The sequence below is a fragment of the Squalius cephalus genome, assembly GCF_949319135.1.
Source record: "Squalius cephalus genome assembly, chromosome: 9".
Lineage (NCBI taxonomy): Eukaryota > Metazoa > Chordata > Actinopteri > Cypriniformes > Leuciscidae > Squalius > Squalius cephalus.
This window is the reverse complement of record NC_137130.1, coordinates 18,073,868-18,201,820: the sequence shown is the minus strand read 5'-3', so window position 1 is coordinate 18,201,820 and position 127,953 is coordinate 18,073,868. Positions and strand designations below refer to the sequence as shown.

Sequence of the window (127,953 nt, the reverse complement as noted above, 5' to 3'; positions counted from 1 at the left end):
ACATAGAAATGGCTCATAGGTACTCTAAGGTAATAAAAACATAACGGTTCATTAAGTAAGGTCTTTATACACCACTGAAAACATAGTTATGTATATGCTATTGCATTTTTGTCAACAGATCCTCCTAAATATTACACAATGCACCTTTAAGTATGCCTAAATGTCTAATGTGTTAATATGCATAAATCATGAACATAAATATAACCACACTGGATTCCAGTAGAGGAACCAACCAGTTTTAATGCCACATTATCCTGAAAGCACTTCAGCTGTCATGGGACTCCAATTTTCTTCCCTTGTGAAAAATGTCAATCTTTTTTAACTAAGTGCGTTCTAATATGAAGAACTCTAGACTTCTGGACTTCTTTTGGAGAAAAAAATACAGTGTATAAATTGCATAGCCTTCTGTGCTTGAAAGGCATCATTTCAGGGCAGTTGGCCTACATTTCTAAATCAATTACCAGTATTTGTTCAAAGTGAGAGGGGAGATTAAGCAGGAATGTTTTACTGGAACATAACAAACGCAATCAGAAAATGGGGTTTGTCTGTAAATTACAGAGATTAGTTTTCCAGAATCTACCTTTCAGTGTCAGCAGTGGCCAGCTGTTGTCTTGTAAATTATTGCGTGTATCTGCTGTTCTGGCTATCTGACTCATTTGGCATCAAATGTGTATATGTTTGTCAATAAGAATGGTTGATGGTTCACCAATCTAATGCTCATATAAACTGAAGAGGTGTAATAATAGTTGCACTGGTGTGAGTAGGGGGTTAACCCTCCCTCTGGGGTAGCTCATTATTGGCTGGTTGTAATTAAGGAGCAATTTATACAAAGATTACTTTAATTAGCCAATTAGCTGATCATTTGCAACATGAGAGTGCTGGAGCGAGAGCCATTTGCAGAGCTTTGGTCTCGTCAGAGGCGCTTACTCTTACCAACTCTCTTCTGAGATCCCTTTGATCGAGTGAACGGCTGTGCAATTGATGAAAGCAGCGCGGTGACATTTTCACGATCCTGGCAAATGGCTCGAGGACATATCCGAGGCCGTTAGCAGAAGGGTCGCTGAGTTTAAAGCTTTGCTTTTAATGTTGGTTCGAGTTATAGTGTATGTGAATGTTTCTCTTGACTTACAAGTTCATTGCATTGTAAGTGACACAGTTGTATCTACAGTATATAAATTACCCTATGTATGACAGGGTTAAAGGGTAACTCTCGCCAAATTGCAACCTAGGCTATTTTTGTTAATCTACCTGAGTATAATTTAGAATGGAAACGCCACTTTTAAGTTTGACCGTATTTTCGTTTTCTGCCTTTTGAATGGGAGTGCTAGGGGCACTACAATGATACCATCAAAAAAAAAAAATTTAAACACAACGCTATTTTTAAAACACTAAGGAGGCTCGACACAGCATGAAACTTTGCTCGAACCGGTGGCTGGAATTTTGTCAGTCAAAAGTAGTCGATCTCCGAATGCAACGTAACATGAGGAGAGTAAAGATGGAAAGCTCCTAAAGCTTGTTTCCATATAAATTCACGAATAATTTTTTGTTTTGTCCTATATTGACCTTGTAGTTGAAAAAGGAGCCTTGTAACCCTTGTAGTTTTGAGAGTTACTGTCAGTATGTGGCAAGCATTTCGGTTTGTGTCTTCAATGCTAAAAACCTTGCATACATTGGTTATAAACCTCTTAAACATTTATCGTGGTGATTTTATTTGACTCAAGTAGACCTTGTTCTGAAAACAAAAACTGTTCAGCTTGCCTAACATAATGAGTGACGAAAAATCCAGCGCTGACCAGTTAATCTGCATACTTGGCATACTTGGATGCTTCAAAATGTAGGCTACTTCCAAATAGTGAAAGGTTGTTCATGAACAATTTGAGTCACATTGTCTGTTTACGCCCACAAGATTTTTTTTTTTCCGCAAAATCGAAACCGCAGACGGTGATTATAATGGTTGATATACACACTTTATACAATAAGCTCTTTTTATACAAGTTGTCATGTATGTTAACTTAACCCAAATGCAGAATGGGAAGAGAAGATCATTTAGCTGACTTTAACTTTGAATCGTGTTCAGCACATTTATCAAATCATTAGTGAAGTAATTTTGTTAATTTGAGTGGAGTTAAGTGTTATATTTTCAATAGCCAAATTCCCAGAACATGTTCATGCAATCTTTGATCATAATCAAATCATTATAATGCAGCCAAAGATAAATTATGAGAAACATAAATTATTAGTTTATGTCATTCACTTGTCACGCTTATGTCAGTTTATGTCATTAATTTTCAACACTAGCTGTCGTCTTTCAAGTTCAGTGAAACATTGTGTTTTCAAAACATAAATCTAAAAAAAGCAGCCATGCACTGGCAAACATATGCCAAGACCATTTTACTATTCCCTCACACAAAGGTCTGTAGCAGATATTTCATCATATATCAGCTTGAACTGCAGTTCACAGAGGATTGAAGAAGACTAGTAATGGGTGCCAGTGCTCAACTATACACTCTTCAAACACTGCAATGTGTGGGAGAGGAGAGAGTGATCTGATGAACTCATGCATAACAGATCTAATAATAGGTTCTGAACCAACACACACATATATTTATTATATATTTATTTGCTTTAATCATAAATAAAAATCAACTATTTAATGTAAATATGTTTGTTTTGTCAGCATTCTATGTTTATTTGTGTGTATGTGTGTTTCAGGTGGTTCTCTATATGTTGTGGGTACGAAATGTCTTTGGTTTTTGGTCCCCATGAGGAAAACAGCTTATAAATCATACTAAATTATGTTTTGAGGGTTGTCTTTAGGGGACAAAATATACAGTTTGTACAGGCTAAAAATCATTATATGGAAAGTCCCCATAAAACATGGAAACCCAACAATATGTGTGTCTGTGTGTGCACACATAAATCCTGTTTATAAGTAAATAATGAATAAAAGCACTTTTCTTTGTGCCTTCTTAACAGCAAATTTATTTCTAATCTCATTATAATATTTATAATAAGCTCAACGTGAAATATCATCAGTGCGTGAAACGCGGTTAATGAGAAGGCCAACAATGGTGCTGCAGGCTAGTAGCAAAAATATATTCTATTTATTATTCAGGAACTGAATCCACTACATTTGGAAAAGAAAATATGTATTTATAGGCAAATTTCAGCCAATTTAATAAGTCCATAGCAAGCAGGACATCATTTGTGCCATGCTATCAGGGGGTTTATGATGCACTAAATGCAATATATTGTTGTTATAGACTGCAACATGCGGTTTAGTGGGTTGTTCAAATTATTTATCAGCGCAGTGCAATTCTGTTGATTAGCACATATTAATCACACTTCACTACTGTTTTTATTCCAGTTCAGCTCATAACTAAATAAAACAAGCTTTATGACTAAGAAGGGTTAATGCATTATAAAATACGTATTGCTCTCTTTCTCTTTCACTCATATGCCATGTAAGTTTGCTGATCCCTGGTCTATGGCAAACTAAAGTAACATTTTCACAGTAAAATCAGCGGGATACTTTTTATTCATCAGCCCCTTGGTTTCCTTGGTTCTGTCTCTCCATGGGGATGGAATCCGATGCTAGGGATACACTCAGCCACAACCTGGCAAGGCCTTGCGTGGGCATTCTTACAAAGACCATGCTGCTCTCTCAACAATATTTTATCTGAAAACAGGGCTCAAGAGCTACTAAACAGGTCAAAGCATGTGCGCTACGGCTGTTCAGGACAGCAGGGGTGGAAATAGGTAAGCTGCGTGACATCTCCACAGCTGTAAGATTGATGTTGTTTCCCTCCTACACGGCTGCGCTTTCCCCGTGTAACAGATTAAGCTTGAATTGCAAAGACTAGGTGCAACAAGGGTATCTAAGGACAACCTTGGCAGTAACAAATCTAGTCAGCTGACCAAGCTGAAAAAAACCCCTCTCCAAAATAACAGTAAATAATCAGGAATATGCAGCACAGTATGCCGAGTTTGCCAGGGGATGAGGGGCATGTGATCATACCCTTATAAAGAAAAAAACCATGGAGGCAGTAAAAAGACTAATAGCTTTTGGTGGAAGTTAAATCCAGTTCTACCTGCCTTAACTTGTAACCAACAGCTGCAGAAACCTCCATTCAGCATCAGGCCATCTGTTAAGAGCATGTAGCTAGAGATCAGTGTGCCAACAATCAATTATTAATGCAGTCATTTACATCACCACTGATGAACACAACAGATGACTGCGAGCGCTAATTAAGAAGATTACAATTCAGAAACGCGTCCTCATATGATAATCATCATTAACACCCTCACAGAATCACCAGAATGATTGTAATCCTTAAAATGTGACATTAACATAATATTTGAACAAAGATCCAGTTCTGCTGTGTTGCTGAACACAAAAAAAGATATACTTTGAAGAATGATTGGCCCCATTGACTTCCATAGTATTTTTTTCCCCATACTATGGAAGTCAGTGGGGCCCATCAACTGTTTGGTTACCCATTTTCTTCAAAATATCTTCTTTTGTGTTCAGCAGAAGAAAGAAATTCATATTCATACAACATTTTTGGGGGTTAAGTATCCCTTTAACAGTTGTGCTGCTGTTTCAGATTGCACAAACCATCTGCAATCAAGTTTAACCTAACGCTAAATCCATTGAAATTGTGCTGTTCTGTGATTATTTAAATGAAGTCACTGTTTTATGCAAACACACCTCCTTTATATGTAAATTCAGCCCAAGATCGTGCTTGAGAGCAATCTGCAAGATCGAGAATTGTAGCGTGCAAATTGCGTTCAAGACAGATTTTGGCTTCTACATGCAGCTATATGTTCTCCAGTACACTGTCTGTGCACATATCAGAAAGGAATATATTTCCAGCACTAGCATGCATGCTAACAGAACAGATCTGTTCTCTTTTAACACTGGGCGGTTTTGTGAGGAGCGTCCCGCTGGGTTGCGTGTCCATGCTGGCTCCACAAGCCACTTCAGCTATGCAGCCTGGGCGAGATGGTCCAGGCAGTGCGCCAGGCGAGGGTGGTTCAGGCCTTGGCACAGGATGCACTTCCACAACAACGACGGGAAGAGATGATTAGCAGCCACTAAACGCACAGACCATGCAGTCACTCAGCTCGGCCAAGAACAGTGGGAAAATTCACACGCGTTCTCACTCTTTCCGATGATCTTTCTCTTCTAGGCCGGAGAAAAAAATGCCAAAGATGACAAGACAACAGTTGTCTTTGGTTCCCAGGGCTATGCTGGACTATGCAGTATATGGTTGGCTGTTTTTCCCTCTTACCTTTTGTGTGTGTGAAGAAAATGTTGAGAAATTGATTGGGATTCTTATTCAGAGCTGAATATGTTAATGGTTCGTGAATGTTTACATTCTCATGAACAAGTTATTTTTCATCTTTCAGAGCAATTCAAATGAGTCACAGGCAAACTTGTTGTTCTAAATCGACTCACTCACTCACTCACTCACTGAATCAGTCAGAGCTGTTAACATCTGATTGAATCAATCAAACTAAACCGCAAGTCATTACTTATGGTCATATCTACGTTGTACTTACACGTAAGACGTGAGAGTCTGCAATTGGAACCTGATTCAATTTCTTGTGATTCCCATCCCTAAGGAACTTCTTACACTACCTTTACTGCTGATAAAGTCATCATCACTCAGGTTACTGGGACGGTAACATGTCTGTGAAACTCTGAAATATTGTTGAACCGTCCTTTTTTATGTAATCTATAAAAATAAACTACAGGACACAGCTGATTTTCATGAATGTCTGACTGGCCATTTAGAAAGATAGTGGTCTAGTTTCCCATTAATGAGGTTTATTTTTTCCACTTTAGCAATCCCTCTTTTAGCATTTGAACAGCTGGTCGATTCCAAACGGGGATGCAGTGTTACTGCTGCATATGAAATCAATAGCGATCCCTATTCCTCTGGCAAGGCAAAAAAAAAAGGAAACTACACACGTTATGCTTAGCCTTTGAAAGGTACTTGATTATGTTTACCAAACTGACACTGAGAAAGATTGAGCGCCACCATCTGGTGATCACAACTAGGTTTGTCAATCGATTACAAACTGTGATCAAGTTAATTTCATGATATGCTAATGAATTAAATAAATCACAATCAATTGCATATATCTGCTGCAAAAAGCTTCCATATCAAGATAATTGAATGTTAAAATACTAAGAATATCATTTATCACACCGTACATAAAAAAAAATCTGTCGGTTTAATTTGGCAGGACCTATAGGCTTCCAATGTTCCTCTGCAACTAAATTGCAATTTTATGTTTCAACCACAGATGTCAATAGAGAGCCCAGAATTACGTACTGCACCTTTAAGACATTACATGGCAGTCAAAAGCATTAATTAGAGCACTTTTTATATTTTTATATTTTCTTACTCTAATTACCACTAGAAATTCTAAAGTGTTTTTACACAAATCAATTTATTGTTCATTTTATTTCCATATTATTGAACACATCTACCACTGGTCTACAGTCCAATCATTCACATTCAATCTGCATTACATTTTGGTGTATGCATATGTGCAGACAAACAGTCTTCGCTCAGTCTTTCACGCTACTGGGTCTCGCTATTATTTTTGTCTCTCACAACTGAAGACAAGTAGTCTGTTTAATTAAAAACAATTAAGACCCGAAAAATCTGTTTTGTTCCACCCCTTCCAGCATCAGGGGGCATTATAAATTGCATTAATTTGTAACAAATTTTGTATAAGCAATTGTATTAAATTGACATCCTTGTGACTAAACATAAATTAGAACTGTTTTCTCTGTTTTTAATAATAAAATGACGGAGCCATTCTTTCCCTTCCTTTAGAAGCATATCCATTGTAGTTGTTCACTTAATTCTTAGCTTTATACAATTACCAATGAATTAAAGCTCAACAAAGCATAATCTTCACCACAATTAGGACATCTAAATGCTGGTCTCAGATCAGTGCTGAAGGCTTTTAAGTTATGTGGCTTTTTTCCAGATTCGCCCCTCCATTCTTCTTCCTCGTACAGTACAGTACAATGCAGCACTCAAACAACTTGAGCTCTGCCAACAAAGAATCAGTTCTTTACTGATTGTGTAAGTACTTACGGGTGGGATATCTGATTGGGGCTTACATGTGTGTTACTCCAATACACAATAGTATCTCATTTGATTGTGTTTGCATTAGTTGCATGATCACTGTACTGCTGGTTAGCCTTTGTTCTTGTCAGATGCAATCTACCAACCTTTGATACAGTGCTTTAGAGGTCACTTCTTGTATTACCTATTGTGCACAATACAATACATTAATTGTCAATAAATATCAGAATGTGCAAAGGATGGTGGTTGATTACTAACAATGAGCTAAGCTAATCCTTTAGCTGAAAGCGATCATTCAGAGAGTTACAGCTATACAAGCTACATATTTAAAACAGGTTGTTACTTTTAAGCAACTTCCTTTTTTGTAGTGTTGCACACAAAGTATTTGTGTAATGTTGATTTTTTTGATACTCTTGATATACTTGCATATATATTTACAGTACATGTTCTAATTTTCATCAATTGTAATGAATCCAATCTAATTTCAGATTCTTAAAGTGCTGTGTATATGAACCCTAAACACTGGAATCTAATTCACACATTCCTATACATGTTCATTATGTATTCTGAACAAAACTTAAGTGCATGCGTAGTGGCCCAGTCACCACATTCAGAACCGGAGAAAGCTGCTGCAATAATGTCAACAGAGCTACCATGAGTATAATTTCAGGTTTTGCATTGATGACATATATTGCAGGTTTTGCCTTGAAGACATACATGTATCTAAAAAGAAAGCTGACATATACAGCTGTTTTTTAGCAATTTTAGCAAAAAAGTCTCCTCAACTGAGCAGTTTGAACACAAACATACTCATCACAGCACTGCGTATGTAGCCTACACAAGGTTATTTTGAATCCATTTGAGGAAAAACAACACAGAGGATTCAGGCGTTTACATGCTTATTTTTTTTTTTCATGTTGATCAGATTATTTCAGGTCTTCACCACCCCTTTCAGTCCATTCGAAATTGCATTTGGATTGAGTTTATTCTGCTCGAAAGAATACATGAAGGCTTTTCAATCAGGATGAGTCATCAATCCAAATACTAATGGAATATTTGGGTGCATGTAAACATAGCTATTGATAGGATAGATTTTCAGGTTTGAATGAATTTATTTTCAATGAATTGTAGTTAAATTATTCATTGTGTAAGTGAGCTGAGTGATTCAGATGTTTCAGAATCACTAACCGATTCACTCTGCATTCCTAACCAATGTGGCCAATTCAAAAGGAACCAAGTGATACATTCGGGAAACAGGCAATAGCCAACAGAAAATATTGGCTGGGAACAATACCTAATCAGTTGAATAAATGTAAAAGTACAATCTACTCAACTATCTCGCAAAGCTGCAAATCTCACCTTTAAAGTTGTATTCTTCTAATTAATTTAAGAAGTCACGTTGTGACATTGATCTTGTATTAGTTACACATCTTCACACTATAAAATATTTGCAGGTCACCAAAATGGACAAATGCTAATCTTCTTTGCATGAGCGTTTCCAGTCTCCAGTATTTTCAAGCATGTGAATGCACTGCGCATGCCTTAACATGCCTAAAATGCAAGTTATATATAGGCCTAAGTAAATTAATCATTTCTAGTCATTATAGATCAGTTGTTGTTGTTTTTTTTTTTTATAATTTTGATAATGTTTAACATTGTTGATACTTTGGCAGTTAAACACTTCATGGTGAACAGGTTTTCATTATGATATGGGTAATGCAATTAAAACTCCACCTTTTGCCACAGGCCAATTCCAACTGTGTTCTCAGAAATGGAAATGTCTTTTCTGCCATCAGACAGAACAGCATGTCCTCCTCCTGCAGTTGACATCAATCTAGCCTATCCACCTATCTAATGAAGACGACTCACATCCCTATATATCAGTTTGTTTTCTATCCCTGCTTCAGCGGGTAGATGCGCTCTTGTTATCCTGTTACTTCAACTCATTGCTTTTCTGTAACTTTATACAGTGAGTCAGATTCTGTGGCTACAGGTTCACTTTTTCTGCTATCGATTAGCCAGTAGGCTTTCAGTCTGGTTTGCATCTGTTGTAAAACCATAGGTCGCGGAGAGCAAAAATAGATGCACAAGCTCTTGTTTTCCTCATGTGTATGTGTGCTCTTGTATGGATTACTGCACTCGCTGAGTTCCGCTCTGACTCTCGCTGAAGGAATCTGCTGCTCGAGCAGTTTGCGCTCCCGTGAGTGAACTGATTGAATGATTAGTGACAGTCGACTCATGCAGGAAGAATTATTCTCTCATAGAACAACTAGAGTTGGAGCTTAGGGAGATTAGCACGCATTTACTGAGGATGCGCTATGTTGTGGATGTGTGTTTTAGCCGTCATATTGAATAGTGTGGCGTGGTGTCGTCATTGATACTGACGTTTGGTGTCACTGGCGTTTGGTCTGTAAAACACCAGTCAAAATGATTGTTCGCTTTTAATTTGGTTTTACACATTTCACACATCTGTGAATAAAATCCAACTCTTGAATATTTAAAGTCATATTCCGGGGTTTAGTAGGCCTACTAAGTTATAGTAATAGTTCACTTAAAAATGAAAATTCTGTCATCATTTACTCACCCTCAAGTTGTTTCAAACCTGTATGAGTTTCTTTCTTTTGCTGAACACAAAGGAAGATATTTTGAAGAATTTCGGTAGCTAAACAGTTGATGTACCCCATTGACTTCCATAGTAGAAAAAAATACAAAAAAATACTAAGTCAATGGGGTACATCAACTGTTTAGTTACCGACATTCTTCAAAATATCTTCTTTTGTGTTCAACAGAAGAAAAAAACTTACAGGTTTGAAATAACTTGAGGGTGAGTAAATGATGACAGAATTTTCATTTTTAAGTTAACCTATCCTTTAAGCTCAATCCATAGCATTTGTGTCTTAATGTTGATTTAACAAGGTGACAGTGGATGAGGCATTTACAGTGGAAAAGAATGCGATGAAATTTTGGAGGGTTTAAGTACAAGATAACATTTTTAGAAATGCACTTACATTAATTCTGTTAAAACTTGTGTATTATTAATTTGAGCAGAAAAGCTGTTTGAATTATCGACAGGATATTGGGTTCATAGTGAAAAAATGGATATAACAGAAAAAGTTGAAGTATTTTTTCCACAATTAATTCATGTAAACATGCATATTGTTTATGTTTTTGTTTTACATACCATTCACCTCCATTGTAAGTGTACCCCCAATTTTTTTTTTTTTTAAGAAAAGATTTTTATGCCACAAATGCAGTCGAAATGCAGCTTCCTAACCCAGAATATTCTTTAACCTGACAATTCTCCATCCATGTAAAATACACTAATCATTTTTGCATGATGTGACAATACAAAAAACCCCGCAAGTACACAACTTTTGTTCATTCAAAACGTGGCGTTGAGTCCTATTGTGTTTGTTTCTGTACATCAACAGTGAGCAGGGGGTCAGGAAAAGCGTAATCTCTTTCCGACAAATTTTAGCGAACCCAAATCGTGTGATCTTCTTAATGCATGCATGAAGATCTTTCTATAGTGTTTCTGTAATGTTCCTCGTATGTTAAGAAACCGGATTTCTGCTGGGTGGAAATTGCATAATCTCTCTATGAAAAGAGCGCGTGGGCTGCAGGAAGCACAGCATGGATAATAGATGACTCTCATAGCAGCAGAATTTAGATGCAATGTGTTAGGTCACGCCGACCCTCCCCATTTCAACAGAAAGCTGCGGTCAGCATCTCTGATCCGTGATGAAAGAAACACCACAACCTAAATAAACAGTCACAATTGTGCACCTTCCATTTTCTTGTTTAGTTAAATAAGCTTATTTCCAGCATTCTGGATTGTGGACAGATCATACATATTCAATATCCTCAGCGCTGAAGTGTTTCCAATTGAACTTTAGACAAAAACATGGCTTCATTTTTCTAGATCAAAAACAACAAAATGTGTATATGATGAACATTTGAAGTGTCAAGATCAGGCAATGTGAAACACATTTACAGGTTTGAGTGTGAATTCTTTTGAGGACGTCTGCTGCTTTAAACAGTCTTGACTTCAATAAGGAACATTTTAGTTTTAACCATGACTACAGTGACCCCCCACATCAATACTGACTGTTCTTTTGCACCAGATACTGTCGGCCACCTGAATGATGCACTACGTGTTTGATCTAAACCTAAAGAGGCACGCAAAAATAAAGGCCTGTAATGAATAATTCATCAAGCTCCTGACAACATCACGCATGGATGAGTAAGACACATTCTGCATGCTCCCAAGGATATGAATATCAACTCCTTAAATAAGATGAAGTAAAAATAGAAATGTCACCACATCTCTGAAGCTCAGCACGTCATTTTGTTTGTATTTTGCAGCAGTTTCATAAACGTCTCTCTCTTTTTTTGGCATGAATTTATGAGTATTTAATTACAAATATTTCAGAGTGTGATGGAGCATGTTTTTTTCTCAAATCATAGCTTTTTTAAGTAACATGGGCACAGTTTAGTTGTTGCCTTTTGACTTGGGGCCCATTCTTCATGCATGGATTACTCAGTTATCTGGATTTTACTGTTGACGAAAAAAAGCCCTTGCAAACACTAGAAATCATGAAATAATGGAAATAATTGGGAATCATGTCATAGACATTTCATTGATCTGTTATTACTTTTATTACATTTTGGTCGCTGGCTGTTTCCTTATAAAGGTCCAGAAATTCTTCAAGGTTTTCATCAGGTGTGTTGTTCTACCAGAAAGACTGGTAGAACAAAACCAGGCAGATAAAATGATATAACAAGTGTAAATTTATTAATAGCTCAGCAAGCATAATTTTATAAAGTCTTTGGCATAGGCCCCGTCCTTAGCAAGCAATGCGAGGGTAACGGAATCTGCAAATCCCGCCTGAAGATGAAGGCAGGGGCGCAGCCGACCCCCTGGAGGTAAAGGAAGGGACCATCCTGGTGGTGTTGGGGAGGATGGAGGTAATTGGCGCCGTCAGTATCTGCGAACTCAGACGAATGTAAGTACCACTTTTATACTGAGAGTGTTAACACGTGATTGGTTAGAAGTGAGTTAATACATGACGCGCTGATTGAGTCTTCCTGGCAGAACTTAATGCTAAGCTTACATTTCTTTTTTGATATGATGTCATTACTTTGTATCCTTTCACCAGCCCTTCGCCTTCTCCTCACCCACCTCCAAAGCCCCCACCATCCCTCCCTCATCTCTTCTGTTTTGGTGCAAGGTCGCGTCTATGCCACGTAGATGTACTGTCCGTTTCATTATCATGGACTTTTAGTTTGTTTTCATCAATCACATGTGTTCCTTTGTTTGATTCTCCTGGCACTCTTTAGTTACCATGGTTACTGATATGATTAGGTCTTTTGTTCAGCCGTGTATCATTAATTAACCTTGTTTGTACCACTACTTAAGTTCCTTTGGTTTCTCTGTTCTTTGTCGGTTGTTGTTTGTGTTGGACACACATGATTTATTAGTCTCGGTGGAGTTCATCATTAAATTACTTTGTTTCTGGAACTTTGGACTCTTCTTCATCTTTGGAACTTTCTAAGTGTGACTATGTATCTAGGAGCTATGTATAACCAGGCCAGCAGGAAAGTCTGTTCTCTAGTCTGATCTGTTTTACAAAAGACTTTAATATATAAGAAAAATACCACAGAAACAAATAACAATTCGAACATTGAATCAAATAATATTTCAAATCAAAGACCCTATTGTGTGTTGACCTTTTTTCACCATTTTAAATGCAGTCAACACTGCTGAATGGACCAGATTATATCAGCGTAAATGCTGCTTCGGGCTAGTTTATGCTTATTTCGTACAAGTCAAGATGGTGTATCCATAGCATAGTTCTAAGTAGCTTGAGAAATAATGTCGTAAAGGTTAAGATGGAAGCCCGAACATATGCTGATATGCAGCATGTGATGTGAAAAGATTAATGATCCACCATCATGATCATCCAGATGTGAGTCTCACATGTCACACTGTTAATGGCTGTTGATTATACACTTCACAACTCTATTAAGCTTTGTGAGCCACGGTGACCTACATGTCACATCAGAGTGATTATAAAAGCAAGGGGGACACATAGAAGGATGCCATTTTCCACCCACCCTGGAAACAGTGTTGAAGCTGTTGATCACAGCTATTTTTGTCATCTCAGACCTCATGCTGAAATAAAGGAAATGTGCATGATTAACATTAAGCTACAGCGATACTTTCATATAGAGACAATTTGTAGAAATATTTCATGTAAAAGTCTTTACTGCCACTTTTGATCAAGTGAATGCATCCTTACTGAATAAAAATGTTTAAAGTCATATGACTCCAAGCTTTAGAACCTTTTAATAAAGCAAAATATACAGTAAGACTAATTTCAGCTCAAAAATTTCGACTATAATTTCAACATAATTATATTTCATGCCCATTTATTTATTTATTTGGTAAGTAGCCATATAATAATTGTGTTAATGTGCAGTTAGCTGGTCATTATCTCAAAATAAACCCATTTACTTTAGGGTGATACAAGACTCTTCCAATTCACATTGGGGTAATCACCCTGTCAAGAGTTTATTTTGCAGTAATCACTTACTGACTGCACATTACCGCTTATGTAGTTTCTTGTTGTGAGAATTCTCTGTACTTGTATTTCTCATGGAATTCAAGGTTTGGTCACACGATTGGTATTAACAAGCACATAGTATTTTGTCTTTAGTGGGTCACTGACACAGATTGTGAGATTGTATTGTGCCGCTGGCTCACCCACTGCTGTAAGTCCTGCTGCATGTAGTTCAGATTGTATTAAATATGGTTCATATCACGTGACCAGAAACCCCAGTCCCATCCCCCCCTCAGCCCGGCAGAACTAAGCCATTGTGTAGTTAACCACATTTCATCCAGGAGCTTACAGCTATGCGTGAGAGGGCAGCTGTTTCACTAACTGAAGAAGCGAGGAAAGCAAACACTTGTGAAAAACACAAACATAACACAAAGCTGGTGGTTGATTCTCGGACGCAGACACATGACTGCATGTTGGGCTGACGCAGAAAATGAAGCTTTGCTGATTACACATGAGATTGTGTGCTCTCTCTCTCTCTCTCTCTCACACACACATACACACACACACACACATTCCCTCCATCCTGCTCTCTCACACATACGCCAGCAGTCACGCTAATTATCCTACACTCCCATGCACATACTAACCCTACAACTGGAATGTCCACGCACACAAACATCAAAACCATACATTTTTTGCATTTAAAATATGAAAATATGTCAGGCAACTTTAAAGTAGGAGAGTTCACCCTTCCAAACCTGTAGGCTATGACTTTCTATTGTGGAACATTGAAAAATGTTCCCTTTTTTGTCTATACAATGAAATAAATCGGGTCCAGTGTGGTTTAGGGCCCCATCAACTTCCATTGTAAGGATGAAAACATTCTTAAAAATGTTTTATTTGTGTTCTGCTAAAGAAAGAAAGGTCACACACTCTTATAAAGGTTCAGTGGGTTTCTATATATAGGGTTCTTGACTCAATTTTAAAGAGTCCTTTATGCCAAAAAATATTAGTGCATTCCTGGAAATGGGCGTCGTTACACTACATCCTTATGCATCGCTTTCTGCCAGGACTTTTACGGGCTTTTCCCAAATCACGGAAGTGACCTTGACGTCCGGGTTAGCGGTAGCATGAGCCGTCAGGCAAGTGTTATTTAAATAAACTCCTGATGTACTTACAAACTTTCCAATGCCTCGTTTGATGAGTACAGAACCTGTTTGTACTACTGTAGAAGTTTGGTAGCATTCTGGGCATTATTAGTGGGGATAACTTTGGATCCATTAGCGCCCGCACTAAGCCATTCGACTGATATCTCTAAATAAGCTCTAACTTTAAAAATGTTCAAACAAGGGAAAAAAGGCTTCTGGGGGGGGGTGTTTGGCTCGAGGTCATGGTGCAAGGACCCTAGGCTGATTTTACCCCGAACCATCCCTTGAAGGATGAGATCATTTTAATTTTTGGGTGAACTATCCTTTGGTGTGTTGGCAGGTTTGACTCGATTAAAACGAACCCTGGTGCGATTGCTTTGTTAGAGCGGTTCATTATGTGAACGCTGCCATTCCAAACCTTGGTGCGCACCAAACAAGTAGACCGGGAAAGCTGAAAAGGTTTGTCTCGGCCCGCTTTCAAACAAACTCCGGTGGCATTTGTCAGAAATATGAACGCAACACGGACCAAAAACATCTAAACTAACCAAAAACAGGATGTGATGTCAGAAGATGTGACCCTAAAAGAGTGTTTTTTCTCGTCAAAGGAGCTACGCTGCCGATTACAGTTTGTTACAGGCATCAGAAATGCTGTCTCCTTGCAGCAGATCTTTGTTTGTGTGCAACAGAGGGATGTTCGATTCGATGTTTTGACTCCTTTACACATTTGATAAATTCTTCACAAGTGAGCGCATTTAGCCCAGCATACAGCATTGTTTGGAATGTTGGTTATGTGTTTTGTTTTGACAGTGTGAACGCTAAGTGAACCAGGACTAAATGTTTGGTCTGGACCAAAACCAAACACATTGTTGGAAATTAGCTTAAAAGTCAAAGGACATGTCATGACAAAAACAAAAAAAAAATCTGTCCTGCGTGTTAAGCAAGTTGCACTCAGGTGCCAGCCAGCCAATATAGCTGGATCAACCACAGCTAAAAAAGCAAACCCTGCCTCAGAGGGACGGCTGCTCTTATCCCATCCTCACCTTCCTCTTTGGTTCGAGGCTTAGAGGGAACGTGGCTGGACAAACACATGTCTCCCATCATCTTAGTGCACATTCTGCCATATATAAATAGCCCAATAACACCAACACATGCCCTGGAACACATTGACACTTTATCGACACCACATTGTCCCAGTCAATGGATTATAATTCCTCTATTTTTAAGGTAGAGCCACTGAAATGGTTTAAAAGGATCTACTGTGCACAGAAGCGGTTAGAATATTTAGTTATAGACAGGATTTGGTGGTTGGCATATATATATATATATATATATATATATATATATATATATATATATATATATATATATATATATTATCATTACAATTTGAGTGAAAGGTTTGATTGAAAAAATATTTTCAAATGTCTTTGTTACCTTTTGCTTTAATGGCAGCATTACTGAATCTGCAATAACTCCACAAGTTTGTGTCAAACCTGATGTTCTCCAGCATGATTTGAGAAGATTCAGAGCATCTTGAGCTTCAATGGAAAAAAGAAGATCTGACCACCTATACAAAGAAATTCACATGATCAGTGTCACAAATTTGATTATTCGATAAGTGACCAAGAAGTGCCTAATGTAGAAATCTGATATATTTCTAGGTCATCATAACTTTGTTCTGCTATTTTTATTTTAATGGCAAAAGTTTATTTTCTTTTACAGGTTTAAACTAAATTTAGAATATTTTAATAAATCTGTGTGTGTGTGTGTGTGTGTGTGTGTATGTGTGTGTGTGTGTGTCTAGATAGATAGATAGATAGATAGATAGATAGATAGATAGATAGATAGATAGATAGATAGATAGATAGATAGATAGATATGCAACTGTAAACTGTAAAACACTTTAATCTCTGAAAAACATGATTCAAATCTTTGATCCTGTGGTGCCAGCCTTTATGTGTGATTACATGAAGTAAAAAGGCACATAAAAGAAAGGTTTAAAATGGCACATGGCTTCAGAGCTTTTCATCCCCCCAAACACACAGTTCAATCACAGAGGACATCAGTATTTATAGCAACAGGCAGCTCAATAAACCACAATTTAACGATAGAGCGATCTTAAACAACATTTGATGATTTGATTATGTCTTTTATTGTATTAGTCACAAAGTGGCTATCAAAAGGTTTCTTAATCACAATGATAGCAGAATGCCAACCATGAGTATTTGTAGTTACCAAACAAAGAGGAGCTATAGCTTCTCAGATCAACTTTTATACTTTATATAAAAGCTGTACAAGCTTGCTCTTTCCTAACGGCATGACTTTCCACCAATATCCCTCGGCTTCATCTTTTATATAATCTGGTCAAAGTCTTACAGATGGTTGCATCATGTATTACATCATCAGGCATCAAAAGGGGGTCTTACGTTCAGAATTATCTTGCATTAGATGGAGCTATAAGAGCTGCCAAGAAAATCTCATTAAGGTGGTGGTGGAAACTACCTCATTACACAAATCTGACATCAGTTTTGTGGTTTCACTTCTAAAGGGTGAAGTTATAGGTTTTAGTTATAGAGATGGCTCTAGCGTAGCTCTACTCAAAAAACCTCATTAAGATCTTCATTCTGAAGTGCTGTGCTCCAATGGAGAAGATCTCTTCTTGAAAGGGAATTACATTGCCATCTTATGATAATTCATCATTACATTTAATTGAATGAGAGATCAATTAGTCACTGTTGTCATATTCTGTTTCTGGATTAGTATATCTGGTTAAATTAACATTTGTGTATGTACCTCTCTTTTTTGCTGTGTTTGTTTAAAAATGGGCAGACAGTCAGAAGATGATGGGCTCCCCCTGCTGAATATTAGTTCCTCCCAAGTTTTTTTTTCCTTGTCTATCTTAACATCTCAGAAGGAGCCACAGTTGACATTAAGTCACTGTTGGTATTAAAAAAGGACAAAATATAACGTTCTTTCTTCTGTGGAACACAAAAGGAGCAGTTAGGCAGAATGAGTCTCAGTTACTATTTACTTTCATTGTATGGGGAAAAAAAGATTAAATGACTAACATTTTGCCTAACAAGACTAACATTTTGCCTAGCATCCTTTTTAATTTCACGGGTTAAAGAATGTTTGGAACGACATGATGACATGAATTTTCATTTTTGAATGTGCACTGATGTAGAAATACGGTATGAAATAAACTATCAAGTGTTCGTTGTATAATTCTGAGCAATTTTGAACATTTATTTAACTAACTATACTGAGTGTGTGTGGCCGTTCCAAAAATGTTTAAAAGAATCAAAACAGAAGCTACCTTTGACATGAATGGAGATATAAGGTAGCCTATAGATAAGCTTTTGCTGCCATCTGGTGGCAAATTTTTGTTGCACTACTGCTGTTTCTCAGGAATAGTTCGTCCCAAAATCCACATAAGAATTTACGAGGCACACCAAATCTCAGGGATTTTAAGTACAACATTTTTCATTGCCTCTTTTACAAAAGTTTCGAACGAAAGGAAATAACGGTTAATAACATTGTGTTCAAGTTTGTTGTGAGCAGCTCAAGTGAACAGCAAGTAGGCTAGAAAGCATAGCTAATATGCTAATATGTTTTTAAGTGAAATAACATACATCGGATTAGCTTTCCCCCCTCTTCTTCTTCTTCTTCTTCTTCTTCTTCTTCTTCTTCTTCTTCTTCTAATAATTCTGAAAACAGTTTATTGCATATAACCTTCTCAGTCTGGACTATCTGAAACATCTCCTTTTGGTTTCCACAGAAAATATAAACTTTTTTTTTTTTTTATAGGTTAGTTCTTATATTCCATTAATTGAATAACTTAATATATATATATATTTTTTTTTTTTTTTTTTGACGTATTATTGCTATGGTTTAGTCAAACATTAGCCTACTTGAATTTTGTGTTTTCATGTTTAGGCCTATATTAAACTTCTATCTAATTATATGTGGTCATATCAGTTGAACTTATTATTGTAATTAGTTTTGACATTTTAATTAAAATGAAAATGGGTATGTAGTTTTATATTTATTTCTTATTGACTGACTATTTATTTTATTTCTGCTGGAAATGTTTCCAATCACAGTAAGGTGTCTTTTGAACACTAGAGGGCGGCATGTTGTCATTAACACTATATTTCAGTGGCTAGACTATGATGGTTTTTAAAGCAAACAAAAACACTTTTCAGAATTTTGATGTATTGCCTAGTGACAGACTGAGCGTACAATAACATGTTATGAATGTAATTTAAATGCACATCAGTCATTTCAGTTTGACCGTGTGTAATTGAATGTTTCTCATACAAAAGAAAAAGAAGGTGGTCGAGTCAAGTCGATGGCTAAATACAAGCCACTTCCTGTCTTTTGGCCCAGTCTGAGCATTTCACGGTATGTTAACAGCTGCAGGGTATTGGACAGGCCAAATTGGTCCACAAGTGAAACATTAAGTAAGCACTTAGAAATGTTTTTCAGTTCTTCACAGATCATGGTCACTGTGTGTTTAAGATTTAATAATCCACAAGGGTCAATCAAAAGTTATCAAATTCACACGGTGAACAATGTCTCCTTAATATAAATGTTTAGTTAACTCCTACCCGGCTGCTTCAAGTATTAGTTATGTTTATCTGCTAATGTGAAATGGGTGTATGTTGTCAGTAACTAGATCTTCCAAATGAAGAGAGTCATAGCTGTGGAAATAACTCAAATATTTATATAAATGCAGGTGACATTACTTATTTTAAGTGTTCATATGTACCAAAAATGTAACCAATTAAAAAGACATAAAAAATATGTTAACATGATTTTATTTTATTTTATATTTTAATGCTGTGACCACTTTTTTTGTGCGAGGTATTGATTATTGCTCAACAAACAAATTTTTCACAGCATTTATAACAAAGCAGCCTGTATAATAATATATCAGCGCAAGAGCAATTGTGCAACAATTTTCAACATTTAGGCCAGAAATATATAAGCATAAAGAGGTTTCTATTTCTGTCTGGGTGACTTGCACTTGTGAACTTGTCTAAATGTTGGCCAGTGCCCGTAATGTGATCTGGTAATACTTCAGGTTTAAACAATCTCTAATTGCCGACTAATAGTCCTGATCCCATTATACTCTTGGAAAAGCACAGGTGTGCTTCAGTAGAGATGGCTTCAGGTCACTAAATTACCATTCTGAGTGGCTTTTAATGGAAGCAGATGTTAGAGGTAAAGAGTGACAGCAATTTCTGTAGGAAACCATGCACTTGACCAAATCACCTCAGATACTGTATAGTAAATACTGGCCTTTACTTAAACCCTGCACACAAGGAGCATTTTTTCTTTAAAGAGAACAAGTGCAAATTAGTATTTTTTTTTTTTTTTGTAAAAAGGTCTCAGATGTTCACAAGACCGAGCAGTACACATAAGAATGCTATAAATGAATATAATTAAAAGCTTCTATGTAACATTTGAAAACTATTGGTGACATTTACCATATAACAAAAAACAGAATTGTGTATATAAAAAACAATCAGGCAGATATTTTCCTCCTCCTCTTTTAGTGGTGAAGCTTTCAAAGCTTTTCAAATCTTGGCTTGGGCACATCTTCTAAGCCTGGCATTATTCATCATAGGCGGATGCCTCAGTACCACTGTATAATGCCACGGTATCCCCCACCTCACTGGCACTCCACTGATAACACACACACAAGACCACTATGGACCTTGGATTGTTGGCATGTTGGTATTTTCTTTTTCTACTTTCGCAGGCCGAAAACCGTCTAATCCAGTTCTTACAGTTCCCAAGCCACAAGCCAACAGCTTTACTCCAATAGCTTTCCTCCAATATCCACTTCATAAATCACTCTGATGGTCTGCACAATCACACAAAGAAATAAAAATGCAGTTGTAATATCCATTCAGTATTTTTAAATAAATTCTCATCTTCAATAAATAACACGCACACATAATTCCAGGGAGCAAAAGAAAAAAGTATAATAAATCAGACATTTTATTATGATACTAAACTGCAGATTCTTATACAGTTCTGTCATCTTTGAAATATCAAGCGCAGAATAATCATAAATAACTGTAACGTGTCAGAACTCAAATGAAAATTCCAGAATCCACATTGTTTGTGCGATTTAACCGAACGGCCAACAACACTCATCGTGCTTTGTTACTATATCAATGAGAGCCCGGCTGGAATTCATGCGAGTGCGATTTTTAGGACCACTCTGAGTCCAACTGTTGACACGATCCTACTATCAAAAAAGAAAGGAGGTAAAAATAAGGTTGACACTGAACAATGCAATTGTTTATGCAAAAACTAAACAGTAGTTTGAAACCCTAAAATGAAGGACTGTTGCCAACCCAAACTAACTAAACCTCCTGAGCTACTACAATAGTCCCACTCTCAAACACAAAGGCTGCTGGGATCCGTCATATAAACAGTCACCAGACATCCTGCACTGTTAAAAAAAAAAGAAGGTAAAATTGGTATACAACTGTGTTACTGATGAAGAATGATTAGATGCAATCATAATGTACACAACACAAATGAAGACAATTATTGCATGACTCGGTCAGCCTTGCACCTGCAGATATGGCTAAGGACATGTTTACACGACAACGATGTACTAAAAACGGAAAGGTTTTTCCTTTGCGATTTCTGCATGCGGACGACAACGCTGTCGAAGCGCTTCCTGTTCACACGGCTCTGTGAAAGCTAATAAAATGCTGTATTGTGCATGTTAGGACGGTAGTTGGCGATGTCACTTTGTAAAGAAACACTTTACGTCTATGTACTGAACACGTAATACGCATGACATCACCGTTTTCACAAATTCGCGTTTTTTTCACGGAGATGATAATGGTATCATTTTCAAAAACCTGCACTTTGAAACCCGTTATCAAAAGTTTGCGTTTTCAGGACTCAAAACGCTGTTTTTAGTTGAAAAAAAAAAAAAAGGCCCCTAAACTGTCACGTCACATTATTATTGTTATTTTTTCTTTCTTTTTATGTTCTTGCATATTTTAAAGCAGATTTTATATATATATTTTTTAATATATTTTTAATTGTAACTTAATATATTATTTTTTTTTATAATTTTAACTAATGTTATTAGTTAGTATAGCGTGAATTCTGCCACTACCTATCAAACATGTCTCTTTTTCTATCTTTATTTGATAAAAAACATGACATAAATGTTCATTTTAGGGGATTTCAGACATCTCTAAACCAGTCAAATAGCAAAAAAACCCCAAAACTGTTTCAATAGACTTTCAATGGAACTATGTAACTTCTCAAGTCAGGCAATGCACTAAAGTACATAAACAGTTTATACTGCTCTCTCTCAATAAAAGGAAATGGCAGCCAATTATTTCAGGGGGAAAAAAGCCAGTACTAGTTTATTCAATTTTTGAGGAAGAGGTGTGTATGTGTGTGTGTGTGACTGGATGTGATACTCTGGGTCTCAGTATGTCAAGTTCTGCAGTTGTTACTGCCCATAATTCATGACTTTATCCACCTTTGGAAGGGAAAAGCTGGATTGGAATCACAGAGCACACTGGTTTCCTTTATAAATGTCACAAAAGCAATTTGGATGCCAGATAAATTGAGGTCTGACTGATAGTTGGATCCAGAATGATATATCGTCATTGTGATGTTTGATGACTCGTGATTGGTTTGGATTTGTTTCATTCAGTGAGCGAAATGTGTCAGAGGCAGAGCTCTTGAGGTTTCCCCTCCACTGTATTCCAAAAGGTGAGGAGAGGCTGACAAACATGTATGAGGTCAAATGATTTTGTTTAAAAGTAGCATATCAAGTAAAGCATGACTCATAAAGTCAAACCTTCACTTAATAGACAATCCTGCTCAATTGATATTGTGACATCATTGAATAAAAGTTAGATAAAACAACAAAGCCGGGCAATAATCCAACATCTGAATCATGAGATTCCATTTAGAAATTTCAGTTTAGAGAACATTTTGTGAGGAATACTGCTAAATCAGTTTATTTGCTATGTGCGAGCAAAACATTAGATTCTCGGTTTTAAGGGGGCGGTCACAGGAACCCTTTTCAATTTCATTGATGCATGCGTCTCATGGTTTTAAAAGCAGAAATGTGTTCTGTGTGATCGGCCCATGACACTCAGAAGTAAAAAAAAAAAAAAAAAAAAAAAGTTGCCAAATTGGACAGACCAATAGTACTGTATGTGAAAAGAGTAGCATGTCCAAATTCACAGTAAAACAACAGGCGAAAATGATCTGGATGACTTACTTCCGTCAAGATTCTGAAGTTGCATCCACTTAATGACAAGAAGATGGAAATTAGTTGCTTTACCAGGAAAGCCAATCTCAGATTTTAATGTGTGAAAGTAGCTATGGTCCATTCAGAGACACAAAAGAAAAGTGCAACTATAGGGTTCATTAGAAGCGTCCAGACAGAGTCATTTCTGTGATTTCTTATTAGGAGTCAATAAATGTTTATGGGAACTACAGAGGGCCAGTTTAACATTATTAGCCAGTGACAGCAGACTCTCGGGTGATGCCTGAGATCAGACTGACATTTCCCCCTGTTACGGTCAAGATTTGAGACTAGTGGATCTAATTTAAAACCTAAATTATGACTTCCACCCAGAATGTCCGAAACACCTAAAATCTTCCACTGTCTTCTTTTGGGAAACACGGCACAGGGCGTTTCATATGACCTCAGCAGTAAAACGACATGATGTCACTTGGTTAGATTTAGGACACAATTCACTTCACTGTTTAGATGTTGCCTTTCCCATGAGCAACCTTATTATACACAGTATTAATCGACTGAAGAACAGGCTGATGTTGAACGTGATAAAACAGCAATAATCAAATCCACTGCGAAAGGCAGCTTAGCGCACCGCACATTCGTAGTGCAATGTGGCTGATTGATTAAAAATGTCTTTTTGTTCTCTGCTGGAATTGCTAACTATAGACTCATTAAACATCCCATGAGTGATTGTTAAACAGATTTCCTGATGCTCTATTTATAGCTGCAGCGCCACATAAACCCGTTTTTCCCACAAGTCCTCTCTCACAGCCACACGGACGCACTGTGAAGGTCTCCGAACACCCCCTACACAGATCTCTGCGGATGAAAACTCAGACGCTCACAGCACTAATCACTAAGTGACCATTCCCAGCAGCCGAAGGAGAGGGTCAAGCACAGGGCAAATGGGCATGGGAAAAATGCAACAATTATATCATTTCCTGCTCTGCTTTCACTATGAAAAAAACGGAGAGCGTTTACTGCTGGGTGGAGCCATTGAGTTGAGTGAGACTGTTGTGTGTGAGGCTTGTGACAGTTATGTTGAAAGTTTTGTGCTCTTCCGCCAAACTATACAGACAGAACGTTCTGCTGAAGGGTCTCAACCCAACCGCTAATATTTCATTTAAAACATTATATATATTTATTTATTACATTATTTTATTTGTTATTTAAAATATTTTATATATATATATATATATATATATATATATATATATATATACATACATATACAGTATATTAAACATTTTATTTACATTATATGTTTTACCACTAAATTAAACGTTAAAGCATAGTATTTAGTATACATTCATTTTCTCTCCACATATTTGATTATAAATATAACATAAGTTAAATTCTAAACCAGTGAATAGTAAAAAAAAAATATTATCTTTAATAAAAAAATATATTATATATATTACATTTATTTAAACCTTTGCACAGTTGAGTTACTGTTGACACTTCAGAAAATCTTAAGACACTTAGGTAATAAATGTTAAAATCCTTAACATTTGGTTTTATCATGTGTAAATTAAAAAAAAAGAAAAACGATAAATATGTTATTAAATCTATATTTATTGCTTTAGCATTAAGTCAAAATGAATTATTATTGCTGTTTGAAACAAGCTTATATTTGAATAAGCTTTCAAGATATTTTTTTATTTGTAAGCCTTTTCAAAAAAAAAAAAAAATTTGTAGTCAATGTCTGAATGTGTGAAATAATCACCTACAATGTCATTACAATCTCTAAATATGTAGGCTAATAATAATAATAATATAGAATAAGATTAAAGGGGCTATATGTAAGATTTTTCATGTATTAATCGCTTTTTTATTGCCAATGTGTGAATGCCTGAGTGGGCCTATATCGTGGGAAATACATTCATTTTCTTAAACAATTTTCTTACCGTTTCACAATAATTTAAAAAATTATTTTAAATGTGATAAGTTTTTTATCATGCATTTGAACTCTATCCTAATATTAAAAATAATATGCTAATTCGTCTCTTCAGTTACAGTGATATTCTTCACGCCAATATCTGAATTTCAAACCGATTTCAACTAGCAGCACCCTTATGTTATTACAAAAACACTTTTAAGTGTTAACACATTTAAGGAAAAAAAAAAAGTCTAGACAATGATGACAGGATGAGCACGCCTCAACAACTTGACAGTTTTGTCTTTTGAAAGAGAACAAACAGATAATTAAATTATGACAATATTAACTTCTTAAATTTAAAACCCGGCCGACTCTGACTTGTTTAGACCAGACATCAGCCATAGAAGCTAAGCTATTGGTATGTTTTTAGTCTGGCCCGCCGTGGCATGGTTATGCAATATTTGCATTCAATATTTGTGAGGATTCAATATTGAATATTGAAAGGATTCAATATTTGTGAGCAAAGGGATTTCTGTACTGTACATACAGGCCACATATACTGTATTAGCAATGGTAGGTAGTTGATACAGGACTCAGATATTGTGATTTCTCTTCGTAGTTGTTTGTCAGGACTCGGGTTACCTCTCTCTCCTGCTTTGCTTTTGTTTTTCACGTGGCTACCGCTACTTGTTCGCACTGTGCAATCTGAGCAGCCGCTTTATGCCTACACACTGTATGAGTTTGGGCTGTTCCAAATGAAATATGACCAATCGTGGCTATTTCTGTAGTTGTGGCTCCTAAACGGTGGTCCTACGTCGTACAATGAGAGAGGTTCAAAGACGGCCTTGATCACGATCACAGTGTGTTTGTCTACTGACAAGGCAATAAAATGCAACACGAAATGGCGTATTGATCAACGCGACATGGTGCTAAAACTAAAACTACTTACCTCAAGTTCCATTTCCAAAATTGGAATGACAAGTTGGCCTTTTCCAAGTTTTGAGATGCAACCACTAACACTTGAAAAGAACTGTGGTAAACAAATGGAGAACCATAGAAAAACATAAAAAAAGGAGAAAGGATCAGAGGCGATGGATAATGCACATTCGCCTAACTAGATTTTGGCCAATATGGAGTATAACTAGCTGATGACCTGCTATAGATGACTGGTATAACTAGCTGATGATACCTTGCTGATGAGATGCCGTTTCTTGAGATTTTAACCTGGAATTCACTTGCCATAATACTATATTAACACATTTTCACAAATTCGCGTATGCTATGCATATGAACACGCATGCTCCACTTAGTCTCAAGATTTAGTCACAAATATTCAGAGCAGTCAAACAAAAAATGTACAAACACACATACAGACTCTATTCACTTTCCAAGACGAGAAATGCCAACCATAGGTGGGGTGATTTGTTGCGTGGGAAGCAGATGATATGCCCAACTCAAATACGGATCCCTCTTCTGATAGAGATAATGTCATAGTTACTGTTGCTACATGAAGAACTGCTCTCCTTGTTCTGATAGGCCAGATCCAGATGCTGCTGCTGGGCCAGTTTCAGGTGTCTACCGCAGGCGGTCAAAATCTTGCGAGGAGGACTTGTCACCAAAAGACTTTTGGTGTGAGTCAAAGTTATACTAAGGTTATATACTACGGTTCTTTCAGTGCGGCAGAAAACATCCTGGATTGCACGAATGCATAAATGAAGAAATTCTAGCAACTTGAGACAGTTTCTGAGTTTCTTTCTTATGCTGAACACAAAAGAAGATATTTTGAAGAATGTTGGTACAGTTGATGGTAGCAATTGACTTACATAGTAGGAAAAATATACCATGGAAGTCAACGGCTACCGTCAACTGTCTGGTTACCAACATTCAAAATATCTTCTTTTGTGTTCTCATACAGGTTTCTCATTCCAAATTAAGTTGATAAATATGGGGTGATGCGAATTATTCAGACTTTTAGAGGCCCACCCATCATTCACTTTCTGTATCCGACACTGGTGTGAATAACTTTTAACTAAACTTTCCTAGGTTGTTTATGAAAGTCAGTAGACTGATTTTTATGTGAAGGACTCGGACGTTTTTGCTGGACAATCTAAAAATCTTTCTGTACTAGAAACAAATGCTTATACAATGTTCAGGATCATTCCTGGTTTAATCTAAGCCCTGTCGGTGAAACCAGGCCTAGCCATCTCAAATATACTCACACTATCATAACAGTGTAAGAATTTGAATTACCTCATTTGTTGACATGATGTCTGTGAATTGCAGAGCTTGTGCACATCGATAAGATCAGGTGCTTTCTTTCTGTTGCTTTCTCACCGCTGCCATTTACTGAGAGAAAAGCATGCAGCATATATTTACATATTTAACCTTCGTTCTCAGCAGTGTGGACGAAGTCTGGATGTTCGCTAACAGTATGACACTGCAAAGGTATTTCCAACTTTTTTTTACTTCTAAGTATCAGGGCCTTGAATCACGTTCAGTTTCTTGTAGGTTACGTGTGCACGAGCGTGAGCAATAAGTTTATGGCTGCAGTTCACTTAATGGCCACCGGTGTCGCTAATAACAAGGATATCTGAATTCTCCATATTGCCAGAAAATGTTGCATTGCCAAGTATATTTGATCAGGAATAGGTTTGGTTTCGGCAGACCTGCCTATGATTTTCAAGGCTTTGATTAGCTTTTTCAGGTGTGTTTGATTAGAGTTGGACCTAAACTCTGCGGGAAGGTAGATTTCAGGTACAACCCTGGTTTAAACAATTGAAGACTTTAATGGAAAAGGCATGTGGAATGTTTGGATAATGAACTCTTGAAAAGGGGGTAATTGGTATCAGGTGTTCGAGTCAGCTCAGGTGTGGCACCCCACCACAAACATAACTGCATAATATTAATGACCTGCTGTTCAAAAGAAATGGACCTCTGAAAAATATTTTAAAGGAGCTCAAAATATGACATTTTGGATTGATAGATTTGAGAGTGACTGAATGGATATACCATAAAATAATTAGAATTCAAAGAAATACTAGCAGTAGGGATTTGGAGAACCATTTTGATTCTGTTGTTGCTTGAGTTTATTAGCCAACACTAATTCATTATCTTAACACTAAAACTATATGTGAAAATACCTTAGAATTCCTCAGCATATCTGATCAGCATTAATAAGAAGTTTCTAGTCCATGATAAACAATGTTCCCCCCACTTACTACATATAAGGGCTCACATTCTTCTTTCATCACTGAAGTTGATTGTTAAAACTATTTGCTCAACAAAGATGGCACTGTAACATGTTGCAGGTTTTCATGTCTGTGGTTCATTAAATTATATGGTTTTTAATGATTTTAAGTTTAAGATTTAAGTTTATATGTATACATTAGCTACTGTTCAGAAGTTTGAAATCTGTGGGATTTTTTTTTATTGTTTTTAAAGGCTTTTATTTAAAAAAAATAAAAATAGAAATAAAAACTTAAAATAAAATTTCTATTTGTACATGTTTTTAAAATGTAATTTATTCCAGTGATGGCAAAGCTGAATTTTCAGTGTCACACAATCCTTCAGAAATCATTCTAAAATACTGATTTGGTGCTCAAGAAACATTATTATCAATGTTAAAACAATTGTGCCCATAATATGTTTGCTAATAAGTTTTTTCCCCAGGATTCTTCCAAAAAGCAAAAAAAAAAAAAACAGTAGGCTATTTAAAATATTAATCTTTGGTGACATTCTAAATGTCTTTACTGTCACTTTTGATCAATTTAATGTGTCCTTGGTGAATAAACATATTCATTTAAAATAAATAAACATGTTGACGCCAAATATAAAATTTATTCTCACCAAATCAAGACCAGCACTAACTCATCCAAACCTCCGGATTCTCCACCCTGATTTTCATAGAGGGCTTAAATGAGCGCACACCCACTGTCTTCCGGACTTTTTCCATTGCGCTAGTCATTCTCTGTCTCTTGTCAACTGGTAATTCGCTCACTCATGGATATTCATTTGACAAGTCACAATTCTGAAATGAAGACATTCCACGCAAACCACAGATTAGCACAGCCAGGACTGCATCTAACTTTTTTCTTCTTCTTTTTTTTTAACAATAACTAAAATTCGATTATACAAGCTGAAGTAAAAACAAAACCAAAAAAACTCACAATGTCAAATCTAACGGAACAATTATATGGCAAATTCTAGAGGAATCAATTCAAACTCATCTATCCTGACGGGGAAAGTAAACTAAATCTGACACTCAAAACTCAAGCTGAAAGGTATAGCTGTAAAAGCTTGAGGTAATGACTGACTGGCCTGAATTTTACATTACAGCTTTTTTTTTTACACCCATAATTCACCCCCCTGACTTTTATATCCAATATTTCCATGTTATATATGTTTGTTACCTATGAGTCAGTGTGTGGAAGGCAGAGTCAGTGAGCTATTTGGATAAGTGTTTGGATACCACTATGAAAGCATTTATTTAATTTGGCATGAACTGAGGTGGAATTACGTCCTCTTATGAGGTAAGAACGGTTGTGACAAGGTACTGATGCCAGACCCATTGTGCTCGCAAACTCAATTATTTCTGTTGCTATGAAACATGGAAGACTCTAACACAGTGTCTGAAAAATAAGATTTATACTGGGAAAAGAGAGTAAGGTAGTGACTGGTAGTTAATAATTCTGTAAAAGAAATCCACATAAAATAACATACATAAAATGTCAAAATAAAATAGTAAACATCACAGTGACTTTAAAAAGACCAGTCTGAAGTTGAACACTGTGAATCACATATAAATAATAATGCATCAAGGGATTTGATTTTTTTTTTCTTAATAAATAATGGCCACTGTGAGGGCTCCTTGCTACTCTAGGCTTTCTTTTGTCCCTCATATATGCTTATAAAAGCTGTGTCCAATGGGCAGAAAAGTTTCTGTTTCAGAACAGTGTAGCACTCTAACGACCAGGCAGCACATTATCCTCAAAACGGCTCTCCTCTTTCTCTTCTGTGGGCTAGTTTGAGAGAGGACAAGTGGTTTTTTTTATCCCCTTCCTCCCTTGGCCTTCTTAGTCTTTTCAATGTCACACAAAAGCTGTGATAATCAAGGCTCAATTTCCCTCTCTTTCTCAATGAGTTTGGTCTGAATTTATTACGATGCCAGAGACTTACTCTTTGATGTCATTAAATCCATGAGGGAGTTCATTTTCTCTCAAAGCACTTTATCAAAGCACTTCAGATGCGTCCTCAAGCCTTCATGTGCAGAAACGCTCTACCAGAGGGCTGTTCACTACAGATGCAGTGTGTCTTTCCTACGAGCCCTTTAAGAACGAGCTGCCGTGGCTATGTCGCACTCAGTCACTTTATAACCCAGAGAAGCAGGAAGGGTCAAAGGTTAGATCTCATTCTATCAACCTCTCTCTCTCTCTTTTTTTTAAATCTAAAGGTTAATATGTTTGCGGTTTAAGGCTTTTTGATCGATTTTTCCCCTTGCTCTAACAATTGTCTAAATACACATGATTTTTCACTGAACTAAAATAAAACACAAATAAAATGATCTGGGATTTTAAAATTAAATGGATTAATTGTCGTATTATACACACACTACATATAGTAGGCATATACATTTAGGTTTGCACAAGAACAAGGCTGACAAAAAGAGTTACAAAGGCTTGATTTATTTGGGTGGGTGTAAAACTCAAATTTTCCTTAAACATTTCTTAGAATATTTTGAGAGAACACCATGTAAATAAGATTTGTCTTTGTGTTTGAGTTCAAGTAAAAAAAAAAAAATTCTTTGGACTTTCTAGAAACCTCTTTGTTAGGATACCTAATGTGCATGGAGTTTCCACGTAGAAATAGGGCACAAGCTACAAGCTCATCTTACAGTTTGTTCCTCTCACAACAGTAAATTAATCTATATTAACTTTAAAAACTTGCATCGGTATCTGCGGCATGTCAATTGCAATCATTTTACCTCTCAAGGCAGAGAAAGATTAACCACAACTATGAATATTCATTTATCTGCTTAATTTATTCGGCAGCGTTCCTACGAGCGGGACACAATGAGAGGCAGATTTGAATCACTATCTTGTCACAATGTCATTTCATATTTGAAAAGAGGAAGAGATGGTCATTTAACTCACAAATAAAGTGCCATCTAATTAGATCAGACAAGTACAATGAGTTGCAATACTTAAACTTGGATAAAACAGAGAGACTACGGACATCTCAGAAAGGTCTGTGATAAGACTGAATGGTCAATTCAGCACTACCAAATGAGGTCTCCTTAGGTTATCTTGGATAAATTACTTTACTCTGCTGACACAAACAATACAGAACTGCCAAATCTCTCATATGCGCCATTGTCTGGGGTGGAGCGCAACCTTTTTCAGGCCGTGGTGAGCGACTTAAATGGGGCAGCGCTCTTTTTTTTGAGCACTTCGGTGAAAGAGACATGCGAAATCTGCAAAGTTTGTGTTGTAAGGCCAAGGCACTGAGATAGTTTTCTTTATGTGAGTATTTAAAGTCCTACTTAAAACAAATTTGTGTCCTCCCATGTGGCATGGCATCTAAGACCCAGAAGATGAGATGCATCTGTACTCTAAATAAGGCTCCTTGAGGGCGCGATGAATCTCTGCATGGAGCAAAAACAGAGTGGCTTACATCCAAACACTAACGCAAGACAGTTATGCAGTATTCCCCTTTTCTTTTTCACACACTACACTAAATAGTATGCTACAGTGCGGCTTAACATCAACACTCTCATTGAAATCAAATAAGTTATTTTTCTGCACAGGGAACTGATTTGTTTTTCCACCGAGGATTCTGTAGTGCAAACAAACAAGAAGAGCACAAAAAAAAAAAAAAAAAAAAATGTTTGAATACAAAAATAAAGTTATGATAAAAAGCATTGTGATTAATAAGGCCTCCACATACCCCATAGCCATTGAATGTCATCACTTAGTACTGCATGTGACTGGTGTTGTTGAAACGGTTTCATTTTCTCATGGGACCTCCGTTCCGTTGGTTTAAATGCAGTAAGCCAGCTGTTGACTAATGGTGATTCAAGAACTGTATATTCTCACTATATAACAGCACTGGGGAGCCATTGAGACTTGGCCGATTAAAGCTGACTTTGAGCGATATCTGTCTCATACATTGATACGAAACGTACCTGCCAGTCACTCCAATATCCTATAGTTTTTGAAAAAAATATTGAAGTAGGATTCAATAAAGTAGATGTAAAAAGTGACCGATTTCTACCGTCAACACTAATAAACCACTCTTTTTTGATCAAATATCTGTTTTTGTGATTTCTGAGAACTTTGGCATACTTCCTTTCACTTTTTGTACAACTCAACGGGGTTTCACTACAGGCTATAATGGCCCATGGAGATATTCTTCCACATTAAAATCATATTGTTATGGTGCTCAAAAATCTGCCAAAATCTCCATGATGTCCCTTGAGTTTTTATTTGAGCCACTTCTTCTCCTTTCTCTGCTGGAAACCCCGTGATCAGAGGAAACCCAGACACATTGATCCAAACTGAAACAAAATGTTTATTGTAAGGCTCTGTATTGAAAATAGGGTTTACATGGTGGAGTGTTGTCTATAAAAGTCATAAAAACAAAGGAGGGATGTGGCTCCCAGAGCGCTTGGACATTAGCGCAGGAAATGGAACAAGGTCAGAAAATTAAAAGTGCAATTTTCCGGTTCTCATTTTCCTAATTCATTGCAGCTTAAGCTGTTCTCTGCTAAGGCTGGTCGGAAGGAAGGAAGAGGTTTTGGCTTCGACCAGTGGTCTCTTAGCAATAGCACAAATCCGTTTGAACCAACGTGCTGGTGTCCTTGTGGCATCCTCCTTTTTTTCTTTTTTTTGAAGAATGGAGGCTTCAAGTTGTTGATGAACACACAATGAACCATGTTAGTTTAGAGCTGCTACTGCTGAGAAACTGACAATAAACAACAAGTCTGTAGTTACAATAAAACTCAAAGGATGAATGTCACTTTGAGGTTCTTATTTACTTATTTACAGGGCTCTGAACTTCCTCGAAAATGACTGTTGACCTATGCATTATGGCTGGGAATCGATTAAAAAATAGTCATATAAATCTGTGATTTAATCACAGTAACATAACGGGTTAGCATTTTAGCACTTCCGGAACCATCATCCCAAAGTCAAAGGGTTTTTTGAATGGGATTTTGGTTAAAAGCCTGTCTGTGGTTAACACAAGGTCGAGATAATTTCCAGTTTTATGACATAAATCACACCAGTAATACCCCACTCTTGAATTTTTAATGCTTCTACAACGTATCTTGAAAAAGGCAGTTGCTAACAAGTTGCTAAATGGGACTAAAGACGTTGTCAGGGACATTAAACATCATCAAGCTGAACAGATAAACGTCTTCTTTCACAGCCTTTGTTGTGTTTATAATCACGCTCTTGCAAACTATTCTAACTCACACTTTCAGGGAAAATGTTTTTTAATAAAGGAATCTTAGTGGTGGTGACGTTGAAGTCGAGAGACCGTGATGTAGCCTAGTTCGTTTATAGCCTACATTTAGCTTTTTGTTTCTGGCTATTGTATTTGTGCTTTAAAATTCATAAAAATTTGTGAAAATTATTTTATATTATTTTATTTAAAAAAATAATAATTATTATATATATATATATATATATATATTAAGTTATAAAAATGTAAAGATGCAAATTTAGAATCAACATAATAAAGAGAATAAAGAAAATTGAATTTTCTGAATCAGAGAAAGATATGGAAAGAGCTACTGTATAATTTTCTACGCTATTCTGCGAAACATTCCTGCATTTGGATGTAGCCTCGCTCCAAACATTGCTTCAGTGACATCATTAAAAAAAAAAAAAAAAAAAAAAATTATCATCAAATGAAGTCATTTTATAATTTCATAATTTAAGTATTTGGAAACATAATAAAGTGAGTATTATTTTAGGAGAACAGTGTCATACTAAAAATGAATTTTGTCACCATTTAGCATTTAGTCCATGTTTCCCAGGAAATCTATAAAAACCACTGAAGTGTCAAACTTCAATACTACCTTAGTCAGGGCATGAAATCTCCACCACTTCTCAAAAAACAGACTCATTGCCATCTTTTTCTTCATTTTATTTATGAAATCTTTCTTTTATTGTACAATGGTAAACCTTCCCTGATTGTGTAACTCTGACCAGTTTGGAACTATTCATCTTATTATTTAGAAAAAAAAATCTGGCAACTGTCTTAAAACGTAAGTTTCTCAATATTAACCTCTTAATTGAACTGTTGTATAAAAAGCGACATCACACAACCCCCCCACCCCGTTTCATCTGTCTGGTGCTTGTATATAGTAGTTTCCTCCTGTATAGTCAACTAAATTAAGAAAGAGCTCTTATCAGGAGCTATCAAGATTTCCACTCTGTAAAGACCCCCCAACTTCACTAACATGTTACATATGGCACACATGTTTGCTATTACAGCCATTTTCCTAAGCCACACACTTCTGTGCTCTTGCAAATGAGAGGTTCACAGCCCCGCTTCGTCACCACTTGCCTCCGATTCGTAGACTCCTGTTGGCAAAAAGCTGGATGGAACGTGAATACTGTTTTTTTTCCCTCCCCATCTGATATACATTGGAGGTAGAACTTGCGTAGATCAAGCAATGATATATTCCAGTAGAAATCAATGATGGAGCTTTTTTTGCGCTACTTTTGTATGTCTCTGAAGTCGATTCTTTTCTTTTTTGCTAAAATATATTAAAGAGACAGCAAATCTACAAATTAGAGTCTAAATGGAAACGGAAGTTGCGATTTATAGAGAAAAATATATTGTTATTTGAATTAAAGATTATGGGGGCACACAAATTTAAAAGAAATTATGTGCACTGATAAATCATTTATAATAAATACCATTAAAATTGATTTTGATTTTATTGTGACTTTAAACAATGGCACTTGCATGAATGATGAATGATGAATGTGTTTTCTAAACTTTGTTCAGGTGATTCCAATGCAGGACATAAAATATGGTGAACATTAAAATATCCCAGTCCAAGACAAAATGTAATGCCACAATTGTTGAAACTTTCCAGTTGCTTACAGCTTGGAGATGAGATGGGCCCTCTTGGCACCCTCCCTCTGGCAGTGTCTTTGCACACAAGTATCTGAGCTATCCTGTGCCAGCTCTTAAACACAATCCTCCAATGCTACTCTGGGTTTGGCACGGGCCTGGAATTGGGGACCAGAGCTAAATAACTCCAGACTCTCTAAGCATTTGAAGGGCAACATTTCTGATGTACGGAGCGAGAATCGGGGGCCTGTGTTTTCCAACCAGACTGATAAGGCTATTAAAGATGTTTTTGAGGCGCTGTTTCTGTCGTGAAACAGAACGTGGCCAGCTAGTGGGAGAAAAAGCAATCCTTTTGTTATTGAGAGGACAGAAGGATATCTTGAGGCCTTTGGCTCTTTTGTAATCGCATCCAGACTCTGTTTGATTATGATATGTGAGTTATCGCATCACTGAAATCCCTAAAGTGGCTTATGGTCTTATAGGTGACATTTGAGGTTGTATTGGCCTGTGTATTGTCAATACACTGCCTGTGCACCAACAGTTATTTAATGTGATGATATGTTACATGCATAAAAGAGATGGTTTAGTTTAGAGTATCAGTTGGCCCCAGCAACTATAAAAGCCTATATTATTATTTTTTACCTATAGTAATTGCACAGCTAAACAAACTCTTTTATGCACCTAACAGAACATTTAATGTGAATATAGGCTATAATTTTATAATGCATTTATTTCTATAAAATGCTGAGAAAAAAAAAAAAAAAAAAAATCCCAGAGACTATACTAAACCTACTGACATAACAGTTTATGACTTTATTTAGAGGCAAGTATGAGTTTATGGATGTTGTTTTTGAAAGGATTCTACATTGGCAAAAATCCCCCTTTAGAACAGGCGTTCAATTCAGCGGACCCTGCGCATGTGATCTGGCCCCTGTCACACAATACTGTCCCTTAGGGCATGTAAATAGCCGTCATTCAGTCGTGTTCAAAATGACAGACAACACAGCCATGCACTGGGGTGAAAAGTCGTGACTCTCTCAACCCTGTCCCAGCAAGACACTATGTTAGTCACATGACCTCAGAAGGTTCATTTAAGTTTAAGTGGCTTGCATCATATTAATCATTCAAACAGGATGCATTTAGATGATTTTCATGTCTGTAATACTGGATCTACTGAAGGGATGTATTGTACCCGAAAAAATACATTCTTTGTTACATGAAATAGTGTAATGCATTTGAATTTATGTTTATTTCATTTTTATTTGCTTGCTTGCGCAATAAATTCAGTTTTATCAATAAAGCAAGTCATTTGAGTCTTTTTTTTCTGAAATTTGATTCCGTTAAATATCACCTTTTACAATTTTTACTAATAATTAAATTGCATGTCATTCCTCCCAGGTATTCTTGATATGCAGTGTGACAAGAAGCGAGGAGGACAGTTTCATGAGCTCAGAGAGCACATTTTGGCAGCGAGCATCTTTTAGCACCCTGCCCAGATGGCGCACGACGATCGGATGTGGGGGAGCCACCAATAAATATATTTCCACATTTAAACTACGGAAGAGGAAAGGAGTGTCGATCAAAGAGCCAGATCTCCGAGACAGGTACCAATTACTCTCCGGATCAGATATTTACCATGAGGCCTTTGTGTGCCTTTCATATTGCAGACAGTTTAAGGAAAGGCTGTCTTTGATCAGACTGATAAGCCATGGTGTATGCCAACACACGCATGCACATTCTAACACGCTACGGCGCACACACACACACACACACACACACACACACTAACGCATGCTAAAATGCACTCAGCACCACATGTGCAACCAATTAGCAGCTGAGTGTTTATGGGGGATCCAGATGAGTTTCAAACAGGGCACGCTGCTCGGCAGACTTTGATGGCTTACAGCTTTAACCTGTTCTCATCACACTGTTAGAGTAGGAAAGGATGGAAATGTTGTTGAAACGTTTGCTTTGGTTTAAGGGTCTTTAGAGATGGTGTGGGTTGAGCAGGATAGAATCGCCACCGCATGCCAACTCCTAGAGTCATGCATTTTTGTCATGGAGCTTGATGTGGAATATTTCTGCAAAAAGTTACTTTTTGTTTACCATTTAGCTTTGAATCACTGTTCTAAAAAACCAACCTGTCTAGCTTGTTCTAGCTGGTATTGTTCTAGCTAGGTGTTATGTCTTTGTATGATTTTTGAGTTATTTATTATTTATGGACAGCAGTTTGGTCCATTTTAATGGTTTTGAAAGTGCTTTGTAAATAAAAGTTGAGTTGAGTAGTAGAACAAGCTTAGTAGAGCCATAAATTCACTTGCTCTAGTGATTGATTCCATATCCACTGAAGCCTCTGATACTGTTTTTCAACAAAGCTCAATACATTGTACGCATCTCCATTTTGCCTCTAAACCCCACTTCCCAACCATGTAGTTGATGACTGCTCCTACAGGATACAGGGATTACAATCCAGCACGGTGGGAGTCAGATTGAAGCACAATGCCATAATCCTGACAGGCATTCAAAGTTTATCAGGGTTTCTCAATTTGCGCCACACCTAATCTGGAACCTTTTATCAGATTAAATCAGATTGTTTTTGTTAAAATGATGGCTGACACAGCATCAAAGTGGCCATTTTCTTGTTCCAGGTTAAGGTTTTGCACATCTGTCCTATATGGTGCCATGTTGTTGTTGTTGTTTTTCTCCTGAGGGATTAAAGGCCGATTTGAGAGCTCATTTCTTGGAGTGGACATGCTAATCTGATGGAGGATGATGCTGGGTTATGGGGCCATGGAGTGCACAGGTGGGTCGAATGTGCTGTCTTGCATCTGTTGCACCCTGGTATGACCTGCAAACTCTTTCGATATCAACGAGTCAACCAGTCAAGGAAAACTACAACCACTATGTGTTTTCTATGTATAATTGTTCAATGATGACAGAAAAGTAAATCATGCACAGCCAAGACTGTCAGCATATTTCAACTAACTTCACCTCGACAGAAGAATAGAACAGCACATTAATATATGCACATATTTTATGTATTGTGTGTGTTTGATGCCCAGGAGATCTCATTTGGTGGCTTCTCCACTGATCCCGACTGCTCTTGTTGGTTATCAGAGACGGGTTCGCGTTCTTCAGATCAGTCCATCCAAAATGGACTTTGAAGTCTGTGCCCCGTAAGGAGACATTGGTCTCAGGGCGGCTGAGCTCTGGGATGTGTCGGACCTGAATGGAATAAGTCAGCACGAGTAATAATAAGGCCTTTTAAATTGAGTTTGAGAAATTTTAAATTAAAGGTATATTCTGTACTCAATACAAGTTAAACAAAATCGACAGCGTTTGTGGCATAAGGTTGATTACTACAAACTTTCTTTCTGACTCATATTTGCTTTTATTTTTTTTAAAAAAGAAGCAAAAATTGCAGCTATGTTGAGGCATTTACAAAAGAAATGAATATGGCAGATTTTGGGGGTTTAAAATTAGAAATGTTAAGCTTATACATTTTGAGAGAAGATTTAATCTAAGTGCTTTAAATAAGTGTTTTATTTGAGCTGTGAAGTTGATTGAATAATAATTTAAGGCATTATAAGGTTTATAATATAAATCTATAAAGAAAATGACATTAACATGCATATTGTCACCACACTATTTCAAGTGAGCTTTTTAACATTTTATAAGAAATCCAGTTTTCCCTTCTTTTTCTTTTTTAAAGAAAAAGAGAGATGAACCAATTGATTTTTGTGATAATCAAAGTTATGTTTGAACTTAACTAGTATTGAACCTGGAATATTCCTTTTAAAATCTCATTAAACATACCCCTTTCTGACATGTTCATCTCCATGACGTGATGGCCGAAATTGAGAAGACTTCTAGCTGGCCGTCATGTAGGGTGCACCCAGGAGTCCCAGAGAGTAAAGTTGGAGGACGAGTAAGCCTATCGGCCCGGTATGTGCTCCGAGGGGCAGTCGTGGCACAGCGCCAAGGGTTCAAACACGCAGGGTAAATATTTGCTTCTCTTTAGTAGGCCCGCTTCATGGAGGTAATTCGTCTGGGATTCCCTTGGCATCTGCCACTCTTTGTTGTTACAGTTGGCATTTTTGGCACAGGAAAGGTGGAGGGGCTAGAAAACAGTCACCTGGAGAACAGAAAGAGGGACTTAGGAGCAGAGCGGAAGCGTCGGAGCTGGCATTCACACAACTGTTCCATTTGAAATTCAAGCTCCTCATGTGCAGCCCATAAAAATGCAGGAAATGGAGAAGAATGCATTTTGTCACTATAGGTCACCTCTCTCTTGTTTGTCGAAGCCTTTTATGTGGAAACACGTCAGGAGGGTTTCAAACTGACTCACTCGTTCTCATCTTGCAACTATAAAACCAACATAATCCATCTCTTATCAAAGCGATTTCACCCATATCACTACAGTGAATTCATCATTTATTCTTTCCAGTCACATATGATATCCAGTCATATAAGGAAACGCCATCCCACCCACTTCTGGACGTCCTCCTGCGATCATCTGATGGTGTGCCATATCAGCCTGTAGATGGTGCTGTGTTCCACCGATCTCCTTTTCATCCCTCTATCATCTGTCTACAATGAGTCCATTGTTTTCATATCCTGTCTTACCTCCTTTGCCCAAGATCCCCCACCGCTCACTTCTTTGACTGCTCTCTCTCACTTTCTCCCCCCTTCTCGCTCTCCCGCTCTGTTTGACTATATTACTAGATTTGTCCCCCTTCACAATCTAAGCTACATTTTGTCAGTCTTTTTTAAACCCACCCAGCCAGGGCAGACCCTGATTATGCCATCCGCATGCTATCGTGGGCATTTGAGGAGGAGGAAGATGGCGTAAAACTCAAGTGCAGAGGAGGTGGGAAGGGAGGAGGGAAAAGGCACATATACACAAACACACAATTCCCAAAGCACTCTTGGGGATTGGCGAGGGCCAAGAAATCTCTCTTCCCTGGAACACCTAATCCTTGGGTCGGGGCCAAGGACCACAATCTCTGTGCACAACTGACACCGGCCACCAGAGACACTTTAGGGTTTTTTAGGCGTGTCCTGTTCTCTCTCAGCTCACCACAGCCAGAGCATGAAGCATGGGAGAAAGACTCGGCAGCCCAAAGAAAATAAATGATGTGGGGAAATACAATTCTGAAACTTTTCATAGGTGCTCACAGACATTTTTCAATGAGAAAATCACAGTGTACGTTTTTGTGCTGCAGTGTGTGTGTGTGTGTGTGTGTGTGTGTGTTTGAAAGGGAAAAACTTGACAGAGAATGTGAAACGACAATATGGAACAAGCCTTTAGGGAACTCTAGTGCTGATTTAGGGAACTTGATTTGTTTCGTGTAATTTATAGGCTTCTCATTTTCCGATGAATCCTTAGGTTATATGTGAAAACGGGAACTGCTTGATTTGTTAAATACAAATGACGGCACGATTTACATTAAACACACAAGGATCCTGAGTCGATTGCATTTTTAAATATTTAAACGCATTCTCTCGCGTTTGGTTTTCATGATACAGCGTTTCCGCCGCAGTGAAAATTTTTCTCCTACAAATCATGGCTGTAACTGAAATAGTAAATGAACAGCATTGAGCTAAAAATACAGTCACACATCACTCCTGCATGCTTCTTTCTGGCTTTCATGCTTTCAACTCACGTCTGCTCAAATAACAAATATAGTGAGTGACATGTTGCAGGTACCTTGCTGTCTGAACATTTACACTCTAATGATGCAAGTTTGCGGCACTGGTTGGTATGCGGCATGTAAATCTTCGACAGCTGTTGCATCCTGAATGGCGTTGAGTGTTTAAATAAGGGTAAATGCCACACTTCTCCTGGTTTTAAAAATGTAAACGTCGGACATGGCCAATTAGAAGCAGGAAAAGCAAGAAATGTCAGGTGTGTACCTTTGACCTCACTTTGGCCATTATTTGTAGGCAATGTTTTAAGTGTGATGTGTGTAATTGTTTTGTTGTTTGATGTTAAAATATTTTCTCCTAACAAATTCTAATGTGCATTGACCTGGTACAGCAACACTGACTTAACCAATGGCGTGAGTCCCGGGGCAGGACTATCTGTTTGTCCAACCAAAGGCAGATGGGCGGAGCTATTTTTGAATAGTGACTTAATTATTTTCTTAATTCCTTGACAAAAAATATCTTTGAGTTCACTTAAAAAAATGCTGGCTTTTATTGACATTTTTTGATGCAAAAACAATTTCACAAAATGTGCAAATATATAAAGGCCAAAAATATAAGGGAATCTTATGATGAAAGAAAAATAAATGATAAAAATAAATGAATTAATAAATAATAAAATTATTTTTAGAAGTTTAGAAAAGTATCCACTGTATATTAGGTTAATATGAAAATGCACTTGTCAAAACTTGTTAAACTGTATTATGTTTGATGGCTGTGTTTGATGCACAGATGCACAGAAATCACACATTTCAGAAAAAAATGTTTTTTTGCTTTGTGAGAACTTATGAACATCTGAGAATTCTGATTGTTCAATGCCACAATAACCAAATAATCAAGAACATTCGCTTGAAATCAAAAAGAAAAAATGAAAAAGGTGCATTTTCCCCCCTCCAACTTTGTGTTGAATTAAGTAGATGCGCTTTAACTTTAAGAACAAAATGTAACAAATAGGCAAAGGAAAAAAATTGTAAAAGTACACTAAAAGAAGCATTTGAACTAAGTATTAGCCACATAAACAATAAGACTGAAAATCTAAATGAATGTTATAATGACCTCTGCTGACCCTGGTTGTTGCTGACTCTGCTCTGCTGACCCTGATTGGTTTGAGATGCCGTGTGTCGTTTTACACTGAAGAATGCACATTTGAAGTTGCTCCTGTAATTCACACTTTAAACCTGTTCAACAACACATCGCAACATATTAATCGAGATCTGACAAACAGCCAGCACAAAGTTCATCTACATGGTAAACTTCAAAATGAATAAAACTGTATGAGAAAAACAGTGCTTGTGGCTACTGGCAATCAAATAGATGAGCAATTAGCTTTGACATGTTTTCCCCACGATTTGATTGATATTTACATTATCATATTCTAAGTGTCTGTTCATGCATACTTATTTACGTTACAAAATGAGAGGGCATTATTGTGTTCAGCTTAAAAATCATTTGCATAGATTACAATGTCACTAAGCAAATTATGTGCAGTCAGATGAACATATGCCTCGTTCTGACAGTGTCGGCGTTGTCAGAAAGCATACAAACAATCTGAGATAGATCAGTAAAGAACAGTTTTCAGTTGATTTTGGAATTGACATGGATTCATTTGATTTGGATTCTATCTGTCTGTCCGTCTGATTGCCTTACAGAAAAGTAACAGAATTAACATTTACAATATGATAATGCAATCCCTGTGATTTTTTTTTAATTTTTTTTTAGAAAAAGTCTTTGATAATAAAACGTTCAATATGCGTTCAAAAATGCGTTTAGAATTTAACTTGATACAGTTCTTTTCTTTTTTTTACATTTATGAGGGTCACTAATGGTACCCGTTTTGTGGATACGTTGAGTGTGATGGGGCGATAGAGTTTGTTGGAATAATATCCCATTAATGACCTTCTCATTCAAGGCCACAGGAAAAGTTCATTTTAGTTCATGATGCACAAGGGCCATTTCCTCAAACAGATGCTGGGGTCACGAGGGGCCGAGTTGAAGGCCATGAATGTTTTGATAGAGGAAAAGGCTTAAGGAGACTGAACCACTACTGTCGCTTTTTTTTTCGGGTAAATAAAGCACTTTAATTGTGAGGGTAGATTTAAGTAAGGTGTGGGGTAATTTGTTGAGGAATTTGAAATCTTTTGTTTTTCCTTTCCACTCAAAACATGCCAACCCACTAGACTAGCAAAACCTGTGATTCGCCAGCTATCACTTGCCAGCAGACACTAAACTCTCACACACATACAAATAAATGCTCACACATACAGGGAGAAACACACAGTCACATGCAGGGAGCTGTGGGAAGGCATGTCAGGTGCCGTTAGATCAGGACGCTCCCAGCAGGCCTGTCGTCTGGGTAAGGTAATCTGCCACGGACCTGATTGCTCACTTCAGCTGCTCAGTGCTGACCAAACGCTTCCTATTACAGCAACAAATACCTCCATCCCTGGGGACACACAGTCGTCTGGGACATAATTCACTCGCATCATTCTCTCAGGACTATTTAATTGCCTCTTACCATATTTAATTTCCTGCAAAGTTTTAAGTACACGTGAACTAATTCTGGAGTCTGATTCAAGAAAATGAATCAAGAAATGCTTTTTAGAAAATCAAGAAATGCTTTTATAGAGCAAGGACTCTTTAATTGGTCAGAAATTACAGTAAATAATTAGCCTGGGTTTCCCCATGCTGCCTTGCGCGCAGCGTGATTTTATTCACGCTGCTAGGCAGCCTGGACACCATGGACCAGATTTTCCCCTCAAAAAGGGAACCAATCACAGAACGGGGAGGGAGCAGCAAGACGATGACGACGTCTATGCGACACACCGAAGCAGTTTGTTTATATCTATGGATCCAACATGGCATCAGACGCGAAGTTACGTTTTGATGCAGCCTAGTGTTCTAAGTAGTTTAGAACGCAAGTTTATTTCGTCTTCTTCCTCGTCGAATTTTTGTCGCTCTACATACGTCATCTGGTATAATTGAAACGATTGGCTATGAGCTACGTACAGGCGCATTTGATAGACATTCGTAGGGCGCAATAACCGGCTCTGGGCATTCGTAAACCACGCCTCAAATACGAGAAAATGAACATGTGGTTCCCAGACCACGTCTCAATGAGAAAGAGGTCTGACGTTAGCCAGGCTAGTAAATAATTTTACATCGTTACAAACGATTTTCTATTTCAAATAAATATTATTTCTATTGTTGAACTTTCTAGTCAAAGAATCTGTAAAAAACTGTATTGTGGCTTCCACAAAAATATTAAGCAGGATGACATAACAGGTCTTTAACTCAATCTGCTTGCAATCACATCTTTCTTTATAGGGCACAGCTGACTGGTTCCTGCTGTATCAGTAGCCAATGAGCTCGCTGCTCAACCTTTAAATAATTGGTCAGCATTGTAGCAGTTTGCAACGCGGGTTCAGAGACCCTCCACCTTCCCCAGCTCCACCTGTATAGATCTGTTACGGGTAATTCACGTATGCTATTTTGTACAGCATGTCTTACTTGCTCATAGCAGTGTGTCTTGTATGTATTGGTAGTAGCAAGTCCCGTACTTTCTCTACAGCAGCAGCAGCAGCAGCAATAACCAACAGCAGCAGCAGCAGCATAGATGATCTATTCCGCCAAGACAAAACATCAACATTGTTATATCCATTACCAGGCCAAACACTCCAGGAGTTGTCATAACAGAAATAAGAAATGTTTCTTGAGCAGGAAATCAGCATTAATGGCAGCTGAAAACACATGAATAAATTACATTTGTACATATATTAAAATAGAAAATAAAAGTTATTTTTTGAAAATGTAATGTTTCACAATATTGCTGTTTTTACTGTATTTTTGGTCACATAAGTGCAGCCTTAATGAACATAAGAGAATTCTTTCAAAAGCATAAAATAAATCTTACAAACCTTGAACATTTGAATGGTAGCGTGTATATATAAATTATATATAGAATAAAGAAATAACGCAGATTAAATACAAGAAGCAGAAGTTGACAAAAACTAAAATATTGATTTGTAAAATTGTTTTTTGTAGTTAAAGTAATTACTTGGCATTTATAATGAATTTTATAAATTTTAATTATTAATAGCCATAAAAATCACATATTGAGTGTCAAACCTGTTAAATGTGATTCATATATTCTTAACACTCCTGAGAGCGATGCTGATTCAGCAGGGGTTTTGTGTGCGTTTGATGCATCTATCTGTGGTCTCTCTGTGCATGGTCCACCTTCTCTAATAAAAGCAACATCAATGGAAATGTCATGCTTTATTCCCCGCTCTGTTAAGATATCATCTCTCCCTTATGAAATTTCAAATAAGTTATTAAAAATTGATAAACCTCCTTAGCGCATAAGAACAAGAGCCCTGTTAACAAGAGCAGCAAGACTAGTCAATAAATTTACATGCTTGAATGTGTTTTGCCTGAGACCTGGATGTGGCCCTAGACACCTCTGTGATGAGAATCTGACACAATCCACACTATTTCATCAAAACTTGCCATTTGCATGGGAGCGAGGTGCCGTTTTTCATGCGGTAATTCTAGAGGACAGATGCCATAGTGTGTGTGCTAAAAGAGGGATAATTCTGAATTTTAAACAGAGGCCAGTGTATGCTTCAGGCTGCATTTGAATTTATGCAGATTGCTGTCAAAGCGATATTACTCATATTTGAATGTGTTTTTCAAGGGGCCTATTCACGTCATGTGTGTACATGTCTTATTAGGTAGCAGTGCAACCTGAAAGGTTAGAGCGTAGCATTATAAATGAATTACACAAGGCTACTGGGCTTGTATCTTTTAACACGGTGTGAAGGCATCAAGTAGAATCTAGTGAGTCAGTGACCCATAAGAACTCTGATATTATGGGGGAGGTTAGATTTATGGTAATGCTTTACAGATCCATTAGCATTGGGGGAGATATCACTACTAATGACAGGAAGAACTAAAATATATCTGTGGGCTTAAAACTTGTAACACTGCATTTTGTACTCGACCCTGCTATAATACTTCAAGCACAATTCCCACCCACATGTTCCTTGGCAGTCTACAATTTAGCTGTTTTAGCGTGTTTTAACTGAAACAAATGTGATTGGCTGCTTAATTTAGCCTTTTTTGACTTTTGGTTCATTTTACCTGTTTACAAAACTACAATTTAACCAAAGAAAAAATTACTGACCTAAGTACAATGAGCACCTTGTGTGCAAAAATGTAATTTGAAAATGGCTATAAAATCCGATTTTCCTGCAGTTTTGATGTAAACAAGTTTGCCTCAGACAGACAACTTATATCTGGTGCCATTTATGTGTGCATGAGTTCCCACTGGCATAAATTATCATATATTATGAAACATCAAAAAACCTGCCAAATGCCTCTAATCGCTACTTCCAAGCTGACAGCACTAATATAAACAAAGGAACGGGTCAAACTTTAACAATTTTTTTAAGGACCTAGGACATTATGCAGGACGAGCCACGTCTGGTGTAATCCAGAGAGGGGGGAAAACATGCAAATGTGTTGACTTTTAGGGGATTTTAAGGCAACTTTGTGACTATACAAACAGAAATCAGGGGAGAACATTTGTTTCTCGTTCCCATGAGGCCGATGTCTCTCTGTCCCTAATCAGACAGGTTTCGACAAACGCAGTTCCTTTGTTGATAATGTCGGGTAATTAACGCAAATTACTGCTATAGTCTTACAGGACTCGCCCCTGGTGCGATTGTAATCATTCTTAATAGTGAAATGAAGGCCTGTGCTTGTTCATGTGTTTTTCATCAGTGCATGATGAGCTACCTTTAAGGCCCAAGATTGCATGCAGTAATTTGGCATAATAAGGCTGTAACTTCGTGGTAAAGGTTTGCGAGAGCAGTGACTTTTCTTTGAGGGAACCACAGCCTCAGCAGAGGGCAGTTGTGGTTGTGTAATCAAGCGCTTAGAACAATGACAATCATATTTTTCTACCATAGTCTACAAAGACCTAAAATTACATTTCATTGAGATTTGTTGAATTTCCCTTATAACACCCACTATTTTGTTGTTTTATGTAGGCTACTTTATTTATTTACTGTTAGACAAGTAGCTATGCTATTACAAATAGGTGAGATAATACATGACCAGTAGGCTATATATGGTTTGGTTTATTATATAGTATATATTAATATATGTTTGCATTTTGTTTGAACTACTGTAACAAACTCAATCAAAAACAATCTACATTTTATCAAATATTTTTTTCAGAAGTTTCTTTCATTATCTACTTTTGTAAAAAAAATTGAGTGGCCTCAACTGAACATGATAATTCAGATTGTATTAACTGAAGTTTTTCACAATTTGTCTCCTACAGTTTTGTTCGTTTACATGAGACTTAACTTTTGTTTCCCTCTTTGACTGTGCGTTTTGCACAACATTCTTAACCAGATGTTTAAAAATAATTTAACCTCTGATTAGAGTCACCTCTTCCCTTTTAATTTCCTCATGAAACTAAGAGAGAGGGAACTAAGGTTGAGCCAAGAGTGGCCTGTCGCAATCCAGTCGGCCGAACGATGTACCTGGCAAAGTCTGAGCGCAGAGATCTGGGTAGTGAATCATGCTGATAATGCAGTTGGGTTTTCGTGGAGGCTGAACCTTAACTGGAATGCTGTCTTTGAGTTTCTCAATACAGAAACACACAAGTAGCAGTTTCACCTCTATCTGTTTCTCCTTTTACCTCATTTGAGGACAGCGGTGAAGAAAGTACAAGGATTGCAAAAGAAAAACTAGAGGGAGGGTTAGGGAGGGTTGCTTAAGAAACTGTCTCAGAAAGACATGATACCTGTGGTTAAGAGTGTAAGGGTTTAAAAGTAAAATGGGAATATGAAGGGAAATCAACAACAGAATTTGTCTGTTTATTGATTAACAAGCAGATATATCAATCAATATAATTTAGAGATGCTGGCGTTGTGCTTTGAGTTGTATAGTTAATGGACCAAGCATACAGTAAGTGGAGTAAGACTAAGAGGCTATTTGAGCATTGAAGACAGACACGGAACCAAAAACATTTTAGGAGAACATATGTAAATGTACATGTTTGTTTAGGCCAGGGGTTTTCAAACTGGGCTCCAGGGGGTGCTGGAGAAATTTGAAAATGATTTTAGTTAAAACATATTTAGTAAAACGTTATTACTGCTTAATGTTTACGGAGAAATTTGCTTAACAAATTGTTAAAAATGTTTATAAATCTAACATTTAATTGTTCTAAAAATAAATTAAAAAAGCTTAATAGAAAGTAACTATTTACCAGATACAATTTGTTTTGGCTTTTGTACAGTAACAATATAATAGCCAATTATTTACATTTGCAAACATTTTACTCTGAACGTATACACTTGATTTTCTCACACGTATAAATGAGTCTTTCTACATAAAACTGTATATCTGGCGTTATGATTCAGGAAGATCATGGCAACCAAAAACCTGAAAATCTCCACATATACATAAACTCCTCCTAAATGGATCCATGAAAGCATGCAAAATGCGGCACATAACAGCCGTTGCAATCAATCAAGATGCATGAAGTGACTAAGTGAAAATAGGCCTTAACTGGTCTTAGGAGTCGAATTAGATAATTTCATGATGGAAGGAAAGAGAAGTGCTGCTGTAACATGTTTGATTCATTTGAATTATTTGCATGGACCATCTGCAGTAATCTCACAGATCTGTAACTTATCCCAACATGTGACTCCACACTCTAGCTCTGCCACACTCCAGCTGGTGAACTTCTTTTGACTGGTTTAGATGAAAATATGGGCCACCGTGCTATAAGTCAGCTATGCTGTTTTATCTTAGCATGCGGAAGAAGATGTGTGTAATCAAATTTTAAATGGAATTTTGCATGTACATTTTCAAGTGTGAAAAGTCCGGCTCTTTGACACATGGCGTCTTTGAGGCGCTAGCTGACTTTTCCCCTTTTTTCTCAGAAATACTTGCGTTGTGAAGTTTGAGTGACAGGAAGGCGAGAGGTGATCACTCAGGCAGGAAGTAGGGAGTGAAATGACTCGCTGGTTGATTGGCGCTTCAAACCACAAACGGCAGACTTTCAAGCATTCTCTAAAGATTAAATAATTTAAACAATTATTTATTCTTGTTTTTAAAGTTCTACATTTTTGCAAAGAGAGATTATGCAGTGTACATTAGAAGGGTCAGCCTCACTGCTGTATGTCGATGCTACGTTTGTACAAATCTTTATTTTAGCCTCAATCAGAGTATGATTATTTCCATAAGAGAATACATTTGTGGATGGGTATTGCTCAACATGAGCAGGTGGAGGTCTAGCCAGAGGCATGCTGCCACGCTGACCCCCAGTAGGGATTAACATTGCACCTGCTTTACAGGAAATGGAGGGGGAGGATTTAAAATGGGAATGGGGGGGAGAAGAGGCGAGCACCTGTGGACGTGGGTGACTCCGGAAGCAAAGGGAAACCCTTAGGATTAGAATCCATCTGCTCCTGGTTAAACGCAGCTCTTGCTGGAACTGCTACTAACTTCGCCTTTGACTTCCAGCTTTGTTGAGAGGAGTTACGAGGAACTTTGTTGTGATACGTTCTCGCCACAGTTTTGATATTTACATGCTCATTTCAGATTACGAAATAGAGAATTAATTATTGAAATGGGTTGTCCGTTTGAAATGTTGACTATTATAATAATAATAATAATAAGTAGTGGCCAAAAGTGATGTCCGGATGGGATATTTGTTTTTAATGACCCTAAAGTTCGATTTAACTGTCAAAATATGAGGAAAATATTATTATTTTTTTTTTTTTTTTTAAAAAGAAGATAGTCCATCATTTAAAGGTAACGTTCGGCCCTCTACCGGTTAAAACACAAAACTGTGTGCATTTTGCAGAAGAACATTGTTTTGGTTGTGCTTTGGCTCTGCATGACTGTGCAGTTGAATATGACCCTTCACAATAGATAATGCTTTACAATGAACTCTGCTAGAGAGCTACATAGGGCAATTTATCCGTTAGATAAAATACCTTACTCACCCGTTGAAAGCCAAGCCCATGTTGATTCTCATTTTATTCCGAGCTCTTTTGCTTTCTGTTTTTGCTAGCAGACTCCCCTCTGTTCTGTGTTTTTTTTTTTTTTAAAACGGGTGATTCCCTGGAGGTTCAAAATTTAGCATGAACCATATCAACCTTTCTCGCTTGTTGTGACAACTAACTTATACCACTTTGTTACATAGGGTGAACTAAAAAAACAAAAGGACAGCTGGATTCAAATGCAGTGAGTTTAATAACAGAATAAACAAATCCAACACAGAGAACAGGGAACAAAATGAGTTCACCAAACATAACATCCATGTAGGAAAAGAGTCAACAAGGAACACAAGAAACACTGAGGTTTAAATACACAAGGGGTAATTGGCAAACAAGACACACCTGGGAACAATCAAAGAACTAATCAACAAGAAAAACTACAAAGTACTACAAAACATGGCGCAGAACAGGAAATAATGTCCACACAAGACCAGGGGAACACAGCCTGGGATCATGACACATTTCCACACCATATACACGTCAAAGAAGCCGGAGCAACTTTTCTCTATTTACGCATATGACGAGACACGCACGGGCGAGTGATGTATGTATGTAATTTCCAACAAAAACCAACCCATTAGGTCTAAAATATAAACACTTATAATAGGCTTACCATTACCATAGTGAAAAAAAATTTTTTTTAGAAAAAGCATTGATGATGCATTGTCTATTCAAATGTTGTTAATTTTGAACAAAAAAAAGTTAAACAGTATACCTTTAATTATTTTAAATTTGTGAAAGGAACAAAACACTAAACTTATTTTTTTATCTGACAAAATTATTTAGCAAACTACGATTACAGATTTTATTAAACTCCATAGAAAAAGAGAAGGTAGAGGAGGACTACAAAACCTAACCCAGAAACTGAACACAGGAACAAAAGGAACAATTATACTTCAAAACAACACAAGACAAGAGAACACAGGCCAGGATCATGACAAACGCATCACAACAAAGTTATCTGTTACTCCTCTCAACAAAGTTAAATAATAATTAATTGTATTAATTATAATAAAAAGGTATACATTTCTATTGCTGCTTAAAAAAAGCTCAAGTTCACTTTACAATCAACATCCATTCACTTAACAAACAAATGATAAAACAATAATAATAATAATAACAACAACAATGATATGCATTAAAATAATATAAATAAATAATAATTAGCTTGTGTTTGTTTCAGAATTTCTGTCCACAAGATCTATTCATATCAGCTAGATATAAAATTGGTTACTGTGATGCACTCTTGTCATCACATATAACATTTCCAAATTCAAACAACAAGGACATCTCTGGACTGAAATTTTGCTCATAAAATGATGGATCGAAGTCGTCAACAAGAGGATGTTGTTCTCTATCCATACTTGGAGCGTTGCCTTTTCCTAACTATCCCAAGTTGGACAGCTTAACGATGCTGTTACTCTTCAGTTGGATCTGAGTCTCGTGGCCCAGCACGGCATTGTGGGTGTTGTCCCATTCTGCAAAAAAATCATCCAATTCACCCTTTTATACATTCCACAAAAATCTCTAAACAACACACAATTACAGATTTGGAAACTCCATTTTGTAGCTGGATGCCTTGCAAAGCTCTTACAGAACAAGTCTGGGTTCCGTCCAGTTTGGATATCTTGGGTATCAGATGTCTCCTGCACATGTATCTCTCTTGTATAATCAAAGTCTGAGGCTGATAAAGGTAAAATGCAATACATTTTTGGCTGTGACCTGTCGGTCTTCGCAGATACGGTCTGGGTGTGTGCCATTTCCATCGCTCAGTGGGTTGTTTCTCTTTAGCCAAAGCAGTTGTAAAACCAAAGGAGTGTGCTATCAAATGAGCCTGACAGGGGCCTGATAAAAACAACTTTTGCCAGGGAGAAAAACAGAGCCTTGGCTAAGCTCACATAACTAATGTAGGCCTTGCATCTTACTCTCCAGGATTTTAGACTTCTCGCTGCTACCCTTGGCAGAAGCATCACTCGCATTCACACAGGCAAAGGACCTCCGAAAGAGCACCAGAAATGTCTGCCAAAATGCTCACAGCTCAGTTTAAGGAAAACAATCCAAAACTGCACTGAAACTCATTTCTTCCCACTGGGCTGTTAGTCAGGACCTGAAGTTATGTCAACTTTTGGGAGATTTTTGTGGAAGAATTCTTTTTTTGCCACTAACGTCTATGGCCAACATTTGCTCTATCTTCATGTATTTTCATAGGATTTTAATTTGAAGCCTGCAGCCTCCTTCCAGTCCGGACCGTGACTCTTGTAAACAAAGAGAGCGGGGATGAAGTTAAATACTGAAATATGTGTTGGCTATATTGCTGCACCTACTGTTAGCATAACAAACAAAAGTGTTTGTTGGTCAGCTGAGAAAATATAATTGAATCGGTTCAAAATGTAAGGCAAATTGGTGTACAATTCAGAGGCAATCGAAGGTTAACGGTGCTAAACGAGAACTGTTCTTTGGTAATGAGTAAAAGAAGATGTTTGTTTTTTAGAACAATTGGACAGATTCACCCGCTCCGTCTGTGTGTTTGACGCACGGCATGGAATATGTAGCCTCTCTTTCTTTTTAACCATTTCACCAGTTGCAGCGTGGGCTTTCAAGATTCGCAAGTATTCCCTCCAGAATTCATTAATCATTTAATCCCGGTATCGGCGCCTCTCCTGTACGAACATCTTGCTTTAGGTACTTTTATTCCTTGTAATAAAACTTTAATGTGGTATCCTCTATATATTCAAGTTCAGGCATCAATATTTCCTTCTTTAAATACTTAATGCACAGCCTGCTTCATATCTTTCAACTTTTAAACACGAAGAGCGCAAAAGTCGGAGGCTCAGATGTCTAACTCACTGAAATACTTTCATGCTAAAGATCAGATATTGAGTATAATCATATGTATAATCACATATCTGCAGCAAAAATAGCCATTTCACCTGCAGGCTGAGGATTCACATTGGCGGGATCTGCTGGTTCTGGAGGTATTTGGCAGCATGTTTGCGGATGTGGCCCGTGGCATTTGACATGATGTTCTTATAGGTTTGCTCTGAAGATAGTCCATCATTCAAATGCACAAAGGGCCCTGCAGGGACTCACCCTTAGCAAGCTCTCAATCCATTTATGTATGTGAGAACGGTCTTAACTGTGGGCTTGTTGATTTTTTTTTTTTATCTTTTATTGTGACAGTGTAGAAAATGTTTGAGCTGCTTTCTGTTTTCCTTAAATCTGAATTTACATATAATGTGAGTGGGCTAGAACCTGAGAGATAGGTATAGAGAGGCAATGATTTTACCACAGATAAGTGACATGAAGCAGAGCACATAAAACACCTCTTGGCCATAGTAAAATCACTGTAAATGTGACTTAATCTAATCACTAATAAATAATTAGATTTATTAATAGTAAGAATTACCATAATCTTTCTGAAATATAACTGCAGTACAGTTCAAGTTCATGGTCTGTAAGATTTCTTATTGTTTTTGAAAGAAGTCTCTTATGCTCAACGAGGCTACATTTATTTAATCAGTCAAATTAATACAGTAAAAACAGTATTTTGTGAAATATTATAAAAATGTAAAATTGCTCTTATTTATTTTATTATATTTTAAAATGTGATTTATTCCTGTCTTCAGTGTCACATGATCTTTCGGATATGAATCAATCATATAAATCAATCGTAATATACTGATTTGTGGAAACCATGATACATTTTTTTTTTTTACGATTCTTAGAAAGTAGACATTTATTCAAAATAGAAATGTATTGTAGCATTTTAAATGTCTTTACTTTCACTTTTGATCAGTTTAATGGATCCTTGCTGGCTTTTTGTTTCTTTCTTTCGAATGGTATATGTATATAATGTCTTGACATATCTAAAAATTCAGAAATGAACTTAAACTCTTTAAAGTAAGGCTCAATTCAGCAACATTAGTTAATGAACTAATTAACATGAAATAATAATGAAAAATACAACACAGAATAAGTCTTGGTTAATGTTTATTTCTACATATACAATGTATAAATTTGTATTTAATATATTATGAAAAAACATGAATTAATGAACAAAACCAATATTAACAATTAACATTATTATTATAATTTTTTTTTCATTTTTTGTTTAATACCTAATGTTAAAAAATGAAACTCGTTTTAAGCATAAAAGTCTTTAAATATCGATTTAAGTTTCCATTTCCAAACCACATAGAACTTACTATGGAATTCTTGACGTGTGTGCTCTCTATTTTACCATGACTTTGTCTTATCCAATCAGATTTAGCAGTTTGAATTAAGTTACTCTAGCAGTAAACAGTGACTCTTCTGTGTCAGGATGTGTTTTGCTAGGTAATCATGCCTAATCATGAATCACAAATGAAATAATTAACAGAACTACAGAGAGCTCATGGGCAGAGTATTACCATTCATTAACAAATTACACCTTGCGTTCGCATCACGTATATTCATGCCTCGCTTGTAATTGCATAGGACACACCACCATTTGCCCCATGTTTGGCTGGGTGGGTAAAAGTTACAGAGCGTGTAATTTGCTGCTCAACAACAAATTACATAACCACTTATCCACTCCAGCGTCCCTCCAACACAGACAGGTAGAGCCTGCAGCTGACGGCCGCCTCCTGCGTCTCAGACTGCCGATGCTGGGAAGCTCTTTTCTTGCCTCATTGAAGAAAGACATTGTGGATGACATGTTTCACCTGGCACGCGTCAGAGTCTGGCAGACAGCCGTGGCCAGTACACCTGAGGCCAGCGCTCCTGGATCACTCGCTCTCTCTCTGTCTCTCGCTCTCTCTGGCTCACTGTATGTTTGATCTAATGTGACATCTTGAGGGAATACCCAGCATGCTGTTATGTCTGCTCTATTACCGGCTGAGTGCCTCAGGTTTACCTCTGTGACTGTGTGTGTGTGTGTGTGTGTGTGTGTGTGTGTGTTTTGTGCAGTATTTTTTATCTATATCCAAGTAGCAAAACTGACAGTGTTCACAGATACTCTGTTTATTTTGTACATATTAGATATTGTATTTTTTATGCATTGTAATTATTTTTATTGTAAATAATATAAATATTTACTTTTATTTAGTCATTTAATAATATTTCGTAAATATTACTTATATATATTACTTTTTTGTCTAATCAATAATTTATTGTATTGATTTATTGTATATTAATTAATAAGTTTCTACATAAACACTGACAAATGCTTGGTCAGAGAAAGAAAAGAAGGCCACGTTCAGACCCAAATCCCCCTTTTTTTTTGTTGCTCACTGCGACTTTTTTTCTGTGAACAGCACAAACCACATGGAATCTTATCTTTTCGATTCTGATTTGGGCTACTTCCATATGTGGTCCTAAATCACATACAGGTCTTTTGCAATTCGACCACTCTAGATCAACATTCGTCACAATTCTGCACTGGTGGGAGTCATTCCAAAGATCTTACATATATCGGTAGTTATTTGGTCCCTCTGTGAATAGGGAAGACGGCAGAGAAGTTAGTCACTGGAGCGACAGTGAGCTGTTATAAGTACTACAGTGACAGCTCTATACAAGCAGAACTTGAGGAAAACTCTGTTATAAGTATTACAGTGACATCTCTATACAAGCAAAACTTGAGAAAAACTCTGCTCTCTTTCTTGGCCCACTTCTTGTGGTTATTTACCTTCAGAACCTCTCAAGAAAAATGTGGCTAATGGCTAATGACTCAGATCTTCAGACTGGCAACAAATTAGAGAGTCTGCGATGAAGGTAGTTTAAAGTAAAGCAAGCGGTCAGAACATTTGATAAGACAAATGTTAGACAACATGTTACATTTGAAGTGTTCAATAAGAAAATGATGAAAAGCAAGATTTTTTTTTCAGCCAAATAGCTGTCCACTTACAAAATGCTGTAAATAATATACAAGCACAAAATAATCAAGCATATATTCACGTTTTTTGATAATGATTATTCTTTTTGTTTGCTTACACAAACTAATTTAATATTATAATTTAATACAAATATAATATATATAAATAAGATACTATTTTAGCAACTGACTGAGATTTCAATTTACAAATGAGATTAGAATAATGTAAATGGAAAAAATAGATATATTTTGCTGTATTACATTAGATTTTATTCAATTTTATTTAACTGACTTCAGGATTTCAAAATACTGTTGAAAAGTTTGGGGATAGTAATAATTTTTCATCTTAAAGAAATTTGTTTTATTTCATAACAATGCATTAAATACATTAAATTAATAAGTGAAAGTAAAGACATTTATATTACAAAAAATTAAAATAAATGTTTTTTTTTTTACTTTATATTTATCAAAGAATCTTGAAATAAAAAACTGTTCCAAACATAGATAATAAGAAATATTTTGTGTGATCCAAATCAGCATATTAGAATATTTTGGTCAAAATATATTTAAATAATAATAAAAAAAAACAGTTATTTTAAATTGTAATAATAATAAAAGTAATAATATTTCACAATATTATCGTTTTTATTGTATTTTGATCAAATAAATGCAGCCTTGGTGAGCATAAGAGACTTACCGACCCCAGACGTTGACTGGTAGTGTATATAAGCACATAAAGAATCATCAATAATAGCTACGTATTCACCGCATGAGCTGGACTTGGACTGAAGCTGTACTGATGCAGACTCCTCTATAGCAATCCGAATACCATTCTTTAAATAGAGGCCATTTCTTTCTCAATCACAGTTTTTGCTCCTTTTTATTCTGCAAATGGTTTCATTAAATGTGTGCTCTTCAATAACCATGTGTATTTTACATTGCTATTATTATTTGGTAGACAATACCTTCCCAATTTGTTTTATTTCAAAGAGAATGTAGTGGCACAGATTTAAAGGAGCATCATCTTCCTGCAGAGAGAAGTCAATATGTTTCAGCGCAGGTCTGCATAACCTCATTTGTAGCTTCTTGTCCTGTTACTTCATGAATAATTCAAGTACGCCGAAAGCAAGTGTGCTGTGCGTGTCTCCGTGTGTGTTGTGTGCGTGGAGGAAACGCTCTGTCTGAGGAGCCCTTGCCCCAACTTAGAGACCTCCAACTGTGCTGCCGAGCATCTCGGTATCGCTGCAGATGAAAGTCTAGAGGCCTGAGTGTGTGTGTGTGATCTGACATTGAAGATATGCTCTTGCCTTTAGCAAAGTTCTTCCCCTCTTCTCGAATGCATCCAAATCCTCACGAGAACGTCATATTCAAATAATGAATACAAACACAATTGCGCTTGGCAGATCGCATAAACAAAGTCAGAAAACAATCAATAATTGATCTCGCAATTATATCTTGACTTATGACAATAGGAATAATCAAGTTGGATGGAGAATGAGGGTGGCGGTTGGAGTCAAAGCCAAACGTGTTTAAAGGTGTTAGATGTTAGGTAGAGAGGTCAAACACTCCAACTTTTTTTTTTGACCTGAACACTTTCCTTGGGCTTTTGACCTTTCAAGATGAACCAGAGAACTTGTTCAGCTCATTAGGGAGCTCAAATCTAACAAACAAAATCTGCCTGGTGAATCAATAGTAGCAAAAACGAGTGGCCCGGCATACACAAAAAACAGATTCTCGTTATTGTGCGAAACACAGACCTTGGGCGCCAAAGTATGTGGAGCAGGCCAAATAATTCCTAAACATAGACTGCAACAAACCATTTTGACAAACAAGAGCCAAGGGATAAAGTAACGTTTGGAGCTGCATTCCGCTGGACGTGTCAAGATTCTCCTTGTTATTTAATATTTAAGGAAGAGTGCAGCACCTTTCTGTAATATGGAGCAGATGGTGGCAAATCGAGTCCTGCTATAGCCATCTGTGAAGAGCAGGTGTCTGCCAATTGTGTTGGAAAATGGGATTCAGTCCAGGAACTACCTGACCAAAGACAAACACCCGGCAGGGAGCACTTTGTCAATTCACTGCATGTTTATCCTCAAATATTCTTTCTTTCCCCTCTACCGATATATCTCCAACCCCTAGCTTTGTTTTTTACTATCTTCATTTAACATCTCTCTCCTGTAAAGTCACTCCCCCCTTTGCCCACTATTCTAAAGGAGATGGGGTCGCCTCAGAGTCCAGAGAGGGCAGCACAAGTGTGGCATTGTGGGCCAAAGGAGAGACGACCATTGTTCCTGCCCGCTGCCTGCCACAGCTGTGCACGAATAAGAGCAGGGACAAACCACAGCATATATCAATGTGGAGGCTGTGAGGGATGGTCCACGGGTGTCCACACTCAAAGAAGCCTAGTGTCTTTCAACTAAAAAATGCCAAAGGGCGCACAAATCACTCAAGGTGACGCTTTTATTGCTTTCAATCCATAGGAGGTGACAAGAGAGCTAGTAAAAGGAAAATGACTCCTGAGGAATAGAAAATGCATGTGTAATATATTATCTATCTTTGTATTGATATACTGTATATATATATATATATGTATGTGTGTGTGTGTGTGTGTGTGTGTGTGTGTTCATGTAATTTGTACATTTTTAGCCTAGACGATGGAAGAAGGATCTAGTATTTGTGCTGAATTTCACATGATTCAACATGAAACTAAGTAGAAACAGCTCACACTCAACAGGCCGCTGCATCTAGGCTAGTCAATGAACTGGAAGGATATTGGACATGGTATCTGCAGGATATTGGCAGCGGGCAGGGCTCCCCATGATCGAGGCTGAAAACGAACGGCGCAGGGGCAAGTTAGGCGCAGCATGTTCACCCCAAGCATGCCCTTTAAGAGCTGTGAGTGCATTTATCGCTGCAGGAGCGCCCTAAGTCCACACTAAGCTTCTCTTCCATAACTTACAGAATTATGCCTCACTCCTCTCTCTTTCTCATGTTTTTCTTGTGCTCCTGTTATTAGCTACCGCTCTGGACAAATATTGTGGTTGTGGAGTCAGAACAGATATACGTCTTACAAAGTGAACAAGATAGGGACAGAAAGAGGTTAGGAACTGCTCTTGGACAGGAGAGGAATGCTGGGAGGTGCGTGCACATTAAAAGCAAAGGAATACTTATTAGCCTTCAAGTCATTTCAAAGTTGTGTGGCCATTAATATATAAATATATACACTAACGTTCAGATGTCTCTTATTCTCTCCAAGGTTGCACGTATTTAATAGAAAATTCAGTAAAAACAGAAATATTGTGCAAATTTTTTTTTTTAATTTTCAGTTACACTTTATTTTAAGGTATCTGTGTTAAAGTGTAATTATATATTTTTAAATACAGAGTAATAATAATTAACTACTTGTACTTACTATAGGGTAAGGGTTAGGATGAGGGTTTGGTTTAGGGTTAGTTGGATGTAATTATGCACAATTTATAGTTATTACTATAGTAACTACATGTAACACGTGTAACAAGGACACTGTAAAATAAAGTGTTACCCAATTTAACATTTTCAAATATTTTAAACGTATTTTATTCCTGTGTTGGCAAAGCTGAATTTTCAGCAGACAATGTGATACAATACTCCAGTCTTCAGTGTCACATGAGCCTTCAGAAATCATTCTAATATGCTGATTTGGTGCGCGAGAAACATTTCTATTATTATCAATGTTGAAAACAGTCCTGCTTAATATTTTTGTGGAAACTGTGATACTGTATATGTTTTTTCAAGATTCTTTGCTGAATAGAGGCTCAGTATTTATTTAAAATAGTAAAGACGTATAGTTTTACAAAATATTTCTGAAACTTTTGATTAATTCACTGCATCCTTGCTGAATAAAAATAATAGTTCATTTAAAATATATATATTTTTTAAATAATAGTTTTATTCAGCAAGGATGCATTAAACTTAGAAATTAATACTCTTATTAATTTACTTTTGCACTGTTATATCTAAATTCTATATTTTTTTTATCTGTACAATGTTGTTACTTATTCATTTTAGATGTTACACATATCTGATTGCCGTATTTTGCATATTACCATTTCCATAACATGTTTTCTGGTCAATGATGTTCAATGATTACTTACACTGCTTTGACATAAATAAATAAATAAATAAATTCTCTCTCTCTCTCTCTCTCTCTCTCTCTCTCTCTCTCTCTCTCTCTCTCTCTCTCTATATATATATATATATATATGAACTTATGGTTGAATGTTAACAGTATTGTCATTGCGCAAAAATACAAAGTCAGTTAAATAAAATTGAATAAAATCTAATGTAATACAGCAAAATATATCTATTTTTTCCATTTACATTATTCTAATGTCATTTGTAAATTGAAATCTCAGTCAGTTGCTAAAATAGCATCTAAATAAGAGCATTTCAAAACGGTGATGTTCAGAATAATGTTTCAGTGGCAGATGTTTTAGCAAGGGATTGAACAGATTTTTATGAATGTTTATTGCACCTGACGATGACTGCATAAGAGACTAACTCTGAAGCCACACATGGGAGATCTGAGAAATACTTTTCTTCCTCTCAAATTTCCCTCTATTCTCCTGTTCAACTTCACAAGAGACATTATATGCATATGATACGAAAGTTGATCTTGCCATTAATGTCTCATGATGGATTACTTATATTTAAAATATCATCAAGCTTTTGTAAGAGTTTGAGGTCCTCTTCTGAGAAGCTCACCTTCGAGGCGCTGTGTATCACTTCTGTGTTAAAAGCGGCCTTTGACACTCGTCTGGCTGTGCGTACGATAGTGAGCATTGCATTATGGGAGTGGAATCTTGTCAACAGGAAGTTGGATTGTCCACAAGGCCTCGCTCTGTCGTTTAAACAGCCTCTTCGTTGTGATACGCTCCTCTATCCATGTGTGGAAAAAAACAGCTGGACATAAAACCTCTGTGTGCGAGTTTGTGCGTGAGCATGTTTTACTCTCCGAGCGCCATAGATAATGGTGCGATCCTCTTCTACCCCCCGAGGATGCACTTTGGCTAAGGAACGGGGACCGGGGACAGAGGGGAATCACAGAAAGCGTTATGAATGTGCGTTTGATTTCATACGCCACAGGGGTCCGCGGCACACTGGGCCACTTGTTGTGCGGCCGCCCAGATGTGCACCCGCCCGCTCGGATGAGGTCCCCCCTCAAAGACGCCCTGTTAGCGCTGCTGTCTGTGGAGACAGTGAGGAGCCCTATCCTCACCTCGCCCTGAGACCGGCATACACACACACACACACCTCTGAAATGAATCAGTCCTGTACCAGGCAGAGCAGCAGTGTGAAGGGTAGATTCAATCATTCCAGTGTTTGCGTTTGATTGTGTTGAAGAGCTCGACTGCCAATGTGTGGTGTATAAAACGTGAAAAGAGACGTGATATACGACCCTGTGTCTGTGGGGTTACATACTGGGAGCAAACAAGACATATATGTTTAAGAACAATGAATAAGTCAAAGCATACATCCTCTCTGGGGCCACGCGGTGATGAGGATGCATTTTGTCTGCCAGCTAAATAAAAACCTCCAAGGATATAGTGTTTCCCAGCCTTAGACCAGTGGGGATCTCAGATGCTTCACAAAAACACTTGTTTTAAGACGGTTATATCTTTTGCTTTAGTGTTGTCAATAGGAAATATCAATTTTAGATTTCCAAACATTCATTTTGCCTTTAGCAACTATTGTGAAAGACTTATTTGTTAAAGATATTTTGAGACACGTAAATTCATAGAAGAACTGTCAATGGATCCAAAATGTTTAGAACAACCTATACCTGCAAACCTCTTTAAAACTGTGCACAACTGTTCTTTGGAAAAAAGCTTTTGTAAAGACAAAGGGTCATACCAAAAATGTATTCAGTTTAGCTAACAGACGTTCAATGTATTATTTTTTGACAACATTCTAACTTCACAGCATTTTTTTCAGAAGTGGCTAAAACAGTAGCTACTATAGTTTACAGGAAGGTTGTTCCAATTGTCTTGGAGATGTTGCCACAGTTTTTCTATTAATTTAGTATGTCTCGTATTTTATGTCTCTTTATATAATCCCAGACTGACTTGATGATGCTGAGATCAGATCTCTGTGAGCACTCCTATAAAAATGATCATCACTACAATATGCAAATACTGCAAAAGGAATGTTTGGAAATCTAAATTGATATCTCCTATTGAATTTGACTCACTAAAGCTAAACATATAAATAACTTATTTATATGATGTGACTTTTGCACAGTACTGTGTGTATATCACTGTAAAAATACTGTTAAAAAAGAAAATGTAACAAACACTGTAATGCACCTTGCTGATAATGAAAATGAAACCAAATTATTGAATCATAATATGTGATATGTCATGACTGCTGGGAATGTCCTTTTACTGTTTTTCACCGTAAATTAAACAGCAGTTTATTGTTGTTACTTGCAAAAAAACAGACAAACAAACAAACATACATTTGACAGTATTTTTTAGTAAAAAGACATTTAATATTCTATCTATCTATAAAATATACATATGCATGCACACACACAAACACACGCACACACACACACAGAATGATTATAGATCACTTTGAGCACACTTGTATGAAGGTAAACGAGTAGCAAAACTCGAGAGCACGTAGATGTGAATTTGAGAACTTGAAAGAGTAGCAAAAGTCAAGGTGCGAAATTTGAAATTGCAGTGACAGATTTGAGAAGTTGCAAGTGCCTACCGTAAAACTTCAAATAATAGCCCGGTCTTTTATTTTCCCAAATCGTCGAACTGCACCGGCTTGTATTTGAGACAGGCGTCTATAAGAGACAGGCCTTTAATTCAGTGTTGATGTTGTTCATTGAGTGTAGCATATCCATAGAATTTAGGCTGACAGACAGAAAGCATGACAGTAAGAGTTTACCACATTATATTACATTTTATTTATAATTCGAATGTGTTTAACAAATCAGTTAATGTAAGAATTACATTATATTGCGTCGTGTCACGTCTAGGACAACTCGAGGTAACGTTATCACACACCGGTCGCGCACTTGCTCAGTTTATGGCCAGCAATATTTTTATGTTTAAGGACATTATGGAGTTAATACATGGGCGTCGGAACCATTGTATATGGGTGGGACAGGACCCACCCACTTTTTAAGATCAATGATATTGGACCCACTCACTTTTACCGTCTCTGATTCAGCGCATTTGTCTGTTCGCTTTTCAGAGTGCCGTCAGTCAAATCCATTCAACTTGAGGAATTAAAATAAATATTTTTTTTAATTAAAATGAATAAATTAAACTCCATTTCCGCTGAATCGCTACATTATATTTCTCAACGAGCCGCAACTGACGAAAGTAACCGCCCGTTGTACCTTTCCAGTTAAATATTGCGTTGCAAACATCAATAACAGCTTTAAGTTGTCATTGCTGGCAGATGACCGTATTAGGGGGATAATCCACGGATAGATGTGCATTTAATGCACGACGTGGAGTCAAAGAACCGCCCGACGTTAAGTGGAGTTTAGTTTACTTGTTAAATTAAAAGGCACCAGAATGAAATGGTATTTACTCCAGTAACATTTTGCTGGGGGAGGACCCACCCACTTTTTTTTTTCTTCCGACGCCAATGAGTTAATATAATGTCTGTACTGTACTATGTTATGATTGTACTGTACAATTAAATACAATCGTTGCTAAGTCTGCAGTCTGAACACTTTACCTCAGAGCGTCCGTTAACTGAATGAATAGATAATATCATAATACCTCGAGTTGTCATTGACGCAGCGTGGCGCTTCTCGTCTTGTGTGCGAGATTATTGGCAGCATAAAAAAAAAACATTCATTACTATCATCTTCACCGCGATACACCTCAACTACAAGTTCATTGGCGAATTCCTCCTCGTCGCTCCCGTCCACTTCTCCCTCTCCGCCTTGCTTGCACTAACAGCTCCCGCCCAGATGCGCACGGCTCTCTTGCGTGCGCAATCTGCACCATAAAACTGGTTTAAAAAGATGATCTGACAGGTTTTAGAAGTTTAAATACAAACCGAAACAAAAAAACAGACCAGGCCTCTATTTGAGACCGGCGTTTATTTACCCAAACCTGTCGTCACACCGGGCGTTTAAAAGAGACAGGCGTCTATTTGGGACTCGGCTATTATTTGAAGTTTTACGGTAATTGAGGTTGTACTGCGAAAGTGAATGTAAGATTAAATGCAAATATATATATTACAAGTTTGTGTCTGTCATTGTATTTCTGTGAATGGCATTTTACACATTTGTGACTACTTGTCTGTAGCTTCAAATTCAGAATACAGGTTTCAACTTCAAAATTTCAACATTCAACTTCAGATTTTTATTTTACAGGTTTTCACATTGGAGCTGTGAGTGTTTCACGTACAAGTACGAATATTTATTGTAAGTTCTCAAATTCACATCTACATGCTTGAGTTTTGCTACTCTTTTACCTTCATACACTTGCATTTGTGCTGTATATCAGTGGCTAAATCACATGATGTGGTGATATTAAATGTTTCTGATTATGTCCATGTTAATAAGGTATTACAAGTATTCATTACTTCAATGAGCTCATTGTTTCTGTATTAAATTATTACATTGTTTAAATACATTTAATACATTTTTAGCTAACTGTGTATATGTACATTTCTGAAATACTTAACTTAGACAGTTACCTCTGATAACAGAACTCTCTAAATTGTAATATGGACTCATGCACTTTCTGTAAAGCTGCTTTGAAATGATGTGTATTGGGAAAAGCGCAATACAAATAAACGTGAATTGAATTGAATAAGGCACAGCAGCACAAACGCATGAATGGCCTTTGGAAAACTTGGCATCTATCACTATTTTTAGGGATAAAAAAGTCAAGAAGAGTAAAACACTTCAGCTTTTGGCCAAGAAACTTTACAAGGAAAGACTGGAAAAGAAAAAAATGTATGGAGCTCATCAAACACATGGATGCAGAATTAACATGATACACCTGACAAAGAATCACAGATAGTTTAAATTATAGGATGCCAAAAGTCATTTATAGCAGCAGGAGTGTTTTTACATTCTCTTTTATATGGGTTATTGATGTGGAGCTCCTGTGAGAAAGAACACATTGTACCTCCAGGTGTGACAAGACGCTTTTGTGTTCGCAATGATTTCTTTGTCACGCACCTTCCCAAAGGAAGGCTAAGTGGCCATTGTCAGACATTTAAAGGGGACGCACCCTGCTGCTCATCATTCATAACCTGATCGATACTCACAAAGGGAGGCTATCGATATGCCACACTTTCACCTAGCCCAATGCAAGCTCATAAATGCAGCAACACAGGCCTCAACACACATGCACACATGCACGCAGATAAATAGAAAGTTTTGGATTTTGACATTTAAAACAAAGCAATGAATGTAAAATCAATCAAAAAAGACTAGACTAGATATGATTTATAAAAACAGTACATACCCTTAAGAAGGTCTTTATGCTTTCATTCAACTGCTAAATGAAAGCTCATCTACGGGATTGTTGTGTGTATTGAACATACCTGTGCTGATGTTTGTATTCAGTGCTGTTTTCAGAAATCACATAGAACTCAATGATAAAATGAAAATGTAAAAAATTTGTGGCGGAGAGGGTACATATATGATATATAAATATGACATATAGTCTGCTGTTGTGCTTACAGGGACCTGGGTTTGAACTCAGTCTGCTTCATGTCCCGATCCCACTCCCCCTTTCTCACCCTCCACTTTCCTGTCAGTTCTCAACTGCCCTGTGTAATAAAAAAAAAACCCTGCATATATATGCTCATCATTCATAACCTGATTGATACTCACAAATATATTTATAATAAAAATGTCAGATTGGATACATTTGTTAAATATAATGCCATAAACCACATTTAATTAGTCTTAATTTTGGCAGCACTAGAACTAGCACTTTTTTGAAGGAAATTATTACTTTTATGCAAAAAGGATGCATTAAATGAATCAAAAGTGACAGTAAGACATTTACAATGTTACAAAAGATTTCTATTTGAAATAAATGCTGTTCTTTTGAAATTGTAATTCAACAAAGAATCCTGAAAAAAAAGTATAATAGTTTCCACAAAAATATTAAGCAGCACAACTGTTTTCAACATTGATAATACAATTCTTGAGCAACAAATTACACCACAATATTAGGATGATTTCTGAAGGAACATGTGACACTGAAGATTAAAGAACAATTTAAAATGTATGTTAAAATAGTAAGCAGTTACCGGTTTCACATAATTACTGTTTTACTGTAGTTTTGATCAAATAAATAATAATAATAATAATAATACATTTTATTTAAAGGCGCCTTTCATGGCACTCAAGGACACCTTACAAAATTCATAAAAAAGACATTAAACAATCAAACCAGTACAGCAACAAACATTAAATCACATAAAAGCCTGCCTAAACAGATACGTTTTAAGACGAGATTTAAAAACTGAGAGACTAGAACTGTTGCGAACTTCTACAGGAAGAGAGTTCCATAAATGGGGAGCAGCATAGCCAAAAGCTCGTGAACCCATAGAAGTTGTCCGAGTGCGTGGCAGAACAAGTGTAAGTGCAGAAGCAGATCTTAGAGTGCGGGAAGGAGTGTGTATATGAAGAAGATCTTGAAGATATGAAGGAGCCAAATTGTTAAGTGCTTTGTAAGTTAAAAGTAAAATTTTTAAATTCACACGGAATTTAACTGGGAGCCAATGCAACTTCTGTAAAACAGGAGAAATGTGTTCAAAAGTGGAAGTTTTGGTAATGACTCGAGCTGCAGCATTTTGTACTGACTGTAATTTATGAAGAGATTTGGAAGGAAGCCCATAAAACAAAGCATTACAATAGTCGATTCTTGATGTTACAAGAGCATGCACAAGTGTAGCAGTACTCTTGAGTGAAAGGACAGGACGCAGACGATTTATATTGCGAATATGGAAGAATGCAGGACGGGTAACTCTATTAATGTGAGATTCAAAAGACAGAGTTGTGTCAAGAATGACACCCAAACTTTTGACCTGATTCGATAGAGGAACAGAACAGTTATCTATTTCCACAGAAGAAATATTTGACTTACTTATTGTATTTTTTGAACCAACAAGAAGAATTTCTGTTTTACTGCTGTTCAATTTTAGAAAATTACTTGAAAACCAATTTTTTAATTCACTTAAGCACTCACCAAGAGCAGAAGAGGGAAACTTTGAAGAAGCTTTAGAAGACAGGTAAAGTTGGGTGTCGTCGGCATAACAATGAAAATGGATATCATATTTCCTAAAAATGCTGCCAATATGTAAAAGATAAATAATAAACAGAAGAGGTCCTAAAACAGAGCCCTGGGGAACACCAGTGACAACATAAGTGGGTTTTGATTTAAACTGTTTAAGTTGTACAAATTGAATGTGATCTGTGAGATAAGAACTAAACCAGCTTAAAGCCATACCAGTAATTCCAATAGATTCCAGCTTGCTCAAAAGTATGGGATGTGAAATGGTGTCAAATGCTGCACTAAGGTCAAGAAGTATAAGTATTGATAGAAGACCAGCATCAGCCACTAGTAATAGTCATTAGAAATCTTTACAAGTGCAGTTTCAACACTGTGAAAAGCACGAAACCCTGATTGTAACTGCTCATATAAACTATTGCAAGAGAGATGTTCGCGGAGCTGAAGAGCAACATTTTTTTCCAGGATTTTTGACAAAAACGGCAGATTTGAAATAGGTCGAAAATTAGCAACCTGCAAATGCAAATGCAGCCTTGGTGAGCAAGAGACTTCTTTTAATAACATTTAAAAATCGACCCCAAACTTTTGAATGGCAGTTTACATTCATTTAATATTTCAGGGTAAAGTAAATATTGGCAGAATCGGATGTTTTATCAGTTTATGAACATGACTGCATGGCTCATGTGGAAATGTAGTGTGACTGCTCTTCCTGGGACGTGTGACCCAGATAAAGTGAATGCAGTATTGATGCACATCGAGGGGCCTTTTTATCCGTGCGATCAATTTGGTGCATTCACTCAGGGTCCGTCTCTACAGTGCTACAGGACACCTGCTGAAGCTTTAATATCTGACCAGTCGATATCTGTAGCCCTTCACACCACAGAGAGAGGGACAACACCACAGTCAACCTCTGCCAGCTCTCAAACAACGGCCCAGTAACACTGCACACTCTTGGAAAGATGTGGACATAGGGAATGTCATCTCTAGTGTTGTTTGTAAGAAGAAAGTAGTTATATTATGCATTCCATGCATAATATATTTATTATGCATACATGATGAATTGCACGTGCACGCTACACTAATTTGCAGATAATGAGGTAAATAAACTGAACTGGGATGACCATTTGAGTGACCAAACTTCACCCTCCAAAATGTGATTATCATTTGTCTTGTTCTTTAGCATAGAAATTCATTGGTTAAAAATACTTTATCAAAACAGTTTGAGGACAAATACATTTTAATTCATTATGCCGAGAAAAAATTGATTTTTCCTTCCATTGATGCATCATCATATGATTGATTCACTGGCCTAAAAATGGAGTCTTCAAAATGCTTAATCACAAATGAAATATCATTACTATTTTGATACAATAATGTTTTCAAATATTGTACTAAAAGCATAAAAAACACATCTGAAGTAGATTAATATAAATGCAGTAATCTTACATTATATTGTAATATTGTATGCACCCATCCACCCACCAACACCCACACACACACAAATTAGATCAAAGTTACTTTTCATGGCATGCAAGCCATATTCTTTAAAAAGGCAGTGACAAATAACTTTGTCTAAAGGTACTATCAGCTTTCAAGACAGAAATAAAAAAGCTCCCACAAGCTGTACATTTTTCACAAACGTTCTCCCGCGGGACAGGTAAAAGTGAAACGGCAAACTAAACAAACACGGCGGTGCAGGCTTACACATTCTCCTGTCTGAATGAGTCAGCTGACAGGACGTGGAGAAAGGTTGCAGGTCTCAGATGAGTTGCATAATGCGGCCCTCTTTCACTTCTTTCATTTAAGCTCAGGCTTCACAATGTTATACTTGCATATACAGTATACAATAGCCAAATAGCAACAACAGGAATGCCTAATACTAATTATCATTCCTTTTATTTGCTGAATGGCAATTAAATATGTACCAAGCCCCCCTCCCCCATTTTTTCTGTCTGTTCTTACATGATAATATTGATGTGGCCACTAACTCATTGCTTACTATGAGCATATTGTAATGATGTATTTGTGACATCAAACAGAAGACACACTCTAAGAACTCTATTTATAACCATTAGCAGCGGCAGTGCCTAACCTAGGCGTGACCTTTGTCAATTAACTACTGTGCAGCGATTATAGCTGATTAGCCTGACAGTAAGCGTCTATGAGTCTCCGTAGTCATTAAACAGTGGCATTTCTCCCAGCAGCATGAGACCCGGCACTCCGGGCTAGCGGTGACGGATGACATGGTTCAGGGCTTCAGGGGGGTTTTGTGCGACCTTCGAAATAGTAAAGGGGGCAGTGTGGACGGTGTCTCTGTGTAAGTTAACAGAGCGAGTGATTCATGCGCTTTCTCCAAAGAGGCATTCTACGAGCGACACAAATCTAAGGGCACTTGTAGATAACAACCTGAGCGTTGTCAGAGAGCACCATTGTTGGGGATTTTGACTGAAATTAGCCAGGACCTTCTGGTCATGTGAACTGACCGCAACTGCCAAAAAAAGGTCTGAGTGTTTAGCGCTTGAATGTGTTTAATATGCAACCGTTGCAACGCCACAGAGTAGACGAGAAGTTTTATCCTGCCATGACAAATTGCAATCGGGTTAATAAAAAAGATGGTGCAATTATTCTCAAAAAAGCTGAGATTTGAGCCTTTACATTGGAAACAGGTAAATGAAATGTTGCAGAACATGATTTCTTGTGCCATTTCAGATGGATACAAGAAACAAAACGGAATCAAAAGATTCTGAAACGGGAGCAAAAATTCAATCGCATCTTTCAGCCCAACAAAGCGATAAGCGCAGAAGCAAAGTGCACAGCCAAACACTGTCATGAGTAGACTGAATAGGATTGCTCTTCTATCGCCTCTCTTTTCCCAAAACCGAGCTGACAACCTCCGGCGACGCTTTCCATTCAAGCTTAGCGGGAACACGTTTTCATTTCAATATCACTGAGTGGGCTGGGACGGCCTTTGATGTATACCTAGCTGGTACCTTGTGGGTAATCTAGCCCTTGGATTAAGCCATTTCTAAAACGTTTTTCCCCTCCTCTCTTCCACAGCCAAGATTGCCATCACTGCCTCCGTAATCTTTTGTAACAGAAGCTAATGCAGAAACACCTGCCACACAAGCCGGGCACATCCAGTCCTGTCGTCGTAAGCAGATTACATTCTGCAATGCCAGGTATTTGAGGAATATTCATGTCGCTAAGTGCTTATGTAATGAGTCATAAAGCGCTATAGGCTCCCCTCTCCCCCCCACTCTCCCTTACTTGTTTTTGAGTTGATCTCATCCCCATAAATGAGTGAGCCTTTGGGGCATTGTTTGGGTTGAAATCCCTGGCCCATGCCAAGAAGTGAAATTGCTGCGCCTTGGGGGTCTTGGAGACAAACTAAAGAGCCAATCCTCTGACTTGCTGTTGTTTCACTGGTAGTCTTGTGATATGATGCTTATTAAGAGCATGATGTTTTGATAACAACTCCACATGTTATTAATCATACTAACAGGACACCGAAGACTAAGAAGTGGTTAACAATTCAAGAAAGAAAGTACATGTGTTTTTAATCAGTTTAGTATCTAGAACTAACATTGGTTTGTCTCTTACAGAAGAATATTCCTTATTATTATTAGTAATGTGACTAATAATAATTCTGTATATACAGTCCACTACAAGTTATAAAAAAATAAAAAAATAAAATAAACATTAACAGTTAAATGTTTTTGAAAGAAGTCTCTTTGCTCACAAAAGCTGTATTCATTTGATCAAAAATAGTAATAGATAAAAAAAAAAAAAGCTAATAATAACAGTAATAACTGTTTTCTACATTTCAGAATATAACGGAAATCATTGTAAAATGCTGATTTGGTGCTCAAGAACCATTTCTTATTATTATCAATTAATATTTTGGGATGGTTTTTTTTCAGGATCTTTGAAGAATATAAAGTTCAGAATAACAGCATTTATTTTAAATAGCCAACTTGTTGCCCATTTAATGCATCCTTGATGAATAAAAATGATTTAAATAAATAAAAAATACTACTGCTCCCAAACTTTTGAACAGTGATAAAACATCATATATATTACATGAACATCAGTGGAAGTTCTGGTTATTCAAAAAAATGTTACACCATGTTATAACTCGAGCTCTGAGCTGTAGCCTAAATCTCACGACATATCTCTTCTGCAAATCTGACACAGGAGGAGACAGAAATGAAGCAAAAGCAAAATCTGGAACAAAAGCGAAGCCATCTTTTCAAACAACAGCCTGTGGCTCCTTTCACTTGGCATCTTCAAGACGCATCTGATCCTTTGCTTTGTTTAAAGCCAGAGCGTCTTTAAAAGTGGATTTATTTGTTTGAGGTTGTTTCTCTATTTATTTCTGTATTTACCAAGATCATCCAGTTCTGGGAGCAAAAGGGACGGTGGGTTTTGTCAAATCCTAGAAGGTTTCTTGGCACGGGCACAAACACAACTTGATGACTTACAGAAGACAAAGATGGTTAGTTACCGACTGTCTGCTCAAGGGTTATTGTGATGGATCCACTTCCCCGATAAAACCTACTTCAAAAGTTCACAGTGAATACAGGCCTGTAACTGAGGGAATGGCGCAAATAAATACTTAGCTGCGACAGGAAACAATAACAGGATCTCCTTCATTTTGCCTTCAAGATTTATAAAAACAACAAGGTAGATAAGCTGGAGGATCAAGGGAATAAACAATTGTGCAATGGAGCTGAGAGCCATTAGATCAAATAGCTTTAATTACCTGATTACGGTGAGCTAGTGCTGACTCGCTTTCTCTGGAACGCTGGCTGCATGACTAAATTAGCGGAAGAGATAAGGTACAGCCCCAGATCTGCTCCACCTTACCTAATCTCAATCAGGTTTACCATCAACACTGCCTGTGACTCAGTTACTGTTGAATAAGAGTGGTGGAAATGCTGCTTTACAGCTATTTCTGGACTGATCAAATCAATTTAGATAAGGAGGGCTGTTACAGGACCTTTTAATGTTCAGGACAGCCTCTGAGAACAGAACGGGTTGTTTAATAGAGATAATTGCTTTTATACTTTCCCATGATACAGACTGGCAGATCCCATCAGGTCAACAGTAACTGGCAGTGATAGATCAAGGCGTTTTTGAAAAGTATCATTGTTTCATTTGGACACATTCACAACTTGAAGTGTGTCTCAGAATGTTTATGGTAGAAAAGGTAACAACAATAGCAGCAGCATCAAATATTAACCATATAAACACAAAGGACTAACAGGGTTTCATTACTCAACTAAGCATGCATTATTTAGTAATTTCACCAATTCTTTTTTTTTTTTACTTTAGGACTATCAAACTAATGCCAAGTTTGATGAAGGTGTGTGTTATCATGTTTTGCATTCTTTGCAAACGACCTTTTGACCTCAAAATGAAGCAATCCAAAAGCCCAGCAACGTACACACATTAAATATTTTCTTTGTCTTACTTGTGCTCACAATTGTTTTCCAGTGGTTATTGGATGTTCTGTCATCCTGTGTTGTGATCTTTGTTGGATAAAGTCCTCGCGTCCCAACAAAAGCATCTTGGAGATACGTGAGGATTTGGGCGTCCTGTAACTATGTTTGTTTGACTGATGGGTGTTGTCCGAATGATCTAAACTCTTGTGGCTTATAGTCTGTTTTTCATTTTTGCTGAGTCTGATTTAGTCTGTGGTATGTGACATTTGTTCATGACATAACTTTTTTTTTAAACCTGCATCACGTGTTTTTCTAATCTTGACATACACAAAATCGCAACTAACTCTGACAGTGGAGCTTAGGAGACAAACCATAGTCTGTGCTGTGCTGTTCTCTGCCCTCACTCCACACTGTCAATATTCAATCCCCAAATACTGTACATTTCTTTTGAGGGCAGTATTTGCATCAATGATTTTGCCCCATGTCAGTTTCTCACAGCTGACAGCGGTGACTGCTGAGGAGTTTGACATCGGCCCTGTGGATTTACTCCTGACAGAGGTCAGACCCTGGTGTGACAGTCAGATTTACAGTCTGGTGACAGCTTCCCTGTGGACCAGATCACCAGGGATTGATTGTGAGTTCACTTCTGGATGACAGTCATTTCACTGGCTTAACTACTTCAGTGTGCATGTGGATTGTACTTTAGTTACAAGCCAAATAGCTATCGAATTTTGGAAATTTGAAAATAGCTTTTTGCCTATGTAAATATTGTTAATATTTAGCCTATTTGGTGAAAAAAGAGACTGCATTTCACTATCTGCAAAGTACATCAATTCCTGCAAAAACAAGAGGGAAGAGTCGACCCAAACAGTGATGCGCCCGTATACTCTCACACACACAAATACAACTCTTATACAAACACGTATACAAAAACACATACAAAGTAGATACACTGTACTTATTTTCTACTCTTGTTCATCACACAATTTATTCTACTTTGTTAATTGTTTAATTTTTCCTGCACATATAAATGCTTTGGCAATACAATTTATAATATGTCAAGCTAATAAAACCTCATTTGAATTGAGAGAGAGAGAGAGAGAGAGAGAGAGAGAGAGAGAGAGAGAGAGAGAGAGATGTTGACAATTGTTCAGTCTCAGGAGACACAAAAGACATGAGAAGCCATCCATGCAGCTGCAGGACATGAGAAAACACACACACACACACACACACACACACACACACACACACACACACACACACACACACACACACACACACACACACACACACACACACACACACACACACACACACACACACACACACACACACACACACACACACACACACAAGAGGTAATTTACCTGAATAGTTCTAGCCTTCAGTCTACATTAAATTACACATTGTCAACAAGCAAACTCCCAATCGTGTCCTCAGGTTCAAGTTAAAAGGCCTGTGTGTGTGGTGCAATGTAAGCAAAAGACTGAAGTTCTGCCTTGAGATAGGAAAGACCCAGGCAATTAGGCTGTTTCATGTCACTGGACTGTGTCTGTTTCCCCCTCTGGACACTTCTGAGCACCGCTTAAGACACCTAAACGCTGTGGTGTAGGGAGCAGAGCACGGATAATGTCATTTAGATTGAGGAACCGTGACTGGGAGTAGTTTTGGATCAGATAATGGTCTCCATAAAGGAACATTATTCCACATCAGCATGAGTCAAGCTCTAGTCTGATGTTAGCTGGCCTGATATCTCTTTAAAAACATCGGATAAAAATATATTCTGCTTAAGTCAAAAGATGTTAAAATGGTGAATTCAAAAATGAAGATGAAAAATTAACTGATTTCAAGTTAAATTGTAGTTCAATTACATTCCACAAACAGTTTCGGCTTAAAACACGCACACACACACACACACACACACACACACACACACACACACACACACACACACACACACACACACACACACACACACACACACACACGCGCACACAGAGTATCTGGAGAATTTCCTGTGCATACCCACCCACCTTAAACTGTCTTGTGGGACAGAGGAACAGAAGATGAGCAGGGAGGAGGCTGTCTGTATGTCCTCAGAGTGACACAAATCCTAAAGAATTCTCAGGAAATGCTGCCAAGCTCAAGTTCTCTGTCTGTGTACCCGTCTATTTTTCATCAATATCTTTGACCTAAGGTAAAATAAAATCATATATCAACTAAGTAAACAGATGATGAAAAAAGCTTTGATTGTTCGGTCTGATATTTATCCATTAAATCTGATATTCAGCTATATTCTTGGGTTCTACACAAAGAAAAGATTCTTCAACAATGGGCAGTATTGACCCTATTGAATTTATGGTAATTGGAAATACATTTGAAATGTTTTTGGAATGAAATGGCAAATTCATTTGTTTTGAAAAAACAAAAAATAAAAATCCATAGGCCTACTTTTTGCATAATTAAAACAAATTACAACTTGATTGGAAGTGATGCACAAAAAATAAATAAAAATCAGTGCCATTTTATATTATTATTATTTTATTATATTATTGTATTATAACTGTGGGATAGCCATATATATATATATTTTAATCATTGACATTGATACAATGATTTGTTTATTTCATAAAAGTGCCTTAAGTTGAAGAAACACCCCACTATTATTATTATTTCTTATAAATATCACGAATAGTTTAAAGGGGGTCGGATTTCTAAAGGTGGTGTGCTGAACTTGACTATTTTCATATTCAAGTAACAATGTATCATGGTCATATCATGGTAACCTGTTCATTCTGTTCTTCACCAAAACCGATAAGCTGTTGAAAGTTACATTCCCACTTTGACAAAACAAAGTCTGCTAACAATCACAATTTGGACCTGTAGCGATTTCATTAGAAAATCCAATCTCAGGTATTAGAACACAACCATTATTCATTCTGATATAACAGTATGTGTACGGTTCTTTGTTTTTATTCATTTGACGAAAAATGCCCAGTAACTGCTTAATTCCGCTGTCCCCTAGTTTTACACTACATTAACATTGTTGTACATGTTGTGCATTGCACATTAATATGACACATAAACACTGTAATGTAAAGTTTGACCTTTTTATGTTTCCAAATCCATGATGTATCACAACTGGCTATATAGATCTAGTTCCTGATGGGGTGAAGAGAGAGTTGTAGAGCCATTCAACACCACTTGCACTTAAAAAGAAATACAAGCCGACAGTAACATTCCCCTCGTAAACATTTATGAAAGTAGAGCGTTTGTCTTGAAAAGGCCAGGTCACAGACATTTTCACAGAAATATAATATCCGTTATCAGAGTTTTCTATTTGTCCCACATTATTTTGGTGGAAGGTTGTGGCACAGGTGATTTTTCTTTCCTGTGTGAGATAAAACAGGACTCGAGAAAAGAGAGTAAGTCTTAAGTGGGACTATGAATCCTTATCTGATGTTACAAGTACTTGAAATATGAGATCATATCCAGACCCAACAAGTATGGAGAAGTGGAACAAAATAGGGAATGCATATCTGCGATTATGGGATTGGTTTGCTTTGTGTCAAGGCTCCTTATATTTACTGATTTAGCTACACATGACGGTAACTTTAGCCACGTTATTGTAGACTGTTGGTGACCATGTATGTAGTGAATTGTATGTGGGGGAAAAAAGGACATTAAAATCAGTGTCCATGACTTCAACCTTGAACAAATATCTCATAAATTGTGAATGTAGCAAAGTGGTTTCATTAAAAGGTGACCTATAGTGTAAAACAAATATAAGGCAAACGTTGACCGCCTTTCACTCCACAGATAAGTGTTTACGTAACGTTCACGTTGTAAGATCAAATGAATGTCAAGAGTCCAAATGGCAAAGCTGGAAGAGTGAAAAAAGCCTATTAGGACAGGGAATATTTTTATCTATCATATTGTATGGAGGACAAACAATGGTAAACACGCAGACACATCTGTCGCCAGCTTATCTGTGTATTATGACGCACTTAACCAACACGCCTAATGCACACTTCACCGGTGCCTGTTAAAACCTTCTGTAGCTGGACTTAACGATACTTAGCAAAGGTCCTCACCACAAGCATTTACTGTAAGCTTTATGGATTGACAGGTCATGGATTGGTGGGCGCTAATGGTTGACAGCATTTTAGTTGTGTGAATTAAAACATATGGGTTAAATGGTAATTTTGCAGATTTTTTTTTTTTTTTTTTTTTTACAATATTATATTGGGATACTCAAAGTAATTTAGAGATACAGAGCGAATTCCAAACAGTGTTTTTGTACCCTTGAAGGACACTTTGGGAAGGGGATGCCATTTGGGGTTAGGTTTAGTTGTAGTGTCCAAACAAGAGACGGCAAGTTTTAAAGAGCAGAGACAGAACACACAAACTTCATTATTTAGAAACTTCATTATAAAATGTATTTCAGTCATGACAACTTGCGGAGTTGATTATTTCAACCAGCATTTATTGGCATGGGGCATGGAATATACATAGCTTGATTTTAAAAGGCTATAATTTAATTAATTAAACACCAGCAATGCATGTTTCAAGCAAAGACAGTGCTGTTGCGCGTTCTATGTGCTAGTGCTTTTAGAGCAGTTTGCAATCATCAAATGGCCCACATTTATGCCAAGTAATTATTTTGATCTACAGCTGATGGATAATAAATATTTTATATGATTTATGTTATTTATATCATGGAGCTTTACCTGTAAACTTGCATTTTGGCCAGAAAAGTTTTGATGGCATATTCTTTTCATATTACCTCTGAATATAAGCAATAAGGTTGTGGCTGAGAGAGAGAGGCTGTGCTGTATCGTGAATAAGTCGACAGCTTTGCGTTGCGTCGTGCCTAACAACGCCCTTCAGCCGTGACTTATTCACAATACAGCACTAGCCTCGAGTACCTTATTGCTTTTACAAAACGGTTACCACACAATACAAATATTAAAGCTGAAAAATATGTATCTATGCAACTTTCATGAAGTAAAATCACTAAAAGCCTTCCTTCCACTAGAAATAATAGTCCCTGACTGTAAACAGCAACAGAAGCTACATACATTAGATGGCGGCAAAAACTGTCTTTATGAGTGAGTCAGTCAGTAGTGAAGACTTTTACATTGAAAGGACTCAAACTTGTGAACACGGAAAAGCAAGACGCAACTGACAAATGACTAGGGCACTGGAAAACCCCTTAACTGTTAAAAGAACAAGATATCGCAGCGGACATTCAAACAGATTTTTTAATTATGTATATAGGACTATGCTATGCCTACTGTAAATGCAGGTACACTCACTTACTCGATCTCTCACAATACTCTCTAGCTTCAATGAACAATATCAATGAGGTCAAACATATGTTTAAGTTGCTAAGAGTGGTTGCTAGGGGTGTTGTGTAGTGATACATAGAACCGTTGGGTGAAGCGGTCATAGCCGTGTTTTATCGTGAATAAAACACCGCTATTGACCAATCAGAATCAAGGATTGGAACTAACCGTTTTATAAAATGCCAATAATAGCCTAATGCAGCATAGTGTTAAAAAAATATGTAAAACTAAATGCTACAAATAAGAATATATCATCGTTGATGGGCCACAACTTTGTGTCTCAATATTTCGTCATTTTTATTTTATAAAATTAATGCTATTTGTCATCTTTTATGTCTGTATATGGGTTTTACAAATATTTAACGGATAAAAAGCATTTAAGAGGTTATGACTTAACCTCGTAAATTTATTGGCTCCTCAAACTGTCAGTCAAACCTCATTACTCCATGCCGCCTCCATTTAGAATGAAGTGCCGCGCCAAATTTGGAGATCTCTTCTTGTCTGCAATGCAAGGGTATATAAAGAACTGATGTTTGAGTAAGGGTAGTGTTTTCTTTACTCAAGAAACACTATGTCCATTAAGGCTAAAATGTTTTTAGGGGCCAAGCCCCGAAGGGGCTATGGCACCTATTGTATCTGTTAGTTTTCTTATTATTATTATTATTATTATTCTTCTTCCTCCTCTTGAAGTCTATGGCAGCCCTATGAACCATACATAGGAAAATGATGAAATTTGGCACACTTGTAGTGATGGTAATGAAAAGTAATTGTAGCAATTTTTGAGTCTCTAGGTCCAACTCTATAGCGCCACCAGCAGTTCAAAAATTCAACATTGAAATGGTTATAACTTTTGAACCCTTTGATCTAGAAAAATGAAACTTAGTACACCTGATTCATCTCATCATGCTGATTAGAACCAATATCTTACATTAAGACTCCGCCCATTACAGTAGTGGCCATTTTGAAAAGTACAGTATGCAGTTTTTTTGCTACTCCTCCTTCAAAATTGGTCTAATTTTGTCCAAACATGTACTCAAATGATCTTCGGACTGAGCCGCATAAAAGTACTGTCCCCGATTTTTTTTATTCTTCTCTGATCAAAAGTTATGACGTCGCAAACTTAACGAGGTCGACCCAAAATTGGTTCAGAAGCTATAGCTCGGCCAAACTTTGATCAATCGAAACGAAAATTGGTACACTTCATCGGAAGCATGATCTGAGGTTCCATGCCAAAGTTGGGAACAGCGCCACCTACGGGTCATGAGATATGGAAAATGCATATTTTGGCCAATAACTTATGAACAGTTTGTCAGAAAATTATAAACTTGGTGTCTATCGATTCCTTGGGTCATGACAAATCCGTGGATATCGATTTTGCCATGATGGGATGTACCACGTGTCCGCCATTTTGAATGATGTCATAATTTGCAATATCTTTTAAACTATTTGAAATTTCTTCACCAAATTTGGTATGGATCATCATTAGCATGGCCCGAAGGTACCTGAGAAATTTGATCACAGCGCCACCTAGTGTTCCAGAGATATCATTGTTTTTTGAAAAAACGCTTATAACTTTTGCTAACATTGCTTGAAATTTGATTTCTTTATGTCAATATATTCCTTGGCTTATGCCGATTTCAACGATATCTCATATGTTATTTATCAACAATGTGACTGGCCGCCATATTGGAGTGAATGTAAAACAGTTTTTTCGCTACTCCTCCTTCAAAATTGGTCTAATTTTGTCCAAACATGTACTCAAATGATCTTCGGACTGAGCCGCATAAAAGTACTGTCCCCGATTTTTTTGCTATACTGGAAAAAAAAAGTTATGATGTCGCAAACTTAATGAGGTCAACCCATAATTGGTTCAGAGGCTGTAACTTGTGAACAGTTTGTCACAAAATCATAAAATTGGTGTCTATCGATTCCTTGCGTCATGTCGAATCTGAGGATATCTATTTTGCCAGCATTGGATGTACCACATCATAAGCTATATTAGCATTAAGTTAGCTTAGCATGCTAATCTCGTTAACATGATTTTGTGTGCTCATTCACACACTGAAGCCTCTCCTCTGCAGCTTTGTAAAACATGTCCTCTGGGTGGCGCAAGTGGTTCAACCATGCGTCATGAATCCCGAACCATTGTGGTCGTGGGTTCGAGACCAGTGTGGGGCGACTTTGAAATTGTGTATAAAATAATAATTTAAATTCCTTCCGGCTCTGCACTGCTGTTGGTGCTTAAATGCTAGCTGTGCTGCTGTAATTGATGTGCTTACTGTGCTTGATGTACATTAAATTTCTGATGTTTTGCTCTTCTGGCTCCGCATTGCGCTACAGCGGCTGTTGCTTGCTCTGCCTTGCAGGGCTTGGCCCCGTATTGCTGCTTGCAGCTATATTTTATATATATTTTTTATTTGAAGAACGGAGAATATTTTTAATATTAATAATTACTGTTTATCCTTTGTATCATGATTTATAAAAACTGTGCCGTTACAAAAAAAAAAAAGGTTGGGCTAATGCCCCTGCACGTAGCAGATCTCTACAGGTGGCGTTGGGGAGGAGGAGGGATAACAGAAGCTTTCATATTCGCACAACGTGCCGATAACAGGCTACGGTACGATATGGTTACTTGGATTTGGAAGTTCTTCTGACTGGCTGGTGCCATGGCGTTGGAAGAACCAATCAGCGTTCAGTTAGAGTTTCATTCCTGAACTATGTATATTTATTTGCAAGAATTATATTAATATCAATAATAAGAAATTTCTCTTCTAGGAACAGGAAATGGACTGATGGACAACCCACCTCTTTGTTATTAGGGCTGCACGATATTAAAGAAAAATGTGATATGCGATAACTCATTAAATAATGCGATATTCAATATGCGATATACGATAATGCTTTAAGTGTGTAAAACAAATTTGAATTATATTTAAATATATTTGAATACCGAAAATGATATAAACAACTTTTTATGAGAAGAAAGCATTTCTAAAACTGCTGAAAGTGAACAATGTTTCACTGTAGCATTACATAAAAAGTAAGTGTCATTTTAACGTCAGTGTAAACCATGGTTTAGGGTTTCAGTTTTTTTTTTGCTACATTAGGTTTATTTAACAACAGAAATTGAATAATCAAATGTAAAAATAAAACACTGCTTAGTCTTTACTGCATTATTTAAATATATACTGATTCTTATTAAAGCTACAAAAGTTAGGCTGTTCAGTCAAGATCAGTGAGTGATTTTGTCTTTGTCTTAATGTCTTTTGATTAACATTAAGCACACAGATGGAAGCAGGTTTATTAGGATGTTGTCACTTTAAGAGCTCCACGGATCCAATATATTATGCACGCTTTCTCTCTCAACTGTTTAGTCCACTTAAGACATAACTGACTGTATTTACGTGAATACTCACCAAGACAGGCATTTTGACATCAATTTGTGTATTTGGCCATATAAGCTGCAGAAGAGAACTGAATTTGGGATCACCTGCGGCTTTCTGTGCGCATGGGTACTTCGCATATTGCATTTAATAACATTAAGCATGTCACACGTATGTAACAGTCATGTGTCCAGTCTACTCTCTGCTGTCTGCGTCGACCTAAACGAAGGGTTCACATTACTGACTGCTCACTCAAAGGTCAAAGGTCAAAGTAAGAAACAGATTAGGGAGCATGTAGTGATGTTGTCGAACAGCTTTTATGATTATGCCAATCAGAATTTGCAAGCGAACAAGCAAATTCCTGCAGGAGCTTTCCAAATTAAGAAAACAACCTGAAACGGAAAGATTAGTCTCTGTCTGATCTCCTCTCATTTGAACTGTTATTTCAACCATCTTCATTTTCCTGTGCCAATGGTGAAACAAATGTTCCTGTTAAACATTCCAGGATTCATCCATATTTAATTACTCGCACCTTCATTAACATACGCCTCTCTTTAATGAAGAAAGTGTTACATTTATTCACACCAAATGGCAATTCTGCCTTTGATGATCTCAACAATTAGAGAACATCAAAGCCTAGGTTGTGCAAACTTGAATTCTCATTTGCCTAATTAAACCAACCTGTAGACAGAAAAAAAGACGAACATTTGAAATGGAAAGTTAAATTATATTTATGCTGCTTGTGAAATAATTATGTACCTTGTACTCAATTAAGAATGTGTTAATTAACTTGTAGTTTAAACATAACTAAGAAATGTGTTTAGTTGCTCTGTATTGAAATAACGACGTTCGTTTTGGCATGTCTCATTCCTTTACATCCTGAGGAATCTTTCATCTTTTAAGCCATTTTAATGGCAGCTGAAATAGTTAATGTTATGACACAGACAGATTGAGATTTATGCTTTACAAAATTACCTCATTTGCTTCTGCCAATTTCATCCCAATCTCTCATCAGAGGTGTTCTCAAGATGTCCGTTCACACACACTGATTCTTTCTCTTGTTCTCACACATACACGTGCTCATGTGCATACAATAAATCACTTGATTAAGAAATACTGAGTGTACTCAACAGGCTTGTCAGCTTCACGAATTTGATGTCATGTGTGGATCATTCTTTTCTGCCCACATCATATTTCACAAAAATTGCCATTTGTTTTCTTTGTAATGGAGTGATCTATAACTTAGTTTTAGGAAATAAATAGCAAAACTCACAAATGCCAAACTTTTGATCCTTGATTCTCATCAAACGATTATTATTGATTGACAAGTGCAAGGTTTCTGACATTAATCCATCATAATTTAATTAATAATTGAGTCACCCAAATATCTGCATTGCATCAGACAACATAAAAAAAAAATACCAGATTGAATATCACTATGTTACCGTATTTGCTTACTATATAGGCTAATAACTAACACTTACTAGCATATTTTCAAAACACGTTACAAGCCACATTAATGTGATTAACATGTAAAGTAACACCATAATCCAGAGCACTAAACTATTCAGTGCAAAGTAAAATAAAGCTTTCTTTTTCACTCATACAACTTACATTACCGTTCAAAAGGTTTAAAAAAGAAGAAATTAATACTTTTATTTAGCATGGATGCATTGAATTAATCAAAAGTGACACTAAAGACCTTTATGATGTTACAAAACAAATATTTTTCAAATAAAAATGTCACATTTTCTATTATTTTGAACTATTCATCAAAAAATCCTAAAAAAAGGTATCACAGTTTCACAAAAATATTAAGCAGCACAACCATGTTGCTTTAAACTGTGATGAGTTTATTGAACACTAAATCAGCATATTAGAATGATTTCTAAAGGATCATGTGACACTGAAGACTGGAGTAATGATGCTGAAAATGCCATCACAGGAATAAATTGCATTTTAAAATATTTTTCAATTGTAATAAGAACACAATATTACTGTTTTTACTGAATTTCTGATCATAGAATCAAACATCTTTCAAAAACTTTAAAATACCCTTACCGAACCCAAACTTTTAAACGGTTTTGTATTGTATATGTTAACATAAACTTCCTTAGACACTTAAAAATAAGTGTTGTGCTACTTCAATTCATCATAATTTTGACATCACACAATTTCCATTATCCTATTATAAATTGACATAGTAAAGTTTGTTTATTTATTTATTTATTTTTAGGGGGAGAAAGTGCCTCTTCTCCAAAAGAAACCTATGCCACTTGCAATACATCTGAGATTTCAAAACACTACACAGCATTTCATGCCTCTCCAGTAACTATATATAAACATATTCAAGAAGGAAAGTTCAGGAACTTGTTGTGTTTGGCCTTTGCACTCCATCCATCCCCTGTTCAAAATCAAACCGGGGTTCTCGTTGTGACCTGTTCTCTACTCTCCACTGTCGACTCTGTTAACATTAGCCAAACTAATGAGGCAGCTCTCCTTATCTGCCTCCCTCCTCTCTTGACATGAGCGTCCTGCACACAGTTCTCTTGCAGTCATCGCTCCTTTGTGCGTCAGCTCCCGCAAGTCGGGGAGTCGAACCCCTCCGGCCCTCGCTCTTCGTGGGAACAACATGCTCCCCCCCACCTCCCCAATGGACCTTAGGCCTTGTCATCTTTAAACCTTCAAACAACACCCGAGTCGCCCTCCCCCTTCCCACGGTTAAAATAAATTGTCCTTAGTGTAGAGCCGGCTGTCTGAAGCTCGCAAGTTAGGCCATCCTGTCTTCAGGATTTTGGAAGCCCTCCCCCAGAGAGTAACAAAGACTTTGTGAGAAAGACGGGAGAAAAGAGAGCAAATGAGAAGAAGGTGTTGTGATTCCTGCCCACTCTTGAATGAGGACAGCGCCCACACACTTTTTCTCAAGCCCCCACGATCACCGATGGCTGCAGTGATAACATGGGGCTGGGTGTGTGTGTGTCGTAATGACGGTGAGGTGGCGTTTAATGCCTGGCCAAAGTATCCTCGTGGGCGACTGCTGTTCCCATGCCCCGCTGCATTCCTCCCTTAGATCCCAGACGCGTTCTTTTGCTACTATTTATTTTTCCTTCCCCCTACGTGGAGGCCAGGATGTACAACGAGTGCATTACCAGTGACCTGAGTGGGAGGGGAAACAGTGGAGCCCTCCTGAACACAAATGGACATACACACATACACACTTAAATGTTGCCATTAGTCCGGCCCCCAAGGGCTTATGCTCTCCTTTTAACACAGCAGTGACACCGTGTGCAGTGCGCTCTGGGTAGTCGTGGAGCAACTTGACCCATGGTGAGGTCTGTGTGATTATCTCACGATTACCCCAGTTTGCTCTAGTTCTGATAAAAAATTTAATAAATGAAAGGTTTGTTGATTTTGTCAATGATAATAATGAGGCGAAAAATGCACAACATGATGATCATAGTTCACCCAAAAGTGAAAATTCTGTCATCATTTACTCACCCTCAAGTTGCTCCAAACCTGTATGAATTTCTTTCTTCTGTTAAACACAAAAGAAGATATTTTGAAGAATGTCGGTAACCAAACAGTTGACTTTCACTTTTTTTCCATACTATGGAAGTCAATGGGGTCCATCAACTGTTTGGTTACCCATATTCTTCATATTACCAATATCTTCTTTTGTGTTCTGCATTTTAAAGAAATTCATACAGGTTTAGAACAACTTAAAGGGTGAGTAAACAATGACAGAATTTTTGGGTGAACTATACCTTTAAGAGATTTAAACTCAAATATATTGCTGACGAAAATATGATGATATTAACAATGCTCTGACAATTTTTTTTAGAAAAATCTAGAAAGAATACAATTGTTTCAAATGATCCAATCATTATGAATGAACACCGGTAAGTTGAAGTGCTTTTGGTTAATTAACTACCTGGAACACATCATGAGATTAATCAGATAAATGCACAACAATGTTGTTCAACTGTTCAAGAAGTTTGGGGTCTGTAAGATTTTGGGGTCGGTAAGAAGTCTCTTATGCTCACCAAGGTTCCATTTATTTGATCTAAAATACAGTAAAAAACAGTAATATTGTGAAATATTACAATTTAAAATAACTGTAACCTAACCTAACTGAAAAATATTTTCAATTTTAATATACTTTAAAATGCAATTTGTCAAAGCTGAATTTTCAGCAACCATTACTACAGTCTTGTGTCACATGATCCTTCAGAAATCATTCTAATACGCTGATTTGGTGCTCAAGAAACATATCTTATTATTATCAATGTTGAAAACAGTTGTGGTGATTAATATACAGTTGTGCTGCTTAATATTTTTTGTAGAAACTGATTTTTTTTTTTTCCCCAGGATTCTTTGATGAATTGAATGTTCAAAAGAACAGCATTTATTAGAAATAGACAACTATAGTAACATGAATGTCTTTACTGTCACTTGTAATCAATGTAATAAAAGTATTAATTACTTTCAAATAAAATTCTCACTGACCGCAAACTTTTTAAAATGAATGTAGTATTACATCTTACATCTTTACAAAATGATGCAAATCCACAAGTGAATTTGAACTAAGTAACAAGTTACATTGTAATCTTTCTGTAAATATGAAATAAAAAAAACATACAATGAATATCTAAAGCATAACAAATTCACAATATTGTATTAGAATATGTCTGACCCCTAAAAGGAAGTATAACTCACTTTTCATTTTTTCTTACTTGAGTCTTTAAGTCTCCACTAAGCTGCCCTAACGGCATCCCTGAATTGTTCATGCATGCATATAATAAGGTCTGTAGCTTGTGGGCCGAACCCATGGTGGCACTAGGAGGGCAGTGCTGATACATGTCTGCACCAATATCACAATGCCCATGGGCCCAGCCACATCACAGTGAGGGAGATTATCTCCCATGATGAAGGTGAGAGAAAGAGCTTCAGGCCTTTGGCTTAAGGACAGTAAGATCCTAATTTCATTTCCTTTCAGTTTCAGTGCTGATAATGGAACATTTTGTATTAGTATAGGCTCTGTCTACATAGCTGCTTTTGGACAGCGCTGTATTTGAGATGAATAAGCAAAATAAATATGGGGGAAAAAAGAACAACAAAAGTGGCATATTTATGTTATCGTTCAATATGCATTTATTTTCTATAAATTTTGTCTATAAATACAATTTATATTTATTTATATCATTTCATATCTATGTATATGACTCCAAGTTTATGAATAAATAGGCTTCAACAATGATTTTCATCACCCTATAAATGTACATACTGTATATTCTTCCTTAATGTAGTAACTAATAGACATTGTGAGATATTAAGTCAAACTGTGAAATATAAAGTTTATTAAAGAATATTAAAGAAATATTCAATTTTTAAGACATACAGTCACAAAAGTCACAAAGTTGTGACTGCACAATATAAAGTCATATGGCGAGATATAAAGTAAAATTGTGAGATATTAGTCAGATTGTGATACATTAAGTCCAAAAACAATTTAAGAAATAGACAAGATTATGAGAGTCATAATTATGAGAAATAAACTTGCAACTGTGCAATAGTCATATTGCAAGATATAAAGTCAAATTTTGAAATCTAAAGTTGCAATTTTAAGAAATAAAGTAGCAACTGCAAAATATAGTCTTATTGTGAGATATATAGTCAAACTGTCAGATATAAAGTCACATTGCTTAATATAAAGTCAAATATAAGTATGGCAGTAAAAAGGGATAAAAAAGCATTACTAAAGATAAGTTCTGTTCAAAACACATTTCAGGAGACAAAACAATAACAAGAACACAGTGACAGTCCTGTGTTTGGCAAGCCAAACACCCCAAACTTTCTCAAAGCCCTCACAATCTGCAGATCTGACAGGCCCACTTCCTGTCGGGGGAACTTCCCACCTCTCCCTGCTGGAGAAGAACAGGATGCAAGGACCCCCTAGGTGATCCAAAACGTGGAGAGGACATTGCTCTGGGGGCCCTGTACAGAGCTATCATAACACAGTATAGATTCACACGTTCCTACCCCTCCAACCCAGCCCGTACTTTCTCACAGAGTTTGCGATACGCTGGTTTGTGTACAGCGGCCTCTCAAACAGGAGGACCACCGCCTCCTTTTCACCCTTTTGAAATTATTGTTCTTGCCTTGTCTATTATTACAGCAAAAGACGCTGATGGACCAGGCCTCCGTTAGGGTCTTCTTTCTCTCACACTAACTGTCTCCCTGTTTTTAAATGACCAATTATCTTGATTTACTAAAACCTGACACGCGGTGAACTGCATTCTCACGTCAGCCCCAGGAAGAGCGACGCCACTCTCCCGGATGTATCCCCATTTAAAAATGCATAAATATTTGTTCTCTTAAGGACCGCATTGACAAATGCTTTAAAAACAAGTCATTTAGTGACTCTCAATAAATCTATATTTAGCTACCACTACAGCTGAAACTCAAGTCATTGACCCCCTGAGTCAGAAGGGAGGGGAAAAAAAGAGGTTTTAAAGAGAGTGAAAATGTATTTTGTGCTGGAGCACATCTGGGATTGGTTACCCTCATGGAGGTAGGTATTAAAATGGGAAACACGCTGGATTTTCCCTGAGCGTATGCCTTAGTGACTCTAAACAAAGCAGAACATTTACACTTCCGTTTTACACGCGGATTAGAGAAAAGCAACATGCCCCCGTGAGTCCACCTGGTCGGATTCCACTATCACAACAATGTTGAACCGACGAACCAACTATCGGCCTAATCCTTGTGAGAAACAACCAACGTGCTCTTCTGTAGACTGGGGGACGTCAACGAATTAGAAGTTCTCCAGTACATTACTGGACTCTATGCTGTTAGCGACTTGAAATTATCCCATGCTTCACTTGGAGACCATGTCATTTCACTTCATCCCAGATAAGTGCTCTAAGCACTGTGTTCTTTTTCCAGTTGCCTGACATCTCAAGCTGACTGCGCTAACATCAGTGATACACAAATGAGGAAGCGTTAAGGGCCAGCCAGTTCGTTACAGGAAGCTTTTCTGCAGGGTAAAATAAAAAACAGCCAATTTGGACAAGACAGTGAACACATCATGAGAATACATGCCACTCGTGACACCCATGTCATTACTAATCAAACAAATGTTGATAAATTGAATATAATTAGCATGTGTCAGATGCTTTTAGTGTAATCAGAAATGATGGGCCAGCCAGTTAAGCACACACATCAAAAAGTCCCAGAGTGCTTCTTTAAGTAGAAATATTGGTAATTTCTCTCTGGCAATGTGTCCTTCAACTTTTCCGCATGTTATCTTGGATGACGGATTACGCCGGATTTGTCAGTTTTAGAAGAGAAGTAATACAGGCTAATCACGCTGACCATCTTAACACATCTATTCACTATTTGCAATATTTTCCCAAACAGCATATTGGGAAGTAATAAAAAGTAATGTTGTCAGGAGCATAAAGGGAAAATTGATGAACCCAGACTACATTTTTTGTCATATTTATTGAAGATTCAACAGTCATGCTACAACATAGCATATAATTTTTAATTTATACTGACACTCTAAAACATTTTAAATAGGGTTGTCAATGATTAAAAAACAGCTTTAAATGTCTGTACTACAATTCAAAGGTTTGGGGTCAGTAAGAATATAGGTTTTTGAAAGAAGTCTCTTATGTTATGTTATTTATTGATCAAAAATACAGGAAAAACCATAATATTATGAAATATGAATACAATTTTAAAAAAAAACTGCTTTAAATTTTAATACAATTTCAAATGTAATTTATTCCTGTGATGGCAAAGGTTAATTTTCAGCATCAATTACTCCAGTCTTCAGTGTCACATGATCCTTCATAAAAAATATTTCTGTAGAAACTGTGATACATTTTGTCAGGATTTATTGATGAATAGAAAGTTCAAAAGAAGAAAAAAACATCTTTTGTAACATTGTGAAGTCTTTAGGATTTTCATCAGTCAATTTAAATATATATGCACTGCTTTGTAGCATGAGCTCTGTTTTGAGTGTGCTGTGAAACGCATGTGTGAAGAATGCAGTTCCCAGTAAGTGCATGAGCAAACTGTGATTATTCTCATGCCTGATATGGCCTTTGTATCAACACCTCCAACGAGTGAGGGGCTCTCAGCAGCCATTAGTGACCACATACAAAGAGCTCTCAGCTGGAATCAAAACTGTATGCACTGCACAATGAACTCTACTTCCTCTAATTCATTTCCCACCTGTGGAGGTCCATGGTCCAGCATGTTCTCTTAAGGAGAACTCAGAACATTAAAATAAATCTCCGGAGAATCAATGATGAATAAACCAGAAACAACCTGATGGCCTTCTTGTACAGAGGACCTGAGAGAGAACAGCTGGCTTATGAAGTTAGAAAAAACCCTAAACCATGATGAATTAAAAAAAAAAAAAAAAATTAAAAGTAGCAGCCATTTAAAAACTGCAAACATACTTACAAAATAAAATAATCACGATTATTTTTGATCTTCAGAAATTTTGAATCCCAAGTGTTTTTTTTTTTTTCTTCTTCTTCTTTCAAAATGTAGTGCATTCAGTTTTACTGCATTCAGGGGCAATTCAATGATAATTCAATTCCACCATGCAAAGATTGTAAATAACTTTTTTAATGTCATATTTTTCTTCCTTTAATACCAGTTTAGGTAAGTGTTAAATAAATGTAATGATGTTCAACATACTTTCATATGTGCGTGAGAGACCTTTGTTTAAGCGTGTCGATCATCAACATACATTATACCAAACATAGTGGGCCATGTTTCTGCAAATAAAGACGAATTGGTTATGTTCTCAACGAAAAACAATGACAATAGCAACACATCAACATTGAAAACACTGAAAAAGCACCGATATACAGCATTTACATGACCTCTAATACACCTTATAACAGCAGACAGCCACACATTAAGCCAGCAGGCCGAGGATTTAGCCCAGGCTTACAAGACCTCTTCACTCCTGACTTTTTTTTTTATCTCACCACATGGACATTTAACTTGGAAATACTACTCAGACAAGGTAGTGGATTTGGTGGAGCAGCTTTATTTTCATTAATCAGTCTTAAAAAAGCAATCTCCGGACAGATGTTTTTGCCTCCTCTTTTTTTATTTCTGACAGGCAGCTGTAAAGCCGTTTTAGGACGGGATTGAGAGCAGGACGCCACCTGTGTCGGCAGTTCCAGAGCACGGGGCTCTTGTCCCTGTGAACATCTGAACTAATCCGGTCAGATACAAGAAGTGTTTAGTATGCTGATACAGATGTACTGGGCATATTGCTGTCGATGAGCTGGGGCCAGACGTGTCCTGCTGAAATTGAACAGGCGGTCAAGACAACCATGGATAAAAATGCTTTTTTCCCCCTTAATCTCGTGTAGAGTTCAGTGTGACCTCCTCATCTGTGACCCGAGTGCAGTGTGACCCGATCTTCAGGGTTATCTAAGCAAGGAGGTCTTCATATTGTAGATCTTCATGAAGGTGTGTGCCAATATATTTTAGGAATGAATCAACCCATAGTAAGAGGAATACAATTCACTCAAAAATGTGGTTCCTACTAAATTAATAAAATAAATTGGCCCTGTGGGCTTACAGTAACTCTAAAACACTCTTCACGCTCTCTATATTTTATTTGTCTACTAACAATGGATTTACAGTACTTTTTTTTTTCCAGAACTAACAGAAAATTCCACCACATCTCAAATGATGCTCTGTGTTAGATAACTTTCAATGCTGGAAATGCCACTTTTTTATACTATATATAAATATAGAATATGTTTCTGTGCGAGTGTGTATCCGTAATGTTTGTGTTTGAGTAGGAGAGAGCAGGAGAAACAGAGTATGTGCTTTCTGTACATAATAAAAAGTAATTTTGTTGCAAAAAACATGGAAATAATTTGTCATTTTTATCCTATTGTTTGCTATGTTTATTTGCTTGGTCAATGCCGTTGTGGGGTTTAGTTGTTTTGCTGTTGTGGGCTGCAAGGACCTTTGAAATAACTGAAATCATTTGGCAAAGTTATATGGAACTGTAATGCGGGAAAGACCTGCCTGGAACTAGTTTAGCCGTGAGTTTCCCTGAAAATAATTGCACACCTTAGAACGTCCGTCAACCAATCAGATTCAAGCATTCAACAGCATAATAAAAGAAGGCATGATAAAAAAGTTTCCCAGTTTTAAAAAGTTTTAAATGTAACAAAAAAAGAAGAAGAAAAAAAGAAAAATCTGCTAATTTAAATAAATATCTACGCCTGGAACATAAAAGAGGCCATGTGTTTTCCAATGCCCTTTCTGTCTCAGAAGGCATCCTGTCATCACTCACTGCTTTGATATCATAGTCACCACTCTGAAGGGATGATGATTCTAATCCTGAGGCAAGGATTTTGGTTTTGTTATTCAAAACTTCAGGACAACCACAACCAATCAGATTCCATTCGATTAAAAGTTCAGTTGAGAGGAAGTCCACCGCAAGACTCATACAGCTCAAGAGACAAGGTTAATGCTGCCAATTGCAAGCAGTCAGTGAGATCTGTGAATTTAAAAGGGGAGGAAAGCATGCTGGACTATCTGTAAAGAGTGAAGGTGATGATACACGGGGCAACTTTTTGAGCAATTTTGCTATTAACGGGCAACCAGGTGAGACACAGTGCCCACGACCGATCTAAAGTATCCAGATGGAAATTTGTTGCCCATTCTCAATGGGAAAGTGCCCAAGCAACATCGCTCGGCAACATTGCTCAAAAAAGTTGCCGTGTATCGTCACCTCAAAAGTTTACGCTACATGTAAAAGGGCAATCTGGGTTAAAAACAACTCAAATTGGGTAGCTAAAGGGCTGGGTAAACTAGGACAGAACACATGTTGGGCTAATTTTACCCAGCAAATTGGGTTATTTAACCCAGCATAATGGGTTGATTTTATTAATTCATTTTTATATATAATAAAAAATAACTTCATTAATGAATTAGTGCTTATAGATGAACTTAAAACTTTTAAACTTTTGTAAAATACTCCACACAATCAGACTGCAGGCCTGCATCGCACTCATAGCCGATATATGCAGTGACTGACTCCATAACCTGCCCACAAACAAGTAGTGAACAGATCTTAGGACACATTTAACAATATAATTTAGATTTAGTGGGCCAATATTTACGAATAAAATCATTTATTTTATGCAAGACACCAGCTGTTTCCATCACTCAAAAATACAGATGCAACATTTGTTTAGGTGACTCGCGTCTTGTTTTTTTTTTTTTTTTTTAATTAAATTACATTTTTAATTACATTTTTAAACCCAATCCATATTTGGACAAATCCCCCACCCCCTGCAAATCACAACAAGGTAAAATTCACTATGGACATGAGCTAAGTGGACTGAACTCCCAAAATCCCATTTATACTGAGGGCTAGTTTAATCTGGGCTTTGGATGCATAATTCAGCATTTAAACCTCAGTATTTATGCAGCTCTTAGATAATGGATGCCCACTTACAGTCCCCCACCTTTCTGTGCCTAGTTTAACCTATGATCCCAGTCTTGGCTTCCAGCTGTGAATTTAAAATTTATTTAGACTGAAGCAGATCAGAAGCTCCATTTCATAGACAAAATGCTCAGCTTCTGACAACCTCATCCATTCACCCCCATCCAGAATCATTTGTCTAGTGCAGTTGATGTGCATTCCCTGCTGTTAGAATTTTCCAGGTTCAATACAAGTTGAGCTCAACTGACAGCATTTGTGGCATAATGTTGATTACCACATGAAATCTTTTTTTGTTTTACTTGTCCTTTGTTATAAAAAAAAAAAAAAAAAAAAAAAAAGTGGTTACATTTAGGCACTTTAAATGGAAATAAAGGGGGCAAAATGTGTCAGTTAAAAGCAGATAGGTGAAATTAATCATTTTATAAAAGCACTTACATAATTCTTGTGCAAAAAAAAAGAAAGAAAAAAAGTTAATTATTTCAGCTGTGAAGCTTTTCTTGTCATTTTATGGTCATTTTAGGGCTTAGCCATGGTGACAAATTGTTAAATTGGATTTAACTTAACACATTTTCCCACTAAAATCATGTTGTGGTTAATGGCTATACTATTAAACATCCATCCATCCATACATCAAATTTCCAAACCACCTGTCATATCCGGTGTCATGATTATTGAAAAAGTGAATATTTTAGCATTAATGGATTGGTCTCATTCACATTGTAATTGTCTCACTGTAGGCTAAACGTTGTTTTTAAGACATTGATGGACAAATGGAAAATTAATTTTTGATTTAATCAACATTATACCACAAATACGGTCTATTGAGCTTAACTTGTACTGAACCCGGAATATTACAAAGCTACATTATAGTATAGTGCACTACTACACCACATATTGCAGAGTTTTCATTTGTGGTTTACATTTTGACACCATCTGAAATCAAAGGAGAGCATGATGAATCCAGAAACTCCTTGAACCACAAAGATGTAGCTATGAACCTCAAAATGATCAGTTGACCAGCTTTCTGGAAAATGCTTCACAATTCCTGTTTAGGTGAAATGATTCTTTAATGAATCCACCAATGAACTGGAAGAGTTTTGAATTACTTCAGGCTGAAGTAAGTATACCCTCTACATTGGCAGCGTCTCACCACAAATTTGATATGATTATTGTTCCATTATTTAGTTTTTTGAAGCATTTTCAAGGCTCCTCTCTTCAAATGTAACTCAAAACAACCTGAATGAACGTGGTAAAAACTCTAGAAAATGAGCCGGACTGATTAATTGAGGTGAGAGGCACATGTCTGTTTAAAAACATCAGTGACATTTTACTGGGATTGAATAATTGCAGCCTGTCATATGCAAAAAACATTCAAAAGAAAACCGCACTCTTTGGCAGCAGAGACATCTCCTTGGTGAATTTTAAATTATATGTTGTCGATGGAAGTATTTGAGCTATAATTTGGTGTCTCTCTTTCATAAAAGTTTAAACTCATTTAATTTAACAGTGCTGAGGGAGCTTTCCAGTTCATGGATCACTTTCCACTCTTTTCACTCAATGGTGATGATCGTTGTCTTTGTTACAGAAATGTCTGAGATGCGATGCTATTATTCTTCCAGAGCAACAAGGTCATTAACAGATGACTAAAATGCTGCATTTCTCTTAGGGCTGATGTTTTTATCGAGACATGTATATCGTCTTCCCTTTCATCAGTGTTTTAAATAGACATGATTTTCTTTGTTGTTAATATATGAAAGGTTCTTAATTCACAGAAATATATAATCATGTGCAGACTTCACTCTTTTAAATACCATAATGTGTTGTTTTTTCACTTTAACATATCACTACAGAGCAATTCTCCATCTAAAGCTACCAAATGAAAGAAATATGCTTTCCCACATTTTCCCTATGCTTTTTTTCTGTATCACTTTGTTCCAACATCTGCCAAATAGATGTGCTATTCCAGATTTGTGGCATTTGGAGGCATTACATGGAATTATGGCTTGTTTTAACCTTTTTGCGCCTCAGAAATTGTGACAACAAAAATGTGTTCCCTCGGTACCAAGCCCGGAAGAAAGGCATCTGTTCAGGGATACACAATGGTCTCAACATGCCTGATCTCATATGCAATAGCAGTGCCACAGATCAGCGGAGCCTGTGAGGACAGACCCAGAGGTAAGGATTTACCAGGGTCCTCTCCGCTCTCAGATACAACTGGATGTGTTTTTCCAATGTACAGTACTGTACCTGCATTATGTTTGAAGGGTGATAGGCAGAAAGCAATGTATGGTCCTGAAAAACCGCTCACATGCTGAAGATATAATCAGATTACTGTAAGCGTCCTGCAGATAGTGAAGGGAAATAATTAAATATATAACTTAGCTTTTTAAAAGCATTTATCCATGGAATTACAAGCTCATCTGAGGACATGTGTGTCTGTGCATTGGTTTATGTTGTGACACCAAAATCAGTTCCACAGATGTTGTAACATTTAGCTCTAATCCACTTAATAGCCTAGTTTGAATAAATATTGTAGATCATATTTACAATATTTATTGTATAAATAATATCTATCCATCCGATGTTTTAGAAATAACTTACTATGTTAGCAGTTAGCATACAGTCCAAGCAAAAGTGACACAAATATAAATCAGTTGTGTGACTCTTCTTAAAACAGCATGACCCTGGATATGCATCTTAACCGCCTTGAAACCGCTTGCCTGATATTCACCACTCAAATGATCAGGTTGATAGAACACTTGAAAACTCACTTAAAAACAGCGGTCAAAGGATGCTAACCATCATGGTCAGCAATCGCATTTAAGATCCTCAGACTGCCTGCCAAGTGAAATAAGCATGGAGAGTAAAATTAACTGAGCATCCATGTGCCAGACCTCAGCCTCAATCCTGGAACGCAGGGACCTCTCACAGGGAATGCGATAGCGAGCCTCTGATGCCTCCTACCAGTCACACCCATACACGCAGGCCCTGTGACCTCATATTCCTGCTTCACTCACCCTGTTGCGAAAAAGCTTCCTGGCGTCAGCAGACAAAAGGAGAAACCCTTTCCAAGAAAAAGATATTAAGGCCTTTATTTGCTCAAGGGCTGTGGAGAATGTGCTTGATACAGAATCCAGTAGTTAATACTAATTTTGATAATTCCATGGTCTCCTGAGTCATGAGTATACAGTCAAGCAGTGTGTTGATACAGTAGGGAACGGGGCGGTGGATGGGGTCATGCCACACTATGGGTTGTTGAGAATGTGAAAGCACTGAGGTTTGAACTTTCTCCACGACAGCTCAGTCCTCAGACCAACCAATCTTTACCACACTTTTGGTTGGCTGCTCTGGACATCCATTTGTTTTCTCAACCCACTGTATATGTGACTGAGGTTTCAGTCCATGAACACAGTATGGCCACTAATTTGTACTCCTCCGGCTGTTTTTGCAACACTGCACTGCTTGTAAGTTGTCAAATTCAGGAATGTGTCATATTCTTGTTCTAATACATTTTCTGAACCTCATCGCACATTAATTGATCAATGTCATGCTCAGTGTTTTTGAATTTTGTTTCCAAATGTCATTTCACTGTAAAATACTGCCACATAACATGATATGATTGGAGAGGACTACGTACACTTGTCACTTTGAAAAATGGCATCATTCATAGACCTTGCCATTTGATTAGGCACACGGATATGTTCCACGAGAAAAATGATGGAAAGTAGTTAAGTTGACATTTCCACTAAATAGTTTATGCACAGCTGCGGTCTTGAAATCGGTACCTCTTGACATAAAACACAATCAATTGTCTAAAATTCAGTCCGCTGAGCAGTCGAGGTTTTGTAGTTAGTCCCTCATCTCCAGCCTCCACAGGTATTTGAGGGAGGCTTCCCAAAACAGGACTGAAAAATAAAACAGTCCGGACCAAATCAGCCTCTTCTCCTCATTTTGTTTCGTCAACAGTTTTAAGACTTCTCATCTGACATATAATTTTAGCTGTGGTCCCTTTGAAAACGGCACCGTGGCTTGGCTGACATTTGACAAACCTGTGTGGAGTTGACAGCACTGGTCTGTGGTCTACCTTATTTGAAGCGAGGCTGCTTGCAGCACAAAAAAAGGTTTGAGTTACTGTTTTGAGAAACACCGCCACGTTAACTGCAGGGATCAGGGAACGCGATCTGAACTAGAGATGGGGGTATGATCTCTACATCAACTGCCTTCAAATTAAACTTGTCATGGTCGCTTGTTAGCAAAAAAAAAAAAAAGGGGAAAAAAAGTCAGTTACTCTATCTATCATTAGTATTCACAGATATTCATATGTAAAGTGGTTCTAGCACATGTACATTTAATAACAACACACAGTATAAGTATAAATCTATTATGCATTGATGGCGTCTACAATGTAAAACCTTTCATGTGTGAACAACTTTAGAGACACACATTTACAAATCATTTCAGCTTTGTAAAATATGAATTATATTCTATATAGGTATAGTATAGTATAATATACCTAAGTACATGTTTGTATGTGTTTGCATTGGTCAATATTATACAAATACTATATTTATTTGTATAATGCAAATTGTATTTTGCAAGACTCCTTCACAACAAAAAATGATTAAAGGCTGTATGTGTGTGCATTCATTTCAAACACTGATAATTAAAGAGGTAAAATAAAAATGCAACACACTCATTCTCTGTTAATTTGCAGACACCAACAAAAATGGAAAACAGACAGAAAATGGACCTTCCGACCCCCATACACACTGGAGCCAGTGAAGTGTGTCAAATCTAATTGGAATATATGAATGTTTCCTTTGTCTGTTGCCCCTATCCCACTTGGCAGCAAGGGGAAATCATAGATACTGCTTTTTAGATAACCGAATGAACCATAAACCTGTGCAAAAACATTTTTTTAAAACAATTTTAGAATTTTTAGAATCTATCTATCTATCTATCTATCTATCTATCTATCTATCTATCTATCTATCTATCTATCTATCTATCTATCTATCTATCTATCTATCTATCTATCTATCTATCTATCTATCTATCTATCTATCTATCTATCTGTCTGTCTGTCTGTCTGTCTGTCTGTCTGTCTGTCTGTCTATCCATCTACAGTATCTATCTATCTCATGCCTAGAGTGACTCATTTGTTTCTATAGAAATGCAAATAACAGATGTCATTAGACGTGTCATTGTTATATTTTAGAAACAAAGGTTTTGCAGATTAAATTAGTCAACCACAACAAACTCAGTCAAACATTCAAGTGGGCAAATCATAAAAATGAGCGACCACAAATTTTAATGACATCAAACCTTCCACAGAATCACTGTTGGCAAGAAAAGCAGTTCTCACCACATTTAGCAGCATTCATTAAACTGTCTAGTACAGTACCTTCACTCTAAGTATCCACTTTTACAAAACAAAACAATTTTGTGACAAAAGTGAATTCAATCTTTCTAATGAAAGCCAACATAATCCTGTCCTGTGTGCAGATAGGTTAGCCATTAGCCATCAATCACCCCAAGGTCTAGTGAGTGCCCCCTGGCACCCTGTCATCCCCTCACACACACAGGCAAGAGGAACACCGTGGATTCCTGGACTTGGGAACGGCTGGAGTCTCAGAGAATAAACTATCAGAGGCTCTCAGCAGCTCCACCAACAATAATAAAAATGCCCTGACTTTAAGGTGACATTCCCAATTTACGAGTATTTGTGTCTATAAAGTGTATTCCTTGGCTCCTGACTCCTTCAGCCTGTCTCGTAGAAAGAACAATACATTTGGCCTGCCTGAGACACTAGGAAATCCTTGTCCTCCTTAATTCAAGCTCCTCTCACCATCCTGCTGTTTGGCTTACTTTGCAGATCTCTTTGAATATACAATACATTACTTGTAATAAATAATTACATTTTAAATATGAATGTTATTATACAATATATTGTTATTCAATGAAACTAAGTATTCAAACAAAGGAACAGTACATATAAAAAGCCCAGTCTACTATTGCACAATTTACTGTACAATAACTGCACAAATTGACCATAATATATATTTGATGTATGCTGTGCTGGGGGAAGACCCCAATTCCCAGCATGCACTGCAACATAATAAATCATGGAAATTGCTGCTTTACTGTTTCACAATTTGCTGCACTATTTGCAATAGTGTTGTCACACCTTTGAGTGAAGTATTATGCAAGAGAGAAAAGAGCAACAAAACCATGCAACATGGACCAGTTATCTGCACAGAGCCACAACCATAAACTTATAGCACAAATATAATGCATGCACACTACTGTTCAAAGGTTTGGAGTTGGTAAGATTTTTTTTCTCATGCTCACCAATTTGATCATTTATTTGATCAAAAATGCAGTAAAAATGACCATTTAAAACGACTGTTTTCTATTTTAATATATTTTAAAATTTAATTTATTCCTGTGATGGCAAAGTTGAATTTTCATCAGCCATTACTCCAGTCTTCAATGTCACACGATCCTTCAGAAATCAGTCTAATGTGTTTTGGTGTTTTTTTAATCAATGCTGTGCTGCTTAATGTTGTTGTGGGAACCATGATAACATTTTTAAGGATTCGTTGATGAATAGAAAGTTAAAAAGAACAGTATTTATTTGAAATAGAAATCTTAGGTACTCTTACTGACCTTTTGAGTGTATCAACTATGATTATTTTGTATATAGAACAAAACTACAGTTTCATACTAATAGGAGATTCTACCTGGAAATTTCATTTTCCGAGATTATAAAAGTCAATTTATTGCAGTCTATGCAAATATGCCTAATCTATCATTGCTCAATTGGGTAGGCAGGAAGAAAATGGACATGCTTGAAATGTGCAAAATAGGCTAAAACCAGCGGGACTCCAAAGCAACACTTTATATTTTATTTGCTAAAAATGTTTGATTCTTTGTCTCATGCCCTGCTAGAAACTTCCTGTTTTGCTGGCCTTTCTTCCTCTTTTCAAAAAACAAGACAAAAAAGTTACACTCTGTTCATAAAAGACGTGATTAATGTAGAGAGCAAATAAACGGAAATTTGACGTCTACTGAAAAGGGGCCTCTTTGTAAAATGAAGCCATTGAGAACAATGAGCCATGCGGAGCCATTTTGGACCTGCCAAATAAAGTTTGACTTCTGTGGCGGCCACAGATGCTATGGCAACACGCTCTGACAGGGAGTTTATTTTCTCTAAGCTCTGGTGGAATATTAATAACTGAGGCACACATCCTGCCAAGTGGATCTGGATGGGGCATAATCCCAAACTGCGCGGGAAACACAAGTCGAATATCAAATCGGTGGAGCTCCTGGTATTCCATCACCTATACGCGAAGCGTTTGCATTCGACTGATGCTGTTTTGGCTTTGGAAAAATAAGATGTTATATCAGCGTTGCAATAGAGTAGTTTATTTTCAACTTTAATAGCACTGCTGTTTTGTTAATGTAACAAAAGACTGAATTCATCTCCACAGTTCAGAAAGTATTGAGAAAGACAATATTGTTTTTTTTCTCCTTTTGAGGAGGAATATGTCAATTTACTTTGCCTAGTAATTACATATTGCCTAATATATCTCAATTACACTACATTCGTATTGTAAAACACTGAGACACATCCAACATATTGTTATTACTAAATCAACAGCACAGTTTTGATTCCTCCAATCCCTTGTTTGTGTAGAATCCCCCGATGCTTGGACTATGGCTGCTTTCTCAGGGTGGGAGTCAGGTACCGCAGCCAGAGCGCCATGGATCTGGTCTCTTAAGTGTAAGGGACTGCTATCTCACATGTGTTTGACACAGTGTCAGGCCACAAAACTCCCACCAAAGCACTCAGGCACTGGGGATGTTATGTTTTCCCCAGCCCCTAATCATTTTTGGCCCTGGACCCACTTCCTGTTCTGCAATGAAATGGCTCAGGAATGCCATTCCTCTGATACAAGCGAGGCAGAGAGAGGGCCAAGGAGGAAGTCTTCCTGCGCTCTACGTGTGTGAGATAGTGACACTGACCTGTTTGAACAGTGATGGCTTGACTCTCACGTTTCTAAATCCCTTATGTCAACATACTACACATTAATACACATTTTTAGACCACACTCCCTTACACTCTTCGACTTGTTGAGCTGGAATGCATCAGGCGACAGGGGAGTGTAGAGGACAAACTTTTCCCACATCCAAGTCGCGTCAGACTTTCGAACCTTGGCCCTAAAATAGCCCAGTTCAGTTCAACCAAATTTGTAGGATTGGAGGTCAGCCGGAGACGAAGCTGGCGTCACATTTCATTAACACAAACAAACACGGTGTCACAAACTTTTGGAGTCTTTATTCACCACTAACGGTCTCAGTTTTCGTTCTGGGCAAGGTTGTGCTCGCTTATAATTCATTACAATCTGTTCTAATGTTATATACGCCACAACAGTATAGTAGAGGCTCAAATCTAGAGCGCGATTCTGTATTTTATGGGTTTGATTTACATAACCCTCATCCAGACCACATCAAAGCCTCACGCGAAGAGTAAAGAGCACGTCAAAAGGCTCCCCGAAGCGACATGATGTCTTGAGAGGATTCAAAGCAAACACACACTGCCCACAGAAGTCCTCCGTATGGAGCCACTCTCTCTCTTTTTCCGCTCCCCCCTCTTTTCCGTGCTCTTACAGGGGTGTTGAAGTGACTGCGGTGTATTTTTATACAGTTCCATCCCCTCTGAAAAGAAGGCGCCTCAATTGGCTTGAACAATGTTTAAATAATCAAGGAGCTGTGAGTCTTTGAACTAATTTCACAAGGAGAGAGATCCAGATGTGGCGTCCCTCGCTTTGGATCGCATTCTGGTTTCGAATGCACCGTGAGTGCGAAAGGCCTTTACCTCATCTAGTGGCAGCATTTGGTTGAAGTCAGTTTAATTCTGTCAACATTAGAGTAGGAATGATGGAGTCAAAATAAACACTGCAAAAGTGGTAAAGATAAAACAGCAAGTCCGTCAATGAGCTGCCAAATGCATGTGACACTTTTAAAAACATGCATTCAGAGAAATCCTTCATATCTAGCATATCTGCAGGTACGGAGTCTCCTGAAATGCTTTCTGTGCTTTCAGCCAATACACTCAAATTACAATTTATTCCTCCCTTTGGTGCCATGTGTTTGTAATTGCCCCAAATGATCCTGCCTAGAAATGTGTGCTCAACATTTTCTTGACTTCTCTTGGGTGTCGAGAGAGATAAACGTGCGTATGAAAATTCTGAGTGAGAAGGGCCGCACAAGATTTCATCAAACGTTTCATTTGTATACATTCATCGGAGGGATATCTCTAATCAGATTTGAAAAGCTTGATTTAAGGATGATGAAAAAGAGAGGCTGCAGAGGGACTGCATTGCCTTTGGCAGGATGAAATTACTGAAATTTGGAAGGCAGTCCTTTTATTTGAGTGCCTGTAACAAAGATAATTTTACAAGGTTTCCGTTCATTAAGTGCTGCTCAGGTGCAGCGCAGACGGGAGTGTTTGCATACGTGCACACACACAGCACAGCGCACACACATGCATGGCCGTGTACATCTGCACACCGACTACAAAAAAGCACACAAAAAACTAAAACTAAAACAACCTATAGAAGTCAATAACAGTCTTGGAGCACAGCTGAATAGAATAGAATAGAATAGAATAGAATAGAATAGAATAGAATAGAATAGAATAGAATAGAATAGAATAGAATAGAATAGAATAGAATAGAATAGATCAGTAGTTCTCAACTAGCGGGTCCTGACCCAAAATGGTTGTTCCTATTCAGAATGTGCTGTAATAATGAATAATTACAATAATAATTTTGGTAACAGTTTAGTTTAGGGTCCAATTCTCACTATTAACTAGTTGCTTATTAGCATGCATATTAGGTTATTTGGCTGTTTATTTAATCTGCATGACCATATTCTACACCCCTTAATTCTACCCAATACCTAAACTTAAAGGAGAAGTTCACTTTTAAAATGAAAATTCTGTCATCATATACTCACCCTCATGTTGTTTCAAAGCTGTATGAATTTCTTTCTTATGCTGAACAGAAAGGAAGATATTTAGAAGAATATCAGTAACCAGACAGTTTTTGGGTCCCAATGACTTCCATAGTAGGAAAAAAATATACTATGGAAGTCATTGGGACCCAAAAACTGTCTGGTTACTGCTATTCTTCTAAATATCTTCCTTTCTGTTCAGCATAAGAAAGAAATTCATACAGCTTTGAAACAACATGAGGGTGAGTATATGATGACAGAATTTTCATTTTAAAAGTGAACTTCTCCTTTAACTACCTTACTAATAGGGCTGCACAATATTTAAGAAAAATGCAATAACTCATTAAATAATGTGATATTCGATATGCGATACAATAATGCTTAAAGTGTGTAAAATAAACTTAAAATATCTTTAAAATATCTTTAAAATTATACAACCTACATACGTGTTTCACATTCTTTTTTGTCAAGAAAACATCCCTACAACTTCTGAAAGTGAACAGCAGTGTTTTACTGTAGCATAAGAAGTGTTATTTTAACATCAGTGTAAACCACAGGGTTTAGGGTTTCATGTAGGTCTACATTAGGTTTATTTAACAACATAAACGGAATAATCAAATGTAAAAATAATACACTGCTTAGTATTCACTGTATGAATTAAATATATACTGATTATTATTAAAGCTACATTAGCCAAGAGCAATGAGTGATTAACTATTAATAAGCATTAATTAGGAGTTTATTGAGGTTATCGTAGTTAATAGTTAGTTAATAGTGAGAATTGGACCCTAATCTAAAGTGTGACCATAATTTTAAAATAATTTTTGTTTGCTTTGGTACGATAACATTTTTGGAACTGTGTAAGGTCACCACTAATGTAAATGTCTGGGTCCTAAAGTAAAATCAGTTGAGAACGCCTGGAATAGAATAGGCTAGAACAGAAAATACACGAGTAGACTAGACTATCAAAGGTGTTGTACAGGAAACATGCCACTAATTTGTTCTAAAAACAACTAACATGTTTGAAATGCACATGTGCACACATGCTTAGAGAGAGACACACACATACACTACTCTTTTCTCTGAACTGTGACACAGAGAATGTTGAACCTTGAAGGAAAATAAACGGGCCACTTCTCAGCTGCTTGGGCTCTTTCCCAAACTTTCACATGAGAAACAGAGGCAGGAATGTTGAGGAGCAAATCTTTCTCTTACACAAGTACATCCTTCTCATGTGTCCCTGCCATAACATACCTTTAATCGAGTCTATTCTTAGACGTTTCCTGCTTCTCTGTAGGGCAAGATGGGGGGGGGGGGGTGTCTGATGTGTGTGTGTGTGTGTGTGTGTGTGAGACTTACAGTCAGTCACTCAGTTCCACAGGGAACAGGCTGTTGTTCTAGCCTGGGAAAAAATGCACCTATCTCGTAAAGATTTTTGGGAAGGAGTAAAAAAATGTTGGCGAGTCTCTCAGTAAAAATCCCCCATTTATAAAATAGCGAGAACACAGATTTTAGTCACGCTGTTTCCCATGATGCATATTGAGATATAATAGTTCCATTTTACAACACCTTTGCTCACATTACGAAACTCTGGGTTTACCTCAGAACACATCAGAGATGACTGCATTGTTTATCTATATTGGGGCCTATTAGGGTAAGCTTTGCCAATTACCTTTTTGCCATTGTTTGTTGTGACAATATGAATACAATAGAATAGAATAGGATAGGATAGAATAGAAATTCAAATTAAGTGTTTGTTTTCCACCATTTTTCCCACCACTAACTAATCTATAGATGTTTATCTATCTGTCTGTAGGTAGATCTACTGCACACATCACTTTCATGGTCCTGTTTACACCTAGTATTAAGATGCGTTTTGGTTGACCAGATCACAAGTCTAAACAACAGGGTCTAAAACGTTTTGAGCTTATCCACTTTCGTATGGTAGGCGCTCATGTGGCTGAACGCGTCGAACAGCCACAAAAGACCGCCCACTCTCCTTCTACTGATCTAACGCATAAACATTATGGGAAGTGCGCTAGCCACTAGCCAGAGAGGATTTAAACTTTGTCGGCCGAAGACCCAAGTTTGGGTTGAAGACAAAAAAACGTACCAAGTACAATGTTCTCTCACCATTCTTGATTGCTAACATGCACTCACAATGTTCGCCGTGGTCTTGAAGCTGTCAGAGCAGAAACGAAAGCTGCTGCTCTCCGTGTTTTTTTGCCGTCATCATCAGTGCGTTCAATTGCATGAGATAATTTCATCCATTAGATCGAAAGATCTAAAAAAGCCCATACAATTACCCTCCCCTCAAGGAAATCAGTAAAGAAGTGGTTGAAAGTGGAATGTGTCTCTGGGAATGCGTCTCCCTCGTCTACTTGTGATCGTTTCGACCAAAATGCATCATAATACCAGGTGTAAACAGGGCCTAAATCTACCTTCTGTCCATACACAATACCATGAAGAAAAATGCAGAGGGTGCAGAACAGCTGTGCTGCAATTTTGAATGTAGAGCAATATGCATACAGTTTTAGTGCATACTGTCCTACACGTTTGCTCCCAAAATTCCGAATGGCAAAATCTCTTGATGGAATCAGAGATGTGGTCAAGAGGATCTGCCTTTTAAAGGGGCCTTGTGTTGTGCGTGTGTGAGAGAGAGCTGGACAGCAGCATGAGGGTTTCCCACCAAACACACGTGGCCTCTTTAAGTGCTGGTGTGCTAACTAGCCTCCCAGATGTCAGGCTCTCTGACTGACATCATAGAATCTTGGATGAAGCCAGGGCCAGTGAAGAGAAAAACCAGCAGGGTCGCCTATGCAGAGAGGCTGGCACATGCTGGCATTCCCGAGGCCAGCATTCCCCATTTCTAGAGAGAAGGCTTAAACTTTGCTGCTAATGAGCAGTAACGTCCCATGAACATCATTTAAACAGAGTAGAAATAAAGAGTGAGAGAGAAACAGAGATGGCCAAAGACAAGAACAGGGTGAGAGAAGGAGAGGATGTGTTATGGAGACAGACATCTAGAAAAAAAAACAAAAGAAAGAATAAACCAGGAGAGAGAGACAGAGAGAGAGAGAGGTGTGTCTTGAGAGACGTAAGAGTTGAACTATGCTGCTCTTGGCAGCGCCGGGCCGGAGCGATGGAGCCGGAGGCGTCACGGCGCCACCTCAAAGAACGTTCCGGCGCAGCCACTCACTCGGGCGTTCACTCCCAGCACATGGCATTCATTTAGAGGGGGGGCTGCCGGCGAGCACGGGCCGCTGTCTCCCCTCACAAAGCCCAGCGGTGCCTGGGCAATTAGGAGGCCGCAATTACCCGGGGTGGATCTCCTCCAGAACGTGGCCAGAAGTTACTGCGAGCCCCTGCCAAAGGGCTCTGAGGGAAGTGACAGGGAGGAGAACTGCGGGGTGCTCGGCGCACTTGATTTACGTGAGGAAAACTTTTCGGGTTTTTGTTTGTGGAAATGAGTTTCACTTGAGCCATTTGAGTCAAAGACACAAACACATTTGAGGCCCGGCCTTAGGGTGACAAGGATAATTAAAAATGTGCGTAAGCCACATCCTCTGAGTGTTGTAGCAAATACGCGGCATGACATCCTCCCCTTTGCAACACTTTAGAGGTCTCCGATGGGCGCATTTCCTCGCCGTAATTTTTAATGCCAAAGATTCCTCCCTACAGAGAAATTGGTTAGCATGTTCCCAGTATGGCTGGAGTTTATTCAGATGATCTGATTCAGCATGAGTCATATATGCTATGAGGTCAGGAAGGAATGAACATGTCAAGTGCAGCTTCAGCAGGTTTGCGCTCTTTTAAACGCTAGTTACATGGAGTTAAGCTATTCAACACAGCTAACATCATTGCATTAGAAAACAGTACAATCAGAAAAAGTGACAGTTCCTCATTATTTTTTTTGCATACTTAAAAATACATACAGTAGATCCCACAATGTCAAGACAAATGATTATTTGCAGTGTATGCACTAGTCATATTACCAGTGTGGGGCTGTAACTAACTAAAAGTAATAACGCTACTAACATTATCTATCTATTTATTTATCTATTAATCTATTTATCTACACTACCATGAGGTCTGGAAGATTTTTTTATGTTTTTGAAAGAAACCTAAAGGCTATATTTATTTGTTCAAAAATACAGTGAAAACAGTAACATTCTGAATTATTATTATAATTTAAAATAAGTTAAAAAAAATGGTTCAAATGGTTAAAAGGTGAAGTGTTACACGAGTTAGTAATCCTGCTGTTTTAGCTGATTTTTGCAATAATAATAATAATCTTTAAGAGCTGCAGAAAGAGATGAGGAGAAACACTTCTCAGGGGAGTGTTCAACATGAGAATTAAAATAGGCTAAATGGCAGGGTCCCCTCAAAAGAACCAGTAACTGGTCTTCACGTACAAGCAACATTGCTTAAGCCAAATCTAAACAATGTAGTTACATGGTTAAAACACCATGATATAGTATTTTGATAATCATAGGAACACACTTTAATGTATTTCCTACATTCATTTCATTTCCTACATTTCAGACATCCTTTTGCTTGCTGCACGAATTTGTTTCAAACAAATTACCTCTGAATTTAATATTCAGCAAACTGACGAGTCTCTCTTGACTCTCTGAGGTCAAAGCAGCAAGTCAGCAAGAGCTCAGTTCTGCATAACTAATCTAACATTTATATAAAAATTCTTAGTATTCAATTTTTAGTAAAGGGCGAGAACAAGCAAAATCCTGGTGCCTGGACTGGATGGGCAACTTGAGGTTTTCTTAAAGCCACCCAATGTTTGTCAATAATCATAAAATATCTAAATCAAAGAGACTCGAGACCAGACAGTTTTCTAATCTAACCTTGCTCTGCTCTTCTAAGTACCCTCACTGTACTGCAGAGAAACCTATAAGTGAGAATATCATTCATTTTCATTATAATATGATAATATTTTATTTCTTTTGATCCACTGTGGTATATTCCGTCATTTGGTGTTTTGGCACTGTAATGCCCACTTGAATTGTGACCGTTCCTGTAACTCTCTTCTAATGGTGCACATCTGTTATGTTTTACTCTTCTTTTGTTAGTATAACAATCATTCTTTATTTATGATCAGATTCACTGAGCAACAGTTAGTAAATAAAAGCTACAGTATATTTCAAAGGAAGATGAAGTAGAAAAATGGACACGTTTCGGCCATGAATCACTGGTAGAGCACTGGAACTTCACTTCTGAAGAGTAATTGATGACAGTGGCTAGCAAAGATTTGTCCGCTCTATAAAAATTAATGAAATAAGAGATAAATACATTGCAAATCTATATGGAACAAATCCAAAGGTCATAATTCTACTTCAGCTGAAAGAAAATATTAAACAGCACACAGAGATGCATAGATACTGCTCATAAAGGCGATTTAAAGTACCTGTCAACCTGACTGAGTCCAGACGAACAGTACTGGTTACGGAATGTAGGAATTTGGTTCTGAAAAGTTAGTTTCATCTTTACATGGACAAGTACATCAGCTTTACCACAGTAAACACTGGTTGTGTGCTAAACTCAGCTTGCTCGCTCTTGCATCTATGGCCGTTATAATGAGATAACGACATTATAATCAGGATGTGAGAGAGTCTGAAATTGAGCTGCAGGGAACGAGAGGAGGAGAGCGAGGGACACAGATAAAGGAAGAGATGGAAGAGAGGGAGGAAATGTAACATGACGAAAGAGTCTTCACGCAGACTGCGAGACGCCACGCTGTCTGCCCAGACAAATAGCCTGTCCGCACGGTGTTTGCTTGTTATGCGCGTCGCACATGACCACTGACGTGACGGCATGCGATAGGGCTGGGATGATGTCAGTCATGAGGGAAACAGGTGGAGGCTGCAACGCCTCTTGTAACCTGAGGCGAGGAATGAGGAGTGGACAGCATGTGATGTCAAAGACAACTGAAGGAGAAATAGAAAACAGTCAATTTTTTAAAAGCCAATATTTCAAATAATTAAAAAAAAAATATATATATATATATTATCTTAATGCTGAGTTTTTAGTAGGCATTACTATCAGTCCTATCAGTCTTCAGTGTCACATGGTCTTTCAGATATTCAGTCTAATATGCTGATTTGGTGCTCAAGAAACATTTCTTATTATCAGGGTTGAAAACAGCTGTGCTGCTTTATATTTTTGTGGAAACTGCTTTTTTCGGGTTTCTTTGATGAAAAGAAAGTTCAAAACAAATTTTTTTTTTGACATTTAAAATTGAACAATTAAAATTTAACACATATAGTTCACCTGAACAACACTAACCAGCCAAACTTTTTTTTTTTTTTACCTTGTACAAGTTAAATGAATTGGCCATTTAAAATTAAGCTGAAAATGTAGCTTCAGCTTGTCGACGTGTCAGTCAGTATGCAGATGTGCCCAAATGACTGCTTTCAGATCATACAGAAAAATGCACGGCATATTGAAACTGTGGAACTTTCTTTTCTACTCCCAGTTGAAACTCAGATGCTAGCACAAACTAATGTGAAACTAACTACAAGGAAATTGGTGGCCTGCTTAAACACAGTAGTCATTTGCTGACACCTAATTTAGCCAAAGAAGTCTTAGCCATTATATTGCATTGTTTCAGGATGAAATGAGTTTATCAAAGTACAGCCATTTCATTTGTATTTTCAGTATTTTTTTTTTCCCTGAAAGGGCGCTAAATCACATTCTCAAACATGTATTATTGCTTTTGCATATAATGGAGTGTAAATGTAGTCTTGACATCAGATCCACTGAGACACGGCACATTAGCATTTGCATGGAGAGCTCCTGTCATTACATCAGAACTACTCAAACTTTCACAAAAGCCTTTTTTTTGTCTGTCTCACTGGAGAGGCATTGAGTTTTATCAGTTGAAATCCAGAAGTTACGGACTCATAGTTATGAATACAAAGAAGACCCCAAAACTATTGGATGGATAGGTGAAATATGCCCTACTTCGTTTGAACAGTATATTGATGAGCTTACTTGCTCAACCTGACTTGCTTCCGTTTTATAATAAATTGATTTATTTTGTACTGTTTTCCTAATATGTGACAAATTAGTTGTGAAATTCAGTTGTGACATTCCCATATCCTTTGTTGAACCCTCTTATCGTGCTTTTACTTTTGGCCCTTCACATCTGACATCATTGCCAATAGGTTTGTCTAGGTGGACATGACTGTTTTCTCTGAACTAAAAAAGTCTGTTTTTGTTTCTTGTTACAAATGAGCCCGATAAAGAGATCGGTGAGATCAAAACAAACATCAGCTGCTGCGGTAGAGCTCCTTCATCAAACGTCTTGGGAGACCACCAACACTTCCCTCTTGGCTGGAATCCCCACTTATCCAATGTTTGTGTGTGTCCAGTGGACCGGTTGTTTTTCTACACAACAAACTTGAGAGCAAAAAAGGTAGTACATGTTTTCATTAATTAAGAGAGCCAGCAATCTTTCACCTGTTAAAAACATTTTTTTTTTTTTTTTGCCCCCCTTTTCAGGCACCTCAAGCGGACTAAAGCAACTTTTAGCAAATCTGTTTCTTTGAGGCCTCAGCGAGCTCAGCCAGCTGTACTGACAAGTCCTTTTGCCTATAAAAGTGACTGTTGACCTGGCCTGTGTCTTCTCTCAATGCATCCTCCTCCCCCTTTGGCCTTGGGAAAGCTTTGGATATTGCTTGCCATGCTGAAGCAAATAATCTGGAATTAAAAAATGGATTCCTTACTCCTTATCCCTAGCAACAAGCCTTGTGCCATCTGCTAGGCCGAAAGGGGCCACAGTCAGTGGGAATTTAGACTGTTGTGAGGCCTCTGTCACCTGTTCTTGTGTGTTCTTTTGTCTATGAGATAATGATCCCCTTCAAATGTGAAGCAGTGAATGACCATGATTTTTTTTTTTTTTTTTATGCAGCCTGAATGATGTTTGTTTAAAGAATTTAGTCATATTTTAACAATGTAATTTGTTTGATATAATCGTATGTACATATATTAAAGCAACCATTTGAATGTTAACTAAAAAGGTTTGGTCTCTGTAGAGAAATTCTAGAAAAAGTTGGTTACAGGTGCGGGGCACAGTGCAGCAAACTTATATACAGTATATTATACACAATATATATAAAATAATAAATAAATAATATACATAAATTATATACACTTACATCCATTCCTGTTTAGATACACACACAGTAATAGCAATACAGGCACTTTTTTTTTTTACAGAAAAAAATTATATTAACTTTTCTCACTACAGTGGGAGGTATGACAGTATTTACCATAGAAATATATGCATTAAAACATTTTTTTTACTTTTTTGTCTAAATGTCTAAACAAATTTTGGTAACACTTTAAAATAAGGTTAAATCTGTTAACGTTAGCTAATGCATTCATTCTTTTACCCATTTTAAAGCACTTATTAGTCTTTGTTAATTTCTACATAGAAAATGTTAAGTAGTTTTAACGTTTTAAATGTATTAGTCAATGTATTATGAACAAACAAGAATTAACTATAAACAAAAATAGTATAATAAATTAATATTAACCTAATTTAATAAATGCTGTAAAAATGGTTGTTCATGACAATGTATTTAAAACTATTACGTGCATTTGAATCTTATTTATCATTATGAATTTGAATACAGTGAATTGAATCTTATTGTAAAGTGTTTCTATTGGTCTATCAGTACAGCTGTGAAACTCTTTTATAAGATTCTTGAGGATCAAACAATTGTAGAAAGTGCTATCACAGTTTCATCTTACTAATAAAACAAAACACCAAAAAATGAGCCATTAGATTACAAGAAGGAAATATGAGTGAATGTTTACCCAGACATCTCTAGTACACTTTGAAGGATTAATCATTAAACTCTCACTGGTAGGATGTAAAGACAGTGGGAGATGAAGGGGTGAGACAGTGCCATTATCTCAGACAGCCTTAAGCCATCAGGGCGTCCCGCTCACCTGGGGGGCACCAGCAGCTGCTGAGTTTCCCTTCTGCTCACTTTAGTACCACTAATCCAATCTAAAACTACATCTGAAACCTTACTCTGGAAAACCACAGATGCCAAGATCCAGAGACAAATATTGTTTATATGTTTTTGCACACTGTGATTTTGCACTACTATGAATTTGTATTGCTGCATTACACAAGACACATTCTTGAAAAAAAAATTAGGGTTTACTCACCCTCGTGTCATTTCAAACCTTTATGACTATTTCTTGTAAGGAACACAAAAGGAGAAGTTTAGCAGAATGTCCAAGTTGGTTCGTCCATTTAATTATCGTGAATGATTATCACTTTAACTGAGTGGGAAAAAGCAACTTTCTCGCTTTCTTCCAAACCTTTTTTTTTTTTTTCATACAGGTTCATTTTTGGATGAAATCTCCCTTTAAATGAGTATTCACTGCAATAAAATTAATCCTGTTATTTGAGAACAATCTCAGTGGCACATTAGAAAACAGAAAAATACTTCCAGTCTAATACTTGCTTTAGATTGTCCAAAAAAAGAAAAATGCTAATTCTAAAGTTCACGTTATCTGATACTATCCAATGATAAGCAATCAACTGCTACTTGATTAATTCTATTCACATCTTTCCTAAGGCAGATGATTAGATTTCATAAATTCATAGATTTCTTAAAACAAAGTTGCTCAGTTCCAGACACAGGTAGAATCTTTTGGCTTTAGGATAAAAATACGAAATTACACTGCAGCCTGTGATTACCCAAATCAAAGGATTTGTTTAGGCACAGATGAAATAGTGACAAGGGGCATATTGAACCCAGATGGGCCAGTGCCGCGAGTCAAGATGTGCTCATCACTGGAATCAGAGCACTACCTCCCACCAGGAGGAAACGGAGGAATGCAGTGAGATTATCTTTGTTCAGCTCAGGAGTTCTCCAGGGGGAAAAAGGGAACATGATAAACAACATGGTGAAAAGATATGTGCTCAAATGAGAATGTGGAAAAAATCTGGATGAAGAAAGAGAGACAATATCATTTGGGAGGTCAGTGGTTAAATTAGTGCTGCCACAACAGTCAGAATCCTCCAGGGAACCACCGTCTGGGTGGCTGTAATTCAGGGAGAAGATCAAATTAAGGACATGCAGGACTTACTTAAGAACTCACTGCGGTAAAGTACATGAAAAATATAGTCAGGGTCTCCGGTAATAACTGTTTGCATTTTGCTGGCATGAGACTGGAGTCCATGCTTATAAACAGGTAAGAAATGTTAGTTCTTGGATCATAGAGTGATAAATCACGCACAGCTTCAATAAAGTCGCTTCAGTTCTGTGCCAGAATTCAAGCGAGTTGATTAAATCTTTACTGCATGTACTTCTAAGAGTAGTAATCTGTTTGCTAAGCCCAGCGTGGCTTTTGTGTTCTTGGTTTCTATGAGTTGATGGGTTGATGGTAATTAGTGAAGGCTTGTAAATAGCTGGCAACTGTGCCACAGCCCTGTAAAATAAGAGTAGAAACTTCTAAAACATATGAGAGAAGTCACTGCTTTTTTTTTTTTTTATGACATATATTTGGAACAACGCATGTCTAGCAAATGACATTGCCTGGAAGGAGGAGGAAACTGGTCTAGTTTAGATATGCTGTAGATTCAATCAATAAATAGAGTTGCATTGATTGCATCATCATAATTGCTAGTGTTCACATTTTGTGTGACTACTTGATATTAAAGAGGATATTTCCTTGAAGTCCATGCCTGCACCTGTTAGCATACTACATGGAGGTCCTTAGCAAGAATCAAAGTAAGTGAATGAATAAATCAATCAATAAATAGATAGATAAGTGGATTGTACCTTTGTGGATATTCACATTGGAAAAAGGTTATATATTATTAGACCTCCAAATATAACTTGAGCTACAGTCATCAAACTTTCAACTGTTGAAAAAAAAGAAAGAAAAGAAATCCAAGGCTGAGAGAGATAAAGCAGTTACTGTTTCCTCTATTTCACAGAAAAAAAAAAGTATCAGATTGATTATTTTTATTGCAATGCGATGCGATTAAGTGTTATATATGCAGACAGCATAGCAAGTTTAGTTGCTACTAAAAATCGTCACCCTTCAAAGTCACATTTCAGAACCATCCAAGACATGTTTTTCAAGGTTTAGTAAAATTATATCTTTATATATAGACTTCCAAGGCCAGACACAGAATAATAACTACACCCGGAGGCAAAAATATGAACAAACTATGAACAAAGAGTGTGTTTATTTGTACTTGCCATTTTGACAAAGGGATTTTTAAATGTACTTTCTCCTGAAAACATTACAAATCAAATCAAATGTAACGTTCAGAACAAGCATGAGAGCTACCCCATGTATGTTTTGTATTAGCATTTCATTTTTATTTTGTCAGTTGAAACCCCAAATGCAATCGTGCACTACAGTTATAATGCTACCTCTGTTCCTAGAACAGGGGGCAATGTGTAATTGTGCAAAGGAATGTATGACCAACTGCCATCCACAAAGACCTCCTTAATGGCGAACAGATCATCTCATATTTTTAGAATACCGTCCCAACAATGAGATTTCATCTACCCGCGAGTTGCCAAGCTTGAAATGTAAAGTCCTCTGTGTTCAATAAATGCAAAAGCTGGCATTCCACATGCAGTCTGTATGCATGCATTACCAGACTGGTAAAGATCACTACCTAAAGCATACAATGACATTGTTGTCAGTCAAACCTTTGTGATTTTCTTTTCTTTTACAAAAAGCTTCTCATTTACTGCATAATGTTTGATTTTGCTTTCAAGCCAAATAGTAAGTACATCACAAGGTCTGTTATGATGCCATGGAAATCTCCAGCTCTTTCCCAACCTCAGGTGCTGGGCTCATCAGTTTCTCTGCAACTTTGAAAAACAATTTAATCTTGAGTGCTGAACAGAAGTCAGCATTTGAACGTGTATAACTCACTCTAATTTACTTGCAAATCAAATTTTATGGCACAAGTGCCGCATAAAATTTAACTAGAGCTATTTTAGAATATTTATTAATATTAAGTTACGGAGTAGGCTCTTAACAAAGCCAACCTTGACATCACAGCTGGCTCCTACATTATGACAGCAATAAAGTAAACTTGCTACTCTGGCTGTCAGAAATCAACTGATACTCATTGTTTGTAAATGAACTGAGTACACTGGTATTTATATATATACAGTAATTAGCATGAGAAAATGTGACTTTACAAACTTGTTAGATAATCAAATTTGTCCAAAATAAAAACTGGCTTCATCGAGTTTGCCATTGATACAGGTATCAAATAAGCATGTGCGTCAGATGACCATAAGGGCCAAACCCCCTTTGACTTGTAATCAGTTTATCATTCCTTTTTGGCCAGCATCCCACCATGTCTGGGGCAGGGGGGAGGATAACAGCACCCCTGCAGGCCAGTGAACCAGCCTTCAAGACAGGACTTTCCACCCCAAGCAGTGCAAAGAGGATGAAGAAGCACATTGTATGATTCCCACAATGGCCACTCTGTCACCACAATCCCCACTAATTTCATTTGCCTGCGAGGTAGAGCAGAAATTCCCCAAGAATTCCTGTGATGAAGAGTTGCCCCCAGTCTTGTGGACAAAAATGTGTGTGTGGGTCCGCGCATACGTGCATGTCCCTTCCTGTGTACAGATCAAGAACTGCTTGTCATGATGACCTTGTTCTGAAAGGGGCATTTAATGTCATACACGCTCCCAAAATGGAATCAGATCATCACTGGAATGAGAGGCCTGAACTGTAAAATGTGATGGTGAATGTTTTCTGAGCCATTTTTGATAAACATTTTTGATGACAAAAGATTAAAGAAATAGTTCAGAACATTTTGGAGTGACACGTAAATGAAAGAATTATACACATTAAACAAATTTGCATAAAAGTACAAAAATAACACCCAAACTTGGAAGTCAAAGTACTAAAAAATGTGATGGTAAAGGATTTTTTTATTTATTAGTGCTGTCAATTAACACTTTATTTAGTGTGATTAATTATAAAAATCCCCCAAAAAAAAAAAAAAGACAATACAATGGTTTCGTAACTTTCAAAGTCTAATTTTAAGGTTTAGGGTTGGACTTTATGTTTAGGTTTGGGTCATACATTTTTATATGACTTTATATGATTTCGTATGATTTTGCCAGAATACACGAACGCATCCTGTGTGAAGACAAGCAAGGTTGTATATTCACTGAATGATCACAGTTGTTAGAGGTCATGAAAATTACTGTTAATGCTAAAGTCTACTGGATGATTCGTTTTTAATAAACTGTAAGACAAATTATGTTCATTCACTTTATTATTTCATTGAGTGACAGTCGGTGTTTCCTCACAATTTTCTAATGCAGAAAAGCGTTCACAGCTAAGAGCACTTCATCTGTGTTCTTAATCTTTGGCATCAGACACGAGCAAGCAGGGTCTTTGAAGCTCTGCCATGACTTCAAAACCATAATCATATTCCCTACAGATCTAACTTAGTTTGAGATATTATTTATAACCATTATCCAGTGTATATTGGAGGTGAATAGCCAGATTTAATGTTCTTGGAATTTTTCTCAAAATCTTGCGAAGCCCTTGTGAAATGAGAGGCACTAGCTTCTTTCTTCATTCGATCTGGCTCATTAACCTATTGTGCAATTTACATTTAAACCATTTGACTTTTATAATTTCTGTTCCTGACTTTTCTTAATGAGTGATTCTTACTGTGTTTGATGAGACACATAATTTAAAATGTATCTGCATTTTATTAAAACTTTGAAAGACTCACATGTAATTGGATGAAACTCATTTAAAAATACATACATGCAGCATACATTTTAAACACAATCTTGGCTCCATCAATGAACTCTGCGAGTTCAGGTCCATACACAAACTCACAACACAAAAGAGTCTAAACCTCATACCTCCGCTTGCATTTAAACGGATTTTCTTGTTTGTAAATTCTGTGACATATTCAGCATGCAAGACTAAAATCAAAGGCTTTCAAGTGTTTGATGCTACTTAAGTGCCCACAGGCTTCATCTGTAAATTGGTCTTGAGTCACGCTCAAATCGAAGATGAAATGAAGACTGGCTTTCACAAAACTGAACTTTGTTTTCAAGAAAGATTGCAGTATATGTGGATTTTAGGCCTCTATCTCACATGTGAAGGAGCTACAGCTTTCCTCAAGAGAGAATATTGTGCAAAAATGGGCAAGAAAACATCACCTACATTTCTAAACGGATTTTTTTTTTTTTTCATGTGTAACCATAGAAACAGTGAAATATTGACCACACATGTGTTTTAATTTATGGCTTCTGTTTTGGAGATTTTAAAAGTTGGAACACTGAAAGACAGTTATTTAAAAAGGAATATTTGAATATTTAAACAATTTTATGAACTAAGCACCAAGGTTCAAGCAGTCAACGCCTTCACAAAATGGAACCTTATCACTTATTCATACAACACACATATAGATGTTGCTAAGTTTACAGGTAAAAGGTTTCAGTTAGCTTGTTGCAATATATTCTAGGAATTATTTTTTAGAATATTTAAAACTTTTAAAAAATATATATATTTCACAATATTACTGTTTTACTGTATTTTTGATCAAATAATCAAATGCAACCTGGGTGAGAGGCCTTGGGGGACTTCTATCAAAAACACAAATCTTAATGATTCCAAACTTTTGAGTGGTAGTGTACATATGTTTTTAGGATTATGCATATAATGACAAACAGTAACGAATCGCTCTTTCCTTCAGACGACGACAATAGCTACTCGTTTAATCAGCGTTACATCGAATTAGGGCAAAGTGACAAATGTGCCCCCCCCCCCCCCCCCCCCCCCGCCTTCCAAAATTCCAAACACTGCCTTAAGAAATTCATCCTGGCGCCGACTCCACTCTGAACCAGTAGTATATTGACTGTAGCACATCAGCCTTTTCACATTAGTTCAGCTAAAGCTATTGACAAGAGTCAGCATTTGTCAGTGTTTTTAAAACTAGGTTACACAGAACCAGTGCTGCCTTAATGAATCTTAATAATGGAGGTCATCAGATGTCATTTAATTTCTCTGGCCCTTCCACCTCATCATTAAGCCCCTTACTGCCATTCCTCAACCGCTAACAGTGAGAAATGTATTTTTCTTCTGGAAGATGCTGGTCATAATTGTACGGTCTAGCCTTCTCCCAGGTTTCCATGAGCTGAAGGTGGAACTACTTACAGTTGTGGTCAGCCGTGTTACCTCACACCACATGGCTGAGAGGACGATCGGGAGGATGAAGCAGGCGAGGGGTGCGGTTACACCGTAACCCGTTTGCGCTGCTGCCAGGGGCCAAACCCACAGGCTGAGTGAGTGCAAATACATGGTGAATGACAGAGAAAACAAACTGAGAGAAAGAGGGTGACGCAGTATTTAGGCAGTCAGAGTGCAGAGGCTGCTTAATGAGATGTGGCGGTCAAGTGTAAACACAGCATTTACACTCTGCTTGAAAAAAGCGACTATACCGTCCCAGATGTTTAAACAAGCTTGTTTTGGAAGTGCGACAGAAGCATGATTTTATTTAGCAGACGTTCAGGAAACGTAAGCTTTAAAGATTTGCTTTAAAAGTGCTGTAAGTGTTGAGAGCAATGTTTTGAATTAAACATTTCATGGGAACTCACATACAGCGATTTGCACTGAGAAAGCAACTAGAAGTTACGTGATTTCCAGTGACATAGACATTCACGACCACTGGCGGTGGGACAAAACTCAGAAAAGTTTAGCTGTATTGAGTGTTATTTCAGAGGTTGTCAAACTGTTTGGTGGCAATGACCCCCAAATATGATCCCCTTGTGAGGTAACTCCATTCTAAAATATAGCTATATATTTCAATGTATAAATAATAATAATAATAATCCATTACATTTACATAGCACTTTTTCTGGGTACTCAAAGCACTTTACATATGAAGGGGGGAATCTCCTCTGTGCAGCATCCACCTGGATGATGCGGCACAGCCATAGTGCGCCAGAAAGCCCACCACAGAGACAGAGTCAGAGTGTTGAAGCCAATCACTATATATGGGTCATGATGATGGACAGAGGCCAATGGGCAAATTTTTGGCAAGGATGCCAGGGTTAAACCCTACTATTTTTCCGAAGGACATCCTGGGATTTTTAATGACCACAGAGAGTCAAGACCTCATTTTAACGTCTCATCCGAAGGATGGATAAAGACCCATTAATGTATAGAAGACCATAAAACACGTAAAATAGTATCTGGAAAATATTTCTTTTCAATTATATTTACTTTACCTTGACCCCATTTGTACTGTAAAAAAAAAAAAAAAAACGGTCCTTAGAAAGCAGAATGAAACAGTAATCATATTAACTTATTTTATATTCTATTTATTATTTATTTCTAATTCATGTTTACTTTTTTTTAACAGTTTTTCTTGGAACTTTTCCATGGACCTCCTAACACCCTTGAGGCCCCCTGGGGGTCCCTAGATGACAATTTGAAAACACTTTAATCTATTAAATCAAAATGATGCGTGGAAAGCAGTGTCAGAAATTGCAAAAGTATTACTTGTTTGATTCTTACGTTTATAAGCATTCATCTTGACGATATTATGCTGCAATCTCTAAATACATACATGCATTTTTGCCTTCAGAATGGTCATTTTTAGCAGCAATATATAAAAAATATTTGCAAATAATAATTCCATCTTGGTTTTTTTACCATACCGTTTGTGATCAAATTCTCTAAAGCAATGCCTAGTTGTGCAGCCCACCAATAACTGTCGGTCATCTAGCTGTAGGAACACCCACTACAACCAACAATACAGTCTCTCTGCAACCTCTAGTACTGTGAATGTGAACGCCCCTCAAAGTGCCTCTTAGTATAACACACAGCACTGTCCACAAAATCAAGTTGCTGTTGGCTGGAAAATGAATCCGAAATGAACGACATCCTCGACAAAGCTATGCTAATTCAGTGAAGGATGAAGTACTGACTGTACTGCTGTATGTTCCTAAATATTTTAAAAGCCATGGAACAAGTGTCTCAAACTCAATACTTCCCTTATTTCATCAATTTTCTGGCTAAGTCACAATGGTAAATGGAGGTAGGTCAAGTATGCACAGAATTTCTGTCGCTCATCAGCTGCTGTGAGGTGCACTGGTATGACGCCAGCTTGTTTTGGTTAGTACCTGTGTAAATCTGGGACCTCCGCCAGCGCCTCATGTTCCAGCGTTTTCCTCCCAGGCCAGCAGCTCATAAAGCTGTCAGTGCACTTGTAGTCCTGGTCACCTTTGCCACAGTTTAAGTCAGCAAATTTCCTCCATCTTGCCTCACTCTCATCACTCTTGTACACACATGACCTCAGACATGACGTGCAACGTGCAGCTTATGACAGGCAGGTTGCTTTACTGCTGTAGAAGGAAAGAGATGGTGTTAAAAATAGCAAATTACTTATAAATATGTCTATCCTCATAAATGAGTAATGAATGGGTCATTTAAATCATAAAAAACATGGCATCCAACAACTGTTGCCTGAATCCCCCTAGCTTCTAAGGATGTCAAACTAATTCTTCCCAAACAATGCAACAATATTTTCTTGTTTTGTTAGAATGACTCAACTGAATGCATCTGCCACAGTAATCAGAACAACTTCCCTTTTAGATTTGTACCATCCACATGCTCGTTTCAGCCAGGAATAATTAGACTTTTCTTTTTTAGCTTGTACTGTTTTAAATGTTTCCTTCATTATGACTTCAATGCAGATAACTGCTTGTGCAGTCTGTGTTTTGAGTTATAATTGTTGAGAAATGATTTCCCAGGGGTCAACACTGTCACTAGGAGGAAAGGCGGTGTGAAGCAAATAACAAAACATGGGTTTTCCATAAACAATAGTCAGAGCTAAAAGAACAGAATCAGGTATCACATTCACTCTACAAAGAATAAAGGTTATAAAGCTAGTACACTGCCAAACTATACTTAGATCCAGTATATAAAGCCAGAAAATAGTCAATGACTTATATTTCTCACAACATACAACTTTCAGAAATACAAGCTTATAACCATTATCCAGTGTATTTTGGAGGTGAATAGCCAGATTTAATGTTCTTGGAATTTTTCTCAAAATCTTGCGAAGCCCTTGTGAAATGAGAGGCACTAGCTTCTTTCTTCATTCGATCTGGCTCATTAACCTATTGTGCAATTTAAAGCTTGATGCAGCTTTACTTTTTATCACTTTTTTAAACCAACAAACACTGCAGGTGAGTTACTGTACAGTGTACATTCATGCATTTCAATTCAAAAAGGCCTTGCCCACTGCATACTGGGAAGGTCAACGGGACAAAGATTGCATTTGAATGTGCATACTACCCTACTATATTCATCCCTACTGTATTCATAAAACAGTTGCCAAAAATTACCAGGATGACCTACTACTTCCTGCAAGATTCTGAAGTGCACATACGATGGATGTTTTTACTATCCCACGAGGAGTTGTGATTAGGTGTGTTCGACTTGAAGCGGCGCTGCACAGACCAATCGCTGTATGACATCAGAGTACCACGAGAGCAGACGGCCCCGTATGCTTTCGAATCACTCTTGCGGTACTTTGATGTCACACACCGATCGGTCTGTGCAGCGCCACTTCAAGTCGAACACACCAATGGCGAGGGAATTGACACTATAGATCACATTCTGAATGTAGTATGTCTGGATTACATTCATATGCTGCGTTCACGCCATGTCGTAATAACCGTAATTATGAGATGACAACATGCGACATGTACTATGAGCTGTTTATGTCCTCGGACTCGGAATTATGAGCTTCTTTGGTAACACTATCAATTCCAAATTGAATCTGCAGCGGTCAGGTGTTACAAGTCGGAGCTCTCAGAAAATCCTCAGTTTGCAATTTGTAATTACGAGTTTTACAAGGACGTGAACGCTTTTTACAAGTTGTAATCTCATAATTACGACATGGCGTGAACGCACCAATACAACACATTTATACTAATATAGAACATATTTTTTCAATAGTCGCTACGTATTAATTTAAAAGTACTACCTATTTCAGGAGCAAATTAGGTAACTATTTACAGGTAGGTCAAATAGGTACCTATTTACAACCAGAAACTAGTGTTTCAGTAAAGTTCCACAGACCGATGAATCTTAATATGGGTGGGGCTTTTTTGACTCTTTGCCAGCTTTATTTACACAGTTGTTGACTTTGCTGTCTTGTTTAGTAACTTACTGTCTTGTGGTATAATAAAGTGCTTGTTCCTCAGCTTAAAATAACCGTGCGTATAGTGTTGAGACTTATATGTGCAGTTGTAGGAATTTCAGTTAGGAAACAGTTGTAGAGTCTTTTATGTAATGCTGTCCATAGTTACAGACAAGCGCTCTCCATTTAAAAGCATTACCCATAGAAAACAAAACCTCAACTCATTTTTGAAATTCTACATTGTACAGTGTACAAATAACAAAGCACACAAAGGTCACGGTGATGGCAATTTAGATCCCATGGCACTTCAGCAACTATCTACTTCATTAGTATGGTAATTGTTTTGACCTCGAGATCGCCCATTAGAAAGATGATCAGGCCATTAGCAGATGTCAATAGTGCTTTATGTCTTATAATTGTCATTACTGGTTGGCCTGCAATGTGCAAATTCTGATTTTATCGGTGGGATCATTCAAACAGTACTGAGGCTACAAGTATTTTCTTAGAGTTCTTGCATTATTCATCCCTAGATTATTATGGATTTCTCACAAAATACGTGATATAAATCTTTAACCTAAACATTTACTGTGATGCTTGGACCTGGTATTGAACTAGATATTAGCTAGAACATTCATAGAGATGTTAGTTATAACGTGCAGCAAAATGCTTTTTACAACTCACAAAAAAAAAGCTGTTTTCCCAGGAAATGCAGCGTATGAAGCGAGGGTTTTAGAGTCTCTGTGATGGAAGGAGAGACAGCCCTTGTCAGGGTTCCAGATTCTGATAGCACACAAGCATCTCTATTCACAGAACATTTCAGTGGAGTCATCTGTTTTACTGGAGATTGACTTTCTGTGTGTGTGTGTGTCAGAAGAAAAAAAGGACGTTTCAGTGTGATCCTAGCTGTAATGGGCTACCAAAACACATGTGTCTTTGTGTTAGCTGCCCAAATCACTTGATGAGACTGGAGGCTATTTTTTTGAGTGCACCAAAAATGTCAGATGCATTTTTACATGCTTCTGACAGTCTGAAACGCAAGAAAAAGTGCATTTCACATGGTTCTATCATCATTTAAAGTGAAATAAAGCACATATGACATTGTATAAAATTGTCACATTCATGTGTTAAGCTACTCAAAGGTTTAGTTTATCTTGAGATACTGAATGCATGCAAATGAGGCACTTTTGACTCCAGACTGTAAATTAGTTTTAAACTGACTTGTGACCTTAAAGCTTCTGATTTCTGATATGATTACCTAGTCTAGTTTAGAATCAACTATAAGTTAAGATTTAACACTAACTTCTCTAACACCAACTTCTCATCACACCTGCCAATAAAACAAAATTAATTTATTAAAAAATCTATAATTATTAATAATAATAATAATAATAAAAAAATATATATATATATATTTTTTTTTTTTACAGAAGCCTACTGTATTTTGCAATATTTCCTCAATTATACTTTTTTTTTTTTGCCCTAATGACAAAGGAATCATTTAGCAGTTTCCCCTTTTACAAAAAAAAAGTGCAGGTCATTGTGTCATTCCCAGAATTGTTTACTAGCCAGTCCCTTAGTGAAATGCCACCTCTCACAAAAACAACCAGATCCTTTGTGAATTTGTCTTATATATTCATATCATCAGAATGTTACATAAAGATTTTGAAGAGATAATAATAAAGCTTTAGCAATACTGCCTAAACCTAGCATATTTTTGTCATATATTGTCTCAAAGGTTTTCAACTTTTTGATGGCAATGACCTCCAAATATGATGATTCCTTTGCGAAGGACTGCCTTTCTAAAATAAAATGGCAGCTTTTTTATTTTACAGATTTACCCTGGAAGAACACTTAAAGCAACTTACAGATTTATCATATAGTTTAACTCATGAGTAAATCACAAACTGATTATTTTATGTTGCTTATGTCCAATAAAACAACAACTACAAGGGCAAGACTAATGTTATGGACATTGCAACTTTTACATTTTTTTATACGATTATTATTTATTTAGGCTATCTTATGTTTTTGATTAGGGGACAGGAGTAATCTCAGGTAGCTCATCAAAGACTCATCCTGTTCCTCACTGGAATCTTTGTGCCACTCCACCGGATATCATTTCTGACCACTAACCTCTTCAGCAAAGGTTACCGAGGCCGTGCCATGACCCCAACCTTTTCAAATCGGCTACGGGCACAATTGTTGAAGTGGCCCATCAAAAGCAAACTCACTAATCAACCCTGATACAGCCTCTTCATAACTCATTAGAGAGGTTGTTGGGAAATCCCTTAATGAGTTTTAAATCCTGTTGTGTGGCCACATAGCTGAAGAGCGAGATGAGGACTGAATAGCCTGTGCGGAGGACTGGAGTGATGGAAGGTGTGAGTGAAGTGGAGAGCACTGAGGTAAAGAATAGGATTAAACAGAGTGACAGCTGGAATCACATCACTAAAATTAACTAGACGAGAGGAGCTTGGCAAGGTAGCTCGGCTAGTGAGACAGTGAGGAGTTGCTGTAGTTAACACTTCTGTCAGGTCACTGCTCATAGAGACACTCTGTGGTGAATGGCTGCAGGCTGTGTTTATGGTATAGGGGTTAGAAAGTGTTAAAATATGAACTGCTGACAGTAAGGTCTGTTACCAAGGTTATAAAAAAAATTGGAGGGAGAGAAAGAACATAATTGCCAATAATGATGGTTAAACAGTAGGAAATGATCAAAATATAGCCCCCAAAATATATGGACACTTGTAGGTCACATATGTCATTGCATTAATAAAATATCAAACCAAATGGGAATGATTTTAAAGAAAGATAACTTAAGCAAACTTTCCAAACAAAACATTTAATAAAAGAGAGGTTCTGAATGAGTAGCCTAAACAACTGATATATTGTTAAGTATATTTATGGTCTGTCTGAATACTCGATTCTGGTTGGCAAGAGGGCCAATTTAGAATGGTTTCCAATTCCAAATCAGTTTAATCACTGTTCTACAGTAATGCTGTTTGCATTGAAGCACAAACACACACACACACACACACACACACACACACACACACACACACACACACACACAGCGCATAAAAATGACAAGACAAGGTAAAGTGCTTTGAGAAAGTGTCTAGCGTAATGTTTGCAGTAGATAACACTTGGTCATATTTCGTTATCTAATGCAATACAATTCAAAATATCCAAACATTTTAAGGCCACATTATATCCATTCAAATGTAGGGAACATAATATTGGAACTAAATAAAATATTAAAAGATCTATTTTATTCATAATATATCATAACAAATGATTGTCTATTAGAACACTGTCCTGGCTAGGTGTTCAGTGAAATCATTAACCAGGACATTTCATCATTCAGCAAACCACACCTGGGGAAACAACCTGATGTTGCCATCACTTCTGTGTGGTAATGGTAAACACTGGTGCAACATCCTTTTGACCACAAAAAACATGAAGTGTTAAAACAATTATTTTAAATAAATGCTAAAATTAATCAAGAGATTACATATAGCTAATTAAATTAAATACATATAATTAAATAAGCTGACCCTCCCAGAGTTTAATGAAGAGCAGCCTAGATTGCTTGAACATTTTCCCATGGCACATATAACAATAACTTATTTTGCTATAGATTCCTAGTTTAAAGGGTTAGTTCACCCAAAAATGAAAATTCTGTCAGTAATTACTCACCCTCATGTTGTTCCAACCGCGTAAGACCTTCGTTCATCTTCGGAACATAAATTAAGATATTTTTGATTAAATCTGAGAGCTGGATCACTTCTCCATAGGCTTCTAGGTGACCGAAACTTGCTGGCCCAGAAAAGTTATTAAAGAGATCGTTAATATAGTCCAAGTGACTACAGTGGCTTAATCTTAAGTATGTCAAGCGACGAGAATACTTTTTGTGCGCAAAAACAAACAAAAATAACGACTTTATTCCACTATTCATTTCCTTCTCTCTGGGCCTCTAGTTGGTTCACGTAGTGTTTTTGCGTACCGCGTCTGTGTTACACGTCACCACGTAGGCTCACTATTGGCCGAAGCTGGTCATGTGTGTGATGCGTGTTGACGTGCAACACAGACGCGCAGCGCAAAAACACTACGAGGCCCAGAGAGAAGGAAATGAATAGTGGAATAAAGTCGTTATTTTTGTTTGTTTTTGCACACAAAAAGTATTCTCGTCGCTTGACATACTTAAGATTAAGCCACTGTAGTCACTTGGACTATATTAACGATCTCTTTAATAACTTTTCTGGGCCAGCAAGTTTCGGTCACCTAGAAGCCTATGGAGAAGTGATCCAGCTCTCAGATTTAATCAAAAATATCTTAATTTATGTTCCGAAGATGAACGAAGGTCTTACGCGGTTGGAACAACATGAGGGTGAGTAATTACTGACAGAATTTTCATTTTTGGGTGAACTAACCCTTTAAGTCATTACAGAGGAACGTAAGGTGATATGATAACCTTCCGCTTTGCAAAAAAAAAAAACTCATTTTTTAAGATTGTTGCTAAAAGAGAAGGGTGTAATTTTAGCTAACATAGCCTACTTAAAAGTTAGATGAATTAAATACAGTTTAAAAGAACAGAACTAATATAACATAGCCTATTAGTGAACACAGCTGAAAGTAATGATTAGTGTGTTCATTAAGTGAATATTCATCAGACTGATTCGCTCTTATTAAATATTCTGCTCATAGGAATCATTTGTTAGTGAAACGGACTGTGATTGGTCGCGCTGCATGTTTGTGTAACTTAGTCGACAGCACTTCGATCAATAGACATATTATCTTGCCATTATTTTGCAGCACAATTTCTTTTATTTTTTATTTTTTATCTCTATCTCATTACATTCAATTCAGACTACAGGCTCAAAACTCAATTAAAGTATAAGTTATATAGCCGTGGCATTGTATATCAGCAGCACCTCTCAGAAACGGCGAGGCTAACCGACGCGGCGTCAGAAACATTGTGAGTGCAAGTGCCAGAATTATGTTAATTTTTATTAATATTAGACTGTACCTGACTAGGTAGGTGTATATTCGGCGAGGTACTTCGTCACTTGTGTTTTAGGCTGGTTCACGTAATATTTTCTTTACATCGCAATCAAAAACAAAAACAAAGTGAAGTTGCGCTGTGCTGTGACGTGCACTCATTCAATGGAGGTGCACGCAGAAGTATTTAAAGGGATAGTTCACCCAAAAATTAAAATTCTGTCAGTTATCACTCACCCTCATGTTGTTCCAACCCCGTAATTCTTTCGTTCATCTTCGGAACACAAATTAAGATATTTTTGATGAAATCTGAGAGCTGGCTCCCTCCTCCATAGGCTTCTATGGGATTGAAACTTGCCGGCCCAGAAAAGTTAGTAAAGACATCGTTAAAATAGTCCAAGTGACTACAGTGGCTCGACTACAGTGGCTCAACCACAAGTTTATCAAGCGATGAGAATACTTTTTGTTCGCAAAAAAAAAGTAAAAAAAAATAACGACTTTATTCAACTATTCATTTTCGTCTGTGTGGGCCTGAATGAATTCACGTAGTGTAACAGAGCAGCATGTCTGGTCACCACGTAGGCTCACTATTGGCCGACCGTCGTGTGTGATGCTGGCCAAGAAGAGCTGCTCTGTTACACTATGTGAACTCACTCAGAGGCCTACACAGATGAAAATGAGTAGTTGAATAAAAGTCGTTATTTTTGTTTGTTTTTTTGCGCACAAAAAGTATTCTTGTCATTTGATAAACTTATGGTTGAGCCACTGTAGGTACTTGGACTATTTTAACGATGTCTTTTCTGGGCCGGCAAGTTTCGATCCCTTAGAATCCTATGAAGGGGTCAGACAGCTCTCAGATTTCATCAAAAATATCTTAATTTGTGTTCCGAAGATGAAAGAAAGTCTTACGGGGTTGAAACAACATGAGGGTGAGTAATTACTGACAGAATTTTAATTTTTGGGTGAAAAATTTTGATAGTTCATCCATAAAATTAAAATTGTTGTCATTTACTCACTCTCATGTTCCATACACGTAAG

General features: G+C 37.2%; 1 long non-coding RNA gene across 3 annotated transcripts; it reads right to left on the bottom strand.

Annotated features, from left to right (window-relative positions):
• Positions 1–35,958: 35,958 nt before the first annotated feature.
• Positions 35,959–127,050, bottom strand: LOC307164490. Of its 3 annotated transcripts, none has more exons than XR_013822287.1 (4): positions 126,944–127,050; positions 119,888–120,109; positions 38,910–39,228; positions 35,959–38,318 (listed from the first exon to the last, which is right to left on the bottom strand). It is a non-coding gene; the product is annotated as an uncharacterized lncRNA (long non-coding RNA). The 3 variants fall into 3 exon arrangements; XR_013822288.1 differs by having other exon boundaries at positions 119,888–120,106; XR_013822289.1 differs by lacking the exons at positions 119,888–120,109; positions 126,944–127,050 and adding an exon at positions 39,378–39,574 and having other exon boundaries at positions 35,960–38,318.
• Between the last annotated feature and the right edge of the window lie 903 nt (positions 127,051–127,953).